A 143,145-nucleotide genomic window follows, 5' to 3' on the forward strand; every position below is an offset into this window, starting at 1 on the left:
TCGCTGCCCGCGGGGCCGTTGCGCGGGTCGTGTCCCCGGCCGCCGCACGGCCGTTGCGCAGGGCGCGTCCCGGGTCACGTCCCCGGCCGTTGCGCGGGTCGCGTCCCCGGCTGCCGCACGGCCGTTGCGCGGGGCGCGTCCCGGGTCGCGTCCCCGGCCGTTGCGCGGGTCGCGTCCCCGGCCGCCTCACGGCCGTTGCGCGGAGGTGGCCGGAGCACAGGAAAGCGCGGCCGGACCTGAGGCGATAGCGACCGTGGCCTCGTCGAAAGCGCTGAGGCTCCTCAGGCATCGCTGGGTTTGGGGAACTCGATAGCGAATGGAAAGGCAAAAGAGAAGGTGTTAAAGGAGTTTTGATATCTCGGCTTTCTGCCTAAGGTTGATGCAAACTTTCCTCCTAGAGCTGCTCCAAAGGGTATGGTGCTGTCCTAGATAGGCACTAACTTTGCACTGTGGAACATACATTTTACATTCCCCTTTATACTTGCTTTACTGCCTGCTCTGCATTTCATTTCCATGCAGGACTACAATTCAAATGTCATCGCGGTTCTGCAGTCCCTGTGGCACCAAAAACTGCTGCGGATATCGCTTTGCTGCAGCTTTCTTGTACCCACGAGCCTCACATTAATCCCTTTCAAATATATATTAACTTAAATACTTGCAGACATGAGCCTGGATTTGTAAAGACTGCTGTTATTCCATTTTGATTCTTTTAATATTAAAACACCCTAGCTTCCTAACAGCTCCTCTAGTGTTCTGTTTCACTCTAAGTATCTAAATATAGTTTTGACTCTTTTTTCACATGTTCACCTGAACACCAGTCTCTCTAATGACTGTTGCATGTGCTCATTGCAATAAGGAAGGTTGTGGGGGGAGAAGGAATTTTTAAAAAATCTTCAGATTAGATTTCAGGAAGAAATGCCATTAGCTTTTGACGAGAATATTTAGAAGTTTGCTATTAATGTTGCCCTCATTAGTCTACATATGTGCAATACTTCTAATAACTTATATCTAGAAAGCTGATTCCATTGTTTCTTAAAGATATTGTGAGGTATCTGATTCAGTCGGAAATTTGGCACATTTAACCTGCATGCCCTAGCTAGCAAAGGATAGTAGCTATCCTTTGAAAGCTGGAAAAGTCATCAGTGTTTGTGTGATAACAGTGAATTGTGTTGCTGGGAATGTTTTGCAGCCTTAATTTGTACCTTTGATTGTAAATTAATGCTTTGCCACATCTGACGTTATTGGATCAAATTGTATTACACATGCATCAGCAAATGCTTTTGGTACTCTTGCGTTTGTAGAAGTGTAATGCCACCTTTTTCTCTGTGCAGTAGGACTAAAATATGAGATTTCCAAGCTGTTATCTGTAGGAGTCTGTAACCTGTCCTTGCAAAATCAACATAAAACACTAACTGTAGTTGCACTAATGTAGCATGAAGAATCAAGTTGTGGTGAACTGGGTGCATTAACTGCGTGTTGCAAAGGCCTCTATTTCTTATTTGCCTTTTTTTATACTCAGATATGAAGCAGTTACCTTTTTACTGTCCAGTAGCTTTAATACTTGTGCAGGGTAGTCATGAGCTCTGAGCACAGACTCCAGACATGTGTTTGCTGGATTGAGAGCTGTAGCTTTGATTTGCATTTATTTATTTGTTTTAATCCAGAAATACTATGCTGTACAAGCTTTATCTTTTTCCAAATATAACACATCAAATCCAATGTCTGTCTCCCTGTTCAAAGCACTAGTGGTAACATCTGTCCCAAGTAGATCAAAAAATAGATCAAAATTCTCCTTTTTGGGTAGTGAAACAGAGAAAACAGTTGGTGACTTCTGTCCAAGGCTGTGTAAAAAATGAGTGGAGTTGAAATTTGGGTTTCTCTGTCCTAATCTTCATCAAGAGGGGTAAAATGAGGCAGGAATTGTCTGCTCTGTGTTTACTGGAGCCTGACTGCCCTCTTACGTAGAGTTGAATATGCTGCAAGTGGCTGATTAAGACCTCATCTAGTCTAGTCAAGTAGCTGAAGGTGCTGTTGCTACAGCTCCTGATCTCTGCTATCCGCAGGCATCTACATTTAACTTTAATTGGACCTGCTGTGTAGGAAGGCTGGGGAAGCAAGCCAAAAATATGTGCAGGTAGCTTGTGTAATGCTAACTTGATTTTTATTTGATAAGCCATTTATAAAAGTCACACCATTTGAGGCACATAGTGACCTTTGCAGGTTCCATGAGCACAGGCTGAGGATGAAATTATTATGGGCCTGTGTTGAGGATTAAAAGGTAACTTTATTGACAGCACTATTTACTTGGAAAGCCTTTTTTGTTATTCAGGGCTTGCCTATTACAGCAGAGATTCTGTGCTCTGTCATGTAATGAACACAAACAGACCCCGTCCACACCGTGACTCTCGTTATGATGCAGCTGCAGCCATTGACTGGAGCTCATTTGAGAGATGGAGTAGGGGCGCTGGTCTCGAGTGCGTCAGGATCTTGGCAGGTGTTTGCCTCACTTCTCCGGAGTAAATTTGATGTAGCAGACAAGAGGCGAGTTACTTGCTGTTTTCCCCTGCTTTGCTTTTCACTTTAATCTTCTACTTCCACAAGTAGAAGAATGATACGAGTTGTATTGGCCTCTATCCAAGTTGTTACTTTTAGTGGTGCTGCTAAAGACATGAGGGTGAGCACCCCAGGCGGAGGTGATGGATATGGGTACAGAGAACCTCTTTCCCTTGTATCAATGGCCAAATTCTTCTTAATTCTCAAATTGTAGTTAGAAGGGAGTGTGGAGATAAGCCAGCGATTGGCTGAAGTATTTTGGTATGTGCTCTCCTTTCTGTCCAGCCTTAAGTAGTGTTTCTAGAGACCTACACTGTTATCTAGTATTCCTGTAGAAAATCACATTTATAGGGTATTTTAAAGGGTAGCCTGTGTGAAACTAGATTTCTTAGACCCGGTTGGTTGCTCAACAGCTTCAGGCCAGCTGTGTCTCTTGGCAGCTTAGCAGTCCCTGGCTCTCCTGGACCTGTCTTTCCATCGCCTGGATTGGGAATATCCCGTTTGCTCTGTGTCAGCTGCCTGTCTGCTGGCAAGCAAGTGGGGCTCCCCCTCTCCCCATCCAGCAGCTGAGCATGAGCCAACTTTTTTTTTTTGCTGTTGCAAAAATTGTGCAATGTCCAGCGACATGTTGAGCAACTATGAGGTATTTTTGGAGAAGGCTGAGGAGTTTATGAAGAGCATTCCAAAGGCAACGCTTTCCCTGAAGTATGAGGGAGCAGAGTGATGACAAATACTAAGCCTGCCTGATGTTTCTTGCTCTCATTTCTGCAGGTTTCTCCTGCAGTTGGGATGGTACTCAGGTGGAGACTTTCAGCGACTGGTGTTACTTGTGTCCCAGTCCTACAGTAGGGCTTTCTAGGTGGATGGTTGGCAGAAGTGGTGTAGGACACAGTCCTGCTCTGTAGCTGTAGGAGAGTGAGGAAGAAGAGCGCGAAAGGCAGAGAGGATCTGGCCGAGTCTTCAAGGATGCTTGCGAGGAGGCGAGATAGTCTCCTTCGGATGCTCTTATCTCTCTTCACTTATATTAGTCATAGAACTGGAGTGAACAAGATAGCTGATTCACGCTGACATCAGTACAATGGGAGGATTTAAAAGCAATAATTTGGCTACTAGCTACAAAGGCAGCAGGGGAGTACCCAGCTTCCTGATCTGGTTTTGAATGTTCTTGGTACAAGGATCTGTGGTCATGCAATGGTATCATCCTCAGGCCTTGATTAAGAATTTTAAAATATATATTTAAAAAGTATATATATTTAAAATAATTGATTAAGCTCTAGAAACCTTTTGCATTACAGTTTGGGCCTAGATTACGTGGAAAGGAGTGAGCAAAGGCTGCCGTATGCTGTATTTGTCTGTTGCATGTAGCTTTTCAGAGATCACCTGAAGTGTTTCAGTGTAAGGCTTTCAATAAATTCTTCATTTCTGGGTACCGCAGATCTGAGAGTGTTTTCACAGTGGCAGGGTTCTGTTATTGCCATGCTCTTACTCCACCCTAGGCGAGGGTTGGCCTGAAATTTGACCTATTGCCACTGCCCCCAGAAAAGGACGAAAATGCTGTTTGCTTTTTGACGGCCACCAGGGAGGGAGTGAACAGTGCGGCTGTCTGGCAGCCTTGAAATGATGCCAAAAGCATCAAGACTTTTTTTTATATAGATTAATTTCTGTTACCAAGACATACACAGCTTGCTTCAATGCTTCTTGCCATCTAGGTCTGCAGAGGAGTACGTTTTCTGCACTCTCCTGTGTATATTTGTTTGTGCTTCCCCCTATTCCAGACTTGGATACTTGAAAGTTGTAGCTAGTGGTAAATGTTTCTGAAGGGCTCAGCGCTGACATGTTTTACATTATCTACGTGCTCCTTCACTACTGCTCAAATGTGATTTAAGGGGTATTTATTTTGTCAACTGATTTTATAAAGTTCCTTCTCCTTTCTGCCTGTCTCCTCCTGCCATGGAAGTTGAGGCAAGGGGTTACTTGCTTTTACTTGGAGAAAAACCTGTAAGTGGGGGCAGGGACAGATGCTGCAGTTTGCATTTCCAAGGGAGTGGACCAAAAGATGTCTCTGCTTTTTGTCATTATTTCACGTAGTTACTGAAGCATTAGTGATTTTGTCCATTTATCTATGCTCCTAACCTACAGCACGGCAATGATTTAGGAATTAGAGCAAATGTTCCTCTTTTTCTAGTCAGAACCTGCAGTTCAAATTAAACAAGCTCTTGGGATCTGATACACTCATGGCAAGCAGGAACTGGAAGCGAGCTCTGCTCTGCCAGGTCCTAGTGGCAGACTGACAAAGTGCTTCTTCCAAGTTTGCAGGCTCAGGATGGTGTTGGTGACCCAGGCGCGACTGGGCCAGGAGGTGCTTCCAGGGAAAAACTATAATCACAGCTAGTGGCCTCACAGGCAGGTTAAGAAAAGGAGCATAAATATTGGAATTTCACCTTTTCAGGTGTTTTCCTCTCTTTCCCCCCAGCAACACGATTATATTCATCCTGACCTAATTGGACTAGCACTTCCTTCTTTTGTTTCCCCTTGAACTTTTAACTTAAGAATGAGCTTTATCTCACATCTGTTCAGTGATGCCTGATGGAGATGCAGCTTTTATCCCTATTGCTCCTCTTAGTGGTATTTAAAACTAGGACAAGAATGAAAAGTGAAAGGGTTGAGAGAAGCACAGCCTATATTGTCAGAATGAATTTAAGCATGGTAGGAGCCTTTTATAAAGAAAAGTCAGTCTACAAAAAGAGAAGGACATTGAATGATACTGATTAAGGAGCACTGAATCTATTTTAAAGCTCCTCTTGTTTTATGTGGTGACAGGAAGGCAGATAGGCATGAGGACTTGTGCTCAATTTTAGCTGTATTTGAAGTGGCTCAAGACTGATGTAAGTGCTTAGTAAGTCTGAGTCTAGTAAAGCGCTTGCTGAAAGCTGTACCCACTTTCTGTTGTCCTTGTGGGTCTGCTAGGCGGGAGAAAAGGGAAGTTGCACTTTAGATTTTGGACTCGTCGCGGGGGAATGGGTGAGGAACAGCCTTAATTGCGTGCCTGCATAAAACTGGGTGAAGTGGGAACTGCTGCTTTTGTAATAAGGCCTTTAACAGTGGCTTGCAAAAGGAAAAGGAACCCCCCCCCCCCCAATGCTCTAGGTCTGCATAACTAGTTTAGATGAACGGTGTTATAGTCAATTAATAATTAAGAAAAAAAAAAAAAAGCCCAACTCTGTCATCTCCTCATCAATGAAACGGGGAACAATCAAGGCAAGCACAAGTACAACTAAAAGTAACTGAATAATGTTCCAGTCTGGCTGTTCTGTCACTTGCCACTGTTATTACAGTGGTTTTAAATGCTCTTTTTTTGTTGTTTTCAATCACCATATAGGTGTTTTAAAAATGAAAAATTTAAAATTAAGCATGAGGAATAATAACGTGAAGTTTGAATTAGGGAGATGATCTGGCTTTTGAGAGCAAGAAAAATTGTCAATTGACTAAGACTAGTTGAGTATCAAGAGCAAATCTTTTAACTGGATTCCAGGGTCTCTGGCTGCCCTGCCAACACAAATATGGGTGTCTCTGTAATAGCAGAATTACATCAGATTAGTTTGTGCTTTCTGGAAATGTAGGGTATGAAATATGTGGCTCATTTTTATACTCCTCTATTTTAAGAAAAATAGTCAAGTGTTGAACTGGGCGCTCCTTTTTTCTCTGAGTGTTTGAAAGAGAACTGAGGTCTCCTATCTTTTAAAAGAGTTTTCTCATGCTTGTAACTCGGTCAGGCACAGACTGTGCTAAAAACTGAGCTGCATTCACTACAAGACTTCAAATGGCCATGCAGGCTTGGACATGGTTTTGTAGGTAAATAGCGTGGCTCTGTAGTGCTCTCAGGCAGTGCTAAAGTTTGCAGCATTTGCAGTGTGGACCGGTGAAGCATTTGGCTTGTGTGCTGAATAGTTTCAGTGAGTGAAAGGACGTTTAGTTACTACTGAGTTCTCTCTTTTTGATGGCTTCATCCTCATGCATGACTTTTGCCCTTCTTCTTTTCTCCTTGGAAGCTCTGTGGGGAAGTTGAGTGTTCTTCCGAAGGGACCGGCTCTGTCACGCACAAAATGTGCCCAAGGGGAATGTGGCGCCAGACCAGTGTCAGCTACAGCCGTCATCAGTGTTGTGCTAAAAATAGACTGCACAATGTTTGACCAAACACGTGATGCAACCTGTGTCCTCCTCTAAAATTCACCTGAAAAGATATATACATCTGTCTCATGTCTTCTTTCATCTCGGGTGTCATAATTGTAGCTGCTCAGCATGTTCTGACAGATCTGGAATGCCCTCTAGTACAGACTCAGGCAATTGAAAAATCTTTGCTTTTAAAACAAACTGTTCTGAATGTACATGTTAGTAGCTTTTCGCAGGCGTTTGATATACACAGCTGTTGTCTTTGATTATTTCTCCGTGCTCTACCTTTGTGCTTCACTAGAGTCTCTGTAGCGGACCTCAAATGGACCTCAAATCTATTTCCACTTTGTCTACACAATGCAGTGATTTTTGGGTGCACTTGTGTCCTCAGAGAACATCAGTGACTTTAGAGAAAGGAGAAAGGACCACGTGAAGCAGTTTACAAGACTGTAACATTTATAGCTCTGTATATGCATAATACACTGTATTTCCTGCCAGGAAAAGTTCTTGTCTTGCAGGTTTTAGCACTGTGCGTTCCCCTGCCTGATTTTTTGTTTTATGTTCATTTTAAGATTACATGATGGAATTCACGTTTTTTCAAGAAAAGCTGCATGTCCTGGATCAGTACCGTTGAAGCTGTCTTGTTTGTGACACCTCAAGCAGAGTCTTGTGACAGATTCATCAGAAGAATATATACAATGGATCTCAAAGAAAGCTGCCCAAGTGTTAGCATTCCCAGCTCTGATGAACACAGAGAGAAGAAAAAGAGATTTACTGTAAGTGTATAAAAATATAAGCATTGTAAGCACTAGCCTATGCATTTTCCTTTATGTGTTACTTGGTTTTGCTTGTAAGCTTGCTATTACTTTGTACAGATTACAGAGATCCATTCACTTGCTCTGGTGAGCACTGGCCATAATAAACATCAGGCTCTGCAATATGAGAAGCTGTGAATATTTCGCAGTGTTTACCTGTATTTTCTGCAGGAAGCATTTGGCTTTATAGATTTCTGATGCCTTTTTCCCCCCAAAATCCTGGCATTTTCTCATATTAGGTCCATAAACATCCTAAATATATAGATAGCATTTTGTTAACAAAGCAGATTGAAAATTGGAAAGTTGCATGATTTTACATGAAAAAAAATATGCAAGGAATAAGTGTGTGTGTGTGGTGGTTGTGTGGTGTTTGTTTTTCTCGTTTGTTTTGCCAAGACTGTTTTCTCATAGATACCTTATGCTCACCTTTTTGGAAATACTTTTATTTTTTTTCCCCATTCCTTCCCATTTGCCATTTCTTTTGCCTGTTAATCTTTTTTGCTCCCCCTTTCCTCTTTCCATCCCTGTCGTTCTCCTCCCTCGCTTCCTTTTTTGGCCTCCTTGTTTGACTTGCTTTGTGGAAGTGAAACCTTTCTGTTCCGAGGTGAAACTCTTTGCAGTGCAGACTGAAGAAATGTAATAGTATGGGGTGGGTTTTGATCTTGCTTTGTATGTCTACTAGGATATAAAGACATCATAATAATTCCTTGAAAAAGTTTGATCTGTTTCGTTGCTCTTGGGCAACTTCTTCCGAGCCTGTTCTACTTTTAGTTTTTTTGTGTGTGAATTAGTCACTCTTCAAACGTGGAATGTAAACACCCTTGGACTTGATTGCAGCCTGAAAAATATAACAAAACAAAATTTTACTTTGGATTATTTATCTGTCTTTCCTCCTCACCTCCCTTCCTCAGTGAAACAAGAATGCAATTTGATTAGCCTAAATATTGTAGTTTATCAAGATGTAATTTGGGGCAGGGGTATGCTGGTAAAGGGAACAAACTAAAGATAATTTAGTTAATATTCTAACTCGTGTTTGTGTGTGAAGCTCAAAGTAAACCGGCAGGAAAAACTCCATAAAAGTCTAACTATTCTTTTCTTTTTCAGTAGAACTGGTTTGTTTTCCCATCTCGGTGCTGGCAGTCTCGTTGTTAAATGTGCCAGTGTGGTACGGCTCTGGCAGACGGTAGTGTCCTGATTTCTGGGCTGATTTAACTAAAGGAGATCTGTTTGACAACCTTTGCAGCTCAAGGGGGCTTTCTCTGGGTGCACCTCCAAGACAGCTGTTCCAGCCATAGGAGGAAACTTCAGAATTTGGGGAGAGAGAAAGAAAAGAGGGGATCCAGCCAGGCTTGGGCTCTGTGAAAATACACCTCATCTTGGCCTCTCCTGCTTTTTACATTAGGGAGCAATTGTCAGCCTGACAACAGCTGTTTTTTACAACTAAGCTTTTGAGCTTTATCATGTTTATTTTAGGATTTAATAACAGAAGTGTGGGTTGTGCTTTGTGGTTGGAACTGTAAACAACAGAGTGCCACTGTCAGTGGCTTTTGCTTTTCACCAAAACCCCAGAAGAGATGATGAAGAGGCCCATGAGTACAGGAGGGATGGACCATGACAGACAGACTCTCAGCTCTTAACAAAGTTACAGTCTGCATAGTTGTCCCTTTTTGATGGTGATGTTAGTGCTGTTTCTGTAAGAATATTAAAAGCCTCAGAGTGAAAGAAGAGGTTAAAAGAGCATAGACTAGGACAGATTTCAAGCAATCATTTTATATAATCTTTCCCTTATCACATATCTGTGATATGCTAAAATGATTACCAAATCACATGCATTATTTACCACCACTGCTTCTAAATTATTAATGTTGGCACAGAGAAAAAGGCAAGTGTAGGCCGCTTAGCTCTTCTTTCTTCTGCACATTTTGAAGAAAGCAGTCATATCCCTGTGCAGTCCTTGTGTTGGAGGATGGAAATCGTGGTAACCTGCTTCCTTATTATACACAGTCTGCTTCAGTGTCTCGCCTTTTTTTCTGAATGTTCACTGTTCAGTTGCTTCCTGAAAAGAGGCAAAATAGTTGCTTTGGACTGTATCTAGGCAATATTAATTGCTATTCTGTCCTTGCTGTGAAGCTGCTGCACTTACTGTCGCCCAGTTTTACCGAATAGCTCTATTTTGGATTGCTTGCTCTTATGTCTAAACTGTTTGATCTCTGAGGATAAATTTTGTTCTTCTGATGCGTTTTCTTGTCTCCTCTCACACCCCAATCACTTAAAGACTCCTTGTGAAATCTCTTTCACTGGTTCTGTTCCTCTCTTTAAATCTGAAACATTTGTCTCAGGTGGTTGACACTTGTGACCTGTAATACCAAGCCTCTGCTCCATTCAAATCGTGGAGTTTTCTGATTTTTGTTGACAAAAAATGCCTCTCAGCGCTTGCTCTCTCTTGAAATTGAGAATGATTCTCCCTACGTTTTTGCTTACCTTTCCATTTGAATATTTAATCCAGGAGTGTGAAGCTGTTTTGTTCCAGTGGCTGCTTTCATGAAGAAATCTGTCTATCACATCCAGAAATAACTGAGACCTGTCCAATCCAGATCTGGAAAAGGGGTTTATCAGAATGACAGTGTTCTATGGAATTTTGTTGTTTTTCCTCCTTAAAGTTTTACATTATTTAGCTACAGATTATTAGTTGTGGATATATTTTTGTTGTTGTTGTTTTGTTCTTTAGGAGTTTTCTGAGACTGGTTTTGGTATCATTGGATATGAATAGGTAGGAAAAAGAAAATCTAGCTTCTCTAGAAACGAGCACAGCGATTACCTCTAAATTGTTACCTGTGTCATTGGTAGAAATAATTCAACCGAGAAGTTTGTTAAATTCTTTGTAGACAGATATAGTGTGTATTCTCGTTAGTTGCTGTGAGCAGTGTTGGACTTGCACTTCCCTCTTTGTGGTGGACAAGCGCTCGGGTAGTGCTGGCAATGGGACGGCCTCTCGCGGCCCCTCTGCCTTTACACATGCTCGTATCGAAATCCCGCCTGTCTACCTGTTGTTGTGGCTGGCTGTTCCAAGACCAAAGACCTTGCTGGGGTGTAGGGGTAGGGATATCATTCTGCATCCAAGGTTATCCTGGCTTCCACAGTCTATGCCTCTTGTCTCATGGATTTAAGGCCACATCCATGGCCTGATGCTTGAGCTCATCGACACTGCAGTAAAGGGGACTGATGAGCTCTTGTGGGGAGGCTGTTACTTGTTTTTGTTTTTGCATGATGTGGTTGATGTAACAGGAACTTGGTCAGGAGGGCAATACTTCAGACTCCATTTGCAGCTTTTGCTGCTCACAGCCCTTGGGCAGGCTCTAGAAGGCTGCGTGTTCATGTATGCTGCGACATGTCTAGCTCTGTAAAGGAGGAACACCTTTCTAAGTGAAGGCTCATCAGCATGTTACTGGAAGCTTCCCTCCAGCCTCCTTGCCCAGTGTTTCCCAGAGTGAGGGTAAGCATTTGAGCGATGGCCACAGCATGAACGGGGCTGAGGAAGCCAGCGTTGGGGCTGCTGCTTCCACTGAGGTAGCTACAACGCGGCTACGGAGCTGCTGCTGCCGGGCAGAAGGGAGCAAGGGGCAGGCGGAGCATCCCGGCTTTCCAGAGCAGGAATTAGCAGCCTTCTGCTCCCCTTTTCTTGATGCACTTCTCTCCCACAGGAATAGTCTTGCTCCTTTTGGAAGGACAAGAAGGTGGAGAAGGGAGTTCAGCTAGTTGTGTATGAAGGAGAGTCTTGCTTAGGGTCTTGCTCAGAGGCGGGAGAAGCCTTCAGGCCATTCTGCTGTGCATCAGTTTTATGAGAGCCACGTTTTGCCTAATATTAGAGTTCTCTTCTGCCATGGGATTTGAACTGTGCTGCAGGTTGCATCTATTTCTCCCTGGAGTGTTATTTAATCTGTGCTGCCTCTCAGCTGCAGCAGTGGGAATTTGTTTTGTTGTTGATCCCTCTCCCCCGCAAAACGATTGTCCAAGTCCCCAGCCATCTACTAGGATTCTGGCTGTAATATATATATAACATGTATGGGCTGTCTATAGTTTGTATGGCTTGTATTGGCTTGTGTATGACCGTAGTATGTATTCAAGATATTTTCTTTGCAGCTTCCTTCTGTATGTGCTTGGTCTCTTGGTTTTGATTATGGCAATCTTTGGTGTTTAAATACTTAAATTCCTTTAATGGATTATTCAATTGTCAACAAATGTTATAACAGAGCCTGGATTACTTTAGAGCAAAGTAGACCAAAATTCTTATATTAATGTCTTCAGCATGTGAGGAATTTGATGGCTTTCTCCACACTTCTGGTATAGTCTCCTGTCACTAGCTTCATGTTGTTACAAAAATTCATGAAGCCAGCTTTATTGTTGGTTTTGTTTTATTTTGCTTTTTGTATGTTGAAAAAGGTAACTTTTTAAAAAATCTTTTGGATTGGTGTTTACATTACTTTGTTACAAGAATTGTGTAGTTTAGTGAATATATTTACGTAATGAATTTAACAATCTGCCTTTTTTTCATCCCGAGTTTAGGCCTAGTGGGTTTTCTTAAACCTTGCTCTTGGCGTTAACTTTATTTTTGTGTTACTGCAGGTTTACAAAGTGTTGGTCTCAGTTGGCAGAAATGAATGGTTTGTCTTCAGACGATATGCAGAATTTGATAAACTCTACAATACGGTAAGAAAAAGGGAGGCTAAGGAACATGCCAGAATAGTAGCCAGTAACACTCGTTTGCTGTGCTGGAGTTAATTGCCTCGTTGAGTAGTTTGAGGCAACATTCAGCAACTGCAGGAGCCTGTTTAAACAAAACGTGAAGGTATTTTTGTTGTTGTTTAAACTCTGGTTTGTTTGAAGTCAAAATTCATTTTTTTCATTGTTGCTCAAGATTGTTGTCTAGTGAGGGAAACTTCCAGTTTCCTGCTTTTCAAAACATCTGAAGTGTGTGTGTGTATTTGCTGTAGGAAGAATCATTCTTCAACAGCTAGATAGGTGAATGATTTTTCCTTAATAATTGTTTTATTCCCAACAACTGAAAGCAGAAAACAAATTCCTGTATAAACTTTCTGGAAAGTCAATTGTGGCAATTCCTGTCTGCCTTTTTCTAACTAAATTACATGGCAATGGTCTAATTTTATTATCATTATTATTATTATTAATAATAAAATAGAGCTCTTCATCAACTGATGGTGACTTTTTTGGTGTATTACTAGAAAAGGATTTTGCACTTTTTACATAAGGGGCAAGCAGGGATTATACCTACTTTCAAAGCTAAGCCCTATATTGGTACTTTTCTGTTGCTTCATGTTTAGAGCCCATTAATTATGTTTTAACAATAGAAATAATTATTTGTGATTTGTTATATATATATGTATATGGATGGAGAAACCCTATGAGAAACAGGAATTTTTCCTTTCTGCCTTACTGTATCTCTATGATGTGTGTGGGACACCACTATACAAATGCAGGTGCTGTGAGCTTGGATCTATCTTACAAAGTCTGAGCAGAAGTCATCCAAGATGCACCATGCCAGGCTTTTGTATGACTCTTTGGATAGGCTTGGAGATGATTTGGAGACAAAATGTCCCATTTTCAAGACCACCAGAATGCTAAAAAGACATTTTGGTGACCATGTTTCTATCGCCACTTCTGTTTCCATTATGATTGACATTTCTCTGAAACTCGTTCATCCCTGTTTTGTTCTCTAATGTGTGTAGAGGGGGAGCTATCTGGGGAAAGGGAGGTGATTTTGTCAAATTTCTGTTCTTCATAATTCATATAGTGTGGCAATCCAAGTTCTTGGTGGACTAACTGGAGGAGTTATTAACACTTGTAAGGAAAGAAGAGGTGTATGTTACTGTATAAGAAAACTTACTCTTAAAGATGATGAATAACATGGATCTTCCTGCAAACACCCGATGAAGTGAATGTCATCAAGACTTTGCTCGTGACACGCTTTTGATAAATTCACTCCTCTATATATAATCTCAATCTGATTACCAAATATAACATACAATTAAGTTTTCAGGTGTAGGTTATTATTTCAAGTATATCTTAAAATGATAGCCCATAGGTTTTTCATTTATTAACAGCTTTGGCTTAAGGGGTAGACCATTTGCTGTTCCTAAAGCTTAGGATAGGAATGTGATTTGGATAGGAATGTGGAGGGGACCCAAGGACCCATATCCCCAGCCAATTTAAAACCTCACACGTACAAACAAGCAAGTATGCAAGCAAGAAAAAGAAGAAAATAGAACAAAAAAAAAGGGAAGTGAGGTAAATGGTTAAGTGGGAATTCATTTGAGCAATACTGCACAAGATAGTGCATAGCCTTCTAAAGTCAGCCCTTGGGTTTTAAAAGGTACGTGACTTGCCTAAACAAGCTGAGTGCAGGCTATTTTTGCTCAATATATGAATAGAAGATGGCAGAGAGCAGCAGAATTGCTAATGATCAGATATTCAAACATCCTCAGAAATCAGAAATAAGATGCGATGATTCCTAGACACTTGCCTGTGCACAGTCCAACTCTGTGTTTTATTTTCAGCTCAAGAAGCAATTTCCCACTATGAACTTGAAGATTCCAGCTAAAAGAATATTTGGAGACAACTTTGATCCTGGTAAGTTACAGTCATTTTATTCATTATGCTGGTTTCTTTGTGCAACTCTGGACCTATTCCAGCCTGTCTGAAGCTGTTTTTGATCAGTTTTACAGTAGTACCAAAGCAGTGGCTAAAGCACAGTCAGTCATGCTTAGTCATGGACATAGGTTAGCATGGGTCCTCTACCATGTCATCTGGAACAACCGGCTCCTCAGCTGCCTGGAAGTTTCTAGCAGTGCTTCCTCTGCCAGCTCTTCCAGAGAACTCCTCGCAGCCCTGGCACGTTCAGGGCTGGGAGAGATGCTGAACTGGCATCTCTGCAATAAAAGCCAAAAAAGCAGGTTCTTGTAAACATATGCCTAATACATTTTAACCTTGCCGTGTGTGACTTTTCCTCCTGGAAAATGGAATAACTGAAGGACTTATCTGAGAAGGCCTTTGAACTCCCTCTATCTAAATGTGCTTCCTTACACAGTTTGATGAAAATGGACCTCTTCTTCTTGTTGTTCCCCAAGTAGAAGCCACTCCGATACAAAGCAGTGTGATCCAGTTGGGAGCAATGGGTCCTAGTTGAGTTTGCTCTGCCCACATCAAAATACTGATGGAAAGTTGCTTTTAAAAGGATTTTAAGTAAGCCTAGCACCAGTAAATGGCAGGCGAGGCCCCTGCTCTGTGTATTTATACTCTTCATTCCGGCCTTTTTTGTTTAAGGATCTTCCTATTCGTTGCTGGAACCCCCCGTGTCCTCTCCTGCCTTGCTTGGTGCTCTGCCTTCTCTGAGATCTGTGTTGTTGTTTCACCTCCTCCTACACCTGTTTGAGGCTTCTCACCTATCCCTTACCTAAATTCAAAAGGACCCAAACGTGATGATCTTCTTGGGATGCATTGGTTCTATTTAATTATTTATTTCAGCCATCTTTATTTCTGGCTGTTACCCCGTTATTTGAATCCCGACTTGAAAGTTCCTTTTCATTTTGTATTAAAATAATAAAGTGCAAACATCCAAGCTTTCCCCACTCTGATTTCTTCTGATGAAAATAGGAGGGATTTCTAAAAGTCCTTCATATAGTGCAACTAGATGAACTACTTGCTTGGCTTTCTGTTTCCTTGGAGTTCTCAGAGCTGGCTGAAAACTTAGTCAAGGCATGTAATCAGTCTCTTATGCAGTCAAATATATAGGTAGATATCTTGGAGACCAATTTAGGAAAATGTTGCTCAAATATTTGAGAGCAGTTAAGGGTATATTAAAACTATATATGTGAAACATACAGTCATAATCCTCAGACTTGTTTTAAATTTCCAGGAACTGTCCTGAAATCCTTGGAGCATGAGAAACAAAATTGTGGGGCAAGGTAGAGAGGGAGCCACAATGTTCATTTAAATAATTATTTATTCTAGCATTTATTAGAGCTTTGATGTAATGTTTCTGCTGGTTTTTGGAATGACTTACATACTTCACAGATTTTGAAAAGCTATTTTACTTGTCAACTCATGCTTGTATGTGCAACTCCAGTATGCAGAATTGTACATTGCAGTGTGAAAGTACAATAGAATAAAACTGTAGAATTTTCCAAACTCTACCAAAAATACCTCCATCTGTTGCAGAATGTTAGAAAATCACTTTAACAGCCTTTTTTAGTTTCAGTTAGGTTTTTTCAAAATTAACTGTGTTTTAATTGTAAAAGCAGGACGGAGAGAAATTGCAGAATCCAGGCAGAACAAAAACTGGAAAATTAGAGAATACCTTTTAGCTGAGGTGATGCAGATGTTTTATTTTCAACAACATAAATAATTCTTTAGGTTTGGAGAAGTCAGTTGCCTTCTATATACATGCTACTGAAATTTGCTGATTTGGTAACTCCCTAGAAACCTTTTGCAAGTTTGACTCTGTCTGGTGTTAGTAATTTGGCATATTAAGTACCCTAAAAAGGACTTAGAGATTTTTTTTTCAAGAATATTTGAATTTATCTATACCAAAGAGTCTCATTAGAATACCCTAGTAAATTAATTTGTATGAGGAAAGTGAATGATTCCTATCGATACGAACAATAAAAGAGAATATATTTCTGTTTTGCGCTTTATTCCATGTTTAGATGTCTTTTTCTATTTTAAGTCCTGCTTGTATCTTCCTATACTGCGAAAAGAAAGTTAAATGTTTTAAGCTGGGTGGGGGTGGAGTTTCTTAGGGTTTCTTTTTTAATAATAATGTCCAAAATGGAAAAGCAGCGTTTCATTTACCTTCGACGCTCACATGTGAGCGCCTGCTGGCTACGCGGATTGAAATGTGCTTCTTGCTGGGACTGCTCGTGTCAAAACTCGACTTGTGCCCCTGCAGTCGAGTTTTGCGGGCGGCTTCTGGCCAAGCAGCATCGGGGCCGGGCGGACTCTGCTCCGCAGGGTTCCCCGTGGCCGCCTGCGGGTCGGGAAGCGCCTTGGGGAGGTCTCCTCCGCCCCCCTTGGCACATGTCTGTGCTCCGGTTGTGCCAGAGAGAAGCTGGAGCTCTCGCCTCCCCTCTGCGCCCTTCAGCGCCTCATTTCATACCTAGAGCCAAGCCTGTTCTGATATATATTGAAGTCCTTAAAAAATACCAAATTTGAAAATGAGTCTTTTTCATGAGTTGACTGATTATTCCTAATAAATCTGTCTTTTTTCAGATTTTATTAAACAGAGAAGAGCAGGACTGAATGAATTCATTCAAAATTTAGTTAGACAGCCAGAGCTATGCAACCAGTAAGTAGTTTCATTTCCATTTTGTAAGGACTCTATAAATGACATGGGATGCCAAATACGAAATTGCAAATTAAGTACTTTTAACCGGAAAATGCATTGTATCTATTCAGTACTTTTAAGTACAATAAATAATCTTTAATATGGTGGTTCTTTCCTATAAGAAAAATCTAAACAGCAAATGGTTTTGTTTTCTCCAAACTTACCTGCAAAGCAATTTGCAGACATCTCACTCCCTGGTGTTCAGCTCATGGAGGGCAGATTCCTCTCCTGCTGTAGAGCAGATGTTTGTTTCGCTGCCAGCTGTGGTGCTTGAGAACTTCACCATTACTCACTGATGAGGTTTCCCTCTGGGGCTGAGTTCTTGCCCGCATGCTTCTGGTAGTGTAATTCAAAATGGTGTTAGTGCCCTCCAGAATACAGGCTGGTGAGGGTACCAGGTTAGCACGCTCAGGTAGGTGGCCCGGGCTGACCAAGAGTGTCAAGAAGCATGTGAAGAAGTTTCCACCGAAACTGTTCTTCACACTGTACGTGTTTTAACCTCTTTAGTGGGACAGTGGTCACTGCAAAATGGTAATAGTGCCCTAAGCAGCTCCAGTCAAATCCACTTTTGTGTGTGACCTGGTTTGGAGCGTATTTTTTTTCCTTCAGTTCAAATCTATTCCTAATCAGTTTAAACTAAGAGGTAAATATATCCTTGCAGCTTTCCACATTGCTTAAAAATAGAGAAAGAGTGAAACTCTACATTTGGCTTCAGCTTTGAGCAAATTTCATCAGTGCATCTGCTCTGCTTGGTTTGTCCATCTGTGCAACCTGTGAAACTGTTCATTTCCCACAGAAAGCAAAACAGTCTCCAATGGGGAATGCTTCTGCACAGTGCACTCAGATGTGTTTTTCCAACAAGTGAGCTATTTAATGTCCTATTAGCCTGAAAAACATACTTCCTTTTTTTTTCTTTTTTCCTTTTTTTTTTTTTTCCTAGCGTTTTATGTATACTTCCTTGTGACAAGTGGAAAAAACGTTCAAACAAAACAAGGTCTTCATGATGAGATCGTTTTCCAGCAAAGGAAATAGTGTCAGCTTGCTGATCATAACATTGTTCTTCTCTGGGAAAGAATGAAAAGCAGTTTAAAATAACTGCTGTTGGAAGCTAATCTGTTTTGTTAAATTGATAAATAGTCTTAAAAAAAAAAAGTATTTTTCCTACAATCCCTCCCTTGTTTGGTTGTCTGTATGTTCAACTACCAAATAGTTTGTCTCAAAATACCTTATATTTGTTTTCCAAAGGTAAAATGGTGTTTTTCTAATATACATCCAAAAAAGTGTGCATTTTTTTAAAGAAAACCCAAAACAAACAAAATGCAAAATCACTTACCTCCTTAATTTTTCATGCACTTTTAAGTGTTTTAGTCAAATGTATGTGTAGCTGAATCTAAGTTCTTTAACAGGCACTTAGCCTGTCTGATCCTTGAAAATTAACTTAAGCCAGTATTAAAAAACAGGGACTGGAAAGACTTTGGTGCTATCAAAAATGTGTTAAAATAAATAGCAATAAAAAGCTTTATAGACAGAATTCCATAATAAAAAATTAAGTTAGTATTTTGCTGTTTTCGCATTTCCATGGGAGAAAAAAAATCAAACAATTGATTCATAATTCAATGCAAAAGCATTTCATTCTATCATATTTGTGGTGTATTTTTTAAATAACTGTGAGATACTTTTATTTTTTAAGGAATTGGCTTTCCTTTTTTTGCAGTACCCCATTGCAGCCAATCTTATTAATAATTATATCATCTGTGACATTTCTACGCGCTAGCAAATGCTAACAGTGAAGAAATACCACAGGTTGACATTGTGGGTGTAAAGGAAGGGTTCTTTGGTGGTATGGGAACGGTAGAAAGCAGGGGGAGTAAAAACTGTTGGAAACTAGTAAAGGGATACGTGGCAACTTTACAGATAGCCCCATGCTTTCTTAAACTATTCTACTCTAATAAACTCTTTAAATTTGATACTAGGTAAAATAATTTAGTAATACGCAAGGAAGACTTTGAGCACTCTGTGTATTCTCAGAGAGGTGTAAGGTCGTCCACCTTTCTCTAAATCTTTTCAGCACAAAAACCAGTGTCAGGATGTCAGAATTTCAGTCCTGCTTAGGAAAACTCCTTTACTGAAAATTGGAGGATGCTTCATGACAGCTTCCTCACTTCTGTAAGGGAAGGCACCTGAGTGTCTAAATTGAAAAGCATTGTTTTTTTGTTTGAGGGAGAACTTTCTGTCATCGTCAGAATATAGACACTGCAGAGAGACCCCTGCTCAAATGCAAGTCTTCACTGAAAAAAAATCCTAATGTGTTTAATGGTCTAGCAGAACACTTTCAAAGAAAAAATGTTTGAAACCAGATGTATAGTAATGGATGCGTTAAAAAGGACTATTTTGAAATAGTCATTACTTAAGTAGTTCCGTAATGAAAACCGGCACATTTGCACAACTCCCAAAGAAGATCCTGCAGCCCCTTTAGGAAATGAGTTACCAGTACCTGAAGTGAGAACTGGGGTCTGTATTTGTTCCCCAGAGAAGTATATTTGTGTAACTAAGTGTAACTAAGTTTTCTGTTTTCAGAATCAGATGGATTTAGACATGAATATAAAAGTCTGAGATTATAAGATTGTGCGGTCCATACTGGGGAGGGGAACCTCTCATTACATTAACCTTTTTCTTCTAAAATCTTCCAATACTTTATAGCTTTTGGTGTCTGCATTTTGCACAGAAATACTGCAGGTTTTTAAATGTGCGCAGAGAAGGGGAGGGAGCTGGGTACAATCCTCTAAATGAAGCCTCTCCTGGACACTAAGGTCTTGTCCCTGACAGTCTTACCATTTCACTCCAAAATCCTTGTAACTTCTTGGGCTTGTTCGTGTTTGAGGGTATGCCCACAGTTGCTTTGTGGCTCTGTGTATTTACATAGGCAGTCTAATGTATGCTCATATACTTGCCTTCTATATCACAGAAGAGCCCTATTTAGGCAGATCTTGGGACTCCTTCATGGATTTTGGAGGTAACGCATGAATATATTTATCCAATCCCTCTCAAAAAGCTAAACAGAAAACACTTGCTGCTAGGTATATTTAGCGTTCCTTTTTAAACTGACTCCACAGTCCTTTTAATTTCATAGCTAGAGCTATTAAGAGTAGTTCCAGTGCTCCAATGTGTTTTAAAACACATTGAATTTATACAGAATGTGATCTAATATACCACAGAAATCTTGCCAATCTGTACAGCATTTTCATGATGCACTGCAGTCTTGTCTAAGGACGTGGTGCATCGGACTTTTTATTTTTAATCACTTCTTCATATAATTTCCTCAACCATTAAAATTATGGGCGTGATCATGGAACATTGATCGGTTTTGGCTCTGGCTGCTACATGTTGTAGAAATTGTAGAATACCCTGTGGCTGCATTAGCAGCATTGCAGCCTGAGCTGATTTTGCTATGAACTCACTCGTGAACAAAGTTACTATAGTAACTATTTGAGGTGTATTATACAGTGTGCTCTATTTAATCAGCCAGTTGTCTGAAATAATGCAGAAAGGTTTTGTTATATTGCGTATAGTGAAAAACATTAATCATCACTTTTTATTCATGATATCCAAAAGCTGAAAAACGATGACATCGTGGGTCCGTATTACTACAGTGTTCAAACCACATATTTTTTTTGTATTTCTGGACTCAAAATACAAAACATAAAATACATAAGCATTTGGAATTTATGTAAGTAAGATTGGAAGTCTTAAACTGAAATGGTGTGAAACTGAACCGTCTTGTCACTATATTTTAAACACAAAAGGTTGAAGATAACTGAAGTAGATGTCAGGTGGGATTTAGAAATGCCAGATCTCCCAGGTGCCAAAGTCAACTGGCGTGTGGCAGGAGTTGGACTCAGAAATGCTAATATGAAATACAGTAACTGGAGAATGTCAGAAACATCTCTCACTTTTGATCCTCACTTTACATACGGAGGGCGAAGTAGATTATAGATAGCAAAATAAGTGCATCTGTTTCTGTTATAAAACTATTTATGTACACTAATGGTAAGATGAAAGGGCAGCTATATGGTAGGACAGTGTTCTTGTACTGAAGGGCTCATGCAGAAATTGCTGTTTTGGGGTGGGTTGCCCTGAGACCTTCTCAAAGAGCTTAATCTCTGAAATTTGGATATGATTCCTCTTTAGTAAACTGGCAATCTTTTGTTGAGCTGAAGGAAGTTGAAAGATTTAGGGCATCTTTTTGACTGGTAGGCAGGATATAAGTGATACCCATCTATTTAGGAATTAATGTCCCAAATAAAGTAAAAGTATCACCTATTGTGCTGTCATTAGGATGTTAAGTGCTTTTTAATGTGTTCCTTTGTTAGCTTTGCTTCCTGGGAGCAGGTTCCCAGAATTGTTTTTTTTTTTTTTTCTCTCCTCTTTTCCCCACATCTTCCTTCCCTAGCTCCCACCAAAATAGAAGGTGGATACCAGTGCTGCAGATAAAACTTATCTCCTCAGATACTACCAGAGCTTGCAGTTTCTCTTGTCAGTCCCTGAAGGATAGTAGATTTTGTCTTGCTGCTGGCTGGAAGGATTTGCTACATTTGTCTTGTTAGCACACAGCTGGAATTCATAGGGATGAATATTCTGGTTAAATGATTGGGAGCAGGAGCATTACTACCATGTACCTCTCAGGATGTGCATCCCTATGGGCTATAGATGATGTATTTCATTCTGTATCGTAGGCACCATCTCATTAATTTTAGAAAATTAAAAATGACACTTAATTCTTCAATTGTTGAAAGAATTTTTTTTTTCTGGCAGTTGGTAGACAGTTGGAACTTGAATAGTTATTTTTCTTCTAGTAATTACCTTTAAATGCAGCTGTGCAGAGCATTTTCTCATGAAATCTTTATGAACATGTGTATTTCACCATGTCAGACTTTCATAAGGGGAGATTTTTTTACATTCATCTTCTCAAGTGGAAATTTTTATATATTATATACAATATTTTAACCAATTGAGTTATGTTGTTACAAAAGTGTTTCTTGTATGCTATCCTTAATTACTGTAATTTAAGTGTAAACTTTATGATGAGGAACTCTTTTGACCATCACTGTTTAGGGTATTATTCTTCATTTTTATGGCTATAAATCATGTAGGTTACTGGTGTCCCAATGCCGTTAACTGTGTTTCTAGCCCAGATGTCAGAGCATTTCTTCAGATGGATAACCCAAAACACCAGTCAGATCCATTCGAAGATGAAGATGAAAGGAGCACTCAGAAGGTAATAAAACAGAGCTATACAACATTCTTCTAAACTTTATCTAGGTTAGGGCAATCTTAAATGTATTATTTACTGAAAATTACAAGCTGGTAAATCACCTCTGTGGTCTTTTAAACAAAATTTTTGCACCATGGACTGTAAGGTGTTTTCAGATGTGAGAGAGAGAGGTTGGTTTGTTGACAGTGGTGTTTGTTTTTTTGGGGCACAGCACTGTGTCCCAAGCAAGCATGCAGCAGTGTCTTCTAATTTAAAACATTGTTTTCCTCCTCTTCCTTTGAAAAAGACTTTTAGTGGTGTGGAAAACCTAAGTTTTCAGTAATAGATTAATGATGGGTCATGCCACAACAAAAATCAAAATAGGTAGAGAGCTAATGCGTAGTCCTGAGCCATGCTTTTTAATAGAAAATCTCTCTTTCTCAGCTGAAGTGGTGAAGTTAAATGAAAACAAACCCTCTAGGAGACATCATAAAACATAGTACTTCTTGGAAAATCTATGCAGCAATTATTTCTTATTATTGCAGTAGTCATAGCTATTGCCTTTGTCACAGCAAAGCTTTCTTATTTTCTGTCCTGCCCACGAGGCTGCCTGCAGATTACTTGTTTTTGAATACAACTTATCTCTCCCTGGTAAACTCCCAAAGTGCAGTGAAAACATTGCTTTTCTTATTTAAAACCAAAATGTAATGGAGAAAGCTACTTAAATGGAAATAGCTTCCTCCTCTCCCTGTAATTTCCAAACTCTGCCTGGGTGTGTACCAGTACTGGCAACACCTCTGCCATTCCTGGAATTCAGCTAATTAACCTTTAATATCAGGATAGGAAAGGTTGGTGATTTATTATTATTATTATTACTTTTTTTTTTAAGTGCTATGTCTTTAATTAGTTTCTTGCATAAGCAGTGGATTATTTAAAATAACGTTGGCAAGATCTTGGAGAATTCAGGGGAAAAAAAAAAGGTAGAAAATATATTCCTAGAGCAAATGAAGAAAGAGTTAAGTTTTGGATGAGTAAGAAGCTATTAACTTAAACGGGCTGATGTAAATTTTTGTTTCTAACCATGCCCTCAAGATTCAGACACAAAATTGTTTTCATTAGCTTTAGACTTCAATATGATGTTTATAGAAATAATACTTTGTGAAAAGATACTTAGGAAATGCCCAATCTGGATGTTAGATATACACTTAAATATCTAATATAGCAAGTGTGGAGGTTTGTAGTAAGCAAATTATTAGACTATTTTGAAATTAATTTTGCTTGAAATGTAAGAAAATTTAAAAAACTTTCTTTCTCCCAACAGTTAAACTCTACCTCACAGAATATCAACTTGGGACCATCTGGAAATCCTCAGTAGGTTTGACTGAAATATGAACTGAATGTAATTGTTAATAGCATGAAAAGTTCTCTGGTTACATTTGTTGATTTGTACTGCTCAGGAGGAAGTAAAACATTTAATCCTATTTTAAACCTTTTTTATCTTCACCTTCATGTTTTCCTAATTTGCTATACTTTTATTTAAGGATATCAAAGACGACCTTTCTTTTCTGGGAGGGGGTCCACAACTGTTAAGAAAAGAATGTGAAAAGTTTATGAAAACAAGTTCTTTTTAATGCATGACAAAGTAGCAAGCTACCATGTTGATATTACAGATGGAGTCACTGTACAGTCATAACCTGTGTCTTGTTTGGGGTGTTCTGTGGAGTCTGTGTGAACCTGCGCTCTCCTCGCCTTCCTGCAGGGATGGCTGCTCTTTGGGTTTTGCTCTCCTCACTGACCTGTTCTTTGCTAACAGGGGAAGATGTGAGGCCTGATAGGTTGCAGCCAGAAAGGAAATTTTGAGAGTATTTCCCTTTGGAATCAGTAAATGAAGAGGTGAATAGTGATGTAACTGTTCTAGAAGTTGAGAATATGGATAATCATTTTGGTGACAAAGCTATTTCTTATTTGCACTTGTTTACCAATTCCAGTGCTATAAAAGCAGACTACTGTACAGCTGCAAGGTTTGCGATTTCTCCTGAAATAACCTGTCTCCTTCCTGAATGTCTTTCAGTGCTAAGCCCACAGACTTTGATTTCCTGAAGGTTATTGGGAAAGGCAGCTTTGGCAAGGTGAGCTCCGCAGCGCTGTGCCTCAGCCTGGCGCAGGGCCCTGGGCAGCTCCTGGTGCCTGGAGCTGTGGCGTGGGAGCGGGGCTGCTGGAAACTGCTGCCCGTCGCAGAGCCCGGCCACCTCCTCTCTGGGGCGGCACTTGGCACTCCTGTGCCAGAAGAGCAGTTTTCTTTCCTTGTCAAGAGCAGTGGGCACCCTCTGTCTCCCCCAGAAGGGAAAGCAGGTTCTCCTGGGCTTGTGCAGCAGCTGGAGCTCAAATCCTCCATTTCCCTGGGTTGGGATGGACTCTTTTGTCAAACACCGAGCACTGTGAAGCAATGTAAGCAACAGCCCCCGCAAAAGTGAATTTAAGATTGATGCCCTTCAGAGAGAGAAAATGTAGCAGACAAACTCTCTTGGAAGCTTTGTTTTCAGGTTATTTTAAATCTGAAAAGCTTTTCATAAATTTATCTTCAAACAATTTCAACCATTTTTAACAGTTTGCATCTCAGAAGATGGATTCAGCAGGTCCCAGAAAATAATTGTTATAATTCAGCCCTTCATGATGTCACTGTATGGGCAGATTTTACTGAACTGTAAGCTGACTCCAAGTTTTCTCTCTACTGGTAATTGTACCGTCAATTGACTCTGTTAAAAGCAAAGAAATTGTAGTGTGAACAAATAGCATGCTAGAACTATAAATTTATTATTAATGGAATATGAACTGCAACAATCACCTGTCTGTCTGTCTTTTGAATTTCACAGGTTCTTCTTGCAAAACGAAAACTGGATGGGAAATACTATGCTGTCAAAGTGCTGCAGAAAAAAATTGTTCTTAACAGAAAAGAGGTGAAGACAAACATGCTTTCTTCCATCTCCCTCCCCTTCTTTTCCCTTATTTTTTTTTCTTCCTGTTTACTTATAGACATTTTGCTTCCTTACAGCAAAAACATATTATGGCTGAGCGGAATGTGCTTTTGAAAAATGTGAAACATCCTTTTTTGGTGGGATTACATTACTCATTCCAAACAACAGAAAAGCTTTACTTTGTTCTGGATTTTGTTAATGGCGGAGAGGTATGCACTTACTGTGTTGGGATTTGGGTCTCTCTGTTCAGCTAGTTAGAGATGGGAGAAACAAAATACGCCTTTGCAATGTGCTATGATAAATATTCTCCCAAGTTTTGAAAATCCTGTTACTTTATTTTTTGAATAATGATTCTGTAATAGGCCTCAGTAACTAAGTAGACTCTGATACTCTTTTTAGCAACACCTTTAAGCTAGAATTTATCCATGGTTGTCAACTATAAAAACCCTCTTTTTATATAAAAGATAAAATACCCTCTCAGTTCTGTGAAGTTATCTCTATTATGAATTAATGACATGTTGACAAGTTTCAACATGTAGAACTGTCTTTTGCTCTTGCATCTGTGTTACTTGAGATGCAGTCTTTCAAAAATGGAAGAGAAGAAACAGGCAGCAGAGTTTATTGCTTTGCTTTTATTGGGAACCTCAGGATTGTTCCATGGCTCTGCACGGTCTAATTACTTATTACCAAACAGCCTAATCCTCAGGATTCTTTTCCTTGAAGCAGTGCTGTCGAATCTGAGTCGTCAATAAGTAACCTGGGGAAAAATGTGAAAAGGACATGAGAAAGTCTGTAAATGTTTAAGTAAAATGTTCTGGACTTGTTTGTCTTTTAGCTGTTGGTTTTCAAAATACCAAGTACTTCCACAAATGCTCAAGAAACTTGTCTGTGAAATGGCTGAATAGCTAATGAGCATGCGAGAAGGACATAAAATGTTGCTTCCATTTCTTTAAAAACTATTATGGAAAATCAGAGATATTGCAGACTAGTAACATCTGGATCTGTCTATCAAATTAATTGTACCTGTGATTGAGAGAAAAAAAAATAGTGAAAAATCCTTAAGAATTATCCAGCATACTACATGCTGTAAAGAGGAGCTGCCTGTCTTCTTGCTTACAGTGCGTTTAGTCTGGCAATTTATTGATATGAAATTTTTACTTCTAAAAGGTCGTACAGCTGCTTAAGGCAGGACAGTAACGCAGTGAGACAAGATACTGTTGTGTAGACAGGACTCTGATAGCTGAAGGAGCCCGTGAGATGAAGGGGTGGACTCTAAAGGAGCAAGGATTTAGTTGTGGCATATGCTAAAGTTTTCTAGTATGGCCCCGCAGCTGCCTAGACAGAGGGAAGTTTAAATATGTTGACTCTTACTTTCCCAGCTGGTACAAGTTTGTTTGTACATTGGCATGGCGTGAACTGGGATACACCCTCATGGTCCTGTGGCCTGCGGCTTCACGGTGCCCCCTGGAGCATCTGTGCCCTTGGATGATCAGAGTCCAAACTTGATGGGCCGCTCTCTGGTCTGATTAATTTAGACAGTCCTAGCAAAACCCTGGTGCTCTGCTCCGAGTCCTGGTTTGCAGCTGGGCTTGGCCTTCTCCCAGGGGAATCTGACACCTAGGCAAACTCCAGTACAGTCCGAAACAACTCTCAAGGTTGAGTGAGGTCGAGGTGCTTGGAAGGGCAGTGTCATACTTTCCAAATAGGCAGAAAACATTCTCGATTTTTTGTTTGTTTAAAAAATATATGTGGTACGGTTTAATCTGTATGAATATGATTTAATCTTTGGCCAGGTTTCTGTATCTGTTCAAACTATTTGAAGCCAGGGGGTTGTCTGCAGTTGAGAGAATGTGTAGATTAACCCAGAATATGCATCTCCACGGATGATCGACGTATAAGTGATCTCCAAATGTAGTTAGGTAATTACTTACATGCAAAACTTTAAATAGCAACATATGCAAATAAAAGGTGGCTTATTTGATAGCTGCTTATATTTCCTTAGGTAGCATGATTTTATCTTGTCTACCTCTGCTCTTGGGACAGTGATTTAGTATACTTACTTTTGACTAGTCTTGTTTTTAGGGGTCTGTCCTCGTGTGTTTAATAAATTCCTATATATTCCTGAGCTACAGAGAGAACAGGAAGTGAGGAAAGGAGTGACAGAAGTCAGCAGGCAGCAAAAGCAATTTCATTTCATTTCACATTAAAAAAAAGGCATGAACAGTTAAATAAAAACACATTTTTTTCTGTTAAAATTACACCTTGCTAACTTGATTTTTTGGGGTATATTCTTATTTATTTCTTTACCTTTTTTACAGCTGTTTTTTCACTTGCAAAGAGAACGTTCCTTTCCTGAGCACAGAGCCAGATTTTATGCTGCTGAAATAGCCAGTGCACTGGGCTACTTACACTCCATAAATATTGTATACAGGTAAATTTCTTAAACATATTCCCGTCCTGTAGAGGTATAAAAAGACAAATTACCAAATAAAAAATACTACATTAAGTCATCTTATAGGAAATTTGAATAAAATGACTGCACCAAATCTTAAAGCTTTCTTTCTGCTGAAGAATGAAAGTCCTTCCTTGCCTTTGAAGCTTTTGTGTTAGTGACTCCTGATTGGAATTCATGAAGTGTTCTTTGGTTTTGTTTTTAAATAGGGATTTAAAGCCGGAAAACATTCTCCTAGATTCACTGGTAAGTATGCATCATTATTTTTTATATTCTCTAGACTCTTGCAGATTTGACATTTCTATCCACATGTAGCCACATGTTGAACATGTTCTGTTTTTAAAATGCTACTCTTTCTTAAACAGGGTCACGTTGTGTTAACAGACTTTGGACTTTGTAAAGAAGGGATTGCAACTTCTGATACCACTGCAACTTTTTGTGGGACACCAGAAGTATGTTGACAACTTCTGTGTTTTTTGCCGTTTTATTTTTAGACTAGTCTTACTAATATTTGTGTGATTAAAAAAATCAAATATTCACTTTGTGTACTTTGGACATTCGCATTTTTCAACAAGTCATTCGTAGCTTCCTGAAGATTTGTTCTTTGTCCTTTTCTATTAACACACAGAATCCCCTGCCTTCCACCTATATCTGCATAACCTATCCATTCCTTCCTCCCTCTTCCCAATCCTGTTCACACATTGTATTGCTTCCCATTTTTCCTGACTGCTGGCTAGATACAGCAGCTGTTGCACAAGCTCCTGGGGTAACAAATTTCCTTGAACAGAATTGCTAGTATGAAGCTACTTACCCTAACCTGACAGTGATTTTTATTAAGTTTATAAAGACTTAACTTATATTAAGTTTATAAACACTTGAGACCTGAGCAGATTTTGTGTATAGATGAAGCTTTGAACTTGCTTTGTGAGTTTATTTGGATTGGTATATTATCAATATATCAGTAAGTATTAAGAGCCTTGTTTCTTTCTATGAGAAAACTAAACTGGAGTCCTTAAATTCCAGAGAACTTCTTCAACATTTACAATGGCTTCACCAAGCGCTGAATGACCAAGAACACCAAGATTGGCTCAAGCTTGATGGCTTTAATTTTATAATTAAATATAAATATTATAAAGATTATAATATAAATATTATAATACAAATATAAAATTGTAATCTTACTTTAAACTACAGAAAGAACTTTGAAGATAGTGAGGGGTGGGTGAGGAATAGTATTTAGCTGGGAAAGCAATTGAACTCAAAAAAGGTAGTGTGTGACAACAACTTATGCTACTTATCCTGAGAGAAAGAGACCATAAAACTGAGCTGAAACAATATTTGTTGAACATCCTGGAAGGTTCAAAGGACAGTATATACAATGCTGGTAACTGGACCTGTTTGAGGAAATATTAAAAAACTTAAAAACTTAATCTACACACTTAAATAGAACTTGCATGAATTGCAACATAAGAGGATGCTAATATTATTGCTTAATATGAATTCTTCAAAATATTCAGCTTACACATAGCAGCTACATATTAGCTTTTTTTTTAATTTAAGATTTAGATTCAGATCTTTCAAGATCCTGCTAGAAGCATAAAGTTCTTGTCAGGATTTCTCAACACTTAATTGAGTGACTTGATGAGTTCTAAGATCTAAAAAGCTCAAAGGAGGTTATGAAAGATTTCAAAGGAGGTTATGAAAGATTAGAAAAAACTTAAGTAGTTGAGTTCAAAATACTCCATTTGTTATTCATGCAGGGGCATCTGTAAACAAATAATTTGGAGGACAGTCACATTCACAAAGTGTGAGAAATACTGATCTATTTAAACTGCAGCATTCAGATCCCCTCATTACAGTGATATTTGTGCCTTGTCTATCATCTGTTTGTCAAATTACTTTTCAAAATTTGGATAGTGGAATGATCCAAATGGGTGTTCGGATCATCTGGTCTTGAGAGGAGATGAGGTTAGAAATTGCCCATATGCAGCAGATCGGGGCGGAGGAGATGATGATGCAGCCGTAGTGATTTTATTCTGTAAAGAATATGTCTATAAAGAATATAATCGTGTGAACTGTGTGTTCTCGCTCTGCAGAGTAGATTAGTGCTGAGATGCTAAACAGATTTCTTGTGGGGCAGATGGAGACCAGTCCGCCTTGTCGGTCAGTGTTTGATGGTGTTGCGTGTTCAGCCCGTGTCCATCATCCCTGAGGAGAATCCCTCATCCTGCATCGGGGATGAGGGATTCAGGGGCAGAGCAGGGCAGCAGCCGGCTGGCTGGGAGAGGGGCTCTCTTGCACTGCACATGGGGAGATGCTGCCTCTTCAGAGTGAGCTCCTTGCTTTGTTCCAGCTGTCAAAGGTGCTTCACTGTCTCTGTGAACCTACCTGAAATACAAAACCAGCTACACTATAGGGGTGGCAAAGCAGCCTGGCAAAATCATTGTGTATGGAAAGGATTATTTCAATTCAGAAAACAGTTGTCCTAGTTGGTAAGTGGCCAGATGGTGAGGAAGTATTTGCCAAGTTTGTTAAAGTACAAGGTAAATATTTAGCAGTCTTATAATCACCATAAAGTAATCTCTTCTAAAGATGCTTCTGTGATGTGACTAAAACCTAGATTTTCTTATTGCTAGACTAATGCTAAATTTGCTTGTTTTTTAGTATCTTGCACCAGAAGTGATTAAAAAGCAGCCTTATGACAACACAGTGGACTGGTGGTGTCTTGGTGCAGTTCTTTATGAAATGCTCTATGGACTGGTATGTATTTAATGTGGGGGGAGTAGCAGGGGTCGCTTCCCCTGCCCCATGTGATGTAACCCTGGAGTTAACCCAAAAGTGAACTGGCTGATATGCTTCATTTTAATGATGAACATTTTTTCTTTTGATTTTATAAGACAATATCTGTTTTTTTCCTCTTGTGGATTTTTCTTTGCTTCTCGAAGTTGAAGTTAATATGAAGTTAATAATTGTGTGATAATTGAAGTTAATTTGAAGAGGTAGATTTCTTTTTCATTGTTAGCAGTTCTTATTTCTTATAGTTATCCATTGATAAGAAACAAAGTGATTGAAAAAACTGACTTTAATATTCATGTATAATTTCACTTTTATTTTTAGCCTCCTTTTTACTGCCGTGACGTTGCTGAGATGTATGAAAATATTCTTCATAAACCCCTGGTTTTGCGCCCAGGAATCAGTCTTACAGCCTGGTCTATTCTGGAAGAGCTTTTGGAGAAAGATCGGCAAAGCAGACTTGGAGCAAGAGAAGACTTTGTATGTAATATCTGAAATTATCACGCCATACCTCATTTGAAGGAACATCACTAAATTTCTGTCAATAGCACAAGTGTAATAGGTGGAGATAGATACATACAATAAAGAATATTCTCTATTTTTATCTCCCCACTCCCATATTTTTCTCTTTTTTTTATATATGTGAAGACATTTGTGTCTAACAAGCCCTGAAAGGTTTCAGGGATAGGAGACATGATTTTTGTGAGATATCAATATTCTGAGTTTCATTCTGCAGTTTCTGTAAGTACCATGAAAGAAAGGAAACACCGTTGCTAGTGTAGTAGTTACTCAGGTGTGCTGAGATACACCATTTGATGCTTGTGGTGAAACTGGGGGATAATGAAAAGGAGAAGTTACTTTCTGGTAGTGCCAGTATAACTGGCTACATCAAAAATACTGTTGCTCAAAGCAAGAGGAAGGCTAGTAGCATGCAAGCAGCAGCTCTTTTTAATCAGCTTTAAAATAATAGCATGTGTTTTCCCAGTGTGAAAACAAACACTTTGTTTGCAAAAAGGTATTCAGAGAAAGCATAAGTATTCTGAGAATGGTGCAGTGAGGAGTGACCAAGAGGAACATTTTTTTTTATCTTCCCCTCACTGTGAGCTTTTCACAATTTTCCCACAGCCTCGGTGCTTGGACATGTATTGACCTTGTAGTGAAGCATTTAGATTACTAAGTTGTACGTGTTTGTGGTGTGGAGAAAGATGAACGGGTAGTTTTGTTTGGAAGGGCGTAGCTTTTTGCTGCCTCCCAACTAGAAGCATATTGCAGAGTTGTTGCAGCAGCTGCCTCTTAGCGATGTGCTTTATAAAAGCTCAACAACGTGGATGAGGAGCAGGAATACTAACAGAGAGCCTTCTTGTTCTGTGCTTGGTGTAAGATGGTGATTTGAACAGAAGACTGGAGCTGATAGGAAAACGAGTCTGTGGAGCCATGCTAGCAAATTGTAATTGCTCTTTTTGCCAACCACAGTTTTTATTGCCAAGTAGACTCAGTGGCTGAAGAACTTGACTTCTGTAGGTTTTGTTTATGAATGCAATCTAAAGAAATACTTACTGTGGTACGCAAGATGGATTTCTGCAACAGCTAATATCTTTATTCCTTACTGCAGCTTGAAATTCAGAAGCACCCGTTCTTCGAATCTCTCAGCTGGACTGACCTTCTGCAGAAGAAGATTCCACCACCATTTAATCCTAATGTGGTAGGTGCTGCATGTTGTTTTAAAAAGTTTGTGCCTGCCAAGTCTCTTGCCATTTGGAAAGAGTGTTTTTGTATCAGAAAGATGAAGGCTTGGAACCCATCAGTGCTGACTGCTCTTTTGACATTTAAGAAACAGCTGTTTCTTAGTATTTCTAAGGCTTGTCAAATCATAAATGCATGAGTAGCCTTGGTCTAAACTCCCGCCCAGGAGAAGCAAACAACCTTTTGATAGATGTTTTCAGGCGTTGCTGCTGTGTGGTTCCTTTAAACTTTCTATACTTATAGAAGATTCTATTTCATGAAGTAGAGAACCTCAAGAGTTAAACTGAGATCTAAAGGACAAGCCTTTTTGAAAAATACGCATTATTAATATGAAAAATGATGCATCTTTGTGTTTTCTAGGTTGGCCCAGATGATATTGGGAATTTTGATGCAGTGTTTACAGAAGAAATGGTCCCATACTCAGTTTGTATTTCTTCAGATTACAGCATTGTTAATGCCAGTGTCCTAGAGGCAGATGATGCATTTGTTGGGTTTTCTTACGCACCACCTTCTGAGGATCTGTTTTCCTAGGAAGTTAAAGCCAACAGTATTTGGAAATTATGGGTTGGACTGAAATGGCAGGATTGTGAATGCATTCCAAAATAGTGTAACTAGTGCCTCATTTTGTATGTAGGTTTGAAACCTATGAACAAACTTTCTGTACTGTATAGGAGGAATTTGGGCATTTTGAATGGCTTTCTTTGGAGTTTGAACTGTTTGTTCCTGCTGCAGAAAATATTTTTAAAAACCTTTAAAAACTGTTCTCTACATTCATCTATTTTTTAAGCAAAAACACTGACTGTTCTCCCCAATCCCTTCAGGTTTACATTCATACCTATGTAAGATTTGACTGGTTCAAACAGTGGCAAATCTAGAAAATTTATAAATGCCTTTGTACCTATTTACAGTGACTTTGTGCTTGAATTGTAACTATGCAAATTGTCTTTTGTATATCATTGTTTATAAAAAGATAAACTTTTTTCTGTCATATTAATCTGAAATATAAATTAATTTACTGTCAGCACTTAAATAGGGATTAATTTAAGTTAAGACTGAGATGGTTAAAGGTTTTCTACTGAATGAAAAGCTGTTGCTCATATTTGCTGAAGTACCCAATTCACTCAACTGGATTGTCTGAGGTACAGGGGACTACTCAAAGCAAGGATGGAACAAATTAACTGGATTGATTTGGTAACATTATTGGTAACATTTTCTGTCTTCTTTTTTTTTTTCCTCTCCCTGAGATAAGTATGTCCACATTTCAAATGCATTAAAAATATTTTTGGTTAAAACTCTGCTTTTCCAAAGATATAGCATGCAATAATCACTGCTAGTTTAAAAGGCAATCTTTTTTTGACCTTCTGGGAATAGGGTGAGGAAATCATGCCAAATATTAGGGATTTCTCACTGATTTATTGGTTTTGAAACACCGATATGTTCCCAATGGATTGTATTTCAACATACATAACTACTTGTCTTTTTCTATGTCCCAGTTTGCACTATTTTTTAATCTTCACTTGATAATTACCTTGATAATTTTAAAAATGTGCAAAACTATCAGTATATACTTCTGCTAATATACACACATATGGACAAACCGATAATTCTGATCAGCTTGTGTTTAAGGAATGTTTTTAAACAATGCAAAAATTGGCTTCAGTTATAATGTAACTGCCTGTTGTGGTAGTAGTTTATATATGTATATATATTCATATATATATATATATACACACATACACACACACACACATATATATATAACTTGTAAATAACAACTCGTTTGTCTGTTGCTTATGAAATGCTGAGTTTTTTGTTAATAAATATACTTCAGTGAAGTGCCTTGATCTGAGAGGTCTGCTGAGTCACAGATTTAGAAATTGTAGACAAATGCCAATATTTAAATTGACAGTGGTCGTATGGTTTGAATTTTGGCAAAGAGAAACATTCAAATTGCATCATGATCAGCCTAAGAGTGAGAACACTGGGGAAGAGCAGTGCATCTAATCATAATTTGCTTGAAACAAATGTTACGTCAGCGATGAAACTGTTAACAAGTGCAAGCCCCAATGGGATGAATTCCTTGCTTGTCTGTCCTTTGCTGCAGAGAGCTTAGGTGATGGACAACAAATATTACACAAGGTGTCAGGAGGGGTAGATGGATAAAATACATGAGGCAACACTGGATGGAAGGAAGGAAGGAATGCATCACTTCTTGGGGGGAAAGGAGTTGTGGTGGGTTTTCCACAGTTCCACCCTGATTCTTTGGAGAAGTTTGGTAATAGCCATATAGCTGTTTAAGAAACTGCGGCAGTGGATTCGTTTAGTGAATTTGGTAGCATAGAGAATCTTGCCCATCTTTGAAATGTGTGCCTTTCCGAGGGCCTGGAAGGCAAAAACTGATCTTAAGAAAGTAGGCATCGCTTCTTACAGTTAATTGCCCTCAGAAGGTCCCTGAAATGATTCCTTGGGCTGCTGCGGGCAGCAGAACTGCCTTCTGCTCCTCTGCTCCTTCCAGCACTGAGCACAATCCCATCCACGCTTTTTGCTGCTTCCAGCCAGGGAGTGCAATACTGCAGAGCGGTGGGAAGGGGAGGAGACGAGAATGGGCTGCTGCCGTGGGGCTCGCTACCCCTTAAGTTGTCCTGGGTTTCCAAGGTGTCCATAGCGAGCTGCCTTTCTTGTTGGTGACGTTTGGGTTTTTTTTTTTTTTTTTTCTGCTGTGTCATAAATTTGTTTGGCGGGAGGGGGAGTCCTTGAAATAAAATAAGGAAGAGGCAGTGACAGTTGAAGTAGGTAGTTCCTTAACCTTCAGCAGCCTCTGCCCTTTGGTCTAAACGTGCATGTGTTAGCATTTCCCTTGCTGTACTGATTGTTTCGCTCCTGCTATTATCGTTCCTGCTGTGAAATGCCTCACTTGGATCAGGGAGCTCGCAAAGACACTGGCCAACACAGACTGTACAACCTTAAGCAGTAAAATCTCACACTATTCCTTGTATTTAGCTCTCGTTCTGGATCTCTGGCTCCCTGGCCCCTTAACGGGCACGGTGGTAGCCCCGGCTCCCGGAAGAGGCAGGTCCAGGGCTGTGTGTAACGTGGGGTTTTCCCTCGGGCAGAGGAGGGTTTTTAGCGCCCGTGAGCTGCCTCAGGACTCCGCCTGCCCCAACGGCCGTGCCCCGCGCCCGTTAACGGCCGCCCCTGCGTGCGCGCGCGCGCGCGGCGGCGTTGGAAGCGTTCGGGGGTGCGGGGGGCGGCGGGGAGGGTGTTGTGAGGAAGGAGGGAGGAGGTGGCGTTCGGGGGCGGCAGGCGGTGCTGAGGGCGGGCAGGAGGTGCTGGGCCGCGAACGGAGCTGGCCCCTGGGCTGTGAGGGCTGGTAGATGGGGGCAGCCGGTGGTGGGGCTGCTGCCGCCTCAGCTCCCGTTGGGCGCGCAGTGGCCTGGGCCTTAGCTCAGTCCTTGTCAGGTTTGGTGTCCTTTCTTCCAGGGCCCCAAAAAAACGGTGTGCAGGGAGGCCAGGTGGGGTTGACCTGTGAGGGCAAAGAGAACGTTAATGAGCTGAAGCAGTCTGGGTTTCAGTTGGATTTTAATCCCCCCTTGCTGAAGGTCTTTATGGATGGATCAGTAACTACGTGGGAGTAATCCTAGAGAAACTGAAAAAAAAAATCCCTAACACCCATCCTCCTGCAGCTCGTGATTAAAATCCCGTGGCTCCGACTGCAACAGCGCATCCACCCGCCCACGGCGAGCAACGCTGGGGCGAGAGCGTCTTCCCAGACTGCCGCAGCACTGCTTGGTTTGCGCCTGGTTCCTTCTCCCGCGGGTCCTGATCCTCCAGCCCCTCTCCTGGGTAATTCTGAAGAGAAGTGCCTGCATTTAAACACCTTCATTTCTTCTCTAACACTTAAGATAATATCTTACATTTAGAAATACAGAGATGTGAATAATAAATCACTAAAACAACACCGAAGACTATTTCCAAACCAAAATCATAATCTTGAAAATTTGGCTATGGAAATAAGAATTAATCTTCCGTGTGTCCAAATGAACATGAGTGTTAGAAAGATCTATGCTTTAAGTGACAGCAGAGTTTAAATAAAGCCAGTTTAAATAAAAGGTGTTGCCGAGTTTCACACTTTCAGGTATAACTGCACAGACTTCTAAGAAAAAGTGGATACTTTATGGAATAATATAAGGAGTTATTAAATAATATTTTACTTTTCCTATCATGATTATACCTGATATTTAAACGGAACCTTTGATGGGTTTTGTTAAAGCTGGGGGATAATAATTCACTAAAGAAAGTGCTATTTTTCACAAATTTGCTTTAGGAATACAGTATGCTACAAGCCTTTAGAAGGAACTTCACATATAATGGGATCGTTAAAAATTCTTAGGGAATTGCATTGTGTGAAAAGAGCATATTTTATTAGTATGTATCTTTCTTATTACTGTAGCATGGCCAATTCTGACCTATCTTCATCATGATTGATTTCAGCATTTTGGTAAGACTGCAAAGATCTTTTTTGGAAGATGCATCCAGAAATACAGAAAATGAGGGAAATTGTCCTTATTTACCTTGACAGAAGTGGTGGCCTTCAGAAGTTTGTGCATGATTGCAAAAAATATAACGGTATTGCTCAATCAGTAGACATTCTGGTAACACTTACAAATCAAATAATGTTAAATCTGTTATTTTTATTTAAAAGGCTTTTTGCTTCCACAGACTCAAAACAAAGTTATGCTGTTTATCGATTCATTATTTCAATAAATCCTTCTGATATTGCTGAATTAGATGCAACTCTTGGAAACTACGTTCTTCATAATCCCATACAAGCTGCACAGATTTTTCAGTCAGTAAGTGTATATACAGTTGCAGCCCGCAAAAATAAACCTTTGGCTTTTTAACTATATGTTCCCTTCTAACACAGGGTTGTTTTTCAACTACAGGTATGTTTTGTAGCTGTTAAAACTTTATCGTTAGTTGAACAGTTGCAGACAGAGGCCCAGGTGAGTCTGCATTATTTGTTGCCATCTCAATCTTAGATAACTTTTGCATTAATTTTTCAGTTTGTATTATCTCTTTGATTGCAATATTGTTTGTAATTGACAATACTTGGAAGTCTTACCCAAACATAGAATCATAGAATCATAGAATGCTTAAGGTTGGAAGGGACCTCTAGAGATCATCTAGTCCAACCCCCCTGCACACGCAGGGTCACCTAGAGCACGTGGCACAGGACTGCGTCCAAGCGGGTTTGGAAGACCTCCAGAGAAGGAGACTCCACAACCTCTCTGGGCAGCCTGTTCCAGTGCTCTGTCACTCACTGCTAAGAAATTTTTCCTTAAGTTCCTGTGGAACTTTTGGTGCTTCAGTTTGTGGCCATTTCCTCTAGTCCTATCAGTGGCCACCACTGAAAAGAGACCAGCACCATCCTCTGCACTCCCTCCCTTGAGGTACTAGACACTGATTAGATCCCCTCTCAGCCTTCTCTTCTCCAGGCTGAACAGGCCCAGCTCCCTCAGCCTCTCCTCATAGGGCAGATGTTCCAGGCCTCTGATCATCCTTGTGGCCCTGTGCTGGACTCTCTCCAGCAGCTCCACATCCCTCTTATACTGTGGAGCCCAGAACATGTTCCAAGATTGACAAGATGATAAAATATGTGACTGAATTACTTCTACACTTCGTGTTTCTGAAAATGTTGCTAATAGCAGTACACCACATTGAATTTGTCTGTGTAAGTATATGTTATGTAGATATTTTAAAAGAAAAACATGGCAGTAATGTAATTGTGTCTCCTCTTAGATTAATATACTGCTGAAACCAACACATTTGCCATCCTTGCCAAGTTACATTCTGGATCTTTCTGCCTTTCCCTTTAATTATACGTCTCAAAGGTTTTATGAGGCTGAAGGAATAGTGATTGCGATGGGAATAGTAACAAAATATACACAGGGAGCAAGATTTTTTTGTACTGGGGAAACCTGTCCATTTTCTGAAGGTAGGAAAAAGAAAAGTCCATACTACTTAGAAAGCTTTTTAATAATTCAGATAGTTTAACTCTTTTGGATTAAAAATCTAGGAATAAAAATAGCACTTTACTATTCTGTCAAAAATTCTACCTGTAGAATATGTATTTTTTTTTCTATAATGCTCAGTCACATACAGGCTGCTTATGTGAAAACATCCTGGAGAATGCTATTCTTAAGTGATGTTATTATACAGGTGAAAGCTTACAGCACAGAACTGATTTACTGTAATGATTATCTGATTCCTACAAAACTGCTCCTTAGGGTGGTATTACTGAAGTACTTGTCTTTGGAGAATTAATTCTTCAGTACATTTAAGGCCATTCTGTTTGTAACAGACACCATGAAGCTACAAAATAGAAGCCAAATCCCACAGTTTAGAAGCTGTGCAATAAATCATAACGCAGCCTTTTTGAGAGCACCTGCCTCTAACGAATGAATGCATCAATCCAGTGTCACCGGTGTGTAGTGCAGGAAAGGCTGCTCACTGCGTCTCGGAGCACCAGGCCAAGCGCTTTCACTGGGGCTCTGCAATAAATTCTGCCATCTTGTGGTCAGCCTGTAATAAATTGCGTGCAAGGTTTTAACAGTAGCTGTTAAACAGCAGAAACTGCAGGTCAACATGAGAAGCACCCAGCAGGCAAGTATGTTCAGCTTAAAAAGCAGATGTTACTTAAAAAATTGGATTTCATGTTACTCAAAAATTTTGAATTAGTTCTTAATAGAAAGTTAAAAATCAAAGCCATGTCTTCATTTAAAGTGTTTAGGAAATACATTGCACATTTAATGGCAGTTTTCTTTGTTGTTTTGTTTTGTTTTTTTAGGATTTAGGTACATAAGGGTGCATGTGCCCGGAGCTACGGAATCTGCCACAGTGAGGAATGATTTTGTTTGTAGCTTGTGCTCTTCACCACTGCAAGAGGACATGAAGTTTAGAGTGCTTGGTGGTAGGAACTATGTACTTCTATATTTAAATCTCTACTTCTAATTTTTCTACTTATGCTATATAATTTATCAAAATAATTTAATGGGAAAAAGTCCTAAATACACCAGTCATTTAAGGAAAAAAAAAAAAAGCAATGAAAAAACTTAGTACCATATTCAAGAGATTTAACTTTTCTTTGCCTTTATTTTGAAAGATAAGCAAATAGTTGAAATGATTGATAAGAAAGCACTGAATGCTTTAAAAGGATATTCCAACAATAAATCACATTTTAGGATTCAGACTTTTACAGTCTTCTTGAGAGGTAAGCTGAATTTTAAATTAATGACTGAGAATTGTTAAAATGAAAATATTTCAAAACTGAACTGTAATAATTTGCATCGTCCATATAGCTCTGTTTCTCTCTAAAATGCTGAAAATCATAATTTTATATTTTTGCGAGAAAAAAACCCACATGTTTAGCCAAGTGACTGAAGACATACATGTACGTGCCTACATTACGTAATCATGTTCACTTTTCTATTTTTGTTTCAGTCAAGTCCTTTTGTTTAAATCAAATCTACATTACCATATTGTAACAGTAGTTCCCTGCCCCCCCCGCCACCCCCTCTCCTGGTCTTTTCTCCTTCCTTTGCTCATACTATTTTGTACTAGTTTGGTGCATTTTTAACATCCTTCCCCCATCTAACCCTTTCCTGGATCATGTCAAGATGTTTTGCTCTCCAGCTTCTATCTTTCACTGCAGGCACTAAATTATCTCTACCATGAATGAATATTCAACTAAAATCACAAGAGACCAACCTATTTTAGTAGTACTTTTGTTTTATTTAACACCAAATACATAAATAAAGCCATTCTGCTTTAATATGATGTCCAAAATCTATAGAATAAATAAACTAGTTTATTGGCAAATAATCAACTCACTGAGGCGTGCATTAAATTTTCATTGGCTTCGGTCATGACTGACGTTAGACTGGATCTTGTAGGCTGGAGATGTCAGGTTGGACATACCTCACATTTCCTTTTGGAAGCGATGCGTAGAAATGTAAAGGTTTTCAAAGCTGTTTGCTGTGTATTGGTGTGTGTGCTGGTTGTCAACACAAATTTCAGAGCAGGCATGCATAACTCCAGGGCACCCGTTTTCTTTCCAATGCAGAACTAACTGCACCATCCATTTTCTTTAGCAAGAATCATTTTTCTTCAGCCAGTCTGCCAGTATTTTAGAATTTTGAGCTTGATTTTGTTCCAGTACCTACAGTGGACCTGGAATACAACCATTTTCTTTGCTTAAATCAGGAATGCTTGGAATATCAAAAAAAAATCTGATCATGTCCTTAAAACTTTTTATGCCCTAATATGTCTTCAAGTTCCTCTGTTTTTTTTTGTTGTTGTTGTTGTTATTTTTTGTACTTCTAGATGAATTGGCCAACAGAATGACAATAGGCAACCTCTACAAGATTATAGGAATTCCAGCCTGTGTACAAAATGGCTCGCAAGCTACAGTGTGTGTAGAAGTCAGTAGTGTCCGGCAGTGTAAGCCAAATGGTAAGAAAGTTCATAAAATAAACAATCAAAATGTTAAAAAAAAAACAACTTTTTAAAGCAGAATCTTCAGCATTAGTACAATTTCCTGTTATACAGAGGTGCAGATTTGGGATCTGCTTTGGGTTTTCTCTCTTGCAGTCTTAAATATATTCCTGCTGTCATTTGAACATACCATTATTTTGCCCACTTCTCTCTCTCTCCATGCATTGGGAAACTAAAAAACAATTATTTACTGCAGTTCTCCTTCAGCTTCTCCTCTCCACTGAATGACACTTTGAAATCAGGTGTGAAACGGCCCTGCTATTTCAATTTGCCCCTCCTTTCCTATTCTATCAGGGTTAACAGATAACATCTGTTGTTTTTAATAGTAAAGTTAATATTGTCAGCTGCTTCTGTTTGTGCTTAGTACTAAACTTCTTAGTTGTTCACAAGTTTCTTATCAAGACTAGAATAGTGATTTGTTCTAATGTGTCTGCATAGATCTGTTATGCAGTATTCGTTAAGCTGTATTTTGTTTTAATTAGGTCCTCCTTCTATCAGTGACAATTTTAAGCATCTGTTGTCACTGGCTTCGGGTTCCTGTTGGAGGTTTCCAGCCATTCTTGCCAATGTCTTTGCTTCTCAAGTAGTTCCGCCGGGCACTTACAATACAGTCAAACTCACAGTATTGCTAAGCCTCGTCCTGACATGTGAACAGGACAACGAGGTAGCAGATTACCTGGATCTCTTGATTGTGACAGGAGACACTCTCATCATTGATAGGTAAATAGATTGCTTGTTTCTCGCATAAATTCAAGTAGAAAAAACGGAATTCATTGTCATTAGTCTGTCAAGAGAACTATTTCCTATATCATATTTATGTTATTATAGTAGGTTATTTTAATATATTGTATCATAGTATATATTATACTATATACTATATATAGTATATATTTTAGCATGTTATAATTATAGTATATATGATTATAGTAGGCTATTTTAATAATACTATATATACACCATATATATGTAACATATAACATTTCTTCTCTTTATTAATAATGTGAGAAGTTCTGCTCTGACATCCAAAAGTCCTTAGGAACCTGCCAGGCAGTTTGCAGTGCTGCATGCCAAGCACGTTGTGTAGCTTGCAGGATGAGAAGGACCCTCTCGTTTCTCAGAAAGCCCTGGGGATGTACCCAGGCAAGAGGAGCCTGCAGATTTCTAGCCTTTTGATTTTTTTTTTTCTAGATGGCCAGAAAGATCCTTCACTCACTTTTTCAGTCAATGCAAAAGTTTCTGCGCGTTAGGAGTTAACACTATTTCTGACTTACTAGAAAGTCCTCATTTGCCTCTAATGTTAAACCTGTAAGAAATAAAATCCTTCTTGTAGCTGTGACGGAGGAAGCTTGGGTTTCTGCCTGTGTGTTCTTAACAAGTTGGAACATTCAAGTTTTGCTACTGAATTTTTTGGGGGGAAGGCGGTTTTTAATTGAGCGCTGTGGGTCCTTATTAACTCTGAAGTATAATTATCATTATAAAATAGTATTGTGTTGTTGAAGTTTTGTAAAGCCAAAAATTATTTTACGGTTTATGACTGACAGAATTGTTTAATCCTACAGACTTCTGAATTACAGTATTTGTCTTCTACCTCGGGGCATACGACACCCATCTTCAAGTGAAATTTTTCCTGTCGTATCCAAAGATAAACATGGAACTGGAAGTGCGAGTATTCAAGCCTGCAGCGCTCTGCTGGCTAAAGGTGGTGTCTGCTACATAGGAGACTTATCTTCATATAAAAAGGATAAACTTGAATTTCTGCAGTCAGGTAATCTTACATCTACTGACAAGCAAGTGGACAGAAACAAAACACATGAAACAAATACACAAAATCATAGCTAGGTCTCTTTCTCACCTTGTGGCCCTCGAATGCTGGGGAAGTCTGTCAACTATTTTTAACAAGTTTTAAAGAAACAGGAACAAAATACATGTGTTCTTACAGGCTTGTTTGCTACACAGACTCCATCAATTAACAAAATCATAAATTGACAATATTAAACAGTAAGAGAAGAAGTGGTTCCTTAAGTTTCTAAGATCTACACTGTAGCCTTCTAGTAGGCACTCAAATTAAATACCCTACCTGTCAGTGTCCAGCTCTGTAACCATCACTGGGACAGTATGTAACTGTCATTGCTTGCAGGTGCTGTGCTTGGGACTGTAGAATACATAGAATATATAGCTTAACTGCAGTGATGGTGTAACTGACACTCAGTCCTGTCCTAGTGCTGGAGAGCAGAACAACAACACTGTTCATTCCTGGGAAGAAGTATGGAGAAGCAGCTGACCAGCAAGTGACTATTCCAGTTCAGACTAATTTTTGGTCTTACGTAGACGTGGATGCTTCCTCAAAGAAACATATGCAAAAGGAGAGCTCTTTAATTGGACAGATGGTAAAGCATATGCCCTGTGTGCCACAGCAGTCACCTGTGTTTATGCTTATTTCAGTTTATGAAATAATGAAAACAATTAAATTTGCTCATTTTTACCCAAAAGCCAAAGATTAAGGCACTGTAAATCCAGTGTCTTCTAAAATTAGCTAGATTTCCCAAAAGCGGAGCTGTCATTTTGTTTGGAATAGCTTTCAACAAATACTTTTGAAACAAATTTTGAAACAAATAAATATTTTACAGAGGTTTCATTTGATAACCCTGTAGTACTCACTATTCATACTGCACATTTCAGATTAAAGAAAATACAATGTTTCTACAAGTAAAAAGTCCAAAATAATTTGACTTGTTTGTTTGTTTGCTTGTTTTCCTCTGTGTCTTCTCTTTAGGACTTGAGTTTGATCTCACCTAACCTTCTAGATGTATTTGGGCTTCTGATATACGATGAATTGCCTACTTGTCAACTGTCTTCTCTTCTTGTGCATCATATCTTGAAGCAAGCAGTTAATCCTGGGGCAGTGCTACCCGGCGTCTCGCAGCAGTGCACAACACAGGATTACGAGCAGGTAAGAAATACTCCTTAATTAGAAATGCAGCATGCTTGGTAGCAGCAAGGAGCAAGTTCCTGAACTCAAAAGGTTTGCTTGTTTTTAAATCTATCAATATTCACTTCCTAACAATTCTCTCCTCCCATATTCCACTAGCATTGATAGGATCTTGCGGTTGATAAAACTAGTTTTAGTACTTCAAAAGAGCCAACATAAGTTCAATTGGATCTTGTTTCTGAAAAACGTAGTAGGTTGACAGTATGAAAACCCATCTGTAATACTTTTGACAAGGTTAAGTTGCAATCAGCAGTAAAAATGCTTCATTTTAAATAATGTGCCACTATCATATAATCTAATGGACAAATTAACAGTTTACATAGTGTAGCAGCTGATATAAGCGAGTCATTTTGCATGGCTGAACAGTGAGACATTGTAAACATTATTTGTGGAATAGACTGTGCCAACATGTTACTATGCCGCTAGAAGATGTGAAAAATGTGAATTCTTTATTTTCCACAGTGAAGTATTTAAAAGTTGTACCATCTCTCTAGTTTATTTTGTTTGCTAAGAATCTTCCTGTTGAACTGAGTTCAGAAGCAGAAAACCTAATTCAGGGCTACTATCTTGCAAGTCGCAGAGTGAGAAGAGATGCGATTCATGGATCGAAATTATCAGCATCCGCACTAAAAATTCTGTATGTCCTCCTTTTCATGTTAAAGAAAACAGCTAAGTACCTCAGAAATTGTGCTAATGTGCTTAGAAGTTACAAGTCTAGACGGGACTCTTTAAGTTTTGAAAGTTTGAAGTTTTTGAAGTTTGCACTCAATCTACTGATGTGCTTGAAAGGGCACAACATGTTCTTTTTCTGTGTTCATTTCTGCAGTATTTTCTGGTACTACATCTGACATGTTTATACTTATTTTTTAGGATTTCATTGTCTAAGGCTCACACCAAATTAAGTTTAAGAAAAAAAGTACTTCAAGAAGATGCATTGATTGCCATCTTACTGCTTGAATCTTCACTCACCCTAAAGCACGGTAAATAACGTAACTAATTTAAGTCTTGGATAAATCATTTCCATTTCTTACAAAGTGCATTATAGTCTCATCTGTCAACTGAAAGTACATAATTTCCATTGGCAAAAGCAACTATTATTAGAGGGGGGAAAAAAATCAGCTACGGCTTTCCTGTGAGGAGTCTCAGTGCTGCATAGAATGTGGCCACAGGTTAGCACTAAGCTCCTCTCCTTTGTGCTTGCGTAGCTGGTTATTTGTCAGCTTCCCAGGTGCTCAGAGTAGAATAACTAACTTCACTGTTTTTACGTGAGGAAAAGGCAAAACAGAATTTTTGTTTGGTTACTTTGCTATTTGTGTTTGGTTATCTAGCATCACACCTGTAGTTCATCTAAGAATTTGACACTGAGACAAGAATTACAATAAACTACTAGGAATAACCTATTGCAAGTTACTCTTTTTAACCATATTCCAGCTTTTCCCCACCCCCTTGAAAGCTGGTGCCGAAGGGTCATCAAGCTGTTGGCCTGATAACCCTGCTCTGTGCTTGGCTTAGGCAAGTCTGTGTTCTGCGTGGCCCCGAATGCTGTATTTCCCTCGGAGCTCCACGATGAACACTCCCTGCACCAGAGAGACCTTTACCTCGTGCAGTGTCACCAGCAGCTGCTTAGGTTTATCAGTGCTTACGGCCCAGGAAGCCACGTCATCGCAAATGAAGAGTGAGGAAAACACCCAAAGCAAAACTCTGAGCTCTCACCCTAGCTTCGTGACAGATTGCAGGTGTGGAAAATACACATTTTTTTTATTATTTATTACTTTTTAAAACTTCTTAATTAAGTTTTTAACATTTTTGCAAGATGTACATCCAGTACCAGGAATAAAGCATAGTTGAGAGGATTTAACCACATGTTCTGAAAGTATTGTTCACCGGCAGAAGCGATATCTTCACCCTGAAGACTTGTGGCCTCACCCTGAGCTCCTGCTCTCCATCATCTCCCTTGGCCATAGCTGAGTGACCAGGGGGAGGACCTCACTGCAGCAGACATCACACACTAAGTGGCAGGGGGGGATCCCTGGGGTGCCCTGCAGGCAGAGGGAGGGCATCCTTCTCCTGGCTCAGCCCTGAGGAGGCCACTCATGGAGGGCTGTGTCCAGGGCTGGGCTCCCCAGTGCAAAAGGCACAGGGAGCTACTGGGGTGTCTACAAGGGTCATTAGGAAACTGGGGCACCTCTCCTAGGAAGGAGGCTGAGAGCTGGGCCTGTTTCACATAAGGAAGAACAGGCTGAGATGGGATCTCCTCTATCTGTACAAATACCTTAAGGAAGGGTGTCAGGAGAATGGAGCCAGCCTAGTCTCAGGGGTGCCCAGCAATAGGACAAGAGGCAACAGTCACATGCTGAAACCCAGGAAGTTCTGCCTTAACTTCAAGTCTTTATAGAGAGGGTGACAGCACCCTGGAACAGGCTGCCCAGAGAGGTTGTGGAGTCTCCTCTGGAGATCTTCCAAACCCGCCTGGATGCCACCCTGTGCCATAAGCTAACACTGCTCCAGCAGGGACACCTGGAGAATAGATCTCAAAAGGTCCCTTCCAACCTCAGCTATTGTGTGACACAGCAGACACCTTACAGCAACCCTCACACCCCTTCAGTGACAGCAGAGATGTCCACACTATAAAAACAGCAGGAGGCCTAGAGCCCTCCTAGTGCATAGAAGCCAAACTGTTTTTGTTGGCTTCGGGAGGGCATCCAGCAAGATGACACTGCCACTGCTCTCACACCCTTCCTTATAAAAAAGCTTAATTGAACATTTATGTATTTTATCATTACCATGAAGATACACAGAACAGCTGCCACCAAACATGAACACCATAACTCAGAGAAACTAACACAAGCAAGTTAATGACACACAGGAGAAACATGTATTCAACATTTTAATTTATTGAGTACACAAAAAATAATCTAGAGAGCATGGAGAGCCAGAGATGGGGACACCATCACTGCTCTGTGTTCTGCAAATGAGGAGTCTGGACAGCATCATTTGAGTTTGTTCCACAAGATCCACTTTTTCCCCTCATTATGGCTATCATTCAAACAGCAAAGCAAAGAATTTACAAGTTTGGAACACTAAGTATCTCATCAACATGACAATACAGCTTTTTTCAAGTTTCTATGAACATTCTTTGAGCACTTTAAAGCAGCATGGTATCCTGCAAGACCCCTAGAAAACACTCATCTTAAATTCTGAATGCTTATCTAGAATATCATGTCCACACAGCTCCTTCACCTTTACTTTTACAGCCACAGCCTCTCACCAAGGCTTCTTTCAGAGCTTATTCACACCTCCCACCAAGGCTCCGCTGGCCTCCTAGCATGATGTTAAGTCACAGGTTGGAACCTGAGCTGTAGCTGAAGTCAGGCAGTGCTTCCGAGGAGCAGGGAGGGCTCTGCAGGTGTTTCCAAGTGCACTTGGACTCCACACTTCAGGCTGCTCTTTTCCACTGGGGCAAAAAGAAAAATAAAAACAGCCTTGTTGAGTTTTCTTATAACCGTACATAAGAATCAAGTAAGCTCATTAACTTTCTTGGCATTTCAGACTTAATCATACACATCACTGACCTGTCAGATGGGTAAATGGCAATAAGATCATCACAATGCCAGTAAAATGACTTCCATAATACACTTAACATATGTGCAAATCCTTTATAAGTGATAAGCCACACTAAGAAATGTATAATTTTGAAAGTTCTTTTTCTGATAAGAATTAAAAAACTCATTTTATCACCCCCAGCTTGTTTGTTTTAATCCAAAGTTTCAAAATTTGTAACAATACTGTTAAAAAAAAAAAAAAAAAAAAAAAAAAAAAAAAACATGCACACACCTACCCACCCCTTGGGTAACAAGCCAGGCCTTCAGCTGGGAAACCTCAACACTCACCTGCCTAAAGAGCCAGGCTTCTGGAGGTGGAGACAGCAGAGACGGTCACCTGAGGTTATATCACCTGTAAAGGGGAAAATAAAATCAGGAACAATGGCAGTGCATTAAACCGGCAGGGGGGAGGGAAATTATTAACTAGCTGGCACTTCAGATAAAAGTTACTCATCAAAAAACCTCAGTTGGGTAAACGGCAAAAAAGTCATCATCATCATGCCAGCAAACCGCCTCGGGCCCGAGACATGCACTGTGTCAAACAGGGAGAAGCTGCCTCTCTGCACCTCCAGGAACAGCAGCAGCAGCTTTATTTTTTTCAGTCTAAGTGCAGACTGAACTCAATATTCTCTGGAATTGAGAGTGAATTAAAAGCCCATCTTCCCACATTCATTACCAGCATCAAAAGAACTTGATCTCAGATACATGAATCATTAGATTACTAGCAGTTCAAATCAAGGCAAAACTCAGCTGCACAGGAGACAAAGGGAGTTATGAGGCAAGCAAAACTTCAGAGCAACACAGAAATGGGGCTTCACACAGGGTGCCTGGAGGCACCTTGGCCAGCAATCAGACCCCTCCACGCCTTTAGCAGAGACACGTCTCAGCTGAGCAGCACACGCAGAGGCTCATCCCCCTCCCTGCTCTGCCCCAAAAGGTACACAGGGCAGGTTGTAGGAGAGCTTCGGCACCAAGGTTCAGGGAGGGCTTTTACAGCTTTTCGCAACACCACATACAGTAAAAACACTTACGTCTGTAGCTTGGGAATTCATGTGATGCCTCTCTCCTTGCAGAGTAGGAACACAGCAAAGGCCCAATGGAGGATTCTCAAAGCCAGAAACAAGGTCATCTCCAACTCCAGGTGCTAACCCACAACAAAAGAATAAAACAGGCTCCATTCACCACAAAACTCCATTTCAGCAGCAGTAACGGAAAAGCTCAATATTCCTTGCTCCAAGTAAGCCAGGCAGTAAAGAAATAAATACCAATCCACTGGGCAGCTGCATAGAAGAACTGCTGGTTTTAACTCGGGAGTGAGGCAAATTGCACACAGTATCAGTCTGCAGATTATGGTTAAACAACCCACTAGCCTTGTACCTAAAAAGCTCCAAATGAAGAGGGAGGTTTTAGAGTCACACGCTGCTCCTGATGAGCAGCCATCGCTAGAGAAGAGGCAGCTCTTCACCCTCCTCAGGCCACGATGATGTTTTCTTGAAGGTTTGATTTAAGGCCACTCTCAGAGGATTACCCTGGCACAAGAGTGCTGCCTTTGAGACCTCTGAGATGCTGCAGGGACAGAATCCCAAGGTAAATATATTCCTACAGCCCAAAAAGGGAGGGATCATCAGAGTTATGCACACTGAACAAATTCCACAGAGGGGAGAAAAAAGTTAATTTATCTTTAGGACTAGGACATGCATTTGCTGCTGATGAAAATGATTTATGAAGATAACAATAAGCAAAACTAAGTCTCTCTGGACATCTGATTTATCATTATTTCAAAGACGGGATAAGCCAGAAAGCAAGTGGAAGCAGCCAGCAGCGCCTGCCCAGAGTGCTGGCCGGCCGGCTCCAGCGCGGCCTCGCCAGACACGCGGCAGCCGTTTCCTGGCGCGTCTGCGGCGTTTCACGGACACCAGCAGGCAGAACCGTCAGAACCGCCGCTCCTGTCGGCTCACGGCTTACGTTGTGCAAAAAAAAAAAAAAAAAAAAAAAAAAAGCGCCAGCAATTTCTCTCATTAATTCTTGACATTATAATCGCCATTTTGAATCACCGCGGTTGGATTCCTTACGCTAAGCGTTAGGAAACACCCCCAGCTTCCCGGAGCCCCAGCCCCACACCCGCCCCTGCCTAAGGCCTCTCGTAGCGCTGCGGCCTGGCGCGACCGCCCGCAGCGCGGCCCCGAGCGCCGCCCCCGAGCCCTCCCGCGCCGCTGCCGGAGCGGCCGTTACCGGGCTCCGTTGGCCGTTACCACCCGGCGCTGCTCCCGCCGCTCCCGGGGCGCGCGAGGCGCAGAGGGCGGGGACTGCCGCGGGGCCTCCTTAAATAGGCCGCGCGCAGGGGGCGGGGCAGCCGCCACCGTGACGAGTGCGCGTGCGCGACGTCCGCAGCGCGGGAGGAGGAGCCGCGGCGGGCGCGCGCGCGCGGGGGCTGCTGGGCTCTGAGCTGCGGCCCGTGGAGTGACGGGCGCGCGGGGCGCGCGGTCTGCAGCCCGCACGTCCGCACGTCCCAGGGACGGACGTTTAAATTCCAGGGAACAAAATACGAGAATTCCTCTGGGGGGAAAGCATCAAAGTGTGCAGGTGATACAGAATGATGTTTCAGAAAATAAATGCTAGGTCATAGAGTTCTGTACACGGTAATTATATGGATTACATAACACAACTAGAAAAGCTGCTATTGCAGTCGTGCATCGCTGCCCTTCCATACTTCAGCACCATTCTGCTAAGCTCTGCTTTTAATGGGAACACTGTGCCTGCAAAGTGCAGCCTTTTATGTTTCCCTGTTTGTTTTGTTACACCTCTTCTAACAATTACAAAACCCACCTTTTTATAGTAAAAATCAGAGTAGCAATGTTTGCTGCAAGCTGCTCACTCATCTACTTTTCATGCTTTTAGCACGGGATGTTCACTGCTACCTCCCCTGCGTGCTTACTGCAGGTGTAAGCAGCCAGTGTTGTGCAGCTACACTGATGGAATATGACTTGGAAAATCCCTTCTCATCCAGACACATTGTTTAGGCATCTGGGAAACCACTGTGCTAGGAAAGAGCATGGAACTCACTACATTTTTTGTTGTGTCCACACTTTGTCCATACAACCTTTTCGATTTTGTTGTTGGACTGCTGCTATACATCAGCAGTCTTCGATGAGTCTTTCATAATATTGTCCAAGGAAGAATCCCATTCCACTGCCATTAGAAGGAGTTTTGATAGGACTTCTGATTGGGATTTTACTCCCCTGTTTTCCCTAACCTGATGCTATTCATTTAGATCTTAACTACATGTAGAACTAATTTGATTTCCATTTGCTTGTATGTTTGCTGCTTGGTATTTTGTCACTGTGAATGGAGTTACGCCTGCATTAGAGCTTTTTAATAAAAGTCACACTCTTATTCCCAAGTGGATATTTGTCTGTTATTGATAAACTTTCCTTGGCTACTTTTTTCCACAACAGACAGCTTGTTTGGCTGCATGATGGTCTATGTAAGTCTCATCTTTCAGTGAAGTATTGAGAATTGTAATTAAATATATGCCAAGAGCAATATATTTTTAAATAAACCTGCCAAAGCTCAGAAAGCTGCGGGAATGACAGAGGTCTCTTGATTTTAGCACCCCCTTTTATCACACGTTACTTCTTGCACTGTCCTGGATGGTTTGACCAACAGTTTCTAATAGCTCCTCTAATGCAGGTACTCATTGCAATACGAGGCCTGACTTTCTATGCGCTGAACATTCAGCTTGTAAGGACGTGCTCAGCGCCTCTGAAAGATGCCACATTTTTGACTCAAAAATTAAAGCAACAAAATGTTTTTATAAAGGTTATAACTGACATTATTTTTCCTTCTCTGTCAAATGTCACTGTAAAATTTAAATTGTAAACAGACCTCAGCGACAAGTCACTAAAAATGCACAATGCTGTTAGTATAAGCTATTCATCTGGTACAATGAGGAACACAAGTAATACTGCTTTTGAAACTCAGTAAATAGATAAGGTCCACTGAATTATATCTAATGAAAGGTTTGCCTTGACAATAACAAGCTATGTGGAAAGAGTAAGGTTTTACAGAACAGATACAACAGAAGGTATTTGTGTATTAGTTTGAACTTCTCTTGTCTATATATAGATAATGCTTTAAGTGAAAAATGTACTATGAACAAGCCAGTATTAAGGCTCATTTAATTGAATGTATCAACTTCATGGAAGACAAGATAAATGAGTCCTGGTATCTAGACATGCAAGTAGCAGTGCAGGGATAAGGCTTAGACACATTTTAAACCCTGTAACACAATAATATCAATGAGTACAAGCAATACTTACTTTATATAGCTACATGTCATCTACAAAGCAGGTGGTGTTTGTTTTAGGTGACGCTGCGTATGCAGGGGAGTTTTCAGAACAATTTTACGTGAAGTGAGCATGCATCCACGTTCTCAAAGAAACTGCACACATGCAAGGCTGTCTGAAGGGGGAAGCCCTCGGCAGACTGCAGGCCCTGAGCTTGCTGCTGTGGGTTTCGCGCAGCGACAGCGCGTGGGCGCAGCTCTGGTTGGCATTTTGGATTTGCCCACCGCTTGCTTTTAACCAAAGCTTGTCCCGCACTTGTGGCTTGGGCACCGCTGCATTTCTCCCCCCTCTCCTTTCTCTACAGCCACCCCGTGAGCTTCCTGCACTGCAGCGGACAGCCCTGTTCTGCTAGCGGTGCTGCCTTAGCTGCTCAGCTCAGGTATCGACAATCCCCTCTAGGTTAGAAAACAGGGATAAACCAGATTAAGTTAATAAGGCATTAATTGCATTCAAGAATCAGTTCCTTCTCAACTATAAACAGTACTTGGAGAATTAAAGTTTGTCTGCAGATGCTTAACTTAAATATATATGATGAAATAAATAACTCTTTTTTTAATAAAGAAAAAGGGAGATTAGATTTGTGAATTTGTTGCTGTTTCTCCTTGGCTTGCACTTTCTCCTTGTGCTGAGTGATTCAGAAACTGTCCCGTAGCTCCTATGTATAACCTGGATCGCATTGGCCATTTCTGCAAGACAAAAGACAAGCACAGAGCTGAAATACAGGAATCTTTGCAGTCTGAATTCAATTCTCAGCTAGGAAAGCAAAGCTTTAAATGATAATGAAAAATGTCACTTATTGAAAAAAGAAAGTTATCAGAAAGTATGTAACGCAATCTCAGCATGGATATTTTCTCAAGTAGCAAATTGTAAGATCCAGTTCCAAAAAATCCTCATGAGCCAACACATAGTTGTATATCATGTTGGTATATCATCCTATAGGCACCTCTACTGCAGGTGCTCCGTTAGTAACATGTACCGGAGTGTTCCTGGATATGGTAACCTGGCTACTACTGGGATTTTCCTCATTGCTTCAGGCCAGCGTGTGCACAGATCACACACACTCATTCCAACCCACCACACAAAATCCATTGCTGGGATGGCAATTACTTTTGTAGCCAGCATTTCTTAGCAGCTTTGCAGCAATCCCTACACAATAAACATTATTTCAGCTGCATGTCTTGCCCAGCTGAAGAATTCCACTTGAATTTGATATTCAAAGTTGATTATTGTAAAGTTGATCTCTGAAAGGAAAACCTGTCACATGTTTGATACAAAAAAATATGTGAAAAACAGCCAGCATAGTGTTCTGGGTAATGATATTTTAAAAAGTAACTGTTGGGAACAGTTTGGCACCTTGCTTCTGAACTTGACTTGTGTGAATCCGGATTTCTCCCACTCTTTGTATGTGAGCTATGGCCCCTCAATTAAATGCATTGGTAAATCCACTGAGGGGTCCTCATGCTTTCTGTGTTAATTACTGTGTGCAAGGATACTCCAGGAGTGGAATGGAGATATTAGTCCTCATAATGGAATGACCTTAGTCCCATACACTGAACTAACTTAGTCTTGTTGTAGCATCCGAATCAATGACTGACTTCTGTTACAAAAGCAGAAAATAGAAAAACAATATTGGTTTGACACAAAGGCAACTCCGAAGTCTGAAGTATTTTTGTACTGCAATTCAACCTCAAATCTTCTATTCAAGAGATAAAAAGCAAAATGCTTCTTACTGTAAGGACTATTTAAGATCTCAATGTTTTTATCGCAAGCCTGTTGTTATGAATTGCATCACTAATAAATCAGGTGCGACTTGGCTAGTTTAAAGTCCTTAACCGTGTTTCTTGTTTGTGTACACGTAACTGTACTTGGCTATTTCAGTTTTTGTATTTCTATTTACCATGGTTAATATATAAATGTTTAGTTACCATTTTTATCTGTGCTGCACTTTATTTTTTTTTTTTTGATGTATACAATACTTTGCTAATAAATACTACTACTACTAAAGTTGTCTCTGACCTTTTGGTTCTAGTTCCAACTAAAGAAAGTATTTTATTATCAAGAATATTGGAAACACTGATTTGACTGACTGGATTTTGATTTCAACCTGTACTTCATCAAGAGTAAAGACAAGCAGATGACACATTAAGAAAGATTAGTAAAAAATAACTGCTAAATGAATCAGCTATTGCTTTATTCCACTAGTCTGGGAATTGTGCATCTGGATAATTTAACTGCTTTAATAACTCGTTAAGAGTATTTTTTCTGCCTGTAATAATTGGCAGTCATTAAAAAGTATCATAAGAGAACTCTGTACACTCATTTTGCCCAAGCAAATCAACTGAAGTCACTTACTTTGAAATACATTGCAGTATTTATTATTTTATGAAATATAACCATCTTCTAATTTATTTAAAGGTTTTGCTTTCTTAATGAGTCTGTTAATCACTTAAATTACCTAAGAAACCTTCAATCACATCATGCTTTTAACCTGTTTAAAAATGTATTTATGTGCAGCTACAGTGACCAGTTCTGTGAACAAGGAGCTCTCTGTGAATTAGTCACTTTATGGGAATTAGAGATTACTTCACAAATTAATCTCAATTAAATCATTCTCCATTCATCAGACTTTTTTTTTTTTTTTTTTTTTTTTTTAAAAAAAACCCACACACCATCTCAGTGCTCTAACACACTCCCTGAGATCAGAGCCAAAGAAAATACCTCATGGTATTCAAAAGTCACATCAGTCACTGGGCAGTGTATTTGAAAATAGTTTTCATCCCCAGGTACTCTTTAATAGCATTTCCCCTTCCACCTTCTCTCTCCATCTCCACAATTTTTTTTGATGAAAGGAAGAAAAATAACAGCTTATGCCAACTAGATGAAATAGAAGAGCCTGAAAAGCACTTTTATATCAGGAGTTAAAACATGGCCAGAAATGACTGTCACATTTCATAGCTGGCTCCGCAGCAGAGGCAGCGCAGGCCTCGCGCTGCCGTGACTGGGGCCACTGCAGCTGGTTTCCTCCATTACCTGCAATGACTTCAGCTGGGTTTTGGGAGCAGGTTTCTGCACTTGTGTTAACACGAGGACTGGTACTCCTTGGTTCCTGCCTTCCTCCTTCAGTTCACAGAATCCCAGAATGGTTAAGGTTAGAAGGGACCTCTAGAGATCATCTAGTCCAACATCCCTGCTCAAGCAGGGACACCTAGAGCATGTGACACAGGGTGGCATCCAGGTGGGTTTGAAGATCTCCAGAGGAGGAGACTCCACAGCCTCTCTGGGCAGCCTGTTCTAGGGCCGTCACCCTCACAGTAAAGAAGTTCTTCCTCACATGGAGGTGGAACGTCCTGTGTTTCAGCTTGTACCCATTACCCCTTGTCCTGTCACTGGCCACCACGGAGGAGAGTTTGGCCCCATCCTCCCTACGTTCTCCCAAGTTCCAAGAAATCAAGTCCCACTGGCCTTGGACTTCTGTTATATTTGATACTATTGTGCAAAGTCCTTGATGATGGAGGGAAAATGCCAGTGAGCTCCAGGTTGTTTCAGTCCCAGCACCCCAATACAAGGGTTAAACTATTCTAGAAAGCTCAAGCAGGCAGGGTTTTCATTTATTAATTTTAGCAAACAGGTTTGAAATCTCCCTATCTGCAATATCAGCTAATGACACTTCAGAGGAGGAGGAGGGAAGCTGCTCCTGAGCTCTCCTACCTTGACGGGGTGCAGGTACCCATCCCCTCGGAGGGTCCCCAAGGCCTCTCCTGGCGACTCTTCCTCATCCTGAAGGCTCCGGGTGAGGTGTGCGATGTAGGTGGTGGCCAGGAGCAGCACGTCCAGCTTGGAGAGCTTGGTGTCGGGCGGCACGGAGGGCAGGGTCCGCTGCAGCTCCAGGAAGGCATGGCGCAGCGTCTGCACGCGGCTGCGCTCCCGAGCCGCGTTGGCCGCTGCCGGCCTGCCCGGAGCCGCTCCGGCCCGTGGCGCACCTACGGAATTGCTGCTGGCTGCGCTAGGTGTCAGGGAGCCGGGCTCTGAATCTGGGCTTGAGGTCTCCTTGCTGCTCTCAGGTGAGTGCCTACAGTCCATTGGTGACTTCCACAGCAGGGAGGACCTGAAACCAACAACAGCATCCCTGACCCCACACACTCTGGCATGAGCCATGAGGGAGCGGACGAGATGCTCAGAGCCTCAGTGCCAGGGCAGAACTACGCCCCGAGGGTGCAGGGTCCTGCCCATCCCAAATGCATTTGGCATCACATGCAGGCACACAAACAGCACTTAAAATTCTTATAGAAGTTTTTGAATTTTTTCCCTTTAGTATTGCACAAAACAATCTGTCTTAAACATTCGTAGTCCAAAGACCACCTGACTTTTCTGAGAAAATTTAAAATACGCTGTGGCTAAGCAGTACTGCCACAGTGGCTTCCATTTACAACCAAATAAAAATAGATTAAATGTAATTTTTAACATATTTAAATACATTATTTTCATAACTTGGGGTGTGGTACCATCTGTGCACTTTATATTTACCTGCAGTCATTTCATCAGCACTCTTGTACGTGGTCAGTGCTCCGTGCACCACAAGAAGAAACATATTTTCAGCTGCAACAGTAGATGGAAGCCTCAAAAACACAGTACAAGTATTTTGAAAGGGAGAATTTGGTCCATGATTGTGAAGGATCAGAAACAGACTTCTGTCCTTTCACACCTGAAATTACACAATACCTCTGCTTGCACTGTCTTCTCTTCGACATTTTCAAACTTAAAAATAATCTTGTAAACTGCATTTTGGCCATTGAGGGGCAAAAAGAATCCTCTGGTAGCAATTGCAATTTTTTTTTTTCCTGAGCAAAGCTGAAAATAATTACCTAAAATAAGTTCCCCATTCTTCATAGAAGACTGTCAACTCTGCCTCTAATAAAAATCATGTTCCTTTGATTCATAAAATTCCACCATATTATGCAATTCGACCATTCTTCCCCAAAGTTCACCACTTCTTTGCTGCAATAATACCTGATCCAGTTGTTCTAATCCAAGCACACCTTTTGTACTTCTCAGAGCTTGCCTTTCATGTGTTAGAGATCTGGTGTTTCTGGGATATCCTGCATAAACAACAAAGACAAGAAGAAGTTATTAATTTTTAAAATTATATTCAAATGCAATTAAAAACAGATATATGCAAACTATTTAAAATCTACATTTAAAATGCCTTTCAAATATATACTGAAGTGTCTGTGTAATTGTTGCCAATAGCAGCAAAGCCAAGTCAATGGATCAAGGCAGAGATCTGTAACAGAAAAGTGGAAAAGAGAATATAAACTTTCTAAATCATCTCTCTTCATCTAATCTGATATTTTAAAAGACATTGTTAATTTTTGGTGTTCTACTGTGATTAATTTGCTGTTAATCTGACCCATAGTTTTAATAACTCTTATTCACCTAACTGTTGGCAGTTTAGAATATGAAATTATCTGTGAAATACTTTGTGTGGATTTGAACTGCAAACCAGAGGAAAATATAATAATTTATTGTTTAAAGAGATAATTAATTATTACCTATATAAATCAAGATTCAAGTCCACCTGAACTCCTCCTGAATGAAGGCTGAAAAAAATCCTTAAATTGTGTATTTTCTTTTAATTTAATACATAAAATATCGAATGGCAGCCTTTTTTGGTATTATCTCCCAAAGTTAGTCAGATCTGTACATATTTTAGTGACAAAAAATTCTCTATTGCCACTGACTACAGAGCCAACACTGCTATGAAAAGAGGCAAAAATTCTGTTCTGTATCATGTTTCATCAGTAGGATTTCTTGTCTGCCATTCCATCTAAATCCCACTGAAAATATGATTCTTACCTGATTACTAGGAAAGTACTAATCAGAGAAGAAATTCAGAGAGATAAAATGATTATTTATAGCTAACATAACTGTGAATCTACTAAAAAATACAAGAATAAAGCTAATCTATGTGCAGCTTTATTTTGCTGTTTAATTAAACTATTTTGCTAATTAAGCTATAATCAGTTTTTAACGGATATACATTATATTAAAACTCATGTACCTAGAAACCTCATTTCCTTATGAACATTTCTGAAGTAGGAGCCTGTGTCTTAGCAGCTTCACAACTACATTGGATGAAGTTCTGGGCCCATGGATAAAAAAATAGCAAAGCTCTAACTGTGGAAAACAGACATTCCCCCTATCTTGATTTTTTCATTATTGGTTTTCTGGTTGAGTACATACAGCAACACCCAGCAGACCAGGAAACTCCTTTAAACAGAAATGCAGGATATAATACAGGTGTGTGCATGTATGTTTATGCCAGTATCCAAAATACGGCTTTCTGAACTCAGATTGCACTTGTCACAATGCAGCTGAGAGGAGACATTGCTCGTACTTGTGTGCTTAGATTTGGACCCTGCACACTTTGAAAAGCCTAGAGTCATTTCAACGTGCATGCCCCAAAACACGGTCACTGAAAAGCAAATGAAATAAAATGCCTCAAGATAGTACGTGTTTCCACGCAATCTGTTTGAAAATCTTACAAGGTGAAGGTTTGTATTTTTTATATAATTAAACATTTCCCTGAGAAATTGGCAATCGCACACACTTACTGAACGGCAGGCAAAGAACCTGGAAATGGGAGTGTTAAAGCAAGAGTATTTATATCATTTCTAGTGCATTTTTGCCTCAACATTTCAACAGCAAGCAGATATAACTGCGTTTTACATGGTACTACAAAGACGACATCGATTTCAAATGTAATTCGTTTACAAAAGAAAACAGCACAACTGCTGTTTCGGTTATGAATTTCTGTGCGAGAGGGACAGCAAGGGACCACATGAACGAGCAAGCAAAAGACCGAAAATACCAGAGCAGAATAAACAAACTGAAAATACACGAATGATCTTATTTACAGCCCTTTTCCGTTGTTCCGTAGGGGAAAAGAATAAAGTTAACGGGGATTATTTTATGCTGCTTTTAAAACCACGTTGCTCCTTGTGCAATTCCACTATCAGGTAACGAAAATACTTCCTTCGAAGCCGCAGACAGGGAGGCGCGTGTGCGTGCTGAACCGGAGCGCTGCCGCTCGAGCGAGGCGGGTATATTCTGGTCCCGCAGCCCGCACGTTTTGTGCGGGCACCCGCTCCTGGGCCGCCGCGGCCGTTGGCGGCGGTTGGCGGCGGTTGGCGCGCGGCGCGGCGGCCGTTGGCGGCGCAGTTGGCCACCCCTGGGCATTTCGCCCCGGCAGGAGCAGGGGCAGAGGCAGGGAGCGGAGGCTGCGCCGCGGCCTCGCGACGCTCGCAGAGCGCCCCGGCCCGCTGCCCCGAGCCCGGCCGGGGCCGGCGCTGCTCCTCGCCAGCATGCGGGACGCGCCGTCGAGCGCGGGGACCAACTTACCGTTACCGGGACCGCGGAGCGCAAAAGCAGCCTCAGCCGCTGCAACCCTCCCACCGCCTCCGGCCCCGCGGCGCCTCTTATAAGCCGACGCGGCCAGCCCGTACGGTGGGGCCGGGGTGCACCTGGCCGCCGGGCACCCCTCATCCCTCCCCGCTCCGCCGCCAGCGCGGGCGGCAGCGACCGCCCCTTGCCGGGCGGGAGGGTCATTAATCACGGAGCTGTCGGGGGGCGGCAGCTCCTCCCGCCCGGTACCGGCTGCGGGCGGCGCCCCGGGGGAGAGGCGGCGGGAAGGGCAGCGGGCGCCGCGCGGCCCGCGCGCGGGGCAGCGGAGACCTCTGCGCGCCGCGGCCGCTAACGGTCGGTGCAGCGACCGTTAACGGTCCGCACGGCGGGGCCGCAGCCGGCGCCGAGCTCCCCTCTCTCTCTTAGCGCTGTTTTTCTTAGGATAAAGTAACAGTTTTGCTGAAGGAGAGTAATTTAATCGTGGCGCTTGGAGGTCAGGCTTTTAAAAAATTATTATTTTTAATAAGAGAGTGCTTTTTCTCTCTGCACTGTTTCTTGGGGTGACCTTCCCGCCGGCACCCCCACTGCCCTGGGCTTCACATGTAGGGCCAGGAGAGTGGCTGGGGCCCTCTCTGGACACCCAACACTGCCACGGGCACTTGCAGGTTGTCCCGGGTGGAGGGACAACGCACCCCCGTCTGGGCAGCGCATGTGGCTTGAAAGTGAGCAGGGAGCAATTAAAAATTAGTAACGTTAATGAGAAGGGACAGTCAAAATAAATAGCGAGGGTATAGAGTTATCCCAGAAAAGCATTTTGAATGAAGCCTGATTTTTTTGTGATAACATAGACACAATAAATCAAGCCTGGGGCTCAGTGGAAAAACAAAGTCTGCGTGATTTGTTACCGGTTTTGCAGCCAAGAAAATTAAGAACTTAATCTCCAGCTCTAATTGGGGGTCCCAGGAAGGGATGATTTAGGGGCAGGAGGGACGGGAACTGCTGAGGACACGGCCAAGACAGGCAGCTCTGTGGGTGCTGAGAGACAGCCAGGGTTCCTAACTCTAATGAAAGTTATGTTGAGTATTTACAAGACCATTATTGCACTTACGCAGCCACCACAGAGGTGCCCAGGAGGAATATGGGCCCTGCTGAACAGGCCTTGTACACAGGCCCACGTGCCTCAGCACTGACCTCCCGCCGGCTGCAGTGAGTGTTCTCAAAGCCCACACAGCTCCGCCCATGCGGCCTCCAGGGCGCCGTGTGTCCTCCAGCTGGCATGGAGCCTGAGGTTCCTCTCTCTCGTTTCCCATGGAGGTGTCCCAGGCCTGCTTCTCGAGAAATGCCTACTCAGAAAAGGCACTTTAGCAGGAATATGGGACCTTCAGCAATGCCATTAATCTGTGTATTATCTATAGCTGCTGATATACTGAGGACTTCATCAATTTCATCAGTTAAGTGGATGTCCCAACTACCTCAGACTTCTCAATGCCCCCTGACTAGCTAATGGCAAATGCCATGCTCTTTTTTCTGCTCTTATTTAACTAATGACTCAAACTTCACTTTGCAAAATAATGTGGCTTTTTGGATTTAAAAAAAATTTTTTTTTCATTGTTCCCATGATGTGTTCAATCTCAGTGCTGCAGTTCTCAGGTTGCCTTTCTGACACTCCCAGTACAGCTGCTACAGAGGCAATTCCGAGGAAGGACTTGGAGGAGAAACGGCAGAACTGATTGCTGTCTTTTGGCAACCTCAAATCCAGCCTCGTGAATGCTGCAGAAACAGCCTAGTGGCATTTGTATGTGGTGCTTGGAGAGCCTACCCTCACTGCCATGACGAGGAAGAGGTACATTAAATATATATATATATATGTAAAATATATATAACATACAGATACAGAGTTAGTGCCTTTCTACCCTGTCAGCTTCCTCCCACCACAGGACTCCTCCATTGTAACCTCATCCTGAAGAGATGCAGTGACCTCATGTCAACCCAGTAGTTAAGTCTGAAGTTACAGCAAGCTGCTGTAGCTGTTTTTCCTTTGCATTTCTCAAAAGAATATCTGAGAGTTACTTCTTTGCTTTGCCTTCTAGGGTATATTTCAAATCAAAGGAATGACAGAAGAGACAGATTTCAAATGTGATTTAGCCAGGAAAAAGTAGAGACAGTGTAGTGTTTTTCCAGGTACATTTTTCTCCCTTCATATTAAATCATTTTCTGATTTTACAGCTGCAATTTGGCATGAAAATTTACAATATTTTTCTGATTCGTTCATTTTTACCAACTTCCATTTGTGGGATTGGGATGTAACAAGTATGCTGCTGTTGAGGTGAAGCGTTAAATATTAGTACTCTTGGACTAGCAAAATGTAGCTCATCTGAGTAAAATATGTGCGGTGCCAGACCAGGCACTGGCTTTAATCAGGTTCCACTGAGTTTAGCTGTGGTTCTGCAACAAACCAGGGGGAAGATAAAGCCATATGCAGGTCAGAACATTGAAATCCAGAACTTTTGTTTCATGTAGAAATCTCAACATTTCAGAGGGAGCTCAGGGAGTTCACTCCAGATCAGAACAAATATTTTGAAAAATTCCCATTAGATATTTCTCCCCCCCCCTTTTTTTTTACCAAATGAAATATAATTTTGTTCTGGCATGTCACCATTCGTAGTGTGTAGTAGGAGCATGTCATATTCTGCAGTTACATCAAATATATTGCAGTGTAGCAAAATGCATTGTATTTTATGTTCCCAATTTAGATCTATTTTAATCCTCTCTAAATTTGTCTTCCCTCTAAATTTTTCTCTCTGTAGTTATAAAACCAAGACTAGGGGGGTACATACATGGACACAGTTGGGATGCAGTCAAGCTAATATAGATAATAAAAAAGTGAGAGGGAGTTTGGATCCAAACAGGCTGGGACCCTCTGTGCTAATTCACCAGCAGCAGCCTTGGGAAGGGGGGTGATGTGAGTTGCCCAGCTGCAGAAACCACTGGGTGAACCTCACGGCTTGTGCTGTCCAGGGAATCATTTGTTCAGGTCTTCAGTGTTCTATTTAACTTATAATGAACTAAAATCTTAAAGCTGCAAATGCTCAGCAGCTCTGAAAAATACATCATACTCTAGACGGCTGACACTGCACAACCCACATTGGGAAATACTGAAAATCTATTCAACGTATTTTTGAATGGCTACGTGCAAGGCAGTGGGAAAAGCACGGGTGGGAGGCTGCCACAGCGGCATCCTGCGCTAAAGATCAGGTGGGGACTTTCTAATGCATGGCACTAAGTCAGTAATCCCATGGCTGTCACTTCACAGCTCACAAAAGGTATTGACAGTTTTATTTGGCATTTGTTTAAACAGAAAGCTTTTTTTTTTTTTTTTATTCTCCACTCTTCTGTTTCCCTGACCTGAATACCTTTGGTTGGGACAGCTGAAAATAGAAATATCAGGCTTCGTGACTATTAATAATGGCAGTTACATATCAAACCTTCCTTCTTTGTTCTGGACAATTTACAGTCTGTGCTTTCTTTTCTTTATCAGGAGAACTGGGATTTTCCTGTATCTTAAGTCTTGAGCTTTCATTTAATTACTGAAAAAAGTCTTAGCTATTCAAACTAGTATTTGAAGTAAAATTAATGTATAATACTCATTCCAAAAGTTCATCAGCACGGAGATCGTTCATCTTGCGGTGCCTCCTTTCCCAACTATTCCACATCCTGCACCAGAACTTGGAAAAATCCAAATGATGGAGATTAATTTTTAGTGCTACAGACCTTCTAAAAAAACACATGCTATAACAGCCTCTTCTTCCTTGAAGTCAGAGACTCTCAGGGTGCTTCTGCGTAACTGCTGCAGTGGCATATACAGAAAGAAGCCTCTCAGGTACTCAGGCCACACCTCAGTCAAGCTAACTAGTTAAAAACAACCCTGTTTTTGAGGAAGTTTAAAAGAAGGGAAGACACTTTAGTCTACAAAGTGCTGATATTTTAACATGTTTTTAATACAAAGCAATGCTTCTAAATGAACGGACAGCTGCCTCCTCATATTTCTGAATGCTGTTCAAGTGCAGTATTAGATTCAATGTTGAACTTTGAGATAACAAAGACAGAAATAACATGTCCGAAGGGATGCCAATACCTTTCTTTGTAAGCTTTTCTTGGAGGAGGCAGAAAAACATCAACAATGGCCAATTCTGCACATTTTATAACTAATGGCATCTAGAGTGAAACTTATTTCTGCCATTACATGCTTACTCTTCAACCTGCATCAGTGAAATGACACAAGACTGATTGGATTTTGATCTCAGAACCGTGCGAATGTCCCTGTTGCTCCTAAACCTTTGCTAGCACGGCTCAGAACCTGCAGCTTTTCTATAAAACTTGTAATCAGTGTTATCAAAAGCTGCAGGTGAAAAAAAAGAATGTTTTGTCTCTGTCTATTGCCCAGATATTGACTGATGCCCAAATATTGACTGATCCTTCTTTGTCCGTGCCAAACCCGAGTGCACATTAATCTGAAGTGACATAATCTCATGATTTTAAGTATTACACATTCTCTTATTACAAAACTGACAGGCTTTTCCATACGTACACACTCAAGGACAGTTAACAACTTTCTTCACAAACATTTATAGAAAACCTGGTAGTTTTCAAGTTTCACAAGAAACAAATTCTTTCTGATAGGCAAAGCATGTTTTACATAAATTAAATCAGATAAAACTCAGTCTTTTATTCCAAAATATTTTATCACAGCCATGCATAACTGACTATATCCAATTTAATTAGACATGCTATTAGTGATTAGTATGATAATCAATATCTTAAACTCTTTAAAAAAAGATGATCTTATTGCTCCAAATATGTTTCGTGAATTAAAATATTAGTCTATTACATGGATCATTTCACATCTGGCTCTGATTTATCTTGATTTTGATGCAGCAATTAATTCTGTTCAGAACTAAAAGAACAGAAAGATGTAGTCATCTCTGTAGTCTCCAGTTACAGTGGTATTTGATTGAAGAGGTAAGGTTCAAATACATCTTTTTTTTGGCAGTGAACTTTTAGAATCCTTCAAGGCCAGGTTACTTAACAAAATGAAAATACAGTATTAAAAAGAATTACATTTTTTTCTAGTAAAGTAAAATGTGTTTGTTACAGTCACAATATATAGCATTTATCAGCAGTCTGTATGTAAATAAGTAGGTTCACATATTTGATCCCTCTCAGAGCTGTTATCCTCGGTAGCTACTTTGCATAATACAGCAAGATAAAAACTGTTAGAAAACCTAGGAAAGGTTATTTTTATCAGTTGCACTCTCATGAACGAGGACATGTTTTCCAGTACTAATAGATCATATATCTGAACACGCATCCTAGAAAACAGACATTTTGAGCTCTTGATTCTATTCCTGGCCATTTCCTCCCTTCTGCCCCAATTCTAGTATCTTTGGATTGTGAGGTTTTTATAACTGTATCCACTGTGTTCTCTCTCTTTTTTTTTCTCTATACATACATGTATATATAAGAAATATGCTATTGCATTAACTTGTGCCTTGCACTATGTTTAATATGACATTTTAAAAATAAGATTTTAAAAAATTTCCTTAGTGATTGCTCAAAACTAGAATTAATGTATACGCAGTGATTACAGAGCCTCTCCTTGGTGGTAGTGTTGAAGGAAAAATGTATAGACCTCAGCTCACTTCTGAGCGAGGGCTAGTAAGTCTCGATTGGTGATTAATGCTGAAGGCTGTGCAAGAGCAATGTGAGGAATTTTCTTGCTATTTAATTACTCGGCCACAACATGGGATTTGCAGTAAAATAAGAACTATGGCTACAGGAATTCCCAGGTTATCCTGAGAACAAAATGAATATTTTATTTGAGAACATACAGCTATTCATAGTACAGATGAATGTGAAGGCCACTGCAACATAAACTATAAAACTTGACAACTTTGAGCTGAAAAGTCCTACACTTCTGCAAGGCAATTTCCACTTCCGCTGAAAGGCAGGCTGAAGTGCACCAAATCCCAGCACTTGTGTTGACTTACAAAGGACCTGACACTAGACAGATCCGCTCAAATTTGGTGAAGTGCTTTTTAATATTTTGTTACCTTACAATGGTTCTTCATTCAGTGGCTCAAAAATGGGTGTTTTTTGTCATGTGGCTTCTACTCTAGGGTTGTATATGCTTAATGCTATAAATAGCTTTTGCTCGTGTCTTGAATATCCCTACGGACTCTCAGCAGAGGGTTAAAAAGCATGTCCTTTCTTCAGGATCCTTTCTAATTCTGAATACCTACACAAGGAGAACTAGATAAAGGGTGTGGAAACAATAGACAAATACTCTTTAGAAGAGGTATAAGTTGTTTTTTTTCCCCCTGTTGCTAAAATAGAGGCTAGGTTTGCCCACATGGAGGTGTAGCTATCACTAAGTGACTAGTGATTGTAATGCAGCATCTCATCTTGCTAGATGAGGGCAGAATGACTGAGCATTCACCTCAGGTTTGTTAAAGGAACTGCTTTCAACTTCTCAGATATGGCGGGGTGCCTATAGAATGCATGGCAGGATACATGAAGGCAAAGAGAGACCATGTATTTATATCACTACAGTAAATTCGTATATTGACACTAACTTCAACAGAACAGACTCCAGAGTTAGCTACGACAGAATTTATTTTTATATCCCTGTTCAAGTAGCAGTTTTCTATTTTATCCTCAGAGAAAATTATGATTTCATTCTGCCATACAGGAACAAGTTTTAAGATCCTGAGAAAAATGAGCATTAATTCTTTACTTTTTTAATCTGATTCATGCTTTGTGTATATAAAGCAACCAAAAAGATAAGAGATTCTGATATATTATCACAACAATATTCTGCAAAATAATGACTGCAAGGGAAAAAAAGTAAATGCTATATCCTGGAAGACAGTTTTGCTTATGTAATAACTATTATAATGAAGAGATTTTTTAACAGGATAAAAAGAGATAGGCACATATTTGGTCTTGCTTGTTGTTTTATCATCCTGAAGTAGTACCATGTTCCTAATACGATTTTGATAGAACCATTTAAATGATATAATTCACTCTAAATTCACTGATTTGCCTTTTACATGTGTGTTCTGTTTAAAATGCTATTTGTGAAATATTCTAGTATTTTATTTATGAAATACTCAAATATTTTATGAGAGGTTTCAAACATTCTTGCTTCATTGTTGGAAGTATATGACAAGGCTGCACGGCTCTCAGAGGCCCACAGCTATGAAATTTATTCTCTTTATGGGTCTGCCAATGCACAAGATCTGTTGTGCATTATATTTTGAATCCTTTTCCAGTTTTGGGCACACTTACCAGCATAGAAACTGAAGGAGGAGGTTGGGACATTGGATAGAAAGGATAATCTTATGCCCGTAGTTTCCAGGCGAGCAGCAGCAATCGCAGCCACAAAAGGAATGCCTCTCATCAGCTGTCTCTGCATTAAGGGTTGCTGATTAGGCATTATATATGTCATGTACATATATATACCTGATCTATTTGTACGTATACCTGGTCTCCATTCAGATAGCTCTGTTTCCACAGCACCTATTCGATTCCAAAACTTCACCTCTTCTCTTCATCCTTATACTTCAGCATATCTAGCATTACCTGGACCGTCATATTCCACATTACATTATTTAAATTAAGCGGCAAAAAAATCCTTACATTGCCCTTGCACAGCCTTCAGAATTAATTGCTGATCACGACTGAGCTGAGCCCTCACTCAGAAGATATGTATACTCTTACTTTAACGTCCCCGGCCCAGAAGGGCAAGGAAGGGTTGTAGGTGCTTCAAGGGGCCCTCCAAATCTGTTGAAAGATGCTCTGAACCCTGCCAAGGTGCTCCAGCTGGTATCTCCAAACATTTAACTCATCTAATTCTGGAAACAGAGGCAGTGGTGGCAGACAATTTTCAGCGACTCTAGCTCTAGGGCACAGAGCTGAAACTGTTCTTGTGCGTATGTTAACTCTGCATCTCCCCTTTCTCACAAGGAAAGGTTGAAACCAATTTCTAGGTTTCCAGCAGTGTGCAGGTCACTTAGGTTGATGTTCAGAAAGAGAACAAGAACTGAATTTGCCTGAAGGTAACCCATCCCTCCACCCCCATCAAATTGGAGCACTCTATTTCTTGAATATGAAATAAACATACATGAGTGTAATAGCTATGTTTTGGATAAGCCATCATTACAATCTCAGTATCGAAACTCCATAAAAAAAGAGCCTTGTCATATAATAGGTTAACTTAATAATTTAACTTAATAATTCTATTCACTATACAGACAGTTGTTTAAATAAACTGAAATTTAGCATACAAGCTGAATACGTATATTCTTACCTGTTATCAAACATGCAAGTAATTTATTCCACATAGATCACAGACCACATAAACCACTTCCACTCAAGGCATTTATAAATATTTAATAAATAAGATTAATAAAAACATTTTTGATAAAAGCACCTGCCTAAGGGCTAAGAAAATGGAGGATAGTAGCCAGACTAACACAGCCCACAAGATTTTCTACTCGAACTGGAACCAACAGGATGTAGATGGTGGTTGGCAGGCTGTCTTTTGAATAGCTGGCTCAACACAGAATAGTTACTCATTATGTGATGGCTACATTATTTAAAGATCTTTCCAATTACATAACATATCCTGGAGGGGGAAAATGTGACTTTCCCACTAAAATCTGAATGACAAAGCTATTACAATTTTTAATTTCATTAGCAAAGAAATGTGGGCTGAAAGTGCTGGTTACAGTTTAGGTTTACAACGTTACAATTCCAACAGCTTCTCCACTCAGGGAAAATTAATAATATTATATCCTGTTGGAACATATTAGGTATCTTTGAAATAGTTAAGTGATTTGTTTTCTTTGAATTACTTTCTGCCAATGTTCAAAACTAACTTTGAAAATCAAACATGAAATTGGTATTGTTTTTATATTATTGAAAAAGAAAGATTAATGACATATTTCAGAAATCTAGTAATATCAGGCCTTTTTTCCATTGTTCAAGTTGTACGTAATCCTCGGTGGATTTTAATGTAGCTTTAAAAAGGTATTTAATGTCTGTTTTTCAGTTGCCAAGGGTCAAACATCACCTAGTGTATATAAAGAAAGAGGAAACATCTGTTGGAATAACTTACTTGACTAACACAGAGGGTAGCATTAAAATTCACTAATATCTGTGATATCTAATTTCAATTAACTGTAGTTGCATGCTGAGTGTGACAAAGTTTGCTCACTTTACAAGTAGGTCTATTTGTGCATAGAACAAATTATTGGATCTAATGAAGGAACAATGTGATTTATGATTATTTTGTAATTGCACATGCTCTAAAAAGAAGATGCTTGTAATTTGATGTAGTTTTTTTTTCCTAAATTTCTTAAGAAAGACACAAAAATTTAACTAATTCCTGAGACTCTTCTCTTTCTATGAAATTCTGTCAGTAACAAGATTAGAGTATGTCTCAAAATTGGAGAGCTGTTTGTCTGGCATGATCACTATGTGCCTTCTGTAGCCCAGGGATTAAAATCCAGAGCAGAGTTCAGTTTCTTTTTAGACCAGAACTTATCTACTGTTATGAAGACCAGAAAATAAGGCTTTGAAGAAAGCAATGCTGTGATACGTAATTCCTCTTCAAAGAAAAGGCAAATATTTTTTGCTTGCAAAAACAAAAACCTGGTGGAAAGTGGTACGCTGTCAAGAATAAATAGCATTAAATGCTTCTTGGTTAAATTTTCAAACATACTAATATATTCTGACTTGAATGTGAAATAAAGTGCTACATTTAGTAAACAAGTCACCAGAGAATACCTATGCCATTTTTTTTGTTTTTATCTACAGCTTTGTTTAAGTGAGATATTTTGGTAAACCAGCAGAGCCAAGAAATTGTTTAGTCAAAAATATTAAAAGTCCTGAAATAATAGCTTTAGGTGAACCAAACTCAACAAAAATAAGATTACTAGGAAAAATAAAACAAAACAGAAACAAACAAAAAACAGGTAAAACTATAGCTCTGAAACTGCAAATTCCTGTAAGCAGACCTTATTCCCACAAGCCGTTTTACTGGGGTTAGTAGAGGTGCTTCTGTGCATACGGAATATGGAATGTCCTAAATTCTGACTTGTTTAAACTCTTATTGTTTCAAAGTCTGTAAGGCACAGGCATCAGGCTTCATTTCTTGATTATCTTGAGGGTCTTCAGCTGATGCTACTGGAAAACCTAGCCACGTAAATAACATACCAGAACATTTTTATTACTAGTAAGCTACAATGATGAGAAGTTGTTTCTTTTCTGCCTACTACCGTCTACATCGCACCAACCTTTACTGACGCTGTCACCAGCAACTAGACTTAAAAGAATCGAGTTCTGTATTATTTTACCTTTTTGGAGGACATAATACAGGAATCAAATGCATATGACAGAAGCCAGTAACACTGGAGTAAAATTATTACGATTAGCTAGCCTGCTGATAGGGTTTTTTAACCAGAAACCAAAAACTATTACCCTTTCTGAGAAATAAAGACAATGAACATAGCATGGTTAAAATAATAATAATAATAATAAAATCTAATTTAGAATGAGATTCTACCTGCATGTACATGTTTTCCAATTGATTCAGTAAGAGCGAAGAGTGAAGATGCCTGAGAGGAACATACCTGAGAATTCCTACAACTTCATTTTCTTCATAGGTTCTTGGCAGAGGTTTTCTTCTATCTTTACCTATCTCAGACAAAATTAAAGAATTTGACCTTTCTTTCACAGATGGGCTGTAGTAAAAGGGAATAGTGGAATTACGTGTTTCAAACTCACCTATGGGAGAAAAAGAATTAGTGATTAATGCAATATTCCATTCCTGTTTTATTGAATGTGATTGATCACAGGCTGCAATACATTTTATTATCTAAAAGACTTCAATAAATTTTGGAATAAAACACTAAAAATTTGATAATTGTGAAACTCTGTTTGACATTTTGGAAATGCTGCAACATGGATGCAGGTGCATATTAAAGCAAAAATTCACCAAAACGTAGAAGTTTGTAAAAGTCAAATTGCTTTTCTTACCATTCTCTTTAATCTAAATTAATGATAACCATAAGTCGTCACAGTTAAATAATTGTCACTAAAATAATCCATTGCAAATGCAAGAAACAATCTTTAATCTTTTAGCATTGGTATAACCAAGATGACTAACATTTTATTGCTTGTAAAATAATTATTTACTCCGATAGAGAGGCTATCCTGATAAAGAGGATAAAATCCCTTTGCCTTTCATTTCATTATAATCCCTATGGGTGCAGACTGTAGCTGCTGAACGGTTTAATACAGATCTGCAGGTCATAATGTAAAGCAGAATAATTCTAACCAACTGAAACAAAAAGCGGAGCTAATCACTGTAAAGTCACCTTCAACAGAATTTCTGTGAGATTTGAAGATAAATACCAGTAGTCTCAAAAAACAAACAAAAAAACCCAAACTCTCACATAGTGACGTTTTAGTTACTGCAAAATGATTAGCACAAACTTTCAAATGTTATTTAAGAGAGTAAATTCAATTACATAGCACTCTCTCATATCAATATTCAAATGGTAAAATATTGTTTTCATAACTATTGGCGTTCACATACTGCTTCCAAATACTGATCAGACGACAGCTTTTTTGGGGGTGAGACAGAAAGGCTGAGGATTTTTCACTTCATGTCTTCAAAATGAGCTAATCTTTCTGAGATTTGATGAAATAATAATTTGAGATGGTATAGCTATAAAGAATATGCTGTCTCCCCCAAATTACACAGGTTTATCTTGTGAAAAGGAAAGTGTAACAGCCTCTGATTTTTATTTTATAAATATTATTCAAACTATTGTGAATACTTTATAATATCTGCTTCTAAGTCTTCAAAAGGCAATCTCATTCACACTATTACAGTACTGCTTGTACCCATTAGTCAAGACTTTTTCTTTTTTTTTTTTGATTTTCTGTCTGTAGTGAACTCCATAACAACGACAGCACTGATCACTTCCAAAAAATCTCAAAGTTCATTTCAGGTTTTCCTTGATTTTCAAAACTGGTGTTTTTTCCCTTTACGAACTTGTTGGCTTATTCTCATCTACTTAGACTTGCTTCCACTAGCGCTAAATTAACTTAATGGGCTAAATTTGGAGAATAGCACAGTATACAAATGATATAATTCATGCAGATTTATGCTAGAGTGCTTAACAGTTTTTAGGGTATATGAAGGTGATAATGAATATTTACAAAGGTTCATTCAAGATGTTCTTGCTATTCCTTTTCATAAATCTGGGAGGTCGGGATAGGAAAAGGGAAAAAAAAAAAAAAAAAGATCCAGAACTAAAACTAAATTTTATGTTATAAAAGGCTTATTTCATAATCCTGCATTTTGGGCTTACCACTAACATTAGTCTCATTTCTACTTTAGATTGTGTTAGCTACTATTTTGTTGTTTCTATAATAATCATGAAATAATTGATTAGTTTGCTTACAGAAACCTATATAGGCTGCGTGCTCATTCGTCATTCTTTCTTTGCTTTTTTTCCTGGCACATTTGGAGGCTTTCCAATTCATTAGGAATTGTCTTTCCATTTCTTTAATTTCTTTCCCATCAAGAGATTCTGTAAAAGAAAAGAGAACATTTTCTGTGATAGCAGAAGGTAACTAAAAGGCTATGTAATGTTTAGTGGTTTTATATTTTATTTGTCTTTTTCAGATCTCTTTTGCTCTTTTTAGTGTTTCGGTAAGAAAATGTGATGATATATTACAGCTTGGTACTCCTAATTTAATTATTTGAAAGAATGAGCTGACACTTGAATTACAAAAGAAAGCATCTACTATTTTCATAGTTTTCAAAGGAAATATCTCAAATTCAGTTAAGATGGAATACTGTTTGCAGAAAGTTCTGATGAGGAAGTATGCATTTACCCAATTATGCATAGGCAGAGAAATTCAGCATAAGAGAACTACTACTTATGGTGATAAGCATGAGCATGGTTACGTCTAATACAAGGCAAGGCTGAGCAATAAAGCTTGTGTGGCTTGTTAGCAAAGTAATTTTAGCCACATTAGTCGCATTAAACAAATATAAAAAAATCCATCATTTGACATTAATATGTATGATGGCACTAACATGTGTATGTGCATTATGTGTAATACTGCAATTCAAGAAAAGATAATGGGGCAGTTATTTCTAACACGGAGAGGGTTTTAAAGTTCTGGGTGTGTTTTTGGCTTGAATGTTGGTGTTAATTGTTTACCTAAGGTTTGTGACTCTACTATAATCCTGTCCCTGTATTTTGGTCTGTGGCAAAGAGGGTTCCCTGTAAGATCCATGCTGCGTAGCTTGGTCCATTTGTTTAATACAACCTCCAAGTCCTGGAATTAAGAACAGAACAGAACCTTGTCATTACTTTTCCCTTTCTAGGGCAGAATTCAATGATTTGTTCAGTCGGGCCCAAATCTCGCAAACAGAAATAACTTCAAATGCAACCATTGAAGTGCATAAACTAAGAATTTGTATCTTCAGCTAAAGTACTGCATAGCATTTTCTGAGGGCATCATAATTGCACAGAAGAAATGGTGATGCAATTGGAAAACTCTGTTTTTAAGGGTATAGCAATGCCAGCTGTAAAAAATCAACTCTAATCCCACTCCTAAGCACCTGAAGCTACTCCTAAGCACCTAAAGCTGAAAGATCACCAGTAAAAACAGTTAAATGTTAATATTTTATATAACTCTGTCAACAAATAGCCATGGTGTCACAGAGCCATTAGATTATCACAGTGGCTGATTAGATTTTGAAAAACTTGAGGAATAAGTATTTTATATTGAAAAAAATAGATTTTATAAAGCTAAAAGTCCTGTAAAGTGCACTTAGCTCATTTTCTCTTTTTATATAAATGTAAAATTGCATTTTATTTGAGAAGTAGTAATTCCTCTTTTTCATGCCTGTGGGTGGTCAGTTATAGGTTTGGCCCAAATAGAGATATACTGTTCTCCATCCGTCTTTCCTTCTCGTTACCCAAGGACAGTATGACCTAGATAAAACCTCTTCTGTCTTTTAAATATAGTAAATTCAAGTTAAAAGGATGCCAAGCATCGCGATTGGTCTCTTCTACTAAGATACTCAACTTCCTGAAATATGCTTTTCAAAATTCACTTGACTGTCATTCTTGATATGCTTCCTTATATGTGCATAAAGCTTCAGAAGAGATTCAAAACAATCTGTTTGAGTGTGAAAGGAGAGACAGATTGAAATAGTTTATGTTCTACAGTTGTAATAATTTGAAAAAATATACCCATCACGATGTGACAGATGCTAAACTGTAAAGTCTGTAGAGTTTCATAGCCAGAGTTTGATGCCAGAAATGAAATAACTGGATGCAGAAATCTCTTAGCTCCTTCTGAGGATTTAAGTAGAGAGAATTCTGGGTTTTGCCAGCTCTACTCCTTTGGTAGAAAATCCTCTTTAGAAAACACTATGGATTATGTTATACATTTGGAAAACGGAGAAAAGAAGTGGCAGAGCAGCCTCACACCTCCAAACAATGATCCAAAGATGATAGTGCCTTTTTAGAAAAATATGATGTGAAAGTCTGGTTCTACAAAGAACACTGACAAAATGCAAGAAATTCTTGAAGACCAGTCTACTCAAAGGTATGTTGATAGATATAATATTGCACAGTAGAACTTTACTAGCATGTTTTGGAATAGCATTTCACATAACTTAGGTGCAAACAACCATTTAGATGAAAATATATTTTAGGCTAAGGTAATGTAGAAATAAAAGTATGTTTATTATTTATTCTTACTGGACATTCAGGCACTGTCATTAAAACCTATAATGATATCTAGATTTAATTAGAAAGATTTTTTTTGAGTAACAGTTTTGGAACATGAAATTGTCTGTTACTGAAACATAAAATGTATACAGTTTAACTTTGATGAATGTATACAAAGAGTCCCGTGGATTTTTGTTAGCTGTTACTTACTTGATAAATGACCCAGAACATGCTTACTCCAGTGTATGTTTATCTAAGACCACACTAATCCTGTGCTGAAATATGATTACCCTTTCGATACGCTCTAGTTGTTCATTGCCTTCCTGTCTCTAATAAAGCGCTTTTCCTTCCCAGCCTTTCAATATGCTGCACTAAAGGGACCAGACACTTTTCTGGGCAGTCTCCATTTGATAAATGATCATGTCATGCTATCACTCCAAGGCCTGCTACAAAATACTGACGAGCAAATTATATTCCATCTATGGGGGGAGGAGGGGGAAGGGCCACTGTGTTAGTAGGCAGCTGTAGCACTGGCGCTAACGTCTGTCACAATTAACGATGGTCATTTAAGAATTGGTATTTGACCAGCATGCTCCAGTTTTTATCGGAAATGTCTAGTCCAACTGCCCTAACTACATCTACAGACAGCAATTTGTCACCATTTTGAGTACCTGTCATAATCTGTTTGAGAAAATCTATATTTTTTCTCTTGTTCCTGACTGAATTGTGAAGTGAGTGAATTCATCTTTTTTGATATCCTCTTGTCATAATCAATACTGGGCAGAGGTTGAATAAATTAAAGACTTAGGAAATACAGGCTTTTATAGGTATTTCTAGCTATGTTTTCTGTATCTATTTCTGTATCTATCCAAACAGTTATGCAAGTCATAATCTGCCTGAATACAACTGAAAGTTTTTTTTTTATCATTAATAGGGTAGGTTTTTTCAGAATTAAAAAAAGAAATCCTTTTAATATTCCTACCAAATATGTAGCATCCTAGAAGTTCTTGTGAACCCAAATAATGTAAACAACAAGAAGCCAAATAGAATAAAATACATGAAGTAACAAGCAGTAGAAAACAAGCCAAAGCTAATTCTATGAAATTTACTTATTTCCCAATAGCTAGCGTAAGACATGCTTTTTTATGTGTGGTACCTATAGTAAGTTATTTAAGCACAAACTAAGAAAAACTAATTCATTTCTGTTCTCTCTACCACTTGGACTGCATTATAGAAACTTGAGCCATGTGAAACAAGCCCTGATGCCTGTTAGTTATGCTAGCAGTTATGCAGTGCCCTGAAGCAGCCAGAACCTTAAGTGCATTAACTCCCTAGCCCTAATTTTCAGCTATGCTGAAATCAGCACAGCCATGGCTGAAGAGTGAGGGAGAGTGGGTCTATAAAATGGTGTGAAAAAAAAGAGATAAATATTTCCAGGTAACTATACTTTACACAGATGATCCAAGAGTGAGAAAAGCTTACACAGGCCGCTTGTATTTTATGCCTTCCATGGTGCCTGCTTTAGACTCTCTGCTGTTCTCTCTGCCCAGCCCCTGTGCTGCACAGCTCGGCGCTGCTGTCACCAGCCCTGTCAAGAGTGGGATGGCCTCTCTGCAGCTGGGCCCCGGGCGAAGCAGGGCTGTGAGCGCAGGCCGCCAGCCAAAGCCAAACATTCCTGCCCATGTTCTGGATGGCACTGGGAGCACTGAAAGCAAGGGGGGAGTAGGAAAGGGAAAACAGGGGACTTGCTGCCTTGGCAGGGAAAAAAAAAAGATATACTTGAGAGTTCTGAAAATAGAGTGCTGGAAGTGAGGGACTGGGACCTGTGTGAGTATGAAATAGCCCTTGGTGCTTGGACCAAGTGCAGTTTACAGAAGCAATCGGATATATCCCCTAACATGGTTTTTATTGTCACAGTTGTAGAATAACATAAGCCAGGGAATCCTGAAATTCGGGGTTGCAAAAAAATTGAAATACACTCAAAGCATCCCTTGACTTTTTTTTTTTTCACTTATTGGATGTATCAAATCATTCTGCTAGATGTTTACTGTACGTTAAAGAGATACAATTATAATTGCTTTATACTTTGCCTGGCCTACTGCTTTTTATCTTTTATATTATTATTTGAGAATTTATATTAGCATTAAGCAGAGCCTACTAAAATATAATGAACCAAAGTATAGCTGCAAAGTTGGATACTCAGCTCTCTGACACATATGGTCTTTAGTTTTACAGTCCTGCAAGAATATGAATAGGAGCAGCCTACTTGCTGTTTTTCCCTTGGCTACTGAACCACTGAAAATGCTGTTTTTAAACCTTCATCCTCATTCTTAGCATAAATTGGTTCTTTGGATAAGACAATTCTCTTAAGATCATCATAACTGAAATATTTTGTATTTATAACAAAGAAAAAAAACAGTTAAAAATCACTGTGATAGGATAAGAAAAAATACTCAAAATTAAAATAATTCCAAGTCTGTGGTAAGGATTTTCAATATATTTAAATATTTTAAATACAAAATAAACATATATTTCTATTAAAATGGCCACTAAATTGAAAGATCCTAGAAGCAGAGCTGGTCTTTCAGAAAAAAATGTATTCTTCATCTGATCTCTTCAGTACTATGAGCTACACCATTTATGAATAATGCAGTTCTAAATCAATTACCAGAAATATTTTCAGATTCCTTACTAAAGATACTTTTATTAAAATGAAAAAAGAGGCTACATAATAAAAGAGTGAAATGTTATTGTAATGTAATCTACACATTTAAATACAGCTTCCATTACCTAATAAAAGACAAGTTGAATTGTATTTGTATATGAATTCAAACAGAACTTCCAGTTAGACACACAGCTTGAAATACTTTATAAATATACTGATAATCCTCTAGTAATAAAGAAAAGCATCATTCAACTTTTTAATTATTAAAATGTTAAAAATTAAGAATCCAAATAAAGTATACTGACCTAGATAATTGCTAAAATATGCACACAAATCACTGGAATCTCCTCATTAAAAAACATAATTGCCAAATTTAATATAAAAGAGGCAAAGCATTCTAATAAGTAGTAGCATTTTAAGTAGTTTTAATAATTACTGACCAATTAAAGTTAACTTTTCCAAGGAAACAGGATATATATATGAAACAGTGATAAGATTGTTTATTTTAGTAAAGACTTTTTCTCAATGGTTTGTATTACAATTCAAGTCAATTCAATCTGGCATTTATTAATAAAAAGATCCATTTCAAAATCAAGTAAAACTGATGCTCATGGTTTGCACACAACATGAACAATCATTTATAAAGTTTGCTCTTGCTTGCCCTCACCATGTAAGGGCTGTGGCAGCTCATCATTCAACGTAAATGCAATATTCAAATACTAGTAGCAAGAGACTCAAAATATTTTTGAACTTCAGTGTTCTTAATGCCAGCAAGTAGTAAACATCATAACACACAGAAGCTACTCTTGTTCCCTTTTTGAGTAGAAAAGCTGGAAATTACACATTCAGAATATTCTGTTTAAGTCACATTCACTACTGCGAAAGGAAGAGTAGAAAGACTCATATTGCATTTTTAGCTGTTATTTTAGAAGTCTGAGCTCTTGCTTATGAAGGTCTGCCATTCCTTAACAGACATCTATAAAAGGAATTCAGTTTCTGCTTTCAAAACAAACACATCTTAGGCTACTCTAGCAATAATATCCAGAAAGGTCATATTAATATAAGAGCAACTGAAAAATCAGCTATATGATGCAATTAATGCCTTTTATTTACATTAAATAGAGAATTAAAAACTGTAATGCAATAAAATTAATTAACAATGGTACTGCATTCTTTGCAAATACTTCTGTTGCTAGTCACCCAGACGGCCAAAGCATACACACCAGCTCTGTCTCTGGATATGCTGTCACTAACCGTAGAGGTAAAGTACGCTCGTACTCACCATCTAGTGAATATGGCTATTATGAATCTGAATACTTTGTTTCATATTTTGTATCTTGTATATATACAATATTTTGTATTCATACCAAACAGAACAAATATTTATTTTAATACCTGCATATTTTGAAGCTGATTGTCAATTGCTGTAAGGTGGGAAATATTTTCCAAAACTGCTAACTCTGCCAATTCATCAATGTTGTTTTTGCTGATATTCAACACAGACAAAGATTTCTGGGGGAAAAAAAACAGGGAAAGAAAATGATTTTTTTTCCTCACACTGTGCATGAGTCAAGATGTAAATTCTTACCAAAAAAGCCCTTAAAGAAAGAAAAAATATATAATGCAGAACTACGAAATTAGAACTACCTCATTCATTACACACTGTTTTATGTTGGCTTTGCATGTTGTCCTAAAATGCTGTAAGATTATTTCTTAATTTATTTCCTGAGTTCTTAATAGATATGGATTTTTTCATTGAATCACCATCAAATTCTTTTCAAAATTTTCCAAGTGCTTCTAACCTTACCTTTGAAGTAGTTAACTGGCACAGACATGGATTGACTTTTCCAAGGTAAGACCTTAACTGCATAGAGGTGAAGGCTGTATCTGATTCCCAGGCATTCTTATCAATAGCTGGAGCAGGCTGCTCTCTCCAGCCTGGCCCCACAAAAGCTTCTCTGTTATGAAAAGCTCTGCTCTTGCTCTCCTCTACAGAACACTAGTGAGGCAAGCAACAAACTTTGCCTTTGTAGAGAATGATTCTTCCAGGACAGAAAGTAAACGTACTGTAGGAACAGTTATCTAGTTACGTTCTAGATAGAGGTAAATGTGTTTCAGGTGCTTTTGTAATGTGGTTTCATGTAAAAAGAACAGGAAGTTTATAACATCTTTAGAAGATGGAAAAGGTACCTATACTGGCGAGTTTAGAATTATAGCAGATTTGGGACTTATCATTGGTTAAACAAAGTCTTCATCTTTAGTAGTAAGTAAAATCTAGGAATATTAAAATGGTGGTGAGTTTACATCAGGATGCTGTAAAACGTTTAAATATGAGTTATCTTCCTGGGAAGACCTTATCTGTATAACTTCTTTCTATTATTCCAATCTAGAGTGAGGCAAGTAGATGTGCTGTTTCAGGGTGGCTCTTTTCTAATAAAGGAAGATAGCAAGTCATGTCTTGGATTACTTCATCTCACAACAGCAAGAATTAGAGGAAGGTCAAGTGCTATGATATAAAAATAAACAGAAGAATTCCCTTTTGAGTTAACATTTTTTGTTCATCCTCACAAATAAACTTTGAGAAATATAGCAAGACAAGCTTCTGCATTATAGAACTACATTAATGAGTAAATACAGTGATAGAATCATAGAATGCTTAGGGTTGGAAGGGACCTCTCGAGGTCATCTAGTCAACCCTCCCTGCACACGCAGGGTCACCTAGAGCACGTGGCACAGGACTGCGTCCAAGTGGGTCCTCTAGTCCTGTCAGTGGCCACCAGTGAAAAGAGGCCAGCACCATCCTCCTCACAGTCTTGAACATTTTAACCACTTTAACAGTTTATTTGGTGTTTACTAAACAATTAACATGATAAATAAATACTTCAAAAGTTGCCTTTCCTGAAACGTTGGTATACCACAACATAGTATAACTGTGGAACTAAAACTGAATGCTTTCTAATGACTTATCCTTAAAATAATGATCTACTGATTAATGGTTCTTTGAAAATCTCTAAACATACTTACTGCCAGGGAAGTGAGAGATCGTGGATCAAACAGAAGTTTTTCACCAAGAGGGAGATGTTGACTTTCAATATGTAGCTCCCTTATTTCTTCTAATTTATCCAAACCCTCTACTACTGCGATGCAATTACCCCCCAAATACCTGCAAGGTAGAACACAGTTTTAATATCCTTTGAAAGCAAAAGCAAGACAAGTTTTATTTAAAACAAAACAAACAAAAGTAGTATTACTGAATAATAATAGCTGACAATTATAAGGGAATAAGTAATTGAACATACAAGGAAAACATATAGCTTTTATGATATACCCAAATTATTACTATGTGTCTGAAAAAAACAAATCAAGTGCAAGTATGTCAAGATGATACATATCTAAAATCATAGAAGACTTGATTATAAATCATATGTAATTATTTTTATTTGAATGGCAAATTTTAACATCTAAAAGGATTTTAATAGGTTTAAATTTCTTAGTGTAACAATTATTTTCATACTAGTGAAATAAGATATGTGATTTTCAACTTACAGTTTTTCAAGATGTTTCAGTGATGAGAGATTTTCTATAGAAGAAATACAATTGTTTTGCAGGTATAAGTGTGTTAAATTTGTAGCAAAGTCCAAGTTCTGTATTTGACTGATGTGATTATCATATAAATATAGAACTCTAAGATTTCTGCACAAAGAGAGATCACCCTGAAATAAACAGCAACAAATTAACATTATACAAAATTCACTTGAATTATCAGTTTCTAGAAACTGTTACTTGCTTTTGTATTTAAGTCCTGCTGTATGGGGGATGTATTTTCATCTTGAGTAAACATTTATAACAACTATTTTTACTAGAAAAACAGAATTAGAATCAGTGGTCATCTGCACAGGTTAAAACTAAAATTTGTCACTAACGTTCTGCTGCACAGAAGCTGAGAGCTACAGCCAAAACCCACAGGTGAATCACGTCCCAGGTGATTCCATTCCTTTCCCTGTCTCCTTTAGGTAAATTCTGGAGAGGCACAACTGTTCAGTACAGTTCTCATCAGTGTTTAATACTTCACTGATGTGCTGGGAAGTGGTTCTTGGCAAAGAAATAATGACTCATGGAAAAACTTGTACACCGATATATTTTAATAGACATCCAATTTTAAGATTTAACCAAAATGTCACATTTCTTTGAAATGTATTCTCCTTATTTAAGTGAAGTAGCATGTTCTTATCATTATTTTAAAGCTACCACCACCTCCATATATAATAAACCAGTCCTAATCAAATGGATTAAGTAAATTAACTCACTCTGCCTACAGACATTCCTAGAAGTGGGCTAACATGCTTACATGGATCTGTTCCCATGGAGCAAGGAGAGTCTCCTATCTTCATGGCCAAAAAAAAATCACATTCTTGTTTTTCTGTTAGAAAAACATCATACAGTTCAGTTGTTCAGGGTTTAGTGATTTTAAAATGTGTTCAGGATCTTTAGGGAATTTGAACTACATCAGGTCTTACTGAAACCTGTACAAATTTCCTTTTATTTAGCTCAACAGGAGAAGGACTGGGTTAAGCTTGCAGGTTTAGTCTTTGAAAATGAAAACCTCATGATTTATTTTTAAAATGAACAAGCCCAGGGAACAATTTTATTAACAAATGTAGAGTGAAACCTGTATAATTGGAAATGACCACTACCCCAGTCCAAATTTGTTAATCTCACTTGGCTTATATCCTGTTCCTGAACTCTCCTTTGTGCTCTCAGACTTCCTCAGAAATGTAAGGAATAAATCACAGACTGAAAAGATTCTGCTGCAAGTTAACGGCTTTTGGTAAAATTCCCAAGAATGGAAGAAATATGGCAAAAGAGGGCAAAATAAGTTTGCACTTAATACTATCTAACAGGATACTAACAGGAGGATCACTACCTCCTCCTCCTGAAGTAATGAAAAAGCCGACCTGCAAAATTATTATTTCCTCCTATCTCCTTCCATAGTTCATATTTTCAAATGGTAACCATTAGTAACTAGAAGTCCTTAAATCAAACCCAGAATATCAATGAAAATCCAATTTTTGTTTTTAATATAAGATCTAAAGCTTCCAAGAACCACATCCCTGGACACATTGCTATGGCTAGAGTACCTGTTCTCAAAGTCCTGCAAGTACAGGCAATAACCTGGCTATATTTTATGGGGAGAAGCACCAGGTCTAAATGATTGAGATAGATCCTCTCTTTCACAAGCAGCTAAGAGGTAAGCAGTAGGTAGCATTTGGTTTTGTTGACTCTCTCAAAGCTCCTTTACTATGTAGCAACTGTATCAAATAGTCAAAATAGTAAATTGTTCACATTTTTAAAAAAGCTGTGGATATGTGGACTAGTCCTGTGAAATTCTTGGAAAAACAAAATCACTTTAACATTTCTGTTCACCTCTTGTGTAATTGCTTACATGGAGTTTCTTTTTAAGATTAATGGCAATATTAGCTTGTTAGTGTTGATAACATTTTCCTGCCTGTTATGTAGTCAACTGTCTATTTCCACCACTTTTAGGTAAGTAGAATTGTTCAACAAGATTTTTGCTAAATAAAATTTATCAGGTCAATAATAAGCAGCTCTGCAGACAGCTGGAAATGTATTCACCTGCTTTGATGCTTTATGTAAAATGTTACAACAGAGAAATTATTTTCACATTTCAAAAATGCATGCATTTAAAAATGCATTTGTGTACTTCTGGGTACAAGCAGTTTTTCACACAAATACAGTACTTTAATTAAGCAGCAAATGCTAAAACATATTTCCAAACAGAAGTGTTTTTAAGACTTGAATGCAAATAAATATGTTCTAAAGTATCTTGTAACCGTTTGAAAATATAAACTTGGCTTGCTTTTCTCTCCCAACTATTAAAAAAAAAAAAAAACAGAACAGCAAGAACACTTGAATAGCCAAACTAAAAATGAAATAGAGAGAAATGAATCTTACAATTGTATCTATATTTTTATCTGCTAAATTCAGATGCGTTACTCTTCGTAGATACTGTACAAAGGGCTCTTCTTTGGCATTCTTGCGACTGATGCTTTTTGCAATGAGATGCATTGTTAGTCGGACCATAATTCTGCAGCAGGCCAAACTGTTACACTCTTTAATATCTTGGAGCGTATTCCATCTGTTGTTGTAAGTAGATTCATAAAATGCTTTAAAAATAAAAGCAAATAAAGTTAAACTGCTTGCCTCTCAGTGTTCAACAAAGCTTTGGCATACTCTACCCAAATCTCAACTTTTACCCCTCAATTCCCATTTTGCTTACTTTGACAAATATATTACTGGCTTTGCCTACCCTATCACTGCTTGCAAGCTCCTCTTTGTTACTGAATGCAAAAAAAAAAAAAAAATTACAATACATCACATCTGCTTTCTTTTTTTTTCAGCATGCTTAAGAGGGTTGTACCTTTACAATTCTTAGCCATTTTTATATAGATATATACACAGTGGCGTGCACAGGAAATAATTCCCATACATAACTAACGGCAGCTCATAACCTAACTATCAGTTAAAAAATGTATTTCCTTAGAAGGTTTTACCTGCACCAAAGCACACTGCTTCATGTGAGCTTAAAGATTCAACGAGGAGTAGGAGGGGGGATGTGTATTTTGAAATGGACATGTAGCCTGCCTGAGGTTAAAAATACCCTAGCAAATGTAGCTTAACAGCAAAGAATAAAAAGGGTGTTTTTTAAGCCAGGCCACAACACAACCCCGCAAACCAAAATGAAACGACACACAGGCCGGCAAACCAGCTGCATACCCTGAGACAGGGCACGGAGAACCCACCTCACACCTGAGAAGCTGAGAAAAAGTGGATATTAAAACAAAAGAAACCTAGCTACCACGCAAGGCTGGAGCTAGCGGCCCGAGAAGCAGCACCTGGCCCACCCTTGTGCCCAACGGCACCAACGGCACCAACGGCCGTTCCCGCCCTCACCTCGCGTCCGCAGCGACAGAACGCGAGCGTCGCTGCCGGTTGCCCAGGCAACCGAACGCCAAGGGCGGGGGCGCGCCCCGACCGCCCAATCAGCGCTGCGGGCGGAGAAGGGCGGGAGGGGCCGTTGCGGCAGCCGTTGGGCGGAGCCGCGGCGGGGGGTGTAGGGAAACGGCCCCTCGGGCTCCCCAGGGGCGTTCTCCATAGGTCTCCTTCGGCTTTCGTGGTGCCACCGTTAGAACACTACGTGTTCTCACGTTGTGCATACCCAAGGGTTTTCCACCTGCCCCCACTCCGTGTTGTGTGCCAGCCACTCTTGTGGGCACAAATTCCAGACAAAAACAAAACACTGGCGTTCTTCCAACTTGGAATTTCCTATATCCTCCTCGCCATGGATAAGGAAGATCATAAGGTGACTGTATGTCTTCAGGGGAATCCAAACTGACCACAGCCTTGAGCTGCTTGTTCTGGGAAATGTTTCTGTAAAAAAAAAAAAAAAGAAAAAGAAAAAAAAAAAAAAGAGTAATTTTGGTCTTAGTTTGTTCCCCCTCATGGCTGTAGATTTTGCAGGTGTCTAGGGCTGTCTGTTATGAGTTTGATTTAAAGGAAGAAAAAACTATGAGAAGTTTCAGAGAAAAATACTTATCCATTAAGATTTGAACGAGGATTCTTGTCCAGTGGCACAGAGTATTAAACAGTCATCTGTGTACTCTCCAGTGTGGCAGAAATTTGGCTGAGCACAAAAAGTCCTCGTCCTCAAGAAAGCTCTTGGAAATACCTGTGTAAAATCATCAATGACTATATTTCTTACAGTTCTGGACAGCAACACTGAACTGAAATTTATTTCTAAGGACATAAAACACATTAAGAGCCTCCCCGCATAAACAAGAACACGCATTTTGCCAAGTATGGAATGAGGCATGGCATAAAATGAACAAGAAAACCATATCTTCAGAAGATTTTAACACTTGTAACTGTAAAACGATAAAATCAATTTCTGACAAACTTTTTAAAGGACACATTTCTATTTTTTATATTGTATCAGGTAAACATCTTCCTGAACCTCTTCCTCTCATGTGGCTAGGCAACTACATAAAATGGAATCCACAGAGTTACTACAGTATAACTGTTTTCTTTTATACAGCATAAAATGTATTTCTGAAACAAATAGTTTCTCCGCTTGAATTTAAACATAGATTTTCTTTCTGTGTTTTCAAGGGTAGTAAACACAAGGTTCTCAAAAGCTCAGGCTGATCAAAGCGTGCTTTAGTTTTATCAAACTTTGTAGACAGCTGCTCTGAAATGTGTTTTTTTTCAAATAAATCCATAATTAGTAAAGCTTAATGTTTTTTAGCCGTACTTTTAAGGGACAGGATGCTTGTATGTTCTTGCTGTGTCTGGCTGTATGTACTGCCCCGTAACTTTTAAGCCCAACTGTGGCTGGAGGAGGCCAAGGGCAGAGGCATAGGGAGATGAGGAATTCTATTATTCTTTATAAAGATCAACAGCTGAATAGAAAACAAATTCCTAAACTAGCGTCTTCTTTCGAGGGAGGGCTGGAAATGGAAGCTGAATGCTACCTGCGTGTCTGGCCTGGCCTTGACGTGCACTGACGGGCAAATGGGCCTGTCTCTGCCAGGGATCCCGCAGCCTTCACCCCATCAACACGTGGTAGCCTCGAAGGAGCAGAGCAGCAGCGTGGAGGGGGTGCCAGAGCCGTGGGGTGGTGTCAGCTGAAGTTTCAGCTGTGTCCGTGGGGAGGAGGAGGCGCAGGAGACTAGGAGTAACGGGGAGGGAGAGGATGAAGAAGGGGAGGGTGTAAGGAAAATGGAGTCAGACTCACTGGTGCCCAGTGACAGGACAAGAGTCAGTGAGCACAACCTGAACACAAGAATTTCCACCTGAACATAAAAAAACGAAAATAATAATAGCATAAAAATAAATAAATAAAAAAGGACCCACCTCCATTTTACTCTGAGGGTAAATGCTAGACAGGTTGCCCAAAGGAGTCTCCATCCATGGCGATGCCCAAACACAACTGGACACGGTTCTGAGCAACGTGCTCAAGGCTTGAGCAGGGGGTTCATCAGGCCATCTCCAGAGATCCCTCCCAGCCTCAACTCTCCACGACCGACCATCATTATTTTTGCTGCTCAAGAGTAGTTTTAGTAAACATGTAATTTCCTCAGTACCAAAGTTTTGTCTGCATAACAAAGTTACTATGAAATAGGTATATTCTGGCGTAACTCTGCATGTCCTTATTTTTACTTGGGGAATGGTTTAGGTGAGACAGCTATCTGTAATATTTATTTATGCAAAGCCCTAAATTTGTATGTGTTGTTTCAGGTTCTTGAACTTGATCTGTGGCATGACAGCTCCTTGCCGGCACCTCCTGAACCCTTCCTGTGCTGCTGTCCCCCTCACACAAGTCACGTTTCCCACAACAACTACCTTAGCACTTTTCCTTTGACTGGACAAATATTTTATATCTTACTGCCTGCTGTTCGCCAAGCCTAGGCAAAAGCTAAGGTGGGACAGAAAATTGCTAACATCACTCAAACAAGGCAGGTAGCAGACTTGCTATCACAAAAGTTCCTAAAAATGTTTCTAAGATCAAGTTAAAAATATAACTAAACAAACAAACAGGTCCAGCACCAGACAAAGCCAGAAGCCTTACTTGGATAACTTTGTTTATAAAACCTAAGATTTATTATTAGTATAAAAGTATTATTGTTGTCAATGTTACTGGCTATATTAATCTTGTTGGACTTTCTGACTTTGGCCTACCATTGTTGCCTGCATAATTTAATTTTAGTACAGAAGATGTACTGGTATTTCAGCATTATTTTGTTAACTGCTCCAAAGAGAGTGGTTGATTATTAGCACAATTATTCCTCTGTGCTTGTATACAGATGTTAATAAAATGTTAAACCTATTTGTCTGTGGCTGCTGTTTTGCATAAGTAACTTTTTTTTTTCTAGTGTGAATTTTATCTAGTTGTGATAAAGATGATTTTTAAAATTGAAAAGGAGTGAGTTCCACAAAAACTTGAGGAACTCATTCAGAGTTTGTATCACCAGGTACAACACATATCTTCGTTGCAAGCTCAATATCTGCCACTTTAGTATCTCCACGTTTCTCCAGTTACAGCTCCAGTTTCATGGAAACCAGATTGTAAGTGCCTTCCTTAGCAATCAATTAAAAATATAAGATTAATTCTAACCTCAAGTGATGTAGTAAGTTAATGCAACTTGGAGAAAAAAAAATAAAGTTCAGATGGTTGTAATTACTAAGGATTGCCTGCCATTAGATGCAGGCCCATAAATTAATTTCCTTTTTTAATAAAGTAATGCCACTGCAGTTATGCACAAGCCCTAAGGTGATTTGGTCTAAAACAGAGAAATTCACACAGGAAATGATGGACGAATTACATAGGAGTTGAATGCGTGTTTCAGTTGAAAATTAAGAGTTCCTAAAACCAATATAGTTGTAATCCCCTCAGAAGGCTGGAGCATTTCCCATCTGTGATGATCTGAACAGACAAAATAAAAACGACCAAGTATTCTTTGCTGGTGGTAGTATTAAGCCTTGCTATTTAAGGTGGCAATGTCTGACAAGCTGTATATGCAGAGACCTCTTATACATAAAAATGGTGACATATATCTCTTCCATCTGTATTTTTGAAAGGCTAGTGGTGAATCTCAGTGTTTCACAGGGACGAAAACAGCTAGTGCTCAGGCAAAAACACCTCGGTGAAGTTTATACCCTCCTGCCTTGTGAAAAGCCAGGAAGAAAACCCAGTTCCCGTGAGGCCGGTGCTGTGACCTATCCGCTGGGCCACGCTACCTCCCAGGACACTGCAGTTTTCAGAAAGGCCTGTATGGAGCAATTTTTCATACCTAAAAACAAACCGAATGTCACAGCAAATATTTCATATGTTAGCAGTTACATTTGAGGGCTAAAATCTACTTTTCTAAATTGCATATTTCCCCCGGGTCTTATTTTTAGGCTCTGAAAAGTACAACTCTTGCTCATAAATAAATATACCCTGAGGAACAAAACACTTTATTAATTCCTTAAAGGTTTAGCATATTTAAGTACAGAAAAATCTCCACAACACTTAAACTAACCGGAGACGCTCTGATGTCTTTCTTCGAGACTTGCATAATTTAAAAAAAAATTCTATATGTGTGCAATTAATCTTACATATTATCACTCCATTTTTTAGTCATTCTCACCTCTTAAGTGCTTCTACCCTCAAATGATGTTAACTCAACTCTATAATTACACATTTTTTTTTCTAATCATAGCTATTTGAAGGTATTTGTTTTTATTATTTTAACATAGTTTATGGTACAACGCAGCAGAATTTGTATGATGTAGTTTAATTCTGCCTAGTACTGCTTGGTACAGCAATAAAAGACGTAAAATAATAATATGCTTATCAAAGAGAAAGCAACATACCACCTTTCAAGCACTGACCTAAAATTAATTACAAAACTGTGAAAGCAGAGAGAAGAAATAGGTTAATAAATGTTTGATTATATTTAACTTTATAAAGAAGATACTAACACCAGCAACTACCTTTCTATCTCCTTCAAGAATCTTGGATTTGCACCTTTTTAATAACTGTATTTTGTTTGCAAATGTAGTTGTGTACATGCAGTGCCTCAAGGAGCCCTAGTAACCTCCCAGCTCAGCCCTGCCCTATTACCTTGCAGCTGATCAGGAGGAACCTGGTTACAGTAATCATGGAAAAAACCTTTTTCTGCTCTTTTTCTTTTTTTGTGAACTGTTTCCAAAAGATTTTGCATTTTAGTTCATATTGACCTAGTAACTGAAACATTATGAAATGTGAAGCAGGTTGAGGTAAAAACTAATATCCAGAAAGAGGCACAAACTTTTGTAAAGACAGGTGATAGAAATACAGGGAAGTTCTCCTTTATCTCTCTATTTTAAAAAGAAAGTTTAAAAAAGCTCATTCGCTCCAACTATTGTGAGAAAGGTGACACAAGCCACCTCTAAAGGCCATGAATGCAGAAAGCCCCTTACAAAAACAGGGCTCTGAACAAGGACATTATGGGGTAAAACACTTTTCTATAACTTTCATTTCTTCAGTGTATGGAGATTATTACTTAAAACTAGTTAGGACTAATCCTTCAGGAAAGCTCAGGCTCCAATAGACGTCTAAGATAAGAGACTAGAAACACTCAATATCTACAAACTCCCGTTTTTCCCACACGGAAATGCTGAGTTCTTAAAAATCTGTCTGCTTCCTGGCCCAATGTGGGGCTGCTGACTGCAGAATTACTTGGAAAAAAATAGCCCTAATAGCCTAATCATGTAATTATGTTTTTACAGTTTTGGTAAGCACTACCCAAACATTGATTAAGTATATGTAACCAGCTTAAATCATTTTACTGAATGATGATGAATAAACCTACTGAGTAGATAATCCCATTGTTTCCGTGGACTCCAAGGCAAAATTTACTCAAGTTATCTTGGATGCACAGGAAATGTGAGAAATAAAAGTAGAAGAGTATTCCTGCTTATGTAATCAGGCAGCTCAGATATTCCATACAATACAACGATGTCTAGGCACGGTACTGGATTATAAAAATCCGTGCTTACACTTTATTATACTGCACAATGTTCTGCATTTGTCTTCCTGTCCAAACGTAAGTCAATGTGTTATAAAACATCATCGATAGCGGTGCAGTAAACTCTTCTCCAGAACGAGCATGTTGGCCACAAAACCTCTGACAATAACCTCTGTTATTGGAGTTGAAGATAGCTAAATATGGCTGGGTTTGCAGCTCGGTCACTTGGGTCTTCAAATACTGTCCTGATGGGGAGGAGCTCCAAAATGATCTCACAAAACGACATGGGCAAAAACGTGGCAAAGGAGCTTCAAGGTAGATACATGTAAAGTAAATACCATACACCTCGGCAAAATCCAAACTGTGCCCACACAATGCTTTCCAGAGTTTAACTACTCACTGTAAGGGAAGCACTTAAATTTTCCTGGACGGAGCTCTCAAATTCCGGACAGGTCTCATCAACCCAACCTTCAGTGCCAACCCAATAAACCAATGGAAGTTACTTTATTGAGGGCTGCTGGCAAATGCCTAGAAACTGGTGCTGTAGGAGGTTAACCTTAAAAAAGAGGTTAAACACAGTCAAGGAGAACATACCCATTCAGGAATGATACTAAGAGGTGCAGCCAGGGATGTCCCCACTGAAGTCCCTAGTAGAGAGAATAAAAGGGGAGCAGGAGGAGGCCAGGCCCTGGTGTCCCTTCATACCTCCTGTTTGAAGGGAGCTTCAAAGCAGGTTTGACGGGACTCGGACACAGCTTTGACCACCCCACTATAAACACAGTAAATCTGAAAGGCTCCTTTTTAGCTGCATACTAAGGCCAAATTAGTACTCTATCAGAAATTACATCTTCGTCTGTGGCATTGACTGTTACAAATAAAAAAATTCATTTTCCTATAGAATTTCGTTTGAGATTAAATTGTATAAATTCTTCTGTGTTGCGATAAGCATAGATCAGAAAGGGGAGCAGACAGAACAACTCGGAGGGATGAGGGAAAAAAAAGAGTAGGAAGATAGAAGAGGGAGGAAGTGCAACATTATTTTCAGTACTGCATAATGGTAGTATCCATTGCAAATACTGTTAGATGAAGAAATTAACTGTAGTGATTGAATGTGATTTGACACTTGGAATTTTTGTGTGCGTGTTTGTCTCAAAATGAACATAAATATTTGCATATGATTTACCATGTACTGACTGACTTTGGCTGTCAAAATACTTACCTGAGTCATGGCACTCATTTATATAAACTACTAAACTCTAAATAAATGGAGAATGAGTGCAAATGCAGAAGACTGAATTCACCTATTTCTATAGAGTTGACAGACAACATTTCATTGCCACGAACACATTTATTCTTTTTTTTTCAAGTTTCCACACTATTTGGTGGAAATATGATGCCTTTTCTATGACTTAATGAATCCGCTGTTCAGAACATGCTCCTCTCTATTCCTCTGAGAGAGACGAGTCCTTTGTGGCGACCGTCTTCAATAAACGTAATTTGAAGCTCGGGAAAGGCAGAATTTGGAACAGTCTTAACATTAAAAATGGTTGATCAAGACCAAGGACACGGTTATTCCAGCTCCGGAACGCTGCAAGATGGATACGTATCCAGTACAAGGCACGCAGGTAGCCAAACTACACACACAGTTTTAAATGTATTTATAAGGCTATGTGCTCGGTAAGTTGTAACACAAGTAACTTAATGGCTAACTGTCTACATCAGTATTCAGGCAAATTCACATCGCTGTGGTTGATAAAGCATTTTGACATTTTAAAGCCAACTGTGCCTAAAAACAACAGCCAGTGCCTGCCGTTTCAGTCCATTGCGATCACAGATAAGAAGAGCTTACATGTGCTGAGTAGACAAACACATAATTTAAATTAATCTGTTAATATTTCAGTTAGATACCTAAATGGCCAAACATTTTGGATCATGTCACGCAAATGGAACACAAAGAGGTGGCAACTCAGGTTCTATTTCCAGATACATATTTATCTCATAAAAGCTGTGCATTTCTCAAAGTTAAATGGTTGTTCTGGATAAGTGTGTGCAGGGGGACAATGGCTGTGTGCTAATATTTAAAGCCACTAATATTTAAAGTCTCACAAACTCCTTTAGAAGAAAGTAAGGAAGCATAAAACTGTTGTTCTATCAAACTTCAAAACTGATATATTACATTCTACTTAAACTACCTCAAGTCTAAACTTCACTAGATCCAGTTAAATGCATTTTCCCTATCTATTGGATGCTGCTGCTTTAAAAATATTGACATATTTGTGCTCCAGGGTGTCTGCATTTCCTTGCTGAATGACACATTCCACCCTCTAAGTTGCATACGAGCTTCAAATACACTGGGATCTAGCTGGATGAAAAGCACCAAATGAGTAATAGCTATTAAAATTTCCAGACCAAAACAAAAACAAAACCCACATCAAGGCAAAGTTAAGGTTGAAAGGATACATCAGTTACTTAGTGTATAAAGCATAATGGCATATTGTATAAAGCATGTTATAAATGACCCCCAAAGTAAACATTCCAAAAACCAGGAAACTCAGACTTAAGAATAAAAACTTAGAAGAAATCCAAACACACTGAATTATTGAAATGCAGCACAAAAGCCTCCACAACAGATTTAACTCAGCCCCGCAGCGGCACCACACTATAAGCCAACAATTGTGATTAATGCATTTTATTATCTATTTTCAGCTAACTTGCATTGCAGAGATATTAATTTTCCACTTCCTTCCTTTGCGTGCGACAAGTGAGTATGAATGGCAATAGAAGGTGAGCAGGAAAAAAAAATCATATAAACTTCTTATTAGTTTCACAATTTCACTGTGGAACAGTTATTTGACCACATAAAAATATGAAATGTTCATCATAATTGTTCATCATCAAAATACTGCTGTACTGTGCCTGAATGCTCATGTGCTCAGTTCTCAGGGTGAGAACCGGTCCCCTGGGACACTAAAAGTAAACTTCTATTTGCTCCATTTCATGTAGGAACTTCTTAAAGATTAGGATAATGGGATTTCAATTCTTTAAATGGAGATATGAAAATCTGAGAAATAAATTTCTTATACTGTGCACAGAATACCTAAACTGCCTGAACAAAACTTTTCTATGGAACAGTAAGAAAATGAGTGACAGCAGACAAATGTTTGCCACAAAATCCAACCCCCAAAACACTCGCTCCTTTTTATTTATTTATTTTATTGCAGACAGATAGTAGAGATAAATATCTAAGAGCAAAAACTAGTAAGTCATATTTATTTTTCTTCTGGAACAATTCTCCACGTGGGTTGTGTTTTATGACAAAGAACAAAACATTACATTTCAGACCATTTTGTTCTTTAAAACTGGTCGAACAGGTGGGAAATATTAAAGTACTACAAATTATACGAATAATTTTCCACTTGAGCTTCATTTCCCAAATTGAAGAAGTCCAAAGGAAAGAAACCATGAATTTTTCTGCTGTAGAGATGCGTATCAGCTGGTGATGCATTTCAAGCTATATTAATTTGATTAAAAAGTTTATCCTTAATAACCTGAGACATCAATCCATGTATAGCTTCTATGGTGGTCTTGCAGCTGAAAAACAAGCATAAATTCAATGTTGGCTAAACACTGAACTAAGCTGTCATTGCACCTGAAGACATTCAGCTGTTTTGGAAGTTCAGGGTGCCCATAACCCCATGAATCTTCCCAACTGTCTAGAAACAAAAAGTCGCACACAGGAATTTAGCCATTGTTGCCAATAACATTTTGTTACTTAAAAAACAAACTGACAAGTGCTGTGCATACAACAACCAACTTCAGAAAAGCTCCTTGCCTAGCAGCTTAGGTCACAACAGAAAGCAAGCGTTGTGGTCACTGAAGGAAAGATTGCCCAACTTCCAGCCCAAGGGAGCTACCAACCTTCCTTGCCCAACACCAGGTACCTAGGGCACGGCAACCAGAGCTCCCCTGAGAGCTGCACAGAGGGCAGTGGGTTTATTGGCCCAATCAGGTACCAGTGAAAATATGTGCAATAAGTATGGGTAAAAAGAACAGCTGAGAAGATTCCCATTGACCCGGTTTGTATTCAGTGTGCCTGGCTTATGGGGACGTGCTGTCAAACTAGCACATCAACATGCCTCAAAGCTGGAATACACAGACAGGAAAGGGACCCAGCCCTGCAAGCAAGAAAAATAGGGAAAAACTGCCCCAGGACAAATCCAGGATTCCTAAGCAGGGAAGGAGGCCAGCTTAGAGCACAGGTCCACTAATGCAAACGGGACTCCTGGGTAGCTGCTCTCCGTGACATGGATACACACATCGGAACAGAAGGTGTTACATAGCTGGAACATCAGAACAGAAGATGTTATCTAGTGGATGTTACGTTTAAGTAACCTAATACCCTATAAGCTGTGGGTTTTATTTTTTTATTTATTTTCCTTTCTCCTAAAACAGGTACACCCAACCAGAAAATTACTCATCCCTCAGGAACCTCTTAGTAATCTTATTTTTTAAGGATAATTCAGGTATTGCTGAATCAATTTGTTAGAAAATGCATCAATAAATTAACTACTGCATCTGTCTACTAGTGGCTGTTCTTTTTCTTTCTAGTGGCTGCTATTTTTCTTTCTTATCTTATCTAAATCTTATTATTTAAGAAAAATAGACATCCATAGAAGTGTGTCAACGGTTCTGTAAACCACTGTTTCATGGAAGCAGACACACCCACAGATGCACACATGTATGAAATGTAATCACATTACAGAAGAGCACAGTCCCCTTCTGGAGACTTTTTGAACAGTGACACCCAATGTCCGAATTCCAGGAAGAACACTATCCTGTGTTACCCAGGAAAGAAGAACTGGTGACATTCACCACCTTTTTCGTTTTATAAATTGTAACTCAAGTTCTAACAATGTCTGTATAAAACCAGAAAAGATCGATCGCTAGAAACACTGCAGGAAAGAGCAGAGTGGGATGATCAGAAAAGGTAGACATTTCATGTCTTAGAATAACTGCAAGCACATGAGAGGAACATGAAACTAAAGTGCTGTCAATGTTCTGCAACACCAGACAGGGATTGAAATCAAAGGCAAAATCTGTTGGCAACTTCATCCTTGTAGCAAGAGCACTGCTCTTGTGAACATTTCACTACGAGAGCAACAAAGAGCATTTTAGAAACGGGGAGGTGTCAGTTACAGTGATTAGTAATAGCATTACAGAGAGCATTTGCAATGGAGGTAACTTAAGAAGACTCAATGGGTTTTAACTTTTATTACCCCTCTCAAAATAACCTTCAAACCAACTTACCATGTTTGTTAAAAACAAACAAACAAAAACTACAAAAGCTATTAGTATTTCAGAACAGGGAATCAAAAACACAGATCATGCTAGCACAATTCTGATTCTGTTTAGCAATGACCACATTACACTTGCATGTATCCCCACAATGTATGCACCACAGCTTACTGGGGAACAAAAGGCTTATTTAACACAGAAAATTCCTGACCCCTGCTCTTTATGTATGTGTTCAGCTAAGTCGCACTGAGGAAGTACTTCCTATACTTGCCTACTGTACATGTAAAGTCATATATTTTAAAAAAAATATATGTATCTTCCTGCAAAAGGTGTCTTTTAATCTATGCTTTTACCTGTCACTAAACTCATCACTCATTTGGTACCTCAAAAATCAAACCCTGGTCATTAGTAAAGTTTGTTTTGTTGTACGTATTGCCAATACAAGATAAAAACTGAACAAATATGAGAGATCTGTTCCAATTATCAGGATTAAAGGATGAGGAAGAGGTCCAGAAATCTTCAAATCTGAAAAGCAGAATATCTCAGATCTAACTGAACATTCACAATCTATTCCAACTGATTTTAAATTCTAGTACAGTTCCTTACTGAATGGATTTGTATCTCATTCTGAATACTCCTAAAATGCATGCATGTAGCGCTGTCTTCTCCACATAAGGGCCTGAGACTGCAATAGGATATATTTTAGTGCAGTACTTCCTGGTTTTCAGAGCCTGGGATTTGCCAAATGGAAGTTGTCAAATAAAGCATTAAGGCAAAGATACTGTCCAACTTCTGTAGGATACAGTTATCATTTTGAGTCTCTTGTTTCTATCTGTACTCTTGGTAGGTTAAAATCAGTAGGTTACAATTGCAGCCTTGAAAATATTATTTTAAAGGTAACAACATTTTTTACCACAAAGAATACAAGTGCACATTATTTATCTTACCTATCTCTTGTTGCTTTAGCAAGTTTGTCTTCCGATTTCTTATCGTGAGTCTCTAAACCCAGCATGAAACTGCCTCGTCCCAGCTGAGCTTCTGACTGTTCTAATTTTTCAGACAAATCAAAGACTTGGCCAGTGGTATAATCAGCATTCTTACAAGAAAGAAAGCAATAAACATGTTGAATTCTGAGATATAAATTCATATTATTATTACTTGTACACACAAATACCAAATGACACTCAAAAAACTCTGAAAAGTTCGGGGTACTGGAAACTTTAACCTATAACTGCAGTTTAAGTACCATTGAACATTAAAGTGGTAGCTAAGCCTAACTCATTTCTGGGAGTGCCTGAGAACAGAACTTGAAGAGTTAAGAAATACTCCAGTCCTGACATAGGTGCTCTTTACTACCCTCTACTTAACACCCTAAGCAATGCAACTAAGAGCGAGCAAGTGAAAGCCAGTTGTTTCTGACTAAGAGAAAAGATGCAAAATGGACTTTCGCATAAGAACAATTTTGATGCTTAGTTGATACTTCGGAGGTCTAACTGTAGTATATCTGTTGCAACCTCATTTTAACAGTTCCATTTAAAAAATAATAATCATTTACTTTTTCAATGCCATTATTTTAAGGGATACTGTCATTATAGCACTGCAGAAGTCTACAATATAGAGAGGTATTTAAGAAAGTGACAAAATTATACGTAACTGGATAAAATTATACAGAAGAAATTATCCCAGCCTTCTAGCTGTAGGGGCAGATATGAGGAATATTCAAGCATTTCTGGTTAGAATAGCAATCCTTTATTGTTCAAACCTGACATGTAGATTTTTCACATGGCAGCTATATTACCTATTGCCCCTGTTAAGCATTTTACGTTAGAATCTCTGGCTTTTAGCACAAATGATTTAAACAGGCACATTATGGTACTTACAGTAAGTAAACTAGAAGAACTCAGTGTGTTCACCCAGTATTTGTTCCACAAAAGCTCAAGCAATTTACGATCCAAAGATGATTTGAAGTAAGAGACCTCTAAAGCATAATACCTTTAAAAGCAAATATGCAAACAAAATTAGCTTACAATTAAATGCATCTTTTTTTTTTTGGATGGGAGCAGCCAAATTACATGTGTTTAAAAAATACTCACCGAAGGGAAATATCTTCAGTAATTCAAGGCACAGAACAATAAAGTTACCAGCAGTTCCAATTCTAACAATCTTTTCCCTACTTAATGAATATATAGCTTTAATACAGGTTTAAGTAATCCACACTTCTCCAGTCCTTCTCGCCCCACTGCTAAAGCTGCAGCTGACCCTTTCCTCTCTGCCTTAAGACAGCACCTCCACTAAAAGTCATTCAAAAACTGCTGAAGTTTTTGCCCACATTCGCCTTTGTCATTAAAGTGGTTCTCCATTAAAATACTTTCTGATAAATTACAGTTCATAGAATCATAGACTCATACAATGCTTAAGGTTGGAGGGGACCTCTAGAGGTCATCTAGTCCAACCCCCCTGCACACGCAGGGTCACCTAGAGCACGTGGCACAGGGCTGCGTCCAAGCGGGTTTGGAAGATCTCCAGAGAAGGAGACTCCACAACCTCTCTGGGCAGCCTGTTCCAGGGCTCTGTCACCCTCACTGCTAAGAAATTTTTCCTTAAGTTCCTGTGGAACTTTTGATGCTTCAGTTTCCGGCTGTTTTCTCTAGTTCTGTCAGTGACCACCAGTGAAAAGAGGCCAGCACCATCCTCTGCACTCCCTCCCTTGAGGTACCTATAGACACCGATCAGGTCCCCTCTCAGCCTTCTCTTCTCCAGGCTGAACAGGCTCTCTCAGCTCCCTCAGCCTCTCCTCACAGGGCAGATGTTCCAGGCCCCTGATCATCCTTGCGGCCCTGTGCTGGACTCTCTCCACACATCCCTCTTGTACTGTGGAGCCCAGAACTGGACACAATACTCCAGATGTGGCCTCACCAGGGCTGAGTAGAGGGGCAGGATCACCTCCCTCGACCTGCTGCAGACTCTCTTCTTAACGTTATTAAATAACACTTTTCTGCAAAACCAAGTGCTAAAGCAACAGAGAACTTTAGGATTTGAGAACTCCAATAAATACACTTGTCCATGCGGAAACACTATGCTAAACATTAAAAAAAAAGAGAACCTGTGCTAAAAACAGAATTGTTAACATTACTTACTGTTTACAATGTACACCAAAGTCCTCTATTTTATTAAGAGGAATAGTCTGGTATTCAGATGGACCTTCATCTGGAGGTTTATAACCCTAAAAAAAAAAAAAAGGCACAAAAATAACACAGTAAGTTTGGAATTTTTTTTAAAACCTCAATTCTTTACAAGTTCTTCACACATGCACACACACAAAAAAAACCCAAAATACAACAACAACAACAAACTCCAGACAGCTGTTTTCTGAAGGATTTTTTTTTCCAGTAGTCTGGAATTTGGAATTTTTTTGGATTGCAGATTTACATTTGGCTTTACTAACAGTCAGTCATTACAGTTACAGTATGTTGGAAGGAAACTGGCAGTCACAGTTCAGTTATTTTAAACAGGAAAGATGACAAATTATGATTAGATCATTTCTAAGATCAAGGAATGACCAAGCACAAACACAAGAATATGTTCTTAGAACGGATGTCAATTCTCTTTTGGGGGAAGACAGAAAGCATAAGAAGAAACACCTGCCCTTGACTATGTCTTGTGAACACCTTCAGTCAGATATTTTGGTCCCTAGCTCAGCCAAGATGGTACCCTTCGTAGCTCCCAAGTTAACAAGCACGTCAGCAAATGACAAAAAAGACTCCCTAAAAACATCCCTGTATGCACATTCTAAATAGGGTTTGCTTTTCCAGGTCAGGGTTCTTCTCCCTGACCAAATTTTGAAAGTATCTGTAAGGTAATTTTGCCTATAGCAGTGAATATTCCTTCGAATCAGAAAATGTTCTAAGATGATCTCTTGTGTATTTGCAATACAAATTCCCAAATGCATTCAAGTGTCTTTCTCACAAGCAATTTTGTTAATTACAGTTTTGCTTGGATGTCAGATTGAAATTTTTGATGAGTCAGTAACTGCAAGCCTGAGGAATATACCTGAACTTTATTAGATCAGACTTAAATAACATATGCATATTTCTGTCAGAAATATGCAAATGTAGTCTTATATTTATATTTGCATCATTTCACAATTTTTAGCCTTTTCCATATTGATTAATTCTCTATTTTTTGTACATTATTTATACAAAAACCCCGTATTACTTTTTTAAAAGAGATTTTGAATCCTGCCTTTTTCAAATAAACTGTACAAAACACCACTGAACTTAATTTTAAGTCTAAAAAAAGACAGAAAGGAATTAACATGAACCTGTTTTCATAAATATTCCTGAGAACTACATCCATGAAAAGCTGCTACATTGATAGCTCCAATATCTAGACAGTCTATTTGATTTAATGCTGTCAAAAATCTATGCAAAATAACCAGAAGTCAACCTTTCTAAATGTAATTGATATACAAAGATACACAATAACTGGTATGTCAGCATATCTTCTATGATTAACAATAACATACAGTATAGCAAAGCAGGTCAAATTGTCAAATAATCAAACTGCAGGAGTCCTGGGAGACAGGAACTAATCAATCAGTTAGAAACAGTTTAATGATGTTTCAGGAGGTAATTTCAACTAGTTAACTCGTTACCTTAGGATATGTTCTAAATGCTCCAAGATTTACTTTTCCGGCAGATATTGTTCGTGTTGGATCAATCTGTAAAAATACAAGTCATGTTTGTTTTATATATTTTTATGAATTATTATAAGTTAGCTTTACAGTAATTGTTTTTCAAAAACAGAATTCCTGCACATTAAATTACTTTTGTCATAAGCAGTGGTTTTTCAACTGGCATCTACTGGTAAAAGATTGTTTGTAAAAAGATGGGAATATTAAGAGTTTTCTATGGACTGTTATTCATGCTCATTTCCCCTGTTTTGCAAACACTTTGAAGAAGCTGCACTTGGAATAATCAACAAACCATAATAAAAATCTGCATTTTTCTCATCTGCAGTGGCTATTTTTGTATGTAGAAGTTTGCAATCCACTTTATGTTCAGTGCAGAACTCTCCTTGATAACGTTTACTAACACACAGTTTAATTTTGAAAATTAAAAAAAAAACAATTACTTAAAAAGGTTCAGCATTTGAGCATTCTGAATTCATGAAATAACATCATAATATAGGATAACTCACACAGTAGGAACACTTCCTAAGACTGATTTATCCTTTCCTAACATAACTTTATGATCAGAGCTATATTCCTTTTCTCTGATTTCCATCTTCTTTTTTCCTTTTTTATGTCCTTCAATAGTAAAGGTTACACCAACAGTTTTTAAAAAGGTTATCTTTTGATTTAAAATGTGATCTTAAGCCTGGAAGACAAGGAAAGGTCCATCACGTTTTTCAGAAGATGTTTTCTTCAAAAATAACTTTTTAAACATCTGTTCATACTATGTCAATGATTTCGCTTGGAATGCATTTTATCTTGGCTTAACTCTCTTAAACAGAAAAGACAACTAATAGAACAAAAATCAAACAAAAAGAAATCCAGAATTTTTCATCTATTGCAGAAAGATGAATGTGGATTGTTTAATACATTTTTGGGGAAAAGTTTCAGCAGAAGTTTAAGATATAAACAGCATACACATTTCAGCAGACCTATAACATCTTGATGGATGCAGTGAAAGTGCCCTCAGGTAACAACCACTACTGTTTTGACCAGTGTGCGGCCAAAAAAGCAAAAGGAGTGATGCCAGTTTAAGATTTGGAGCTAACACTTCCATTATGCGGTCTGTGTACTACCAAACACTATCTACCAAAAATCTGAAACTAATTCCTTCCTCAACATAATTTGCTCCTCACTTTTATCACCTTACTGAGTGAGTAACTATCAGCCAGTACTTACAACCACTGCTACAAAGGGTTCTTGAAACTGCTGGTTAAGCATCTGAGTGCTGACATCAATACCAGAGAGCCAGCAACCGTAGCCAGGGTGGCTGTGATACCAGCCAATGGCGTTTTCCAGGCGGCCAACCTAGGAGGAGGGAAAGAACAGAAATCCAGGGTTGAATTCCTCCATCCTGCAGGCGACAGCTGCCCTCTGTTGGGCCTTCTAGCACACTACCACATGGTAACAAGATAATACAAAAATAGCCTAAGCACTAAAGCAATAGACTAAGCACTAATTTTGCAGAATTATTTTCCAGAAAGCGTATAATCTGTATTAGCATTCTCTGTTACTAGCTACTACTACTACAGTTACTAGCACAAAACAAAGAAATTCAACTCTAAGGAGCCATTTTTCCAAAGATGACTTAAGTACAGAACAGATTCCTCATGGTGAGATGACATGTAAGCTGGGACTGTGCAGCAGGGAAGAAAAAAATTCTTACGAAAAATATGATGTAAGTATCAAAATCTCTTATCACACACAGGTATGTCTGTAGAAAATGTTCATTATTTACTAAAATATCATGCTTCAGAAGCATATTGTGAGTTCACTAGTAGTTTTAAAAATGGTGAAAAGATGCATACTTTTGAACAGCAAAATGACAGAATTCATTGCAAAAGAATCCTATGAAGACCAAAGTTAAACTGTATAAATATGTATAAAAAATACCAATATACGTTTCCAAATATTGCCCTGGATATATCTACAAACTCTGGAAGAAACAAAACAAAACACAGACTGAACACCTGTTACATCTAGATTCATAGTGATCCTGATTCAGTAACCCCTTATTGGCTGCTGAATATTGCTGGGTTAAAAGAACTTTCAGCAGGATGCCATACACACACACACACACACACACACACGTGTATATATGGCTTGAAACATACCCAACTCTGAATTATGCGTATTCTTTTCTCATCTCCTGATATAATTTGATTCTCATTTACTTGCAAATATTTAACTGAATATAAAGGAGCTAAGGGAAGACATCTCTTAAGCTTTATCATTTAAAATAATTCATGATGAAAGAAAATTGGGGTATGCAGGGCCTACAACTATTTGAGCCTGGTTAGTTGGGATGATTTATAGGATTCACAGGTAGCTTATTCATAAGATAGGAGTGCCCAGCTCTATCCCAGGTAACCTGATGTGCCGTGATAGTTTCCAGAGCAGCCACAGAACAGATTCCCGTTTCTACAACTCTTCTGCATGTGAGAATTTTACTGTGTGTTCAGGCTTAGTTTGGTTCCTGAGAACATGGGGAGGAGAAGGGGATACGCATTTCACAGTTGTTAATTCTACCTTGAGTCAGTCTATTCAACATTTTTCATTATAAACCTGGAGAACTTACTTATTCCTTCATTAATATTTTTCTTTATAAACATGTTTTTTCTTTTTTTTTTTAAGTTATGGAAAACAGTAATAAGGAGTGAGCAGCTATTTTTTTAAAGCTGTTAAGGAAAAGCTTTAAAATCAAGAATGTAAGAACAGATGTCATTCTCCTCTTGGAGAATTTGTTTTACACACAAGTTACATTTGGTTTTGTGTATTGTTTTTAGAAATGCGTACTAAACTAAACGAGTTACTTTAGAAGCACACTTGCTCCTTACTCCACTCACAAGCCACCAGCTGCAGCCACACAAACACTTCCCGTGAGCGAGGGAAACCAAGCGGAAGGAGAACCCGCTCAAGTGCCCAATGGCCTATCCTGAGGTCGGAAAACAAACACGAAAATGCAAAGAGGGTCAGGCTCCCGGCACACCACAGCTCTGCGAGCCACATTTGAGGAGACGCTGGTCGCTTTTTACCTGCTTGGCGTTCTCGATGTAGGCAGCCATGTACTCGTAGGCGGCCGCCTGCGCGTTGACGCGCGTCTCGGTGCCCTCCACGGGCAGGGCGAAGCTGTCCATGATGATCATGGTCTCGCCGTCCACCTTGCCCAGCATGAGCCCCATCACCTCCAGGTTGCCGCCCGACCGGGCGTGCATCACCATCTTGAGCAGCGCCAGCGCCGAGATCTTGCAGTACTTGAAGTAATGGTGGCTGCCGGAGGAGAGAGGCCGCGAGCGGCGCTCACGCCCCGGCCCGCAAGCAGCGGCCCCCGAGCCGCCCCGTCTCCCCGCAGGCCCCGCCGCCCTCACTCACTCCTTGGTCCAGGGCTTGGCCGCCAGGATCTCCTGCTGCTGCTTGCGGTCGTACTTGTAGATCTCGTCGATGCTCTGCGCCTCCTGCATGTTGTTGGCCAGTTCCCACGTCTTCTGCGCCATCCCGCTCCCCGAGGCGCCGCCGCCGCCCGCCGCCGCCATGACCGCGCGCCGCCACCAACGGCCCAACGCGGTGGGGGGGTCGGGGGGAGGGCAGGGGCGTGGTACAGCCCACGCATGCGCAACGCGGGCCCCGGCGGCGGCGCGGGGCGGGGCGGGCGGCCCGCGGGGGGCGGAGCGGCCGCTCCGCCCCCCGCGGGCCGCCCGCCCCGCGCCGTCGCCGCCGCCCGGTCAATAAAGGCCTTTAACGGGAAGCTGAGGGACTTTGTAAGTTTGTTGACGTGTTTTTAGCGCGGCAGGGGGGCCGACGGGGCTTTTCGGGGATTAAAACGAGCCTCCGCGGCAGCAGGGGGCGCTGCGGGGCGTCGCGCGCCCGTTTCCGGGGCTGCGGGAGCGCGCGCGCGGGACGCGCAGGCAGCCGCGCGGAGCCGGTGAACGGAGCGGCGCGGAGCGGCACGGGCAGGTAGCGGGCGGGAAGCGGGAGGCCATCCCGCCCCACAACCCGCGGCTGGGGCGGCTGCGCGCTAAGCGCTGCCTCGCACCCGCGCAGCGCAGCTCCGCGTCCCCCCTTCCGCCGCGAAGCGGGAGCGGGGCCGGGGGTCCCCGCGTGGGGCGGGGGCGCGCGCGGGGCCCGGCGGGGCGGCCGTTTGTTGTGCGGCCGTTGCCAGACAACGGCGCGCGGCGCTTAAAGGGGCCGGGCCCGCGCGGCCGCCCCGCCCCGTGGCAGCGCGGCCGCTATCGCGACACGCGACGGGGCGGGTGGCGTGCGGGGAGGGGGCAGCCGCGGGCGGGAGGCGTCTTTGGGGGTGGGATGTGTGGAGGAGCGGCCGCTACCGAGAGCGCTGAAAATGTAGGAAGTGCGGCTGAAACTTTGAGAAAGTTTTTTTTTTTTTTTTTTTTTTACTTTAGAAAAAATACTTAACAGTGAAACGTTATGAAACATAAAAAATATAAAAATATTATTTTTATTGGGCATGTTTGGGCAGTGCTTGGAAAAAAACCCACGTTTAACGTAATTTTCCTTTGAGTAATGCAGTGTTTTGGGAATGTTTTGCACATATGTGTGAGACTGTTGTTGTTCTTCACATCATATCTTTGAGGGTAGATGGTTTAAGGTTGGAGTTTTGAGTACTTGGCACACGACACCGTTCTGCATCGTCCACATGCACGCCGAGCAACTTAACTGGCGTCACTTTTGAACCTGCTTCTTTTAATGGGATATTTGTGAGGGTGACTTGCTCTTTTCATGGATCTTGGAAACTTTGCACTTATGCATATTCTTAGAAGATCTCCTCAAGGAAAAAGACATAAAAAGTCTAGCTATTTTCTCCGCAGCGCTTGGCCACATTTCCGTGCTGTTGAGCTGTGTTAAAGTTACGCTGAATCGCCGGTGCTTAGTATTTATCATCTGAGTTTACATTTGCCAGTTGAGAGTTGTGCGTTTTTGTCGTGTCTCTGTGACTGAATCTCTAGTTCAGCCGCAATTTTTCCAGTGTTTTGTTTTTGTGATGTTACTCTTTTGAACAGTGTGGTAAAAATGAAGGATGTTATAATGCTCACTTTGTTCTTCATTCCAGGTAGAAAATACACCAGAAATGTCTTCTCTCTTCCTTATACAGACTTTCAGAATAGTTTTGGCACTGTTCAAGTGCAATCAGTTGAGAGGAGTTCCAGTGTTCATAAATGCTCGTGTAAATGGAGATCAGAATTTCAAATGTTTCAGTTTTTAATGTTTCATTATTTTTAAATAGTTTCAGAGTCTAAATGGAATTTATCAGTTGAAACTTAGGCTCTTTTAGATTTCATTTATCCCCTAACTTTATCACTGTGCACAACTACTGAGATTAAAGATGTCGGGCAAATCAGGTGGGGAAATTTATTTTTGGAATTGACTGTCCTGTATTACCACTAGGACTTGTAAGTGGGTTGTCCTAGTATTACCTCCTGTGTAGGAATATTATCATTTTGCATTACTAACTGAGGAATAACATTAAAGTTTAATGCATGAAGCAAAGCTTAAGGCAGATGTGTTCCTTAAGTGGGTCTTTTCTGTCACATGACACTACATGTTGACTTCGTTTGTTTCTTGCACTCCTGATGTTACATCTTTTCATCTGCCTTTTCCTAGTAAGTATTTAATTAATTCTCTACGGTGATGTAATTTTGTTTTCTTGCTTAGTATCTTGCTCTGTAGTGTGTGTGTTAATTCTTTGGTCTTTTTTTTGATGAAAGTATCTTCTAGCATACTGTTGTCACTGACTTACTGTTTACTTCCTGCAACCTGTAGGCCTGGGAAATATACTGAATTTGCCTCGGTAAAACTCCATATTTTTAGATGCCAGATCTGATGGTATTGCTTAGGACCTGTATTAGCTATCATGTTGTTTAAATTGTCTGCTTAATATTAGATTCTGAGTTTAGAGATCAGATTGGGATGTCGTATTCCCTGTTCCGTGCTCCCTCTAAGTGTGAGTTGTAACATAAGGGCTTCTGATCTGTAGGCTTAGTTTTGTAAAACTCAAGCGGAATCAGTGAAGAAGCTGAGCAGAGGTTACGAGTAGGCTTGTAGACAGTCAGTCTCTTCTGTTTTCTTTTTTTTTTTTTTTTCCCCATGCTTAATTCTTTATTGTTCAGTTTTGCACTGCTTTTAGTTCTGATGAATATTCTGAAGTCTAAATGCTTGGCCAGACTTCTATACAATTTCATTACCATGAATTTGATTCACTTTAATTTTTGTTATTTATTAGACAAATATGATGCTAAAGAAAGTTTGAGCTCTGAAGAACTTTAAGTTAAATAGCCAGCTAATAGGAAAGGGATCCCATAACTGGTCCTGCAGTATATTTTATTACAGACAAATGTCTTATTATAAACCAGTACTGCTTAAAATCCATCAAATTATGATTCTTGGAGAATCATGACTGCTTGTTTTCATCCTTACTTCACAGCACATGTTTGTTTGCACTTCTGCACATTTTTTTCTTTCCTGTTTTCTTTCATTTTATAATTTTGTTAATGCGTAGTGAAAGGTAGTTGGTAGACTTCCAAAGCACCATTAAATTAAAAAACTTTTAACTGAGTTAGTAAAAAAGATTAGAGAAACGTCATTAAGATGTGCCATTTGGCATTTCTGGTTTTTCTCTCAGGACGAGCATCCAGCACTACCCTCAGGGTATATGTTTCTTGAGGTTGGTTTTCCTTTAATCCAGCAGAGTTCTTAAAGCTTGCAGTTTGACCATCACTTACTGACTTAAGCTGTAAGTTTCTGCTGCTCTGACATGGATGCATATTTTTTTTTTCCTGTAATCTTAGAAAATGATGGCAGATGATTTAGAAAAATTTATTGAAGATCAGAAGGCCAAACTAGCACAAGATAAGGCAGAACTTGAAAATGATCCACCTTACATGGAGATGAGGGTAAGAGAATTGAATGGTTTTCCTGAATTTAAAGACATCTGCCGTTAGTCTTGAATTAAGCTTGCTTTTACCGTGCTCTTAAAATATTGTTTGTTGTTAAAGTATGTGTTAAGGATGTATGTATTCAAAGCAGTTTCTAACTTGAATATGTATTGTGTTTACATATGTATATTTTAAAGCTCTGTTTGCCTCCTAGCACACACACATTGCAATTCATACTTTATAACTTGGAAAGCTCTAGGAAATGCTTATTTGTTCTGCCTCTGCCTCCCTTAGGCAAACTGTCTACAAGGTGCTGCTCACAAAATGGGCAGTGGGAGGTAGACAGAAGGTATCAACAGCAGCATTTCAATGAAAAATAGTAACTAGGAAAGGAAGATTACTTAATGCATTAATTTCACAAAAGCTGTAGTCATCACAAGCTTTTTCTTAGAAATTTTAGCACATAAGCTATAAAGATTTTTACAATTTGCATATCACCATTAGGTTATTTAGTAGTGCAAACACATGGCAAGATGCATGTAAATTATTTAAATCGGGTAACTCTTAGCTAGTTGGGATGAATTCCTTAGAGGGGGAAAACCCTTTTTCTTTTAATATATATCGGTTATGACTTAAAGCGCAAAAGACCTTGAGCTTTTAATAAAGCATGGATTGCAATACTTCATTTTCACTTCCTTTTTTGTTTCATCAGAAGGTTATGAGCATTTATCTTCGCACTTGTGTATGTAAATATTTTTACGTATTTTTGAGAAATTTCTCTAGAAAGCTAATTCTTAAGGTGCTGGGAGAAAATGTAGGCTTCCTTTAATTTGCTACCTTTGCTCAAAGCAACTTTAGAGAAGGGGAGAATGTCTTCAGCCTGTGCTCGGATAAAGTCTTAACCTGCTTGGTGCCAGTGTAGTTACAGGGGACTTGGAACTTGCCCTACAGTTTCATGAAATTCTTTCATAGTGTCAAGCAGAGCACACCAGTCCCTGCAGAAAGCAAAGAGGATGTGTGTAAGCTGTGAAACTGGTGGAAATAGGATTTGATTTATCTCAGATGGAATATGTTGAAGTAATTCCTGGGTACTAGAGGAGCTGCTACTTTTCTGATAGTATCAGTGAAACATACACAGTTTCATATGTTAATCTCACATCCCTTTCAGTCTGTCTGGTCTAAAGTGCTAATAATTATGCTAACGTATATTGATCTCACATGTTATTTCTTTTACCTTGTGAAGCAGCAAACAGTTTTTTCTTTTTCAGAATAAAGAATCAGAGAAGTTTTCTGAGACTAGCAGACTGTTAATTTCCATGGCTAAAGAAAATATACCTCCAAATAGTCAACAGAGCTGCCCTTTAGGTATAGTATATTTTTAATATGCCTTCTGAGTTTAAGTAGCATTTAATTACCTCAGAGAATTTTAGGAAAGGCATTAGTGCTCTGAATTTTTTATTAAAGGATTATTGTAATTCAAGTGTATACTATTTCTTTATTCTCCCAAATATCTTGGGATTGCATGGGAAGTCTCTGTGGTTATGCTTATTTTCTGGGATTTGAATAAAAAAAAGCCAAACTTATAAAGGTAGCCCTGTTAACAAAAACAAAAAGTTGGCTTGCCAGTCTTTAGTAGATGATGTGCCCTTTCATGATGTGTTTGGGGAGTGTAAAGCAAAAATTTTTGGAGGCCATCTTTTATTAGCACTAATAACTTCCTGAAAAAGGTTTTTCTCCATGTTTTGTGTCAGAGAAGCAAGGGAGCCTCTTGTCAGCCTTTTAGTGAATCTGGCCTTGCAGCTTGTCTAGAAGGAACACAGGCAATGAAACTTTTTTATTCATTTAAATTCTAAATGTCTTTAAACATTTACACATGGAGTACTAAACTGTCTGGGCTTTTGTAATAAAGACTGATATAATGTGATTATTCTTTATACAAGGAAAGAACAAGCACTTTTTTTTTTGGATTGAAAATTTTAACCAATGTTAGATTTGCTTTCCTGATGTGCTGTGATTAGACAGCTTGCTGGTTGCTTTCCTGTCAAAAGCCTGTCTTGTTTTGTGTTCTCATTTTGATTTCTGTTTAAAATGTGGGCTGGTGTACCTTTGTCTATTTTCTTTCTTCTGCAAGGTGCAGCCCTCCTAACTTGTCCTACCGTTTTCTTCCTGTAGGCACTTCTGTTTTGGTTTAAATACACTTTTGAATATGTCTCGGCAGATTTAGAGCCTTTTTTGTCCTGCTTCTTGTTGCTAGGGAACTCTTCCCTTTCATTTGTACCACGTGGTTCACACTTCCTTGGGTTTTGTACCCTATTTATTTTTCATACTGTGCTTGTTATAATTCTGGTCTAATTCTGCAGCTCCCAATAGAAGTAAAAGCTATACTTTTATTTGAAAGAAGATAAGTCAACAGGCATTTACGAGAGTTTAGAAACCCTAAAAATAAATAAATAGGCAATCTCTTAAATCAGTGCTCTTGCTACCTACAATCTGTTATGCCCTCTTTATAACTCTGACTGAATTCCTGACTAGACCAGTGCTGGTCTAGACAGAAAAAAGCCTGGGCTTATGAATCTGGGGGCCTAAACTAAGTTTAGGTCCAGAAATAAAAGCCATGTTTTAATAAAGAAGTTGTATACCTAGAACTTCTAGTAATCAGCAAGGACAGCTTTTTCTAAACCATAAGGGGAGCTTAAATTTTCAAAATAAATATGCATTTATGTATTTATATGTATTTGTCATTGAACAGAGTACTAGCAAGTTCAAATAACAATAATCAAATTAAATATGTGGTTTCTGTTCCTAGCCATGGTGGCTTTGGAAATCTCTTAAGCCCTTTTTACCTCAACTTTGTTATATAAAGTAAGGCTGACTACACTTACCTGTACCTCAGTAATGCTGAAGATGAAAAGCTTGTTTTATTCCCCATATTTTTAGCGAAGTGATAGGTTCCTATGATGCTTTAAAGATGACTAGAGGTTTACAGACACATTATGCCTGTGATCTTTCCTACCCACTGTTAAATTGAAAAGTGAAGTTTTGGCCACATTGACATGATTGGTCTGGAACCTTAAACACACAGTTATGCTTAAAAAACAAACTCCATATATTATTGGGAATTACATTCCTTAAAATGAAATTCTTGTTTTATGAGCCGTTGTCATTAGTACTAAGCTTTGTGAAATGATATAACTAAGAGCAATCTGCAGTGATACTTGAACACTGCTTGCTGGCAGAAGTCGTAATGGATAAACTTGGTAACAGGACAGCACTTGAATAAGAACATACCTCAAGTTTCCAGCAGTTTTATTGTTGATTAGCAAGTTAGTTCAGGTGTTATTTCTTTGCTTTGCTATAGAATCATACTATATAGAAAGCAGCATGTTAGGTAGTCTGCCTTTATATCGCAAAGGCTGTGGCAGATAACTTAAAATTCTTTTACTATTGAAATACTTTCAATAATTAACAAATTATTTCAGTACATGAAGTATAAATGTTCCTGAATAAAGTGAAAGATTACTCATGTTAATTCTGGGGGGAGGGAAGGAAGCACAGGTTTGCACCAATATGGTTCCTGCATTAAAAAGAATCAGGAGAAGTGATGAGGTCTCAGCTGTCAAGGAGCCAAGGTCCCCTGTGTCTTTCCTGGGAGTACAGGGAAAGATGAAAAACAGGAGGAAGCTCCTTACGAAGAGGTAAACAGGCTGCATAGAGTAATAAGGTCATTGCCTTCCCAACAGACGCAAATAAATAAAAATAGTGCAGTACACCACTTAGCATAACATTTTGTCAGAAATACTTTTATTGAGTAGTAGGGAGAAAGGAAGTGACACAGGATAATGTGCTTCCTCTGAATTAGGAGGTAGGAGTGTTGAAGAGCTAGAGTAGTCCATGTCCTGATGTGCATATTACTGTAAACAGTGCTTAATGTTGCCATGTAAATACATTAACAGATAAAAAATATTACATATGAGGGGCAAACTAGTGATCTTAAATGCAAACCCGTAAATATCTATTGCTAAAATAATGGGCTGCTGAACATCTTTGGCTATCAAAACAGTGAAAAAGAAAGTATATGTTGTCTTCAGACAGAATTCAGAAAGCACAAATACATAATTTTATGGTGAACATTACTGTGAACATACATTAATTGGAATATTTTTGCCCTGCTACAGTCACCCACAGTAAATTTTTGAAGTAAGCTTTCTAGTCTCTCCTGAATACACAGTAGTCCAAAAGTGTTATTTCATTGCTCTTCTGGTAGCAGTGCAAAAGGTCTTATGTAATAAAACTAACTTTAAGACATCTTTTGGATACTTTGGCTATTTGAATCAAAGCATCTGATTATCGTTGATTGTGGTACTAAAAGTCACTGTGGAGTTACTGAATGAATCTTTGGTTGCTGTTGATTGTTCTCGGCTTTCTGTATATTTTTCAGTTGTAATTTTATGTGGAAATAAGAGTCAAGAGAAAGTAATGGGAGGGAGGAACCAACACCTTTTTGTTCAGTATTCTGTTTCTCTTAAAATGAATCATCTTTTGGTTTGGTTGAAATGCTGTCTTATTAAACATAACTTATTATTCTCCAGATTCTGTAGATAACAACTTGCAAGCTGGAGAAGAAGCTCCTGTGCAGTTTATGAGTATTATTTGAGCTCTGCAACCTCTGTTTCAAGACTGAATATGCCAAATTCAATATTACCTGCTGTTATTTCCTTTGATTCCCCAGAAGTATAGCAGACTGATTCCTGTTTTGGCTGGCAAGGATACACTGGCTTAGCTGAAACTGTCTCCAGCCAGCCAAGCATCTTCTTACTAATCTTTTCTTTTTCCCCATACTTTTTATCTGTTCTTATGGCAGTTAGTAGTGTGAATCTTAAGTTAGCAGTTCTTAGCATTTAGATAATGTCATTGTGCTCTACAGACTGAGTAATACCATAAGCAGTTAAAACAATGGATTGAAACCAATGGCCATATAGTAAATTGGGAATGACAAACAAAAATCTGAAAATTCTGCTCTTCCCCTTGCCTCCTGACAACTAATTTCAAACAGGCCACAAGGAGTAACCCACTTAGGGAAACAGAGCAATTAAAAAGACGGGGGGAAAAAAGAAAGAAAACGGTTGTACTGTGTGTTTCTTGCTGTGTAGTTTTGTGCAATTCACTATAGTTCTTCATAGAGAGTGGTGAAGACTTCTGCAGAAGTGCCGTCTGGAGCAGAGGATTATTTTCAAATGACTTGAGTATGAGTATGTATTTTGGGACAAGCCCTTGGGTGGCATTGTAGTTAAGAATGCAGCTGTTTTGAGGCCTGATAGTAATCGTGGGGAAGGAAGAACTGTGTGTTTTGGATCTATTGCAATAAAGAACACTGAAGTGTGAAAAATAAATGAATATCACGTGGCTAAATTCCTTAGAGTTGTAAGGAAGCCAGCGCAGATTTCATTTACATTCCATGCTAAGTAAGTAGCTTGTTTTGGTTGCTGTGTAAGGTTTATATTGTGTGATAAGTAGAGCTTAACATATCAGAGTAATTGGTAGGCTAACATTCATGTCAAGAGAGATTTATACATCAGTAAAAGAAACAGTATGAGGTAACCTAAGTATTATACATATTTACATCCATTCAAATGAATTCAGATTATGTTGCCTTTTATTTTAAGGGAAGAAATGGCAAACACTGGAGGAAAATTAGCATTCAAAAACAATTCCCTTTTTTAGAACCCTTTCCATAAAAACTCCCTTCTCTGCTTGAGCGGTTATATTTCAGCTGTTTTGTAATTACTGGTGCAAAATTCCCCCCCCCCCCCTTTTTTTTTTTGCTGGTGTCTAACAAGAATCCCCAAATTTTGCTGCATGTTCTTTGTATAGGTACAAAATAGTGGAATATTGATACTTAACTGAGTTAAACTTTCAGGTGACTATGGCTTGAGTTTACCTCTTGGAGAAGAATATGAACGAAAAAAGCATAAACTAAAAGAGGAACTTCGACAAGATTATAGGCGATATCTTTCTCAGGTAAAGCTTCTTGTCTGGTTGCCTGAGTTGGAGTCACCTAAATGACTCTTAATCAGATGGAAAAAAAAACAAATTGTGACAAGTCGTAAGGGGTTCACTGTGAGCTGTGGCTAAGCATTGTGAGCTGTGACTAAAGACTCCTCAAGTAAAGCTAATTTCAAAATGTCATTCTTAGGAAAGTCTGTATTTCAGGTTTTCTGCAGATCTCAGTCACATGACCTTACATATTACTTACTATATGTTATTTTGAATATTTTTATTTCCTTTTTTTTGCTTATTTTCTTGTTAAGAATATAAAATATCATCTCTCCCTTAGGTACTTATGTTTTCTACAGTCTGTCATTCAGATAATAATATTCCTCTGACTCAATTTGCCAGTTCTTGTGCAGTTTCAGATGTAAAATAACTTTGCTCTAGTGCTTAGCATAAAGTATTCAGAGCCACAGTAGTGATTTAAAGTTGTATGCATTAAATCTCATAATTTTGAGAATCCTTTCTTAGGAATCCTTTCTGAATTTATCTGATTTTAAAGTCAAATTAGAAAAAATGGGAAGCAAATTTCTGTTGTTTGAAAATGTCCACTATTTATGCTATTAGTGCTCAAAGTAAAAGAATGAACTGGCTTTAAGAAAGACTCTTTAAGTCAAATATTTCTGAATGAAACATTCATTATGAATAGTATCTTTTCCCTGACTTTTAGGGTATTTCACAGGCAAAAAGAAAGGTAGGGTGCCTGCAATATGCTTTTTTGTTGTTAAAATTAGTAGCTTTTTGCTTTGTTTGAAAGCTTTGTGCTGTTTGTATAAAGATCATTACATTTTTATGCTTGTGCATGCTGTAGTGATTAGTTGTGATTAATGCCATTATGATGCTTTGTGCAAAATGATTGCTTGTATTTATTGTTTTCCATTAATATGATTTTAAACTCATTGATTTCTCTTTTCCTTTGTATTTATTATTACTGTCTAATGCTGACTACACAAAAGTTTGTTTCTTTTAGTAGGCATTTGCTGCAAAGCATATCAGTTTTCATCAGTTACATTAGGTGGATACTGTGAGTTCAGATTTTTCTTTTTTTTATTTACTTAGTAATTTCATAGTCTGGAATAGAGCAGTAATATCTGAAGTATTATAAACCCCTTGGGGGAGCATTGAGGGCTTTTTCCTTCCCTATCATTGTGAAATATCTTCAGTGCTTAGGAAAGCTGTGGAGCCAGTTATGCAATAACATATGGCCCAGAATGCCAGAATAAAAGTATTTAGGGAGAAATAATACCAGAGGCCCATATTTGTTAGCTTCTTTGTTGCAATAAGTCTGTTAATTACTCATATCATTAAACAGTAATGTTTGTTTAATTTTCAAATTTAATGGTGTCCATATGGGTCTTTAAAATTAAGCAGCTTTAACAAAGAACTCGTAGGTAGCGTGGTAGGGGGAAAAAAAACCCTGTTCTTTTGAGGGACTATAAATGAGATACGTATGGGCACTGTGTATATGAACATGCACTTTCTGAATAACTTGCACTTTCTGAATAACAATAGCAATGGTGGCTGGCTGCTTAACTTATGATCACAAATAATGCTTATGTAATTGTTGCTTTTTGTTAATTTGAAAATTCAGTTTTATTTTCCAGCTTAGAAAATGGTAAAATGTGGTTTATTAATCTCTTCAGAGTACCAAGTAATCTCACTTTTACACAAGGTGTTTTATTCTTAAGTGAACTTTAAGTTTTGCAGATTTAGTTTATGATCTATTTCTGTGTAATGCATTCTACCTATATTAAACTTGTAGAAACGGAGGATGAGATAAACAATCCCTAAGTTTTTTCCTGAGCAAGGAGATAGTACAATAGCCAACAGCTCTCTTAAGTTACTAACCAACAAATTATCACTTATTTAGTTATGCTTATGTAGAAAATGCAATTTCTTAATCAATTCCTGATTTTTGGCAAATGATCTTTTCAATCTCAAGTCTTCCCTAGAGACATGTTCAAAGTGAGACAAAAACTAAATGAGTATCACTTACTCTTTCTGGTGAACATAACTCAGTTTTCCATCTTAATTTGGTGGTCTTGCTATTTGAATATCTGCACAATTGCTAAGTCCTTCAATCTTTTAACTTGTAGATCCGAAATACAATTTGTAATGATGTGGACACACAGGCAAAGCACTTGGCTGTTTACCTGCCTCATCTTTTTAACCTACAGCTGCATAGCAGCATGGGTGATGGAAGGAAGAAACATTAGTGAAAATACCATTTCTCTTCCTCCCATCATCACCCTTTCCCACACAAACACATGATCTTTTACTGAAGCTGATGGGTTTTATAAGTCCATGTCTGACTGAGAAGAACCTCAGGATGAAATGAGTGATGTGTAAAGAAGCCACTAGACTTTGAATATCTGCTTCTGTTCCAGCACTGGCCTTTGGTTTGAAAGGCTGCTGTTTTGGCTTGCTTTACACAGGGGCCCAAGATTTGACAGCAATATAGATAATGTTTTCTATAGTCTTCTATAGTATAGTTTGGGATTTTGTTATAAAATTAGTTTGTGCTCCATAAAGCGTTGCAAGGTCTTGTGGTAGGTCATTATCCTGGAAAATTTGAGGTTTGCTTTTGTGGAGAACAGACACAGGTTGTATTGATACGTGGAGGCAGGTAATGCTAGTATTAGCCTGGATTCCCTTCCTTAAAATAAGGGATACAGCTGTGCTTTCTGTACTGGACAAAGCAATCTTTTAAGTCTTAAGATTAAGTAAGGTAATGTCTTGTAAAATGTCTCTGCTTCTAGTTTTGTAGAAAAATTGAGATTTTTTTTTTATAAAGGTCTCTTTAATTTACTCAGTCTTTAAAATAGTACAGACAGAAAGAAGCATGACAAATGATGTCAAACACAAGCTGAAAGGTTGAGATTAATTAAGCCCTTTAGCTTTGTTTTTTCATTGTTTTCACTTCATTTGTATGTTCCAAGAACATCCCATTTGTTCAGAATGTGAAGGTTGTCTCAGTCCTTATTTCATTAAAGTAAATTGTCCGGCCTTGTTTCAGACCAAATCATTCCTAGCACCTATTTAGCAAGCGAGATTTGGTGTGTTGAAAATACATTGAATGATTCCATTTTTTTTTTCCTTAATATAGAAAAATTACTTGACTACTGGTGAAGTAGATCCATATACTCAGGGATTATCTCTTCCTATTGATGAGCGGAGGTCTGCCAAGGTAAGTGTCTGGAGGAGATTCAGTAAGTGGAAGATAAGTTGAAAGTGAATCCTGATCATTTTCTGGAACAATGCTTTCTAGCTGAAGATTTTTATTTTTGTTTAAACTACTTGCAAATGAACATTTCTGGAGGTGGTCATTGCAATAGTTTTCAAATAAATACTTCTCGGTCTGTTGTTAATTTTTTAATACGTTGCCTGTGCTTTCATAATAAACTTTCACTTTCAAGATGTGTAATTTTAGGCTGTTATCAACTTGAGGTTTGTGAATTCTAATTGAGATCTAGACAATATCTGCTATGCCCAAAAGCATTGTGCTAATTTTTTGTCCTGTTGCACCTCACCTACTGACCCATGAACATGTGTTGCTTTGCTTTGCAAGTCTCGTTTTCCTTAAAATTATTTTTTTCATTTATTACTTTCTCCTCCAGCCTGAGGATAAGATTGATTCTAAAACGATGTTCTTGTATTTGTTTCTGGTAATATTCCTCTGGTGATTTTTCTGTCCATTGATTCACAGCTCAAAGTAGTGTGCTTTCTGCTGTGCACAATCTGTTTTGATTTCCTCTTGTGTTTGTGTAACCAAATTGGATATCCTCATGGGATTTTTGAACAAATATGCCTGTATCTAAATAAAGGCTGATCAGGTAATTCACATATTGCTTACTGTAATATAGGTTCTAAAACTTCGCAAATTCTAATCTCACTTTCGAGATTTAGCTAGTAATGTGCTCCTTGAGGAGTGCATGCCGTCTCTCTGCATTTTGATCTCACTGAAGTTTCTTATCAATTTATGGTATTGATTTTCCTATGGTGGAGAGTTACCAGCCAGCCTCTCTAGTGTTTGACCTGAGTAGAGGTTAACTGGGAAGATGCAACATGGATTGCTCCACTCTGTTGGCACCTACACTGCTGGCCTCTTATTTTTGCTTTTTCTTGTGCTTTCTTGCAAATTGAATCAGGAACCTGAGTCAGCAGAAGCATCAAAACATATATATATATATTTTTCTTTTTTTCTTCTCTGACTCGGTTATCACTATTGGTTCTTTGTAAGATCAGGTGAATTCCGCGTGAGGAGACGTGGATGTGAGGGCGAAAGTGGAACTGTGCTCCTGAAGGAGGAATGGGCTGTTGAACTCTGGGTTTATGGGCATAGATTTCTTTGGAATTGCCTTCTTATGCTATGCTTGGGGCTACAGAGTCACTGTAATCTGGCATGGGACTTCTGCTGTGGAAAATGCGGCTCCTGCCCTTGCTATGTTTGCTTCATCTTCCTGCTTCTTTTGCGCAGGCAGTAAGGTTTGGCTGTATGATAAACCAGGCAAGAGCTGAAGTGAATAAAATACTAATGTTACAGAAAATTATACTAATGTTACAATAAGGGAGGCAGCAAGAATTAATGTCCAGGAAAGGGTAGGGAGTCTCTTTCAGTGGTAGCTCTCATTTATGCTTAGTTGAAATAGATCTTTACATTCAAATGTTCCTGAGCTTTGCATTATCATTTGTTGATACATGTGCTGAAGCAATGAAGGATAAGGTATTTTTGATTAGTCTGTGGAAAGCAAAGAAATACTGCAGAGGTGTCTGTTTCAGGGTTTATATCATAACAGTTCAACATTCAGTAGCGATTTTCTATTAAGAAGAAGAGTGCATTGTAATCTCTAGTCATTTAGTTATTACCACTGTAGAAACTAAAAGCGGCCAGAAGATGTCACACTGTGCACTCCTAAACTGTGTTCAGCCTCTGGGTAGATAACGGCAAAGGTGCTAGTATCTGAATTTTTGTTCCCTCTGCAAGGTGGAGTGTGCTGAATGTTAAGTCATGCAGCATGTTGAATCTTTTATAGAGCATTTGTGAGCTTTTAGCCTGCTAGAGATGTTGCTAGGTTCTCGGTTGAAGAAAACACCTCTTGGGCAGGTCTCATAGATATCTGCAGGTTTTATATTGTCACTGTTAGAAATTATATAGACACAAGATTGAAAAAAAAAAAATCAAATTTTGGGAATCATTGGTGTTCCTTGTAAAACTGTCATTTAAGCTGGTATTTCCATGGTGATAGCTCTCTGAAGAAATTGAGGTGTAAACTCTCTTTGTTTGAAATTTGTTTATGGGGAAGTAAGCATATATATATATATATATATATAAATCAGATTTTTATATAGCTCTTCTTTGTGTATAAATACAGAAGGTACTGCAGTGAAGAAGAAGGCAATTCATAAAATTGCAATACTTTTTATACAATGACTGTACAAATTGGAATTAGGTACTATAAGAGATTATATGAAAGTTTCTCTGAGTAGTATCAAGAAAAAATGGGCAGTAGTGTTTGTTTGATCTGGAGACTTTCATATTTCATATTGCATTTTTAAGTTACTGAAGTATGTTCCTGCTTATATTAAGATCTGAGCAAGCTGTTAAGTGTCACCTTGCAGAAGCAGCTAATAATTCTTAGGCAGGGAGAAGAGATTATTTGTGGAAAGCAAAGGAAAAGATTCTTTGCAATTTTGCCTTTTTTGCAGTCAGCTTAACTGCTAGCTCAAATTTGACAGTTAAGCACATCTTGCCTGAAAATGTGTGTCTAAACATATATACATATGTTGTCCTGTTTTATTGTGTGGAAATTAAAAACTAAATATAAAAACAGTATATTTTTTAAATCAGCTGTAAAGACATTAGATTGGAAATTAGAAAGAGGTTCGTAATCCTCAAAGGACTGAGGTTTTGGAACAACTTTGTAATAAGCAGGAGGAAACCTAACTTGCAAGCTGGCTTGTGAGTTGGAACTTGATGTTCAGTAGCGTGATATGGCTATCAAGGACTAAACTTTGTGCCCAAGAAGTTGCCTTCCACTTATACATTTCCAATTAAGAGAAAATACTGCAGTCCAATAATGAACAAAAAAGCCCAAACCAATTCAAGCCCTGCATGTGCATCATAAAGAAGGGGGTGGGAAAATGCACAGCTAGATGGTGTTCGCTTAAAAAGGTAGTTCTATGGGGTGAAAAGCTACTCTGCAAAAATGCAAAATTATGATAAACTTTTCAATGCCTGTTTTAGGAGAAGCTACGGCTTGAAAGGAACAAGGAGTACAATCAATATCTCAGGGATAAAGAAGAATGGAATGAAAGGCTAAGGAAATTAGGGAAGAAAAACACAGAGGTAATACAGATACTGATGTATTACAAGAGAGAATGTAAATGAACTTTACTGGAAATTCTGTCACTGTCAATTGTTTTATCATTGACTAAGACACAAAGCAAGACAAAAGAAGCAAGGAATGCAGTTTAATTAGGCACTGATTCTGTGAATATATCTGGGAAGGGCTGGCTGGGAGTCATATGGTACAGTTCCGATTCCTGCTTTAGTCATCTCTATCTGGCAGAAGGATGTTTTTGTTCTCCTGTGTCTCTTCTTTTGTGTCAATTCTCCAGATTCTTTGTGGTGATGAAAATAGTGACCAGGAAAGCTGTCTCTTTGTTGGACAGAACATTAAGCCCGGTTAGGTGTAGCTGTTCCCTTTCCCACTGCTGGCTGGAGATTTTTACTCCTGTTAAGCTGTAAGCAGGTGCACTTTCAGCAGAGAGCTGTTCTTGTAAATGAGATGAGTGTCTGCACCCTGTGCCCGGCTGCTTGCCAGCATTGAGGCTTTCACCTGCAGCTCTACTGGGTGAGCTGTCTCCCCTTAGCTCACTAATCTCAAATTGCATTTAAATAATTCAAACAGCACATTCTACTAAACAGATTTATTCTGACTGAAATAGATGAGGAGGTACTTGCACAAGCATCTTGGCCTATGCATTTTAGAGAAGGGTATTTTGCAGTAGAAGTGGCAGGTTGCTAGAAGCTTCTTTAGCATTCAGTCTTGGATCTAGAAGTGCTGCACTGCCTAAGACTCTCTAGAATAACAGGAAATAAAATGCAGATTTTGTTGTTAAAACATTTCGGTACACTTGGAACACATTAAAAACAAATTATTCCAAGAGACATATGCATTCTGCAAGATGTAGGAAGCTGAAGCATTACTTCTTAACCTCCTGGCGCAATCACAGCTAATCTCAGGAGCCCGACTTTGGTGTTTTGTTAGTTACAGTTCTCCGCTTTCTGGAAATCCTTCCTCAGAAGGATGCAGGTGGCCTGATCTTACCTTGAACATTGTTTTGCACTAGTCTGTTCCTCCAGGTCTTTTGTCATTTGAAAATGATGACAAATACTTCCTCTATTCTGTCTGAATGCCATGAACCTACTGATTTATAAAGGGCAGTAACAGTCAACAGAAAATGATTAGCTCTAAGTCTCAAAAGTATTTGCAAAAACTATTCTCAAAGTATTTGCGCTATATGAGACCGTTTGATATAGTAATCTGGAAAGAAAAATCAGCTGCGAAGGTTTCTCTATTGTTTTTTAATTTAAAAGAACTGTACAGAATGGGTATGTTGCTTACCTGATCAGTGTCTATAAATACCTCAAGGGAGGCAGTGAGGAGGACTATGCAGGACTATGCTGGCTGGCAGTGATTCTTCCTTTAGCTAGAAAAACAATCTCTGTTTACTGTGTAAGTTCATATTACCTGCATAAATGTGGGCCATAAGTCTTTAAGATTTATCTACAATTGAGGTATTCACGTTTCCTCACCTGACTTACATAATCAAACACATCCAGGGAGTGAAGTATAGAGGTTATGGAGTTTTTCTGTTTGTTTTGGCTTGTGTGTGTGTGTGTGGTGGTAGGGTGGTGAGTGGTGTGTGTGTGTGTGTGTTTGGTTTTTTTTTGGTTGTCATCCTGTCAAATATTTATTCTTCTGTGGAAACAATTTTACTGTCAAAAAACACTTTTTTTTTTTTTAAAAAAGTGCTTGTTCAAATGATTTTTCCATCTAACAAATGGAAGGTGTGTGACTAGGACTCAAAATCAAATGACCATGTCTTATGCTTAGTGGAGGTTACCTTGGAAGTTTTGTCCAACAGATCAGGAAAAATGGATGAATGGAGGTTGCAAAGGATCTCTGGAAGTTGCGTAGTTCAACCCCCTGCTCAGAACAGGCTTAACTTCAAAATTATGTCAAATTGGTCAGGACTTGCTCCACTTGAGTTTGCATACGGGTAAGGATGGAGATTCCAGAGTTTATCTGGGCAAGGTGTTTTGCTCCTTAGTCACTCTCACTGTGAACTTTTTTCCCCATGATACTGAATTCAGATTTGCTTTGCTGTGACTTTTGACCATTGCTGCTTAGAAAAGGATAGCTCTGGCGTCTCTATAACTGCCCCTTAGTCATTTAGAGACCACAATTAGTAGAATTTGTCCCCCTACACACCCTCCTTCACTTTTTCTCCAGGCTGAATAAATCCAGCTCTCTTTCGTGTGCTCCAGTCCCCTAAAAATCCCAGTGGCCATCCTCTCCAGTTGTCAGTATTCATGAGGCTTCTGTCAGCCCATTTCTGCAGCTCATCAAGAACCTGCTGAAAGGCACGTTGACCTCTCCTGTACATCGCCCTCTCCTTCCAGTTTTGTGTTTTTTGCATATTTGTTTTTCTTTACAACATTGTGAAGTATCGGATGCTATTAATGCTCTAAACGCGCTGTTTTCCCAGAGGAAAGGTTGTTGCACAGAAATACTTCACAGCTTGTCTAAAATCATGTTGTTTGCTAGATGTGTATCTTTAATACTGGCCCCTATATCATAGGATTGTTTATTATCTAAATAAATGGCCTTTCTCATAGTGACAGCCACCAGGGTGGGGAAATAGGTTATAAAATGGTCAAGTTAGAAGGTTGTGCTCTTGGGTAAGCAGTGCCATGGCTTGCCTGAAGCTGAATAGAATAAGGACATCTAGTCTGTTGGTTTCGTGTAAAGTTCAGAATGTGTATGTCTTTAAATGTGAAGGTCAAACTGTTACCTCTTGGAGTTTGGAAAGCCTCTTCAGGAGTGATAGTTATTTTTGTATTTAAAAAGAAAGAGAGAGAATTCTGTTTAGTCAAGGAAAAAATCCCTGGCTTTTAAAGTCTTCTTTGAAGAGGTTTCTATCTTTCTCACTTCCTAATGTTCCTCCAGCACCTATTTAGGGAATGTCTGAAGAAATGCAAACCCAAGATTTTGCTGTATGTGATTTGTTTATATTCAGACATTTTATTTTTTTTCCTTATTAAACAACAGGAGACAGACAGAAATAAAAAATCTACTGCCATTACCAAGCTCCAGCCAGAGCTACGTATACCAGTACAGCCCTATAGTACAGGCACAGAACCTCCCAAGAAAGATGCCTTCACTTCTACAGAGGGTTATGAAGAGCTGCTGAAAAAGAGACACCTGGGAGACAGGTATCATAGGCTAGATGATGAGGCTGAAATAAGTAGACTGCTGCATAAAAAGATGGAAGACTTGGATGTTCCCGAGAGAAGACATCGTGCATTTGCTAGCCAATCTGGCATTCCTATTAGGAGGCATCACAGACTCGATGAAGATCACAGTTTTGATAGAAGGTTCTACAGAATGGACAATGATCCCGACATCAGCGAAGAAAAGGACTCTAGATTTAGATATGACAGTGATTATGACAGAAGGCCTTCACGTTTTTTTTATGCTGAAAGGTATTTTTAATTAAGTTTTTTACTGTATTTCTGTAATGCTTCTTCTTAACAACTCTGATTTGTTCTTTTTCAAAAATCACAAAACATTCACATGTCCATTTTCTGGACTTTTTTTTTAAAAAAAAAAAAGAAGCTTTGACCTAACTTTCAGGAAAAACATTTAAAACATTGTACTAGAATGTAAGAATGTACAGCATATAGTAGGTAGCATTTAAAATAATATAACAAACTGTGGATACTGGAGAAATTACACAAGAGAAGAAGCATACAAATTATTTAGATGAGTAGTTTGCCAGATTATTTTACCGTTTGTGGGGAAATACCTGTGGTAAAAGACCCAGATTACATGTATTTTCTTAGTATGCAATTGTTTCATCAAGTCAGTCTTAAATTGCAATTTCAAAACTAGTCTGAACTTGAATTTTTGATGCATAATGCCAGATGTTAGAAATCTTTAAAAAATTCTTTTAAGTTTATTTATTTACTGCATGTCTTTCAAGTCTTTGTAAATGGGCACTGTTGAGTAAAAGTCTGATGCTAATCTAATACGTAGACAACTAAATGAATGTTTAAGCAAACATTTAAGGATTTTAAACATATTAAACAAAAATGAGGTGTTTTGTGGAAATCAATGCGAGGAAAACAGATAAGTATTTCTTTTAAATCCTCTTTTATGTTTGCTGATGAAGCAAATTTATTCATTATTAAAGTTTCTATTCTAAGATCACTTTTTATAAAAATACATACACACTCCTTCCAAATCATTCCAGGTTTGGCTATCTGGCCACCTTCAAGTGTTTCACTGCAAGAACAGGTTGCTTTCAAAAATGAGGAGTGGATTTATGGTCTGAAATCATACAAAACTTGAAACACATGGGTTTTGTCCAGCCAAAGTTAAATGAAGCAATGCAGTAAAGCTTATATGTAAATTTAACTATTTTTTCAGTTTTCAGATCCCAGAACAATGGAGTAGTATATTCTTTTCCTTCTCCTTTGTGATAAGGGTGTTACAAGAATCATTTCACCTTTGTTTCTTCAGTAAAAGAAATGGGATTTTCTTTAGCAGAAAGAGCTATTTTCCTGGAATTAACATTTATAGGAAAAAGAAAAGGAGGCAAGTTCTACCATTCTCAGCATTGTCAAATGCCACAGCCAGGTTTCATTGCTAATTACTGGTGAAATAGCTGGCTGATCTTTGAGTTGTCTGCTTACGTAAATAAATTCTGGATAGTACTGCAAATTAAAAAAAATAAAACAGCACAAAGCCTAAAATGTCTTTCTACTAGAAAGGCCTTTTCTAGGTGGTGTGAAGCCATATTTCATTCCAGTTTCAAATGCCAGTAGAGCACTATAACTATTCTAGAAAATCTAAGAAGGAATATTGAAAGATTTTCATAATGGTAAACAGCTAAACTTCCCTTAGCAACACCTCCACCAAGAAATTAAACAAGTGTTTACAACAACAAAATATCTGGAAGCATTTGGGAAATATAGACTGTAAGTGCATTATTTCAGAATTTCAAATTGTATGTTCAGAAACACTTCTTAAAAGCACATTTATTCATAACGTTTCTGAAAAAGAACTAGGAGATGGAAAGAGTGGTTAAACAGGCAGGAATAAGAATATCTGTATTTGGGGAATTTGGGGAAGCTTAACACAAATTGTACTTTTTTCAGTGGTACCTCATAAGATGGAGCAAAGCGGGCTTCAGCATATTTTTCCTTATAAAATTCTGAAGAGTTGTAGAACATAAAGAGCCTATTCTAAGAGGCTTGACTCAATATCTAACAAAGATAGCCAAAATATCAATATTTTTCAGAAAAGGATGTTACTATTAATCCTGTTAATTAATGTCCACTAGGATGAGTTTTACTTTTTTGCAAGATAGCTGTAATTTGCCGCTGTCTAATGTAATTGGACAGGTAGTCCAATATTTAACAAAAAAAGGCCATTTCATTTGTTTCTCAAAGAATATATAGTTATATATGTAAACTACCAGTGAGGTTATTTTTTTCAGTCAATAGTAAACAGTATCACCTTGAATAGCAGTAGTTACTGCAGAAAACCCCCGTGGTGCTCATATGAATGTCTGGGACCAATGCCATACTAGACAATTAATTGCTTATTTCAAGAGGCCTCTGAAATAGTCAAATACAACTTTTTCTTAGGAAGGCAGTACAGAGGATTCCAGTCTTATCCCTGTTACTAGCAAGTTTGATGTATGCCTGTGTTAAAAGAAATTGCTTGATCAGCTGAATTGTCTGAACTTAAATTTCTACATAAAATTAAGGTTTATTTAGGGTATGCTTAGTTTTTTTGCCTTTTCTTAAATTGGAGATGTTCATTTGTTTCTTACTAAGTGTACTTTGGCATCCAGTTTTCTCCTTTACGAGGAGCTGCACTTATCTCTTACAAACTATGTCCAGCTCCTCTTCAAGAAGGACGCACAGCTCAGCCCCTGAAGAGCTAGCCTTCCTGTCAGCCCCTTTTCGGGTAAATTCAGCCTTTTTCCACTCAGGTTGGATTTGTGGCTGAAAGGAAAATCATGAGAAAGAATATTTTTATTATTTGCTGTACTAAAATACATATTTTTTTAATAGTGCTTTATTATGTTGGAGGGAGAAGTTAAGTGTCTTCCAGAAAGACTTCTGTTGTGCCAGAGGGCACAGAGACTGTGACATGTTTTAGCTAATGGAGATGGTAACAGCAAAGCAAGAGGAGGTACAAAATTTGTGACTTGTGTTTTGGACACTGGGCTGTCCTCAGCAGTTGACCTATCTGGGCAAAAGCAGCTTTTTGGAGGCAGTGCTTTACTTAAGAGCAAGTACATAGCTTTCCCCAGCTCACTGGAAAATATGCAACTTTGTCCGCATTTACTGGGTGCTTTATTTTTTATTCTGTTCTTGCCTTATTTTATCAAGATAACTTGAAGCCCTCATTAGAAAGCAGTTGATTTTAAGAGTCTAGACAACCCTGTAAATTCAACTACCTCAGGTCTTTTCAGGAAAAGCTCACTTGTATCTGCGTAATTTGGGGCATCTTGGGAACTATTTACAGTTCCATTTGCATTATTTTCTTTGCTTTTATATGTAGATGATTCACTTTTCAGCTCGTGTTCTTGCCGTGCTACCTTATACCTGTCTCTTACCTTGAGGAGAACACCCATTTTCCTTTTAAATAATGTCAGGTCTGTAGCTAAGGGTGGATTCTCACGCCTGCATTAACTGTTATACTAGACTTGCCAATTAGCTGTGTGCTGAAGGCTGCCTTAGGCTTTGGCCTTTGGGCACACCGAGCATGATGAGCTTCACTTAATGCTCGGAAGGATCCGGAAGGATCCGGATTTGGTCACATGCATAAACAAGTATTGGAGTTTCTGCATCTCTTCAGCTCTCAGAACTCCAAGCAGGCCCCAGTAACATGAAGGTAGCGCTGAAGTACACTTCGGTTTTCAAATTCTGGAGAGAGCCTTGACGTTTGCCTTGACAATGCTGGTAAAGGGAATTATTTTGGGAAGTTGAATGATGTATTCAGAGCTGGGTCTATTGCCCAACGCAAAACTGGGTTGAGAATCCATTTGTAAGGGATTGGTGGACCTTCTGTTTAGGACTGGATGTACTTAGATGAACATAGCTCACTCATTTCTATTTTTTGAAGGCCATATCCAGATGCAAGAGTAAGAGATCTGCCTACAGATTATGAAGACGAATTAAAGGAAAGACCACATTTGCAACAGATCTCAAGAACTGGACCTTTTAGGTGTGTCATGCAGAGTATTTTTTTGCTAACTAAAAAATCATAATGAAAGAGAATATTTATTAAAAATCCTAATATGCTAGCTAAAATAGCCAATATTTCTTTAAACTGAGGGTGAATTTTTAAGTTTGATCTGTCTATTTTCTTTTCTCTTTGCCAGAAGTCAGGCACAAGTTGCTACTTCAGCTAGTGAACAGGCAAAGTCTGCAGCTGAAATGCCGTATGCAACAGGCCTTGTTCTTGGTATGTACAAAAAAATCTATTTAGGAACAATAAGTTAGCCTCTCTTTGCATATTTTACTTTGACAATAATTATAACTATCTTTTTTGATGCTAGTTGTTCCTAAGAGTGGTAAGTAAATATTATTTAAATTGAGAAAATCAAAAAGAAAAAGAATATTACTTTTTCCATTTAACGTAATATGGCTTTCCAGCTAGTTTTAAGAGGTCATATTTCTTCGGAAGCTTTCTTAATAGTGTAAGGATTAGATTTTTAACATTTCTTTAGGAAACTAAGCCATGGGAGTATCTGCAGTCTTGAAGACACTTGCAACTCGGTGCTTGAATTTTAATTTTAAAAATGTGGGAAATGGTAGTGTGGACAAGTGTGTCTAAGAACAGATGACTGAACATCTCTTATTTAAATGCAGCTGCAAGTTTTAGCAGGGAGCATACTAGGGAGAAATACTGTGTTTTACTTGACAAAAAACAGCATTCCTGACTAAATTCAGAAAATTTTAAGAAAATTAATAAAAGAACTGTAGTAGCTTTTCACACTTACTGGATTTAAACCAGCCTCTAAAGTTAAGCTAGACAAGAATTGGTGAAAAACTGAAAAACAGTTGCCGTAACAATTTAGTTTTACATTCGAATCAAAATAATCTGTAGTGATATATGACAGGACATTTTTTTTGGAGATTTTAAAGGCAGCATTAAAACTGGTGGTGTAATTGTCAGCCTCTCTGGTCTGTTTGCAATCGTTTTGTTATAGTTTAGTACTCGTTGAGTACAGAGATTTGTCTTGACAAATTCCTGGCTAGGCGAGGAATATTAACTCTATTGCATAAAGATTAAATATATTATCATTAAGAATTATCGAAAATATTACCATTAAGAGTTATTGGAGATGAGGTGAATGTTGGACCGAAAAAAAAAATCATAAGCTGCAAGGCCATATCATGTATTTTGGTTGCTTTTATAGTTGTAGTGGAGTAGTTGAATAAAAAAAATCACTCGACATAAATCATGGTTCTTTAATTTGTCTTTTCAGTCTTCTCCCCTTTTTTGGTCAGGTCTGCTTCACTGGAGATCCACAGAATGATTTTGTGTGCAGATACATGTTAAGGGTCCATTGTGTCTCATGGCCAGGCCTTTTTTTTTTTTTTTTTAATATAATTTTTATTCCGAGCAGTTCTTTGTAATTTTTGAGTGTCCTCATATATTTTTCTTAGTTCAGTATTGGGGAAAAAAGTCTTATAAAAATTCAGGAAGATTTTAAATTATTGTATCAGTATTGCAGTGTTTTGAAGCTTAGAACTATTCAGACTATCCAGAAATGTTAAGCTAAAAATTATATAGTTAAATTATAATAATAAAAATATTAGTTCTGATGATCATACCTAAGTCAGTTTGTATATTAAAATTTTTATTTAACAGTAAAGATACAATACTGGTAAGCACATTTCCAAACTGTGTGTTCTACTGTGTTTCATATTTTGAATTGTTTGAAATAAGGGGTTTTTGTACAGTGTCTTTTGTATGTCTTTTGTGGAGTGTTTATGCTAGTGTATGCTAATCTCCGTTAGGTGGCCATGACCAAGAAGTTCTCCAAAGGAAAAAAGAGAAATACAGGCAAGAACTGATTGAGCAGATGGCTGAACAACAGAGAAATAAAAGACGGTAGTGAAAAGTTACTATATTGTAAAAGATAACTGCTGAAATTTAAAGAAATTTTATGAATTTCTCTGAGTGTTTTTCACAAATAAGGAATTCTAGCTAGTATTTTATTAAAGATTATGTCATGTCTAATTAAACTCATTTGGATGAAGTGGATCACTTGGATACGTTTTTTTCCTTTTTTCTTAAGGATATGAAAGAGACTTTCATAATACAGAATGTTACAGAGACTTTGGGTGGGAGGGCAGGTGGAGGGGAGGCTGAGTGAGTGTGGGATTATTTTGCAGAGTTGAAAAGAACTTTCTTCACATTTAGGAAGGTGATCTTTTACTTTCAATGCACTTATCTGTCAGGCTCATGCAAAATAAATATAAACTTCTTGCTTATCTGTTCATATTTGGTTGCTGAATGTCAGTGTGGATACATAGCACAGTGATATTAATGACAGGATTAATTAAGAAGAAATGACTTGACAGTGTAATTACAAAGTGAATGTGCCCAACAAACATTATACCTGAAATATGCAGTATAAAGAACTTACTGCTGTAGTTTTGAATCACTTGTTTGAATATGCTGATAATAAGCTTCTTCCTGTAATGTGAGTGAAGATTAATTTTTATCAAAAAGTATTTAGTATGAGGTTATAGTTTAAAAAAAAGTATGCCTTTTTGTCAGTGGGATCTTTATTAGGTGGAATGGATGATAGCTAGATGCTTCTGGGAAAGTTCTGTTTATTTACAAAGAGTATGCTGTGTTCTTCTCTGACCCCAGTAGGAGTCAAGCAGATGAATGGTCTTTGTTGCCTTGGGTTTTCAGGGTTATTTTAACTACACATTTGTGAAGTCTGTGCTTTAAAAGAATTAGCATAGTTGTTATTGCTCTCTGGCTTGATCTTCTTATTTTTTAACTTTTTTTTCTCAACAACAACAAAACAGTGAAAAGGAGCTTGAACTCCTAGTTGCTGCCTCTGGAGTGCAAGACCCAGAAAAGGAGGTGAGGAACTTGGCTTTTCCTTTTTGTGTATGCAGCCTTTTTGTTACATATACATTGTGGTTACTGAGCCATAGCATGATAAATGTATGTCCCTTTTTCTAATAGGGCATTAGTATAAAATGTTAAAGTCAAGGATAAGGCTGTTAGTTGTTACCTATCCTTTCAGCTGAAGGAGAAAAGAGTTTAACAGAACTTTTCAAACACTAAGTGGAAATTTAGTACAAACAGTGTAGATGATGGGAAAATATTTGGTGTCCATTGGTAGCTTGTATATGAAACCATTAGTAATCCTCTTGTGCAAATGTAAAGTGTGCTGCTGGCCATCTTTACTGTGTGTCTAATTTGTTCTTTTCAGTTAAAAACAAACCTACAAATTTCCTCCACATCAAAATAAAATAGTTTTACAGCTGAATCAATTTACAGTGACTTTTTTTTTTTAATTTTGTAAACCTAGTTTTTACTATCAAATGCAGTGTTGAGGATTATAAGCATTTTACATGATTTTGTAAACAGCAAGATCTCTAGCACTGCATTACTTTTAGGAGTGAATGCAGAGAGAATACTTCCTATACTTCCCCAGTAAGATGATTGCTAGTAAGTTTGATCGTTAGCTCTAGGAGTAGATAATCTCTATTGGTGACACAAGCAGCTGCCCCATGACTGGTATGATTCTTGCGCGTGGGCTTGATAAATGCCCAAAGGCAAAGCTTCCTGGATGCACTGGAGACCTGCTGGGGGACGTATAGGATAGGTTGTGCTCTTGAGTAAATCCCATTACCAGCGTAAATGATGAATGATGCTGCTTTTTGGAGAGCCTAAGACATAAAATGGCTTTGCCATTTTTGGAGGGCTCAGCAGTTATGAAAGGAGCCATTTTCTAGAAAATGAAGATGAATGGGTTGCTGTAAGAGACTGTCAGAAGTGCTGGCAGCATGGGAGGCAGGAGACTCAGGGTGCATGGAGATAAGTAACAATCATTGCCCCTAAGTGGGGAGTGAGATCACTCACTACTGGTTTGCTGCTTAGAGTGTTCCTGCCCTCTCCACTTTGTGGTGCTGATTTGGTTCCTTTAGGGAACTGATAGAGCTCAGCGAGCGGGCAGTGATTCAGGTCTCTTGCCAGTTTTGCTGGTTAGAGGTGACTTGGCTCGTTGGGGATTCAGATGAGTGTGTATCTGGAGCAGGGCAGGCAAGAAGGGGCCCTCAGTAGAGGCTGCCTGTTCAGTCACAGCAGGCTTTAAGGTGGTGTCTAACCAAATCCTGTCTAACCAAACCTGAACAGCCCCAACTGTGCTGTGCTGTTGCACTCCATATCCTGCACACATCTCACACTGTATAGTACTTGCTTTATGAACAGAATGATAACCAGAGCAAGTCCAGGACACTCATGATGTTTTAAAACCATTAATTGAACTGAAAGCTTTCGATTAAGTAGAATTGCTGCATCCATTAAGCAGCAGTCACTGTTAAATTTAAATGGGTTCTCAGAGAGAAATTCTAATTAGGAAGAATTATTTTTTTGATTAATTACAGACTGATTAAAAGTCTATTAAACAAGCAGTATAGATGAAGAAGCAGCTTTTAAAAAGCAATTCCCAGATTAAACGGACTGTACCATGGGCACATCTTTAACTGCAGAGCTAAAATCCAGAGCACTGTGGGAACCATTCACACTGAGTTTGTCATTAAGAAAGGCTATTAAATGTTCTCCTGCTCAAGTTACTGGAATTGAAAATACAAGCAAAAAAGTGTGTAGGCTGCTTTATAATTTGAAATTGTCATAACTCATAACTATTAGCAAATTTTAGATTCATACTTACAAACTTGAAGTTAAATATTATAAAGAAACTTGTCTAGTAAGTTTTGAGAATTTTTATCTTAATTTAGTTCATGGTTGGTGAGTACTAACTTCCTTGTATATACTGTCTTGCAGCTAAGTGATGAGGAGGTAAACATTTAACATTTTGCTGAAATACTTTCATAACATAGGGTACAGAGTTTGCTGTTAGAGATCCTAATACTTTGGTGCTAGTATTACTGTCTCTGAATGCATGTTAGTAGAAGCACTGTCATGTTAAGATCAGTAGATTCAGAAAGAAAATCCATTTTTACTTTTAAAAATTATGTGTTTTTGTTATATTAGCTCAATTGAATGAATAATATTTATGCGTAGCAGTTGGTGTAAGGGCTTTCTGGATGTGATAATTCAGTTTCAGAACTATCTTGACTTGCATGCCTTTGCATTACTTGCATGTTGCCTTTGACTCCTCCTGAGGCTGCCAGTTACCAATAATCATTTGATACTTTCATTAAAAAATATATAGATATATATTTGTCATGAGTCCACATTAGGTGCAAAAAAATCTGGTAAAAACAAAAACAACCTAACAAGTATAACAACACTATCACAGGAAAATATTGATTAGAAAAAAAGTCTCAGTGTGTTTGATTAAAATAGCTCATAATTAGTAGAAATAATAGAAAGGAGGGAGGTATTTTAAGCATTTCTAACATAACATGAGAGTACAGTCACTGTTGGAAACTGGCAGCTTTACATACTGCAGACCAATGATGAAAATATATATTTTATCCTGTACAAAAAATAGCATAATACGTTCGCTGAAAACTGCCCTAGAGGTTGTTTTTTGCTGGTCTGAGATAAAATACCCTATATTTGTAAACATGATGGGGGAGGGGTGGAATACAACTCCTGTAAATTTAAACAGCCAGTTGGGAAGTAGTGAGGTGTTTAACACAATCTAAATGGAGGTTCAAAATATTTCATGGAAAAACAAAGGATTAACTGCATGTTTTTTTCCCTTCAGCCAGATAGACTGAAGCAGTTTGGCGTGACGGCAAGAGCTTCCGAAGAGAAAGCACCTCCTGAAAGGCCCCGGGTCGCTTTCCAGACGCCTGTGCCTGTCCCTTCTGTCTCGCCGATGAACGAAGACTTCCAGAGAGGCCTATCCAGCACCCTGGGTGAAATAGCAGCTCCCAGGTGCTTCACCATCATGTTCAGATCTTAAACTGAGCTGAATCTGGATTTTTTTTTCTTAGTGCTGATGTTTCTCTTCAGTTGTACGATAAAATGAAAGCCACCTTCCTTTTTTCCTTTAAGGCTTGCAGCTATGCCACCACCTCCCCCACCAGCTCTGACAGACAACTACAGGACACCTTATGATGATGCCTATTATTTCTATGGGGCTCGGAATCCTTTGGATCCCAATCTTGCATATTGTAAGTTGACAGTTTTAGGTGGGTTGATGAATTAAATTATGAATAACTTAGGACTAGTAACAGTTAGTTATGCCCTGTTTTTAGTTGTGTACTGAATGAAAGAAGGAAAAGAACAATCTTCTCAGAAGATTTTATTCAGTTTCAGCAATAAAAACATCTTCTAAGATTACTTAAATTATTTCAAAGTTTTTTTTGTGTGTGTTTAGGTTGTGTTACAATTTCAAATATAATTTTAATTATTTTTAAAGAAAACACATAAAGTAATCCAATATTTTATTTTAAAAACTTTTTTATCTATTTTGTGACTGCAGTATGAGGATTTAACAAGTCAAACTAGTATGATTTATGTGGGTTAGAATTTGTTTATTTTTGTTTTTTTGTTGTTTTGTTTTTTTTTTTAAACAGAAAAATCAGTGTTTTAAGATTTAAAAAAAAAAAAAAAGTTATTGTGGTACCTTAATTGAAAAGTTGAAATAAATTAGAGAGCATGTGTGGGTCTTCTCACAGCAGAAGAGGCTTTTGAAAACATGAGGACAAATGGTACATTATTTATGTTAGTTTATTGTAAAGTGTCTTAATGAAGATGCAAATTTTTACAGGATTTAAATATATTATTTCAAAATGTTTAATCAAATTTAAATGGAAGAGATGAAATTAAACAGTGGGTGTTGGATTTCTTGCTTTAGGGGGCATTAAGCATAGCTGCATGCTGTAGAAATCCAGGATCCTTTTCATGATCCTGCCATCAGAGCTTGAGCCGTGGACTGTGTTAGCAGTTGTTTGTTTTTCAGTGTTCCAAATTTAAAATAGCTATTTTTTAATGTGTAGATGGCACAGCTATGTTGGGAATGCAACCCACACCTAACCTGGATGTTCCTTCAAGCCAAGTCCCAGCAGAGCAATCCCTGTAAGTACTATCTGTGTTCATTTTCCATGCTTTTCATGTTGGGAGTGTTTTTCTAACAAGGGATCAGACTTTGAAGTGAAGTGTGTTAAGGGAAGCTCCCTAAACACCTGATCAAAAATTCCTGCCTGAACTGTAATATGAAAATATTTGAGATTATAAACAGGCTGTGGGAAAGCAACAATGGTTCTTGTGTATTTTGAACAATGACTTTTTTTGTCCTTTGAACCCTAAGATGTTTCTTTTGTGTGTGTTCTTTTATTTCAGAAGTAACACCGGACAGAGGAGTACAGCAGATAGACAAAGAAGCATAGGAATATTTTCTGAAGAAAACACAAAGCCTTCCAAAGAGGTCGCATTATCTTACCAACAAGAATTGCAACTGCAGGTACTGAATAATAAAGCCATTCCCATTTTCTTCTTCTTTTGACTGTATAGTGGTTGTAACTATAGTACTCTTCCAAACATATTTATACTTAATATTCAGGTAGAAGCTTTCCTTAGCAGCTCTCAGGCGTTTCATCCCTTCTTGCCTCCTGTTCATCTGACCCTCCTCAAGTTCACCTTAGCAATTTAGATGGTTGATAAGCTTTTTATTTTTTGTCAGAGACAGAGATTTGGGATTGAGCAAACAATTTTGTATCATCGAGTTTTGTATATTCCTTTCATAAACATGTATATTTCACTGAAAACATTTTATCCCTGTAATATTCGGAAAGAAATTCTGTCCTCTCATGTGAGAGACTCCGCAAATTGACATAAAGGTCTAGTAAACCTGGCACAACTTCTCACAGTTTTTCAGAGTCATTATACTGCTTATCATTGAGAGCTGACAGAATATATTCTATTTGCTGCCTCCCTACTTTCTTCCTATAGGCAAACCTGACTGATTTTTTTTTTTTTTTTTAAAAAAAAAAGCATTCTACAAACTAGATGGATCTTTGTTGGCTTGTTTCATCTTTATAAAGTCATCTGACTACGTGATAGAGAAGTCTTTGTTATCTGATACATAAAGGCAGCACACTTAACTACATTCCTGTATTCTAGCTACAAGAATATACAATGTTTTAAAAGCATTGGCCCTTTTCTAACAATTGTATCATTTATAAATGATGCCTTGATTTATTAGGAGACTTAAGTAAATAAGCTAATTTTGAAGACAAAGACAAATCATGCAGAGTTATATGCTATTTGTGAACATTGTCAAATGGCTGTAGAATTATAACACATTTTATTAGGGCATTTATTGATAAGTCTTTATTTCTAGTTACCCATAGTGTAAAGTTTCACAAATAGTAACGGTGAGAGAAGATAAAACTGGGGTACTGTGAAATTTTTCTTGTTTGATTTTTCATGTGGTATAAATTTCTGTATCAAAAAATCCTAGGATTTGGGACCTTTATACTGTGAGTGTCAGTTGTGAATATTTCTGGAGTTTGGAAGCTTCATAGTGTGTATTAATGGCATGTTTAAGGCATGCTTATGCCTTATTTTTCGTTTGCTTTTAGATAAGGGAGAGGGAAGAACGACGCAGGCAAGAGAAAGAGGAAAAGGAACGCTATGAAGCCAAGCTAGAAGCTGAAATGAGGAATTACAACCCATGGGGAAAAGGTGGTGGTGGTGCTCCTCTCAGAGATGCGAAAGGAAATCTGATAAGTATGTTTTTCAAAATTACGGGTTGTCTTTTTTTTTTTTTTTTTAAGTGGTGTTTTCTCACTCTTGCAAAGCACTATTTATACATATTATTCCTTGTGTTTTAACATAGCACTTCCTTGAAATAAGTACTTCTGTTTGTCAGTAAGGTGCACTGTAGGAATGTGTCAGGGTGAAGTTACTTTGATTTTAGTGGAATCATTTGCATGGTACAGTCTGAACCACATGAGGAGCTTAAGATATGTCAATTATCAATGAAGACAACAAACAATAGTAAAGGGAGAAGAGAGGAAGCAAGCCCCTAGAGTTGTCTGCAATACAAATGTGCTAGACTTCTGTTAGGATGATGTAATTTAAACATTCTACTGGCTTTTTTTTTTTTTTTCTGAAAAGTTATGTCTTGGTTTGTTTGTGACATGGAAAATGGGGAAGTGTTTCGACAGATACATAAATAAGTGGAATATTTAAATTTTACTACATAGGTGGTGTGTGGTCACAGCTAGTCATCAGCAATTATTTTTAAGGCTTTTTGTTTTTCCAACTGCTTTTTTTGTGCAAGAGAGGATAATGAGATAGCGCTAACCCAGGCAAGTGATGATCGAACCTTCCAGTAAATCAATGGTAACAGTAAATTCCTGGCTCTGGATCTTGAACTTGGTCCCTACATTAGGCAAGTATCTACTTATCAGAGGAGGCATAGTTTTTATTGCATTAGAAGACCCCACAGACAAATATATATTTTTATAATGCATATGCAGAATATTTTGTTTTTGTAAAATAAAACTGTATTTAATAGGCACAATTAAATTAGTTACCTCAGAATAAAATTATTAACCTACAATTCACCCTGGTGCCGAAGGTTTTCTTTTTTGAACTATGGATGCTCTCTATCCCACAGTCTACACAACTGTTTTGGAAATGCCCTTAATGATGGTTGCTTCATTTCATGCTCATGTTTGGCCCCTGATGGGAGGGTTTATGTTGCAGTAGTTATCCAGCAGTTATCTCCTGCTGGCCTATTCCAGCTCTCCTCATTCCTGCCTATAGCACTTACTCATTCAAGGAGCTTTGCTGGCTCCATCCAGCGGATGGATTCATCCAAGAGATGAAGTGATGCTGACTTTGTGTGGGAATTTTAAAGCCAGGCATAACCTCTCATCAGATATCTCTAATTCTGCAGTGTTATATTTGTCCTCCTTCATGATTCTGTGTTACCAAGAGGATGACTTTTCCTAGGGCAATTAAAACAAAATGGACTTGGTGCAGAAATCTAAGTACTTTGAGACATTGAGAGGAATTTTTTTTTTTCTTTCTCCAAAACAGTGTGACCAGATAATAAGTTTAGAAACTTATCTTTAGACTTCTGTGGATAGAGGTGCTCACACTGCCTAACTTTAAGCACTTAAATTAAGTATCTGGTTTAGTTACACTTCTTTTTCCAAGCCATTCATGGATGGATGAGACAGAGGAAGAGGTGGGTAACTTAAATTGGCTTTTGATTTATATAATACTCCTGAAAAGCCTGTGTCCCTCTATAAATGAGGAACCAAGAGAAAGACACTTCATAGCCTGCTTTCTTCCATGACACATTCAAAGTTGCTTTTCCTGACGTAGTTTAACAGCTTGCTAGGTAAGCTATGGATCCAATGTCATCAAGATTGTAAGATTCTCTTTTTTACGTGTCTATATATTGTGCTATCCAAATTGTCTTTTTATCTCATTGAAAAACATCTGTATAGATACTTTAGGGACTCTGGTACATGCATGGCTTTTTTAGAGGGAAGAATATAATTTAAGCTTTTCTTTTTTAAGGGCGCTTTTAGGTATAGTGTTGTGAATATTTCAAAATTAGTTGACACTGATAACTTTGATCAAGATTTTTATCCTAATATGTGCAATATAAATTTTGGTGAAAATTTTGAATTGACTTATATCCACACCTGGATTATTACTGGAGGCGTGAAAAAAACAAAAAACGCATTAATGGTTTATTAGGGTCCTCACCATTAATACAGATGAAATCCAATAGAAATTCAGGACTTAGGATGCAATGTTAAACTCGATATTTTACAACTTTAAGCAAATAGAAGAATTTGTAGCTTCTAAGCTTGTATACCAGCACAGATTTGTCTGTCTCTTAGTCTTTAGGCTTTTATCCCTCATTCTCAACACACTTTCTAGGGGTTGTTTTAGCTGTGAAGAACTCTACTGATGAAAGAAAAACAACAGCATACAAAGTAAATTTATAAGTAATTATTACATTTTAATCAGTGAATTCTTGATAGCTAACATTTTGTCTGCAGCTTATATGTTACTGGTACTGCCTAAATCTTTTGTTCCTGTAGCTGGTGAGTGTTCCTGAAAAAGAAATCTGCTGAAACATCCCTGTGCTTTGAGAATCTGTGGTGAATGTGCCTTTTGTGGGAATAAAATATTGTAAACAGTTATTTCCCCTTTCCTTTAGCTGACTTGAATATGATGCACAAGCAGAATGAAGATGCGTATCATAATCCAGAGGCGAGACTATATGAAGATAAAAGGGCTATTGTATCTGTTGACCTAAGTTTGGCCTCCCCAAGACCCGAGAATGCAGAAGCATCTACGAATAAAATAGCAGGTTTTTAAGAATACTATATTATAGCTCTAACTATTTGTAGGTTTTAATAATCAAAATTCTCTTGTCTTCTTTCCTGTAGTCCTTTAGTAGTGCTAGTGCCCTTTGCCTGTGTAAGTCAGTGCTGTGATTTTTTTCTCACTGTCGTCTTTGTGCGCACTCAGAATGTATTTTCCTTCTGTCATTTCAGTACTCTTTATTGTTTTAGTACCAGTCAGGGTCAGTTTTCTGGATTTGGTGTTAACTAATCAAATCTTACAGATGTGATTCTCATTGAAATGAGACAGGGAAATACAGCTCTATAATAGGAGGGAAGATGGAAAGAAAGGAGGAAAGACTGCAGATTGATGATGATGGAAATTCAGATGAAATTGCTGCAGTTTTGAGGTTAACAAATTTAAAAACTACAGATGAATTTGGCACATGTGCAGTCATGTGCACTGCCTCTTAAGTTTTTAGATTTTACTGTTTTTTTTTTTCCTATTTTTAAAATATTTATCTCCCTTTCTCTTATGTGTGAAAGATCCAAATGAGAGCACTGCAGAACTCCAGATGTGTCCTCTGTCACAGCTGGGCAAGGGTCAGGACCTGTGGTGCTCTCCTAAAGGCAGTTTAGATGTTGCCTCTCCTTCTCATGGCAGACCTTGTAAAGAATTAGGTGGCAATTGGAGCATGGACCTGGACTTGACAAGATTGCAGCTCACCATCCTGGCTGTACAATTTTCTTTTGTCCTCCCACCATCCCCCTCTCCCGAACTTTGTCCCTAGTACACCATAAATTTAACCATTTAGCAAGAAGTGAAACAAGCAAAACTGAGAAAGCAATAATGCAGGATCTCCGAGTCCCCTGGCTGAAGCACACATTTTGGGATCAGGAGGTGGGGATTGGTTCAGACAGAGATGTGGACTTCAGTCTTGAACTTTCTATTTGAATACTCAGACAGTGAAGTGGCCCGTTGCTGGTTACTTTTGTTTTATTCCCCTTCCCCTTAAAGAGCAGTTTGCAGGAGAGTAGCAGATACACAACGTTCACACCTGGACATGTTTCTGCGTAACTTGTCTCTCTTGTGTATGTGTTTTGAGTGGTATATAAACTTTATTTCGACTTACAGGTTGGTTTATAGCTAGTTATAGCTTGTATGAAATATATCCTGAAAGAGGTACATGTAAAATTTGGAAGCATTTATACTGTGATTCCATATAAAAAAGAATATTAACCTCAATATGTACAATGTTATTTAAGATAGACAACACACTTTTGAGTAGTGAGCATGGTGCATCCCCATGCAAGTTAATGGGAATGTTATTTCTGCTCACATCTGACTTTGATCTTAACCACCATATGTGGAAAAGCAAAGGGGGAGCATGAGAGCAGCCATGACTGTTCATTTGAAATTTCCAACAAAAGTGTGGGAGTAGAGCCATGATTTACTCCAAAGGGTACTGCCTCAATCATGTGTAAACTCAATGTGAGTAAGGAATGAGCTGTAGCAGGTAGAAAGTCAGCACAGTGTTCTCTCCTTCTCCTATACTCACTCCCCTTTTCCTCCACTGCTTCTAGCAAACTGTTCTGCAAAAGCTGTTCAAGTGGTATCTGAGTTACTCTTCCTTTCCCTAGAGCTTTGGGGACTGCGTGGTTGTGATGGATTCCTGGCTGAGAGCTGATGTTGCTAATGATGTTGCTTCCAGTTATTCCAATAGATAAGGTAGCTGAGCTGAAAGACCAGACACTTCAAACCTCGTAGCATAGAGTGCCTCTTATGCTAGCAAAGTTGTATCTGATTAGGTCTATTGAATTTTATTTACCCCCCCACTTTTTTTTTTTTGGTAACATCCACTGCTGTTTTACCTAAACATTTATTCCATAAGGATGCAAAAGAAGAACAAAAAACCCTCACTGTTTTTAAAAATAGTACACACTGTTCTGCTCCTTGGATTTATTCTATGTTTGAGTAAAAACAAGAAATAAAATTGAGAAATGTAAAAATTTAACCATTTAACTTTTTTCTTTAGACCAACTGTAGATTGGTCACTAGGATAAATGACTTGTTTCATGATATCCTGTTACTATGTTTAAATAAAACGCATACATACCCACAAGCTGAAACATTTTGTCATTAAAACCAGATTGGATTCTGAGCAAACAACCTAAAAGCTTCAATCATAGCTATTGTTTTCAACCAAAATCTTGAGTAAGGGTATTGTAAGCTACCTTGTGAAAGAAGTGTCTCGGTGTCTTAGTTTAATGCTTCTCCTCTTTCACTTGCTGTCTCAAATTTTTAGATTTTTACCCGGAAAACTTTGTTTCTTCCCCTGTCCTCTTAGGTTTTACGCTTGCACAGACCTCTCCTTTTGCTCGAGGTAATGTGTTTGGTGAGCCACCATCTCCACGGCATCTGAAGCGACAGGAGTCATACAAGAACTTTCTTCGGCTACAGGTGAGGGCTCGTGCTCGTGGGCACATAAATTGGAGAAACAGAATAGAGAGGCAAAGACTGGAAATTCAAGTAAATAATCAGGAGCTGCTTACCAGAGATTTAATGCACTCGTAGCCAATTCTGCACACAGGATGTGTACCAGGAGCTCTTTGTTGTTGGGTCTGTCAGATTTTGGCTTAGATCAGGAATGCCTCTGAAAGCCATGCTGTTAGTAGCTGGCTTCATTAATCTAGATTCTGTCTTTTTCTTCCTAAAAATAACTCTCTTAATTGAAATTCTGAGCTCTTGGACTGTACCTACAGTTTAAGTTTACATACACAAACATGTAAAGAAAGACATTTGTTCTCTACAAGTCAACATCATACAAATGCATATGAGTAGTGAGTTTAATATCTACCAGTGTAAATATTGAAACTTGATATAAAACTTGATTGTTCTACTAGTTTCTGTCAGTGTTATGATACTTTTGACTATAAGCTTCTGCCACAAGAATTAAATATCAAAGAAATCTAGATAAGTTAAGGAGCAGAAAAGTTACACAGTAGTTTAATGTGAAACGCTCTCAAAAAAAGATGATTTTAAGCTTTTTTTGCATGCACAGTGCTGCCCAGAACTTTTCAGCTGCTCTTTACTACCTTTGATTTCACTAGTAGAGATTACAAGAATCCCCAGAATAACACAGTGGTGAATGTCGTTTATCTGATTATTGCTGGCTGTTGACAGTCAATTGCTTTTTTTTTTTTTTTTTCTCTATTTTCTAGATTGAGGAAAAGAGGCTCAGGGAAGAAGCAGAGCGAGAAAAACTTAGAATGGAAGAAGAAAAAGAAGAAAAACGACTAGCTGAACAGAGGATGAGGATTCAAAAGGAGTATGAAGATGAACAGGAGAAGAAAAGAAAGAAAGAGGAGGAGGTATGGTATTTTGATATCTTGACTTTTTAAAAATCTTCAGTTAGTTGTAAGATTTTGTCTTCTAGAAGAGGATGAAACTGAGCAGTATACTGTGGATTTCTCTTTATTACAAAAAAGGCTCTTTTAGGAGAGATGGAAAATCACTACTGATTAGATTGAGGTGAATATGCTATCTGGTATATTTTTAAGTTGAAATACTGTTAATTCTTATAAGAAAAATAGTGTCGTTTTATGATCAGCACTGGTGCTCTTCAATTTAAAGCAAACAGCTTAAAGCTTTACCAAACTAACAAAAAATATGCATGTGTGCTTCTATTTTCTTAAATTCGGTCCTTTCTGGAATTGCTTGTATTCTGAATGTAATAATATAGAAAGATTTCAGAGAGCATTTTTTTGATATCACTTACTTTGGGGGATGGGGAAAAAAAACTTAAGCAAATGATTATATTTCATGGTTCTGAGACAGAACACTTGGCTTTTATTCTCACCTGCTCTTTTGTGGGAACAAGCTAGCTGAGTCAATCTTATCTTTATCTGCATAACAGAACTGAGCTAGTGTAGTGTGGGCAACCTAACCAACATCACTGCTTTTCAGACATAGGAGTAAAAGCATGACCAGAGGCTGCTTTTCTCTGTGGGATTATGATAGGATAGTGCAGGTTTGCACTATGTTTTATTTGAATCTGAACCACTGGAAATAATTCTTTCAGTTTAGCTTTAGCTGATGCTAATAGGGCTAGAATGACAGATGTTTGATGTCTGCATGGCATATTTTTTAATTTGAATGCTTGAAATAAGTCTAATGTTTTTCGTTTCATACTAAGCACTTTGATGTGTACTTTCAACTTCTCAAATAAAAACAAAGATACATTTAAAAGTGCTGAGTTTTTTCATCCACTAATTATGTTTTCATTACAGCAAAGATTGAAAAATGAAGAAATAATTCGATTAGCTGAAGAGAGGCGAAAAGAGGCAGAAAAAAGAAAAAAAGAGGAGGAGGAAAAGCAAGATGAACTACTTAAACAATATTATGAGAGAGAAAAAATTGCAAAGATGGAAGAAGAGAAAAAGATGGTATGTTTCAATGACTTTCTAAATCATTGATGAATAATTCTTCCCGACTTTTAAAGATAATTAAAATTTAAAGAAGTTGCAGATTTTTTTGTGATATGCCTTCAGTATTGTTCTCCTAGGCACTTTAGCTACAGAATACCTAGCACATGCCTGCAGACTGCTAACTGGGGGGGGAAAAAATCTTACTATAGTGGAAAAGTCTGTTAGCATTAAAAAAAAAAAAAAAAAAGGTAGGCATGGGCTAAGCCTGAGTAAGCTGCATTCTGTAGGTTTTTTTTTTTTCTTTTTTTTTTTTTTCTTCTTTTTAATCTGCTATATTTGTGCTAAAGCACCATGGCCATGATGAGGTCTAAATACAAATAAATTTAATTTAGAGGCTTGCTTATCTTTAAAGGTGATATTCTTTGTAATTTAATTATTTTCCTTTGCCCTGGAATGTGTAAAAAGTCCATCATGGAATGCTGATGGACACTCCCTCTGGCTCTCTCTTATGTTTCTGGACAACATTTCGCTGTACAACAAATACAGTAGAAGAAACTGGAGTAAAAGAGGGCACATAATTTAAATTTCTGTTTAAGCTACATTACAGAAAAAAAAAATGAAAATTGGATGTATTAGAAAAAGAAGTCATGAAATAAACCATAACATTTTATTAAGTTGAAAGCAAGATGAAAATATATCTCAATTAAAGGTGAAGCAAAACTAGTTTTGTCTACTGAAAAATGTTAACAAACTTCTTCCTTTCCAAAATAATAATTTATTTAGAATCTATGGGACTACAGTTTCAATCTTCCTTTCCTGTTTGCAGTTCTCAAGGCAGCCTTCTCCTGTCATTCCTGCTCTTCAGAACAAATCAATAAGAAAAGAAGACAGAATTTCCTCTGCTGAAAGCCATATATCTTCTTATGCACAAGTATGATTTTTTTCTTTTATAGCCAACATTTACTGGTTTAGTTAAAATGCTAAAATATGTAAAATACTGTCAAGCCTCTCCTGTTTGTCAGTTATGACTGGAATATCATGAATAACTGAAGATACGTTTTTGTATCAGCCAGCTTTCTTGGTCAGAAATTAAAATGATTTGTTTTCTCCAAAATACCAAGCAAAACATTTTTTAAATTTATTTTTATTCAAAAACTTTCAGCATGTTTTCTATAGTGATGAACACCTTGTTTTTGAGGTGCTCTCTGTCCAGCTTACCACAAGCTTTAAGGATTCCAGGATGAGGACAAGAGAGCTTACTTTGAACCTGGCAATTCAGTCTTCACTCAGAAAAGAACTCAGGTCAAACATAAAAAGTAATGTTGATGCTTAGCTGTACGTGTATTGCTTTATATTTCTAAAGGTACAAAAAGTTAAGTCTTGAGGTGCTTTGTCTTTCTCTCTAGCCTCACCAAGGCTTTGAGTTGAGTTGTCCTGAGAGCACTTGAGCACTTAGATAACATTTCTTATCTGATTACAACCACTAGGATCCTCCCGCACCGAGGGCTCCTTCTCCACCAGTCCCTGCTAGAAGGAACCAGCTGCGGGCGTTCGGTAGGTAGCCTCTTCCTGCAGCCTCCCTTTTTTGTTAATGAACTCATTTCCAAATCTCCCTTCTCATTCTTGCTTTCAAAGGAGAGTCTTAAAAAACCTGATTTTTTATGTAGGTGTTCGCTCCCTATTAGTTAATGAGTGGATTAGTATAGTATGTATAAATATAATCATAAATACAAGTATTTATATGTCTTTATGAGTGTTTTTTTTCTTTCTCTTAAAACTCTTTGCAAGTGGAATAGTTTCCAAGAAAAGCACTGAAATCTTTCAGTCAGGACAGATTAACTGCTGTGA

The 143,145-nt window shown here is 38.6% G+C and overlaps 6 protein-coding genes, 1 long non-coding RNA gene and 1 other non-coding gene across 8 annotated transcripts in view; 3 read left to right on the plus strand and 5 right to left on the minus strand.

Annotated features, from left to right (window-relative positions):
* The first annotated feature begins 7,299 nt into the window (after window positions 1-7,299).
* SGK3 (serum/glucocorticoid regulated kinase family member 3) lies at window positions 7,300-33,863 on the plus strand. The gene is made up of 16 exons (XM_010222386.2): window positions 7,300-7,499; window positions 12,162-12,245; window positions 14,111-14,183; window positions 16,821-16,896; window positions 22,123-22,210; window positions 23,508-23,557; window positions 24,258-24,315; window positions 25,060-25,143; window positions 25,239-25,370; window positions 27,480-27,592; window positions 27,823-27,859; window positions 27,979-28,065; window positions 30,278-30,373; window positions 30,731-30,886; window positions 32,019-32,108; window positions 32,510-33,863. Exons 1-16 carry the CDS (start codon window positions 7,335-7,337, stop codon window positions 32,678-32,680), a joined length of 1,560 nt encoding a protein of 519 aa, XP_010220688.1. The 5' UTR covers window positions 7,300-7,334; the 3' UTR covers window positions 32,681-33,863.
* Window positions 33,864-36,650: 2,787 nt separating this feature from the next.
* Window positions 36,651-45,370, plus strand: MCMDC2 (minichromosome maintenance domain containing 2). The gene is made up of 14 exons (XM_010222388.2): window positions 36,651-36,775; window positions 36,869-36,999; window positions 37,093-37,152; window positions 37,949-38,144; window positions 38,997-39,119; window positions 39,312-39,419; window positions 40,532-40,660; window positions 41,185-41,422; window positions 42,262-42,467; window positions 42,923-43,089; window positions 43,476-43,652; window positions 44,186-44,328; window positions 44,562-44,671; window positions 45,204-45,370. The coding sequence occupies exons 1-14, from the start codon at window positions 36,676-36,678 to the stop codon at window positions 45,368-45,370; spliced, it is 2,055 nt and encodes a 684-aa protein (XP_010220690.2). The 5' UTR covers window positions 36,651-36,675.
* Window positions 45,371-46,853: 1,483 nt separating this feature from the next.
* LOC148595841 (uncharacterized) lies at window positions 46,854-48,377 on the minus strand. Its single transcript, XR_015914410.1, has 3 exons — window positions 48,325-48,377; window positions 47,582-47,645; window positions 46,854-47,145 (listed from the first exon to the last, which is right to left on the minus strand). It is a non-coding gene; the product is annotated as an uncharacterized LOC148595841 (long non-coding RNA).
* LOC148595842 (small nucleolar RNA SNORD87) lies at window positions 47,720-47,799 on the minus strand. The gene has a single exon (XR_015914413.1). It is a non-coding gene; the product is annotated as a small nucleolar RNA SNORD87 (small nucleolar RNA).
* Window positions 48,378-52,158: 3,781 nt separating the features above from the next.
* TCF24 (transcription factor 24) lies at window positions 52,159-55,734 on the minus strand. Its single transcript, XM_010215476.2, has 2 exons — window positions 55,348-55,734; window positions 52,159-52,325 (listed from the first exon to the last, which is right to left on the minus strand). Exons 1-2 carry the CDS (start codon window positions 55,717-55,719, stop codon window positions 52,212-52,214), a joined length of 486 nt encoding a protein of 161 aa, XP_010213778.2. The 5' UTR covers window positions 55,720-55,734; the 3' UTR covers window positions 52,159-52,211.
* Window positions 55,735-63,869: 8,135 nt separating this feature from the next.
* Window positions 63,870-82,714, minus strand: PPP1R42 (protein phosphatase 1 regulatory subunit 42). Its single transcript, XM_010215475.2, is given in 9 exon segments — window positions 63,870-64,083; window positions 64,085-64,121; window positions 69,735-69,888; window positions 71,577-71,705; window positions 72,345-72,462; window positions 77,929-78,045; window positions 79,558-79,696; window positions 80,080-80,246; window positions 82,507-82,714. Coding segments are annotated over 9 exon segments (1,038 nt in total). The 5' UTR covers window positions 82,636-82,714; the 3' UTR covers window positions 63,870-64,035.
* Window positions 82,715-92,402: 9,688 nt separating this feature from the next.
* COPS5 (COP9 signalosome subunit 5) lies at window positions 92,403-102,684 on the minus strand. Its single transcript, XM_088540182.1, has 8 exons — window positions 102,502-102,684; window positions 102,165-102,399; window positions 100,309-100,437; window positions 99,052-99,117; window positions 97,535-97,620; window positions 96,278-96,389; window positions 95,345-95,493; window positions 92,403-92,693 (listed from the first exon to the last, which is right to left on the minus strand). The coding sequence occupies exons 1-8, from the start codon at window positions 102,660-102,662 to the stop codon at window positions 92,609-92,611; spliced, it is 1,023 nt and encodes a 340-aa protein (XP_088396308.1). The 5' UTR covers window positions 102,663-102,684; the 3' UTR covers window positions 92,403-92,608.
* Window positions 102,685-103,030: 346 nt separating this feature from the next.
* Window positions 103,031-143,145, plus strand: part of CSPP1 (centrosome and spindle pole associated protein 1) — a 49,952-nt gene continuing 9,837 nt past the window's right edge. Inside the window, exons 1-23 of the mRNA XM_088540116.1 lie at window positions 103,031-103,051; window positions 105,933-106,037; window positions 107,288-107,384; window positions 111,937-112,037; window positions 112,738-112,761; window positions 115,174-115,254; window positions 118,312-118,413; window positions 121,406-121,839; window positions 125,498-125,599; window positions 125,757-125,839; window positions 127,402-127,495; window positions 128,428-128,485; window positions 131,310-131,482; window positions 131,603-131,721; window positions 132,550-132,628; window positions 132,893-133,013; window positions 134,134-134,281; window positions 136,743-136,895; window positions 139,218-139,330; window positions 140,092-140,241; window positions 141,160-141,315; window positions 142,124-142,228; window positions 142,785-142,851. Coding sequence (XP_088396242.1) covers window positions 105,936-106,037; window positions 107,288-107,384; window positions 111,937-112,037; window positions 112,738-112,761; window positions 115,174-115,254; window positions 118,312-118,413; window positions 121,406-121,839; window positions 125,498-125,599; window positions 125,757-125,839; window positions 127,402-127,495; window positions 128,428-128,485; window positions 131,310-131,482; window positions 131,603-131,721; window positions 132,550-132,628; window positions 132,893-133,013; window positions 134,134-134,281; window positions 136,743-136,895; window positions 139,218-139,330; window positions 140,092-140,241; window positions 141,160-141,315; window positions 142,124-142,228; window positions 142,785-142,851 — 2,662 coding nt within the window. The 5' untranslated portion in view covers window positions 103,031-103,051; window positions 105,933-105,935. The remainder of the gene's footprint in view (window positions 103,052-105,932; window positions 106,038-107,287; window positions 107,385-111,936; window positions 112,038-112,737; window positions 112,762-115,173; window positions 115,255-118,311; window positions 118,414-121,405; window positions 121,840-125,497; window positions 125,600-125,756; window positions 125,840-127,401; window positions 127,496-128,427; window positions 128,486-131,309; window positions 131,483-131,602; window positions 131,722-132,549; window positions 132,629-132,892; window positions 133,014-134,133; window positions 134,282-136,742; window positions 136,896-139,217; window positions 139,331-140,091; window positions 140,242-141,159; window positions 141,316-142,123; window positions 142,229-142,784; window positions 142,852-143,145) is intronic.

This window comes from Tinamus guttatus, unplaced genomic scaffold (assembly GCF_059628265.1).
Source record: "Tinamus guttatus ecotype Peru unplaced genomic scaffold, ASM5962826v1 Tinamus_guttatus_pri_ptg000056l, whole genome shotgun sequence".
Lineage (NCBI taxonomy): Eukaryota > Metazoa > Chordata > Aves > Tinamiformes > Tinamidae > Tinamus > Tinamus guttatus.

Excerpts from the sequence above, each read along its gene's own strand:
- SGK3 (XM_010222386.2), top strand. The coding sequence starts at position 7,335 with ATGTCCTGGATCAGTACCGTTGAAGCTGTCTTGTTTGTGACACCTCAA. Across the intron at positions 22,211-23,507 it reads ATGAAAGGAGCACTCAGAAG|TTAAACTCTACCTCACAGAA; the intron begins GTAATAAAACAG and ends TTCTCCCAACAG. Across the intron at positions 28,066-30,277 it reads CTTTTTGTGGGACACCAGAA|TATCTTGCACCAGAAGTGAT; the intron begins GTATGTTGACAA and ends CTTGTTTTTTAG.
- MCMDC2 (XM_010222388.2), top strand. The coding sequence starts at position 36,676 with ATGCATCCAGAAATACAGAAAATGAGGGAAATTGTCCTTATTTACCTT. Across the intron at positions 36,776-36,868 it reads TGATTGCAAAAAATATAACG|ACTCAAAACAAAGTTATGCT; the intron begins GTATTGCTCAAT and ends TTGCTTCCACAG. Across the intron at positions 37,153-37,948 it reads AGTTGCAGACAGAGGCCCAG|ATTAATATACTGCTGAAACC; the intron begins GTGAGTCTGCAT and ends GTCTCCTCTTAG.
- COPS5 (XM_088540182.1), bottom strand. The coding sequence starts at position 102,662 with ATGGCGGCGGCGGGCGGCGGCGGCGCCTCGGGGAGCGGGATGGCGCAG. Across the intron at positions 102,400-102,501 it reads GCCAAGCCCTGGACCAAGGA|CCACCATTACTTCAAGTACT; the intron begins GTGAGTGAGGGC and ends CTCCTCCGGCAG. Across the intron at positions 95,494-96,277 it reads GTTCTTCTAGTTTACTTACT|AATGCTGATTATACCACTGG; the intron begins GTAAGTACCATA and ends CTTTCTTGTAAG.
- TCF24 (XM_010215476.2), bottom strand. The coding sequence starts at position 55,719 with ATGGACTGTAGGCACTCACCTGAGAGCAGCAAGGAGACCTCAAGCCCA. Across the intron at positions 52,326-55,347 it reads GGTACCTGCACCCCGTCAAG|AAATGGCCAATGCGATCCAG; the intron begins GTAGGAGAGCTC and ends TTTGTCTTGCAG.